This window comes from Crinia signifera, chromosome 6 (genome assembly GCF_055691185.1).
Source record: "Crinia signifera chromosome 6, ASM5569118v1, whole genome shotgun sequence".
Taxonomy (NCBI): domain Eukaryota; kingdom Metazoa; phylum Chordata; class Amphibia; order Anura; family Myobatrachidae; genus Crinia; species Crinia signifera.
The window spans coordinates 29661458-29805636 of record NC_139222.1 but is presented as its reverse complement, the minus strand read 5'-3'; the positions used below and the strand labels follow the sequence as shown (position 1 = coordinate 29805636).

The window sequence follows — 144179 nt, the reverse complement described above, 5'->3', positions numbered from 1 at the left end:
TGTAATGTAGGGTACACACCAGGACGACCCGCTCACGATGCACATCGTGAGCGGGTCGTCAGTGTCTCGTCCGACCCGCTCACGGTGACGCGGGGGGGGGGGGGCACGACCCGCTCACGATGTGCACCGTGAGCGGGTCCAATCCGATGGCGACCCGCACCCGGCTGTATGGTCGTCATTGAGATCCTACCTGCAGCAGGTAGGATCTCAATAACGACCGACCGACCCGCGGGACCGCACATCGGATCGATATCGGTCCACAGCAGGTCAGAAAAGGGCCCAATCAGCACACAATCTACATCCAATTGATCGGAATTGGATCGAGATTGTGGGGATCGGGCCCTAGTCGTCCTGGTGTGTACCCAGCATAAGTTTTGGCTTTGACCCTGGTGCAGGCTTGCTATTGCAGCACAAATGTGATTGCTTATTACTAGCTGGTTGTTGCTTTGTTCTCGGATGGCCTGTGTAAGGTCATGTGTGGTGGTGATGCACTGGAATTGTTTGGTTTGCTTGTGCATGAATTCAAACTGTTTTGTTTTGCAAAGTCGCCCAGATACGTGCTGGCCATCGATGTTGGTTGATGTTGTGGCTGAGGAGTTGCATGATGTTCCCCTAGGGCCTTATGTGTTTGTCCTGTTGTCTTCTCTGTAGGCTCTTCACACAATGTGTGGGAGATGTCCTCCTGCTCTTCCTCTGGCTGTGCAGGTGGTGCATGTGTAGAGATGGTATATGATAGACCTGATGGAACAAGTAGAAGTGTGTATATTAAACTATCCAATGCTTTATCTTTATACACGATACACAGTGCAGAGCTTGGTGTCCATTGTAATTGAGATTTGTGGATACCGCAACCATTAACTGTAAGAGCTGGGCTGCGGGGAGTGCCGGTTTAAATCTGGAGCCGTTCCCAAGCGAAACACAGTTCACAAACAGGCAGCCAATCACTGCTTTCTGCATGAAAGCTCCGCCCACTCTCAGCATTTTTAGTTAGACGCCAATGAGCGGAGCCTTCAGTTTGACGACAGCGGTGATCGGAAGCAGATGTCCCCCTGAAGAGCTGAAGATGTCGCTGCTGTCATTAATGGGCCAGTGGCGGACAAATCCAGATGTGGGCCGGAGAGTGCTTCAGCTGGTGCAAAGCAAAGAGCTAAATGAAGCACCCCCACTAAAGCCCCTTCCAACGTAGCAGTAGACAACCTTGGACACGAGTAATATACCCCCTAGACCACCTTGTGCTGGACATTAGACATGTTATGTTAAGCAGGCTGAGGGCCCATGCTAAAATGATACATGATTATGATCATTAGGTTCATGTCACTTTATATGCCCTTAAGAAGGCAGGCAATAGCACAAGCCCCTCTTGATTGGCTGGGCATTAGGCCCAGTCCACTTTTTAGTAATAGGTAAAGGGATCCCCTACTGTGTTTCATGATTTGTATAAAAGCCACTACTGTGGGGTAATGTATAAGGGGCAATACTGTGAGTGTAATGTGCATGATGCACTACTGTGTGGGCATATTGTGCAGTAAAGGCCATACTGTGAAGCAATGTGCCATACTGTGTTTGTATAATGTGCAACAAGATGCACTACTGTGTGGGCATAATGTGCAATAAGGACCCATACTGTGTGGGCAAAATGTGCAACAAGCGGCCATACTGTGTGGGCATAATGTGCAACAAGGAGCCATACTGTGTGGCCATAATGTGCAACAAGGAGCCATACTGTGTGGCCATAATGTGCAACAAGGAGCCATACTGTGTGGGCTTAATGTGCAACAAGCGGCCATACTGTGTGGGCATACTGTGCAACAACGGGCCATACTGTGTGGGTATAATGTGCAACAAAGGGCACTTCTGTGTGAGAATAATGTACAATAAGGGGCCATACTGTGTGGGCATAATGTGTGGGCATAATGTGCAATAAGGGGCCATACTGTGTGGGCATAAGGTGCAATAAGAAGCCATACTGTGTGGGCATAATGTGCAAAACATATTGGTACTATTGTGTGGAAACCCCCCCCCCCCCCTCACTGTGTGGCCACTGCCATTTTTTGCATAAAGGCCCCCACCTGGCAAATCTTTACATTACATTAGGCATCTATTGGGGCAATTACCCATTCTACTGATGCCTGGGTCGGCCATCAGCAAAATCCAAGATGTTGTAAATCCTAGAAACACTGATTCCATCCCAAAAATAAATGGAATGGTCAAGTTGGGTGTTTTTAACACGTAGGATTTTGCTGATACCTCAAGAAACCGCAAGAATGAAGCGGTATCAGGGATTTGCCGGGTAGATGTATGGCCCACTTTTGACAAGTCCATCATACAAACATATTTGTAAATGAAACATTTTTGTTTTTGTTGCATGAGTTTGCTTATAAATCTAATTATTATTAAAACAACTCACCCGCAATATGTCCCTTATCCTGCGGGGAAGGTTGTGGCCACTTAGATGGGACCTTGCGTCTGGGCGGAGGTGCTTTGCAAAGAAGATAAACACTATTAAACAATTAAAAATAGGGGAAGAACCGAAGGACAAAAAAACCCCCGCTATTAGACAAGCTCAATAAAGATTTAGGGGGGAATTCAGTGTATCTATATTGTATAAAAGGGGCAACTGGTACTAAAAAATTAAAAATCTATATATTCATAAAAACTAACTACTTCTCACCTCTATGAGGTAAAGTACTCAACGGACCAAATTACTCCTTTGTGTGATAAAAAAAAATAGAAAGTGACAGCAATTTTTGCAGGGACACTGATCTGCCGCAAACTTGCTGGATATGGAGAGAGGTAGCTGCGAATACAGAGATTGGAGGTAGGAGCAGAAAAGGACTGGGGGTGGGGTGGAGAGTTTGTGGGCTAAAAACGATCACAGCTCAATGTGAAAGTAAAAACTGTCACAGCTCAAAGTAAAAGTACATTGCAGAAGCCGTCATTTTGATGGACTTTTTACTAGTAAGACATAAAAAGAAAATTATAGGAGCTTATCTTTTAAAATGAGATATGTTCAGGAATCACCCGACGCGTTTCATCCTTAGGACTTCATAAGGGGTAGTAAATAGTGACAGAACAAGGAGAATGGCTGCATATATCCTGTATTATTATTACTCACGGAGGCCGAGTTCTGCGGGACTAGCCTCCTCCGTAATCTTCACATCTCTCTGAACTGGACCCTACATGTGTAACATTATAGCAATAAAGCATAACGATACAGGAATTCATATACCCCTAAATACTTCATAGTAACATTATCAGGTCATAAACTTACATTCATCATTAGAATATAAAAATTCCATCTACCTGGAAATCATGTATCGGGATAATGTAATTGTCCCATTTACAATGAACTTCATCCATTGGACAGTAGACGTGACCTTTGGTGAGGATTAGGGAAACTGCAGGCGTGCCTAAGCTTTTTAGGGAGGGGTGTGTGATGTCAGCTTCAGGCCGGATATGCCTTTTTCCATCGCACTGCTAAGTCTAGTGCTACTCTGAACCAGCGATGACTGTGTACTGTGTAAAAAACATCGATGGTGAGCCTGTTACGATGGGTTTTGGACATATTTGCATGGCTGTAGCCGTACACATCCATTTGCTCAGTGATCACAGGCGGATTTAATTCTAGCGGGGTGGCGTCTTAGCTGACCGCTGGACGCAGCGCCCAATTTGTGAGGGTGCGATCAGGTGTGAATCAGGGCCATGGTCACACATATGCTGTAGGTTGGGGACCCCAGACTCAGTGATAGACCACCAGGGCCCAGCCCCACGTTGTTGCCAAACATATAAAGGTGTGGAGCAGGCTGCATTGTTCAGCTCCTACCTCTTCTGTTGATGCCTTAAAATGGAGGCGCGGATGTTTCTTCTGCCCCGTGGCTGTGACAGCAGCGCGCACATAGAGTAAGTAGATCCGCAACAGGTGAGGGAGCGGAGGGGAGATAAGGAGGTACTGTAGGTGGTTGGTCATAGTTAAGAGAAACTACTTTTTAGAATAAGGTTTTTTTTAGGATAATTGGGTTTGATTTTTGGGTTGAAGAGGCTAAGGGGCCCATTTATCATACTAAGGGGCCCATTTATCATGCCAATAGCCGCAAATATATTAAGTATCATTGGAATGTATCAGGAGGGACCACAGCAAGAATCTCTGATCCCTGCTGCGATCCCTCCTGCACTGCCACCGGCTGCTTCCCCCATAGGTTACTATTGGGTATGCGAAGCTGGCCGATGTATCAACATCGGGCAGCAACGCTTCGCATCCCTGGGCTATTGCCATTCTGAGATGGCGGTAGCCCATTGTAGCCTATGGGCTATAGATTGCACTTCCGCTGGGGCAGTGCGGTTAGTGGGGTCGGTAAGGGGTCAGCACTAACCACACATGTGCAGACACCCCCCGGCGCCCGGCTCAGCACATCGCATGGACAGGCTCCTTTCGGAGCCCTGTCCCTGTGCGCCAGGAATGATACATCCCGCCAATAGGATCACATTTTTACAATGCTATCCTGGGAGGTAACAATCCGCCCAGATCACATTGTAAATGCGATCTGTGATAAATGGGCCCCTAATGCTTTTAACTCCTTTGCCGCTGAGGGTTTTCTCACCCTGGTGCTTAGGGTATTTATATAGTAATTTAGTTAGAATCAGGGCTGGGTGCCGGGACACGGAGGCAGCACGAGTGTGGTGCAATGGGGGCCTTGATGGCCTCACTGGTGTCACCAATGTGGGCAGTACTGCGGCGCCAATGTCAATATGGGACCGGGTGGTCCCACCAACGACACCGATGGAGGCGTGCCCGGCACTTACATAGGAGAATGGGAATAGATGTCGTGTGTGTGTGTAGGGCATCTATTCACGTGACGGCACGGGCAGGGTGTTTTAGCAGGGTGCTGCTAAAGTGCCATACAGAAAAGGAAGAACCACAAGTCTAGCTATAGCTGCTGTATGAGGAGTGTGTAAGTATCCTATAAATTGATAGGCCAAAAAGAAAAAAGAATTATACAGCGCTAGGTTTGACTGAATGAAACACACTACCACATGTAAAAAGTTAATAACACAGGGTTGCCGACCCTCCCGGAATTATCAGGAAAATCGGGTCCCCCTCCCAGACCCCCCGGAAGGGTGGGCAACCCTCTCGGAATCAGACCCCCACTGAGCCCCCCCGATCGCTGCATTTAAATGCCGCAATCCGCGGGTCTCAGAGGAGGGAGCAGAGCTAAAATGACACTCGTGTCGTTTTAGCCCCGCCCCGTCCATGGAGATCAGTGATTTTGACTATTTCCCTAATGGGGGCGGGGCTTAATGACGTCAGTCAAGCGCCCCCCCAGCGGAGAATTTGAAAGTCGGGAACCCTGCGTTATACTATACAGTAACACCCTTATAAATGTTTTGTTACACAGTAGTATCACTACACAGTACACTACACAGTATTGCCACTTACACAGAACACCCACAGTAGTTGTGCCACACATCATGCCCACAGTCGTAGTGCCCAGTACACATAATACCCAAATTAACAGTGCACAATACACCCACAGTAGTAGTGCCACACCTAACGGTACTTATGTACTAACTGGGCTGCCGATTTTGAAATCGGGTCCATCGCATCGCATCCGACCATATCGCATGCGATGCGATGCGATGGACCCGATTTTTCCATAGGATTCAATGTTAAAATGGACTGAGTCCATTTTAACATGTAATTCAATGGGAAAAGGGGTCCTTTTCATACCCCTACTATCCAAGTGGGCATGGAGTTGGATATAAACCTGTAGCGAGCCACCGAGCCCGAAGCGTGGTGAGCGGACACAGAATACCGTCCGCTCGCTACGCTCGCCACAGGTTTATATCCAACTCCATGCCCACTTGGATAGTAGGGGTATGAAAAGGACCCCTTTTCCCATTGAATTCCATGTTAAAATGGACTCAGTCCATTTTAACATTGAATCCTATGGAAAAATCGGGTCATCGCATCTGATTGTATGCCTTAAGTTAAGGCATACAATCAAAAAAATCGGCAGCCCAGATAATACATAAGTACCCACATAACACCCACAGTAGACATGTCACACATAATGTGCCAATTACACATAATGCCCAATGTAGTAATGCCCCTTACACATAATGCCCATAGTAGTAGTTGGGTGGTGTGGTTATTACACAAGATATCTGCACAGTGCTTAGATTGGAGAACTATTAAGCTGCTGATGCGGCTGATGCTTTAATCAAAATAAATCTTCAAATAAAGACAAAGAAAACTTTATTTTTATAATCTATGCATCCATTTTTAAATGGTCAGTAGTGTGATTAGGGGATCAATCCTATTTTTTGCAGCTGCACTAAATCTCGCACCCTTCGCATCCTGGGGTAGCGAGCACTTTTGTTGCCGTAATGATTTGCATCAGAAAATGAATTATAAATAATAGGTTCAAACCCTGGGGAGAATGTGGAGAGGCTGTGGGATGCCAGGTATCCGCGTCCACCCACCTACCACACCTGCCACTCCACCACCCACAGCACCCCCACATCCACCTGTGGAAACACCACACACACTCCTTACACACCTGCCCCTCCCCCACCCATGGCACACCAGGCTCTCCCACATCCACAGCAGGCCCAGACCCTGTCTAAACATTTTTTTAACTTATAAATGCAATAAAGCTGGGGTAGCCAACCCTAGTCCTCGAGAGCTACCAACAGTGCATGTTTTGCAGGTCTCCTCACAGAATCACAAGTGAGCTAATTAGCTCCATCTGTGTATCTTTTAAAATGTTTCAGTGATTAATGAGTGCAGCTGTGCAGCAGCTAGGTTGTCTGGAATATGTGAACTGTTGCATACCCTCCAACATTTGAATATAAGAAATCGGTACACATTCAGAAAGAGGGCGTGGTCATTAAAAAGGGGGCGTGGTCATGTGCAAAAAGGGTGCAGCCACGTCCCCTACTGAATGTGTACTGTGCACCAACCAACTACTACACCCCATGGCTATATGTACCCAGGTTACCTAGGATTGCTGATGGTGTCCCCTGTCCCGTTGCTCCGCTGTTGCATGAGGCGGGCAAGATTCAAATTTAATTTCCAGACCGCTGTGTTATGATTGGCTGCAGTGCCTGCACTGTGATTGGCCGCAGATTGTGTAGGCGGCTACCATTGGCTGCAGCACTGTCAGTATTATGCAAACTTATTTATACAGATGGGCAGCTCCCCTGTCAGCCAAGCCAGCATCGGCTGTCATATTCTGCAGTTCCCCATAACAGCACCACTATAGTGGATCCCCAGCTGCTATCAGGCTCCAAGTGGCCAGCAGTGCATGCTGGGACTTGTGGTTCGGAACAGGAAATTAACGTTTGCAAAACTTGGCCAGCAGATGCGACTACTGGTATAAATTAAGTTCAGGAAAAGGAGGCGAAGAAGTAGCGGGAGCAGTCGTCCACCCCCGAAGACACTCCACTTTTCTTACCAGTTGGTCTGTATCGTCCATTGCGGGTCGGGTGGGCACAACAAGCTGGGCCACAGAACGCTAACTCCTGCTGCTCCAGTGTTGCCGCCTTCTCCTCCTCCCCCCGCACGCCCGGGACTGGTGCGAGCTTGCCGCCGCACATGAGTTAGGCAGCTTGCTCTGCATGACACCCAGGCCAGTGCAGGAAGGGAAGCGCCGCTGAGTCAGTATAATAGGGCTGAGCAACTACACGTGTGGGTTAGTTTCTCTGGTACTTATGTATTAACTTACCCCTACTATCCAACTACGCATGGATTTGATTTTATATAGTGTGGCGAGCCACCGTGCCCGAAGCGTGGTGAGCACACGTGGTCTCATAAGAAAAACGGGAGCCCAGATATTACATAAGTACCGTTTCTCTTCGTGGAACCCTTACTCTGCGACTGCAGCCAGAGTCCAGACACTCCTGTGCTGCCCGCACCTTCAATGACACCAGTGCAGGGTTGCCTAAAACCGGTACACTATGATTTAGCCGGTACAGACCATTTAAAAACGGTACTGTACCGACTAAATCGGTACAGTTGGAGGGTATGCTGTTGGTAGCTCTCGAGGGCTAGGGTTGGCTACCACTGCAATAAAGGACCTCACAAGTTAAGGAGGCGGAGCAATGAATCACCTAGTATAATAATATGTTTTGCAAATTAAGCTGAAAGTTGTCAGTACAGTCACACAGCGAGTCTGACAGCACAGTTACACGGTTCTAACTTAACAACAAAATTAATATTGCGTTGGTCCATGGTGGCTGTGCCACTACCAATTCTGAATGAATTGGTAACCCCATCGCCAAGGGGCCACGCCCGATAGCCATGCAATAACAGCCACGGGTGGGGGGGGGGGAGGGGAGGGGGAGTGGGATGGGATGGGTTTCTTTGTCTCAGGTTCCCAAGCCTGTATGTGGGTCTCTTTGTCTTCGGTTCCCAAGCCTGTATGTGGGTCTCTTTGTCTTCGGTTCCCAAGCCTGTATGTGGGTCTCTTTGTCTTCGGTTCCCAAGCCTGTATGTGGGTCTCTTTGTCTTCGGTTCCCAAGCCTGTATGTGGGTCTCTTTGTCTTCGGTTCCCAAGCCTGTATGTGGGTCTCTTTGTCTTCGGTTCCCAAGCCTGTATGTGGGTCTCTTTGTCTTCGGTTCCCAAGCCTGTATGTGGGTCTCTTTGTCTTCGGTTCCCAAGCCTGTATGTGGGTCTCTTTGTCTTCGGTTCCCAAGCCTGTATGTGGGTCTCTTTGTCTTCGGTTCCCAAGCCTGTATGTGGGTCTCTTTGTCTAACTCACGCCGCACCCACAACGTTTCAGAAATTTGGAGGCCCTTGACCTGGATGAGCCAGGGGGCACCTGCACAGCTGGGCAATCAGCCACAGACAGGGGTGGGCATTTGGGAGCATTGACCGGGTCTGCTGGCTTGGTCTTGAATTTGTCTTCCGGCTTGGTCTTGAATTCGTCTGCCGGCTTGCTTTTGACCGGTCCTTCTGGCTTGATTTTGACCGGGTCTGCCTGCTTGTCCTTGACCAGGTCTGCCGGCTTGGTCTTGAATTTGTCTGCCGGCTTGGTTTTGACCGGGTCTGCCGGCTTGGTTTTGACCGGGTCTGCCGGCTTGGTTTTGACCGGGTCTGCCGGCTTGGTTTTGACCGGGTCTGCCGGCTTGGTCTTTAATCTGTCTGCCGGCTTTATTTTGACCGGGTCTGGTGGAAAGATGTTGAATGGGCCTGCAGACTTGTACTTGAACGGGTCTGCCAGCTTTCTCATGCGTAGGTCTGCCAGCACGTACTCGAATGGGTTAGCCGGCATGTACTTGGATGGGTCTGCCAGCAGGGACTTGACTTTTTCTGCCACCAGGTACTTGACTGGGTTATCCGGCCTGTACTTGGATTGGTCTGCCAGCCTGTACTTGAATGTGTCTGCTAGCTTGGATTGTTCTGCCGGCTTGTGCTTGACCTTGTCCGGGTCTGCCGCCTTGTACTTGAATAAGTCTGCCGGCTTGGTACGTTCTGCCGGTTTGTGCTTGACCTTGTCCGGGTCTGTCGCCTTGGATCGTTCTTCCGGCTTGTGCTTGACCAGGTCTACCGGCTTGGCCTTGATCACCGTTGCCGGCTTGGCCTTGACCGTGGTCGTCGGCTTAGCCTTGACCATGGTCGGGTAAGTGGCCTCTGGGTAGAGTGAGATCCGCTTATATGGTGGGGGCCTTCGCGCCGGATGATTATTTACCACAAGTGCATACGGAGGCCAGTGTGGTGTTGCTGATATTTGAGCAATAGGCATGTCAGCTGTGACTACTTTGGACACTCTTGTGAAATGAATTTCCGCTGTGACTTCTCTAGACTGTGACTTATCTTCTTAAGAGGCTGCAGCAGAATGAGGACCAGCAGCTCTGAGCACTCTTATTTATAACCTCTGTTTGGGCATTGTGATGTCATAATAGTTGTGTTCTATGCATTGTGATGTAATCAAGTACTTTCTAGATGCCCAGACATGCCCAGACATGCCCAAGCCAGTTCAAAAGTTTGGAATCGCATAGATATTTCCTTATTTTATAAAGAAAAGCAATGTTTATTTTTAAAATAAACATAACCTTAAATTAATCAGAAATACACTACACTGTTAATGTGGTAAATGCATAGTTGCCTTCTCTCCTAAATTTTACAGGAGACTCCCTGAAATAGCAGCAATCGCCCTCTCTCCCTGATTAGTCTAGCAATCTCCCTCATTTCACCTAGCCCACATTATGTAGCTGTTACATTTTCGGAAAAAAGGGATAGAAGGATAGATGAACAATCCCTGACACGTACTAGTGACTCTTCTTTAGCAAGTATAGTAGCTCTTACTAACTGCTTTGGGGATCATCTACATTTGGATATGTAATTTTAATAGTTTCCTCTCAGATGTAGTAAAACACACCCACGCTTCTAGGTGCCAAATTCACAATATCTTCAAATATGGAACTAGACACGCCCTTTGGGTGGAGCATGACACACCCCCTCAATGGGCACTGTGCTACATTCTACTACCAAACATAATCTCCCTGAAATTAGTTTTGAAAAGTAGGCAAGTATGATCTTAAGCAATAAACCACATTCTAGAGCAGTAATCCTAGATAGTGTCTGGAAAACAGAAAGTGAAACTAACACTCTGTTCCCAGCTACCAAACACCATGAGGTGAGGTAGGGGACATGTACCCCAACACTAGGACAGTGTTGGTATTGGGTAGTAGTAACCTTCCTCTATCACACTAATCACCATGAGGTGAGGTAGCTGTGCATGACATAGGCTGTGACAGGCAGCTCCACACTCCTCTGCTATAATGCCTAACCCACAGCACCTGGTGTGCACATGTGGTCTCCCACTCAGTACTAACCAGGCCCCACACTGCTCAGCTGCCAAGATCAGATGAAATTAGGTCTATCCAGTGTGGTATGGCTGGGGTCTGGGAGAAGATGGGAGCCCTGTGGCAGAAAGCCCCTGAAGGGAACGGTCTACAGCAGGGCTGGGCAATTGCGGCCCTCCAGATGTTGATGAACTACACATACCAGCATGCCTTGCTTCCGTTTCAGCTTGGCCACATAGCAAAATAAATGCAAAGCATCCTGGGATGTGTAGTTCATCAACATCTGGAGGGCCGCAATTGCCAAGCCCTGGTCTACAGGGTTGTGGAGACAAAAAAAAAAAAAATCACACACAGCGCCTTAATTAGGACAGTGGGTAACAGGGGCGTAGGGAGGGCGGAGCACAAGCTCCAGGCGCAGAGAGATCAAGTGGCGCCGGAGCAATGCAAACTGTGCCGCTGGCTCCCCAGCCCTGCTTACCCGCTCCCTCCCCCGCCTGGCTGCGGCACTTACAGTGCTAGTACTTAGGGTGACCAACTCATCCCTTTAATCCGGGACACATATTAATTACACAGGTTCTGTGGCAGTTTAAAACCAGGTGAAATGGAGTCTTGAGGTGTGGCAGTTTAAAACCAGGTGAAAGCCAGCCACAGAACCTGTGTAATAAATATGTGTCCCGGATTAAAGGGATGAGTTGGTCACCCTACTAGTACTTCAGTCAGTGTGCGTGGAGGTGCCGGGATTCAGCATTCAGAGGCACCCGGCAGGACGGAGAGGCAGGGACAGTGGCATCATGGGAATTGTAGTTTATATGTTACTGCTCAGACTTTGAGCAGTTAACTATTAAACTACAAATCCCATGAGGCCATGCTTTGCCCATACCTCCCAACTTTTGCAGCTCAGCAGTCGGGACACTGCTGCTGCGCGCCTCTGGCGCGTTGACATTTTATGGGGGCGTGGCCTAATTTGGGGGCATGTCCTATACTCGCGGCTCCCCCGCGAGGCCACGCCCCCATTTTGCCGCTATGGGGGCATGACCCAGAGGCTCTGTGAGCCTCTAGCCATGCCCCCAGCCCCCTGGCTGCGTAGAATAGACGCTGTGCGCATGCGCACAGCGTTTATTCCCCGCTGCTTAGCAGCTGACAGGGGGACTCCCAACAGCCCCCCACACCGTGGGACACTGCCGCCCGCGGGTGGGACAGCGGGACAGGCCCTGACAATCGGGACTGTCCCGATAAAATCGGGACTGTTGGGAGGTATGCTTTGCCCTTGGCAGGAAGTCTCACACTGAATAAACAGTGGAAACACGCTGCCTGGTGACATGCCTGCGAGTCAGACAGAGACACTGCAGTTACGATTCTGGAGGGAGACAGCTCTGCAGTTCTCTCCCTCCCCCTACCTCCCCTGCGTTTATCTAAGCTTCAGCAGCAGCATCAGGAAGAGGACCCTCCGTGACAATGTGTCATCAATGAGGGTAAAGATTCTGTAATGTGGCTTGTAGTTAATTAAATTGGCAGCTCCTGCAAACAAAATGGAGTGTGTGTGTGTATATGTATGTGTTATCTGCGTGTATGTGTAGGTGTTGTATATATGTGTGTGTGTGTGTGAGAGCAGGGACTCCCCCTGGATGGAGGTGAGAGGCGATCCCCTCCAACCCCCTCTGCCCGAGCGACTTAGCGGCTGCCGCATCACCCCCCCCCCCCCCCCTTCACATGCCGCCTGCACCAAGCATCTCCCCCCTCCCATCCCCCGGGACCCTCTTACTTGCTGCAGGAGGTGCCGGTCAAAACGCTTATGTTGACTGGCTGTTTCCTGTCTCCTGCCGCGGCACTAGACCTGAGCCGGCCCGACGCCCAGCAGGTGACTTTGAGACCACAGCCTCCCTTCAGCGCTGCAAGTCAGAGGGCCAGATGTATTAAGCTTAAGATAGTGATAGAGTGATAAACAACCAGCCAATCAGCTCCTTCCTGTCATTTTTCAAACTTAGCCTGTAACATGGCAGGTAGGAGCTGGTTGGTTGGCTGTTTATCACTCTCCATTTTATCACTTTTTGAACTTTGATACATCTGGCCCAGAGTGAGCAGTTAGCCCGACTGCGGTCCCTCCATCACCATATACACCCCGGCTGTGGCGAGTCCTTTCTGGGTTGTGGGTGGCACCCACTGTGTGTGTGTGTGTGTGGGGTTTGTGCTGACCACTTGCCTAGGTTGCCGGGGAACCTTGCACCGGCCCTGTGTGTGTGTGTGTGTGCGTACATATAAATGGAAGCATGATGGCTCCCGTCAGCAGTGTAACTAGAAATGTTGTGCCCTCCTTCCAAAAAAGTTTTTGGTTTTATGTGTCAAATGGGTATTATGGTTTGTTATATAGTATGTAATGGGCATGTGAATTTATGTGTAATGGGCATTACGGTGTGTCTTATAATGTTAGGCTGCTCCCCCTTTTCATCATGCAAGAGCCCCGCCTACTACAAATCCGGGGGGGCGCAAAACGTGCCCTTGCTCCGGGCACCGTGGCACGTAGCTACACCACTGATGGGTAATGACAGGCACTACACTAATTGGAAGAGACACAAACATAAGATAAGTGTCTCTGTTATCTGCTTCTGTGAGCCTACCACAGTAGTAATAAAAGTAACAGAGTATACTAAATAAAAACACAGATAACCTCAATTAGTGAGAAAAAATAGGGTAAAAATTAACCCCTATATAGGCATCTACTCCCAACAACCAGCACCATGAGGTGAGGAAGGGGGAATATGCAACCTGACACCAGGACAGTGCAGGACAGGGAGGCATAACACACCAGCAGTCTCTCCTTCAAGTCTCCCTCCGTGCAGCATTCAGGATAGGCAGTGTCTGACTAACACTCTGGCACAACTGTTTGAAACTAGGGATGGCCATCGACCATCGATGATTCGAAATCATTGATGGTTCATGGCCAATGTCGAATACTTTTGCCATCGATGAGGGAGAACCAGATGGTTTCCCTCCATCGATGGAACAGCAAAACTATTTTTTGCTGGGTTTTTTTTCCAAAGTGCCGGGACACGGAGCATAGCTCCGCCCCTGGCACCTGCAAAGCCCCACCCCTGTGTTTTGATTGGCCCACAGGCCAATCAAACACAATAGATGACCATCGATATGTAAAAATATCGATGGTCATCCATTGCATACTTTAGCACTATCGATGGCCTGTTGCAGAATTGCCATCGATGGCAACGATGGCCATCCCTATTTGAAACAGGCACCAGAAGGAAGGAGAGAGGCGGGAGTGATGTCACCCAGGCAGGAAATTTGAAACAAAGGACCTGCACTGGGGCTGGGGGTGGAGTTATGGGCTGCTAAAAAAAAAAATGAACCCCCTCCCGGAGCCTAACCAGGGCTATATGCCCATATAGGACCTGCAACAGGTCAGCCCTGGTGGCCTAGAGGGGAGACCGAAAGAACGGGACCCCGCTGCCGGGATCGCCGGAGTTGCCTCCTCCGCCAGTGGTGGTCGCCGCTATAGGTATGCCGGAGCCCCACACCGGGACTCCGCTTACCTGACTGAAGCTTCCAGACATTGCAGCGGCTCCCCCGATGCCTTGTGGAGATGCTGAGGCATCTGGCCATGGAGGTCAGAGACCCAGCACAGCGTGCTTCCTTCTGCTGCAGTGCACTGTGCACAGCGCCTGCAGCAGGCAACCTACAGCACCTGGTGTTCCCATGTGGTCTCCCACAAAAGTACTAACCAGGCCCAACACTGCTTAGCTGCCAAGATCGGATGAGATTGGACCTATTCAGTGTGGTATGGCTGTAGGTTGAAATAAAAGAAAAAAATGAAGTTTAAACCAGGGCTGAAACAGCCCTACTCCTACAAATGTGCCTGTTCCTGAGGCACCAAGAAAAAAACTGATTAGCCTGGGGGAGGGCAGGGTATTAAGGAGGCCAGCCCAGCTGCACTTTTAGAAGTTTAACTCCTTGGTGCCCGGTCTGGAGGACCTAGAATATCCCATGGTACCAGTGGCCCACCATAGGCTGAAGGAAAAAGTTATTTTTCTTTTTTTTCCCCAAGGGGCCGGGACACAGAACATAGCTCCGTCCCTGACACCTGTGAAGCCCCACCCCCATGTCAAAGAAAATGGATGTTCATTGATAGGTAAAAGCATTGATGGCAATGGCAACGATGGACATTCCTAGACTCCTTCCGATGTCACTGGTGGCTGCTCATCCAGTGTCCCAACCTGGCCCAGCAACAGCATCATAACAGGGAGCACATGGCAGCAGCTCCACCCAGCAGCCAATAGATGCAGAGTTCCCGCTGTGTGATGCTGCGTCACTGTGCCCCCCGTGCGCTGTGCGGCGAGTCCCACTGGGGCTGCAGTCACGGAGGATCAGCCGCTGAGAGCCCCACAGTGGCCTCCTGAGTCTGGGGCCATGATGCAGGGAGGAAGCCGCTGGCGGTGTGAGGCTCTGGTGTCGGTACTGGGAAGTGGAGGCTGCAGGAAGAGAGCACAGGCTGCCAGTGGTGTCCTGCACTGCAGAGGCCGCAGCCACTGAAGAGGTAGGAGCCCCTCTTGTGCAGCACAAATTACCCCCCTTGAATAAGCCACAGGCAGGCTCAGGTGAGGGCCATAATCCCCATACAGCAGCCACAGACCTTCTGCTGCCCAGTGTGGTTCAGCAACACTCCTGTCATCGCTATTGTCACTTATTAATTGGTTCAACAAAGATGTCATGTGATCTTACACTCCGATTACCCAATGACAATGATACTGAAAACGCATTATATAGCCACCAACACCTCAATCAATCAACTCACTACCAGTGGTGAGTTGATTGATTGAGGTGTTGGTGGCTATATAATGCATTTTCAGTATCATTCTAATTGGGTCAGTCTGTGAGAAAGGCTCCTTTAGCCGAAACGGATTCGTCGACTGCCGACTGTTAACTTTTGCAAGGATGGGTGAATATGCTTGTGACCCCCATTACCATTAATGGCATGATATTGCCAAGATTGCATATTGTTTTTTTCTAAGCCGTTGATGCTCAATTTTAATAAATTGTGCTGTGCTGGATTACAAGTAGATAAGGAGTGTTGTCTTGTATATATCCCTGGATATACAGTTTTATATATATATATATATATATATATATATATATATATATATATATATATATATATATATATATAGTTGGGACGGACCGGCACTCTCACAAACGAAGTCAGCTGCCTGCGTGCCAGGATATAGTAGAATAGAGGCTCTGGGTTCCACTGGCGTGGTTTCCAAAAACGGCACTGCAAGGACTTCTTAAAAGGGGATGCGGTCATTTGGTCTACTGCATTATGGTAGAAAGTCATTAGGTCGAATCCATTAGGTCGACATGCTAAAAGGTCGACATGACTCTAGGTCGACATGGGAAAAGGTCGACATGATTCTAGTTCGAAAGGTCATTAGTTCGACAGGTCATTAGTTCGACAAGGTCATTAGTTCGACATTGTCTATGTCGACATTCACAAGGTCGACATGGAGTTTTTCACTGTTTTTTGAGCCAACATGTGCCGACAGGCGGTATTTCATGCCCTACCATCCACTAGGGCGTGGTGGGAGAATAAAATAGTGTGCCGAGCGTAGCGAGGCACCGTGCCCGACGCATAGCGAGCGCAGCGAGCGATGCGAGGGGATGCAGTGCACTTTAAACTGTGTCCATGTCGACTGTGTTGACATTCAGGTAAAAAAACAGTGAAAAACCCCATGTCGACCTTGTGAATGTCGACATAGACAATGTCGAACTAATGACCTTGTCGAACTAATGACCTGTCGAACTAATGACCTTTCGCCCTAGAATCATGTCGACCTTTTCCCATGTCGACCTAGAATCATGTCGACCTTTTAGCATGTCGACCTAATGGATTCGACCTAATGACTTTCTACCATAATGCAATAGACCAAATGATCCCAACCCCTTAAAAGGTAGTAGATTTTAGGTACTTATGTATTATCTGGGCTCCCATGTTAAATGAACCCCATTTTTTCATACTCCTACTATCCAACTACGCATGGAGTTGATTTTATATAGTGTGGCGAGCGCAGCGAGCCACCGTGCCCGAAGCGTGGCGAGCGGACACGGTCTCATAAGAAAAACGGGAGCCCAGATATTACATAAGTACCAGATTTTATTACCTCTGAGGTAATAAAATCTACTACCTTTTTAAGAAGTCCTTGCAGTGCCGTTTTTGGAAACCACGCCAGTGGAACCCAGAGCCTATATATATATATATATATATTAGGTGATTCATCGCGCCCTACAGGCGCTCTTCACACCGTCGCAAGGGGCTGCGCCCCCTTAATTTGTGAACATTTGTATATGAGAAAGATGGTTAGAATTGTATGAAAGATGGCTGTATTGCAACTTTAGTTATAGGTGAAATGTGTTAAATAGAGAGCATATGATGTGGAAGGGGGTGTGTATTGTTTTGTTTAATTAAAAAGCGGTTACAGAGTAAGATGTACATTGATAGTGTGGATGGTACAGTGACATTTGTGGGTGTGGGGGGGCTGTGTGTGCATGTTGTTTAGGTGTGTGTGTGCAATAGTATAGTAGGGTGTTTCTGAGTCAGCGGCTCCCCACTGGCGGAGGTCACGACACAGAAAAACAGGAGGCTGGGTAGTGATAGGGGTGTGTGGGCATAAGGGGGACTAAAGATGAGGGTGGGAGATACTGTGCAGCTTCTGCCAGTGGGTGAGGGTCCAGCGTGGCAGCACAGGAGTACAGGATGGTGGCCCTTAGTCAGTGTCTCCTCCTACTGGGTGGGAGTTCGGGTGCATGAGAGCAGGAGGCTGGGCTATGAGGCATGATAGGGGCATGTGGGCAAAACAGCGTCAGTGACTCCCCAGTGGTGGAAGTTACGGTTCAGGAGAGCAGGAAGCTGGGTAGTAATATTGGTGTTTGAGTATACGGGGGACTTAAGAGGGGCTTAGGGGTGCCGTGAATTGCGGGAGGGGCGCGGGGGTGCCGTGAATCAAGGGAGGGAGGGGGCGCAGGTGTCGGCGAATCGCGGGAGAGGGCGGGGGTCCGCAAAGCGTGGGAGGGGGCGTGAATTGCGCGAGGGGGGGTTGCGAATCGCGGGAGGGGGGTGCGCGAATTGCGGGAGGGGGGGCACGGGGCGCGATGAATCACCTAGTTGGTTATATATTCTTGTAGAAGGATGGTAGGATGTTGCTGTCATTCAGAATGCATTTACATAAACAGTAATAGTAGCAGTAAAAGGACTTAAAACGGAAGCGGTACATCTGTCAGAATGAACTTAGGTCTACAGTCATTAGGTCGACCCCATTAGGCCGACTGGCAGGAAGGTCGACCTGATTTAAGGTCGACATGGGCCAAGGTCGACATGACTTAAGGTCAAATTTGCATAAAGGTCGACATGGGGAAGGTCGACTGGTCATAAGGTCGACATGGGTTTTTCACTTTTTTTATCCGAATGTCGACACAGTTGACATGAACACAGTTGGCAATGAGAATCGGACCCTCGCATCGCTCGCTTCGCTCGCAATGCTTTGGGCACGGTGCCTCGCTGCGCTCGGCACACTATTTTATTCTCCCACCACGCCCTAGTGGATGGTAGGGCATGAAATACCGCCTGTTGGCACATGTCGGCTCAAAAAACAGTGGAAAACCCCATGTCGACCTTATGACCAGTTGACCTTCCTCATGTCGACCTTTATGCAAATTCGACCTTAAGTTATGTCGACCTTGGCCCATGTCGACCTTAAGTCAGGTCGACCTTCCTGCCAGTCGACCTAGTGGGGTCGACCTAATGACTGTAGACCTAAGTTCATTCTAATAGATGACCGCTTCCCCTTAAAACACCTACAGTAAAACAGAACAGGTGTTATATATTATACAAAAAATTGGTTGATGATGTGTAGGTTGACGTGCACATAAAAACAAAAATTAATATACACTTCGGCGCTACTCCATAGATTTTTGACCATATGTGTAGATTCACTTCAAACAAATTTTCTGGTATTCTTCGTATCTGTGCAACGTCTTAAGGGCACCTACTGACCTTAAAGTAGGTCCCTATGTGCCCGTAGAGGTTTCTTTTATCCTTGCCAAATCAAACAGGTACTAGCAGCTGGTAGTAAATGAGTAAATTACTGACCTTATAAAAAGGCCCTATGTTCGCATAAAGGTATCTTTGTCCTATTGATCTCGCCACAGGTCTATATCAGCTACACATGTAGTCACTGGGAAACACACTCACCTCAGAATGAGGCCCTATGTTCACAGAAAGGTATCTTTGGTGTGTCCACATCCAAAACGTCCCCTTGTACAAATGCTCATATACCGTCGTAGCAGAGAAAGAATTTATTCCAGGACATGTACAATAAAACATAAGACATAAAAAATCCAATTAAAAATACACCCAGTCTCAGGTGAGCCCAAAGTTACTCACCCCCTGTATCCGGATACTGGGGGGAGTCGAACCAGATGAAAAAATGGTCAAGGGTCTCACCTGTGTTGTGGGTTCAGTCCTCTCACCAACGCGTTTCGGGCTTTAGGGTTAGCCCTTTTTCAAGGTGTCCTTGAAAAAGGGCTAACCCTAAAGCCCGAAACGCGTTGGTGAGAGAGGACTGAACCCACAACACAGGTGAGACCCTTGACCATTTTTTCATCTGGTTCGACTCCCCCCAGTATCCGGATACAGGGGGTGAGTAACTTTGGGCTCACCTGAGACTGGGTGTATTTTTAATTGGATTTTTTATGTCTTATGTTTTATTGTACACGTCCTGGAATAAATTCTTTCTCTGCTACGACGGTATATGAGCATTTGTACAAGGGGACGTTTTGGATGTGGACACACCAAAGATACCTTTCTGTGAACATAGGGCCTCATTCTGAGGTGAGTGTGTTTCCCAGTGACTACATGTGTAGCTGATATAGACCTGTGGCGAGATCAATAGGACAAAGATACCTTTATGCGAACATAGGGCCTTTTTATAAGGTCAGTAATTTACTCATTTACTACCAGCTGCTAGTACCTGTTTGATTTGGCAAGGATAAAAGAAACCTCTACGGGCACATAGGGACCTACTTTAAGGTCAGTAGGTGCCCTTAAGACGTTGCACAGATACGAAGAATACCAGAAAATTTGTTTGAAGTGAATCTACACATATGGTCAAAAATCTATGGAGTAGCGCCGAAGTGTATATTAATTTTTGTTTTTGAGCATCCATCCAAGGGGAGCTAGTGCCCCACTAATATACACACGGCTGCAACCCCTGGCGCCGCCATCCTCTCTATATCTCTTTCTATCTTTAGTGACGTGCACATAGTTCATAGTTGTCACTGGAAAAAAATTGCTACAAGAAAAAATCAACACAGAAAGTTCAACACGTAAATGTTGACATAAGTGTGGCACTTCATCGGTGTCCATGTCGACACATGAGAATGAATATGAAAACATTCAAAAAAAGAAAAATAAATCTTCAAAAACTCATGTCAACCTTTTTCATTGTCGACCATAGCCGTGCCAGTGTTTTGCATGTGCCATTTAATCCTGGGGTTGCCGTGAATCACGCGCGGGGGTGGGGGAGGGAGGAGGTGAGGGGTGTCCGCGAATCACGGGAGGAGGGGTCATGGGTGGATGCCGTGAATTGCAGGAGGATGGGTCGCGGGGGGGGGGGGGTGTGGGTGCCGCAAATCGTGGGATGGGGGGGGGGCGGGGGTTGCATTGAATCGCGGGAGGGTGGGTCGCGAGGGCGGGGGGTTGCCGCAATGACAGGAGGGGGGGTCAGGGGTGGGGACTCGCGGTAGGGGGGACGTGGGGGGCACCGTGAACCACGGGAGGGGGGGCCCGGGAGGTTGGCGCGAATCGTGGGAGGGGGGGTTGCGGGGTGCCGCGAATTGCAGGAGGGGGGGTGTCACGGGGTGGGGCCGCGAATCGCGGGAGTCACTGGGGGTGCCGCGAATTGCGGGGGGTGTGCTGCAAATCGCGGGAGGGGGTCGCGGGGGGTGCCGCGAATTGCCACAAGAAAAAAATCAACACAGAAAGGTCAACACATGTAAATGTTGACATAAGTGTGGCACTTCATTGGTGTCCATGTCGACACATGAGAATGAATATGAAAACATTGAAAAAGTGAAAAATAAATCTTGTCAACCTTTTTCATTGTCGACCATAGCCATGTCAGTGTTTTGCATGTGCCATTTAATCGTGGGGATGCCGTGAATGGGGGGGGGGGGGGGGGGAGGAGGGAGGTGCATACCCAACATGACCCTCTCCAGGAGGGACACATTGCTCTGTTTCTGGACTTTCTTCTTAATTTAAGGATTACCATCACCTGTGCTTAAACACCTTTCTTATCAATTACCCTGTTTAAAATGACAGGTGATGACAATCATAAATTAAGATGGAAGTCCACAAACAGAGCATTCTGTCCCTCCTGGAGAGGGTCATGTTGGGAGGTATGGAGGTGTGGGGCGCTCACCTGGTGTGTCTGGTGTGTAGCTGTGTCTTTGCTGTGTAACATGGAGAGGCAGAGGGTGTCTGGCACTGTCTGTGGGCTCACTGGGCTGGTTCTCTGTCATGTGAGTCAGAGGCTCCACCCAGGGTTATATCTCCAGACACACTTTGAGTGACAGATGTAGCCAAATATATAAGAGATATACATATAACCATTGACCACCATTGCAGTATTCCATGCTCTCCTCTCTGCTAGGCCCCATTCACCTGTGTGTGTGTGTGTGTGTGTGTGTGTGTGTGTGTGTGTTTGTGTATATATAGATATATACATATAACCATTGTCCACCATTGCAGTATTCCATGCACTCCTCTCTGCTAGGCCCCATTCACCTGTGTGTGTGAATAGCAATCTGCACAATAAAATGTATAGTGGTTTTCATAAAAGTTTATTAACATTTTAAATACTTAAAACATAAGAACTAGGTAAACTGGTAACTATAACTATAAAAATTTAAATATGAAACAAAACATGAATATAACTATAACAACTAAAATGGTTTTATCTTTTTACAGTCCCAATGTCCAACGCAAAAGAACAAGAATTTTTAGAAGGGTTTATCGAGAAGTATCGTTCCCATGAATGCCTGTGGCGAACAAAATCCAAAGAGTATTCGAACAAAATGAAAAGAACCCAGGCCTTGGAGGACTTGTCTCGCTACAGTCTCCCATTTCACCCAGAGGCCAATGTAGAATGGGTGCGCAAACGCATCCAGAATCTGCGCACAGTGTTCTTAAAGGAACACAAGAAGGTGGAGGCTGCAAAGAAGTCTGGTGCTGGAGTCGACGAGATGTATCAAACATCGCTCTGGTACTACAACAGGTTGACGTTCACCCTCAGCCAGGAGTCGATGAGGACAGGAGTAGTCCTGATGGTCGAACACGAAAACCAAGAAGTCACGGCGCAGGAGGAGGAGAATTCGCAGTCTGCATCGGTGAGTCTATTTTTTGGGCTATCTAATTGATTCCTCCTGCCAATCCACAGCCCCCTCCCCATTAAAGTAGGCCATGTACTCTTCCCTCACCTGTTTGGCTCGTGCACTCCCTGTGAAGTGTTGTGTTGGGGTTTGCAAGGAGGATATCTGCACTACCTCCTCTGGCAGATCTTGGTCTTCTTGGAGTGCTGTGCCTGTAGCCCTTTGCTGTGTGGCTTTTCTGCGGAGCAAATTGTGCAGGACACAGCACGCCGTGACAACCCAGTCAATTTTGTCCCCCCTCAGGTTAATGGCAGTGTGGAAAATGCGAAACCGGCTAGCCAGGATGCCAAAAGCATTTTCCACAACACCCCATGCCTTGGATAGCCTGTAGTTAAAGATCCTTTTGTCATGGTTCAGGCCCCTTTGCGCATATGGCTTCATGACATGCTCGTGCAGGCCAAAAGCCTCGTCTGCCACAAACACAAAGTTAAGCCCCTGTTTAGTTTCCTGGACAGACGGCAAGTGAAGGGTGTTCGCTATGAGCCTTTCGTAGAACTTTGTGTCCTTGAAAGTGCCACCATCCGATGCACGGCCATTCCTTCCTACATCCAGGAAGATAAACTCATAGTTCGCATTCACCACAGCCATTAGTACAATGCTAAAATAGCCCTTGTAATTAAAGTAGTAGGAACCACTATTGATAGGCTGGGCTATGCGGACATGTTTGCCATCAATGGCTCCACCGCAATTTGGAAAGTTCCATCGCTGTTCAAACTCCTCTGCGATGACTTTCCATTCATTCACGCTGGTAGGGAATTGAAATTAGAAGTAAATAGAATTGATTAGTAAACATGTTCAATTTTTTTACAGCTTGGTGACTACTACCCACCTGCAACCCCAGACCTGTCTGTCCTATCTGATAATGCATGCACATCGAGCGAAGCTCCTACTCCGGCACGCACTCCGCCACCCACCCTGGAACCCACTCCACCACTCCCCCGTGCCAAAAAAATGCGTGGCAAAGGAAAACAAGGAGAAGCAGCAGCACATGAAGAATTTATGATGTGGGCACAGCGAGTCCTGCAAAGAAACCCGGACAAACATGACAACTACTTCACTTATGTGGCAGAGTGTGTTCGCAACATGGCTCCGGACTAGCAACTTACTTTTGAAAAGTTATGCATGGAGTTGGTGTATAATGACAGTTTAGGGTATCTCAACAGTGGCACTAAAATAGTTGGCATGGGACACACCACTGTCATTAGAATCACCAGTGCCTACTCCGTCTGCCACCGTACCACCTACCACCATACCAGGCCAGTCGAGCACACTTCCAACACATACCCAGTCAACACCTACACAGCCTTCTCAACCCCCCCAGTACCGTCAATTCTACAGTTCTTTACTGATAGAAGATCCAGAGTCTCCTGTTTTAAAGGATATGTCTTAAAAAATAGGCTATTTTATCATTTACCATCGACATGGTCTCAGCTGCAGGTATGTGATGGCCACTGCTCACATGGCGTATGGCGCACATCAATGGGGCCGGGACCATTGCATCTGCGCCATGCGCCATGCGGGCCGCAGCCTTTACATATCTGCAGCAGACATCCTCTGCCACACAAGGGCCAGAGTGTCTTTTTTTTTTATATGCTGCTACCTGTACCTGCATTACCAGAGGGAGAACAGGATTCTCCTCAATCTGGAGAGCAAACTCCATTTATTGCCCTTTTGTCTTTGCCAATAGTATGGGGTACTGTGCGGCAGACATGGTCTCAGCTGCAGGTATGTGATGGCCACTGCTCACATGGCGTATGGCGCACATCAATGGGGGCGGGGCCATTTCATCTGTGCCATGCGCCATGTGGGCCGCAGCCTTTACATATCTGCAGCAGACATCCTCTGCCACACAGTAGCCCGTACTTATTGGGAAAGTTTAAACTGGGTCATACATACTTAAATGTTTATATATCGTGTGTGTTTTTGTACAATATCTTTTATATATGGTATTATAATATATTTGTGTTGACACAATAAATCTATTTACTATTTTACATGTTTTACATATGAAAGGCCTAAAAAACCTGTTTCTGTCCTAGGCCTAAATTATAAATAAAAAAATTTTGTTTGCACAATAAAGTGTACGGTGTATTTTTCATCCTTGCCTTGCAATACTGGTACTGCAGCACCTTCACAATGGCTTTGCAGGTCTCCGGGATGATGAGGCCCAAAGCTTGCGGACAGATGAGGGATCCAAACTTCAGGTCAGCAAGAGACCGTCCTGTCGCCAGAAACCTCAGGGTCACCACCAGCCGTTCCTCAGCAGGGATAGCCATGCGATACTTGGTATCCTGCTTCTCGATGTGGGGAGTCACCAGACGCAGCAATTCCTGGAATGTGGCATCATCCATCCTCAAGAAGTTCCGGAAATCGTCTGGGTTATTTTCCCTGATGTCTCTGAGCAGTGGCATGTGCGAACGAGTCTGACGCTGCAGTAGCCACTGCTTTGTCCAGCATGATCTTTCTCTCCTGCACTGGGCTCTCTGACGCCTGAGCTTCAGCACTGCATAATAGAGCAGGTACTGTTGCTGGTGACTACCCATCACTGCATTCTCCATAGTGCAGGGTTAAAAGACACTTTGTAATGGCAGGCAAAACAAAGTAATGTGTAAAAAGCTATGTCCAGCGCAGGGACGTGCAGTCAGGGGAGGCAGGGGAGGCAGTGCCTCCCCTGTCATTAATGATTAATATAATAAAATAATACAAAGAAAATACTTATGACACATATTATGTGTCATATGTATATGCTTTGTATTATTATAATACTTTTTTCTCCGTTTAGGAGGCACCAAGTGCGGTGCCTCCCGCTGCCTATAGTATAGTATTAAACAGGGGGGCGGGCAGTGGGAGGGACCGAGCATCGGGCTGCAAAAGCCCATTAAAAAAAGGTGCATATACGGCACCTATAGCAGTGCCTCAGTGACAGGGACGTGCTTTCTGCCTATATGAAAGCACGCCCCTGTCACTGAGGCAGATGTGATTGGGGACAGTCAGTGGCGCCTCCTCAGTGACAAGGGCGTGCTTTCATATAGGCAGAAAGCACGTCCCTTACTGTCACAGAGGGGCTTAATACAGTAGTGCCGCTTATAGAGCCGGACAGGACGCCGACTTGCATTGCCGTGATTTGGGAGGGGGGGGGGGGTGAGAGAAGAAGCGCGAAGGGGCTCCCTCTGCTATCAGCCTGTGCTCACTGCCCAGGCTCACTGGCGGATTTAGGGGGGGGCGCGCTTGTAGTGACAGCGTGGCTCCTGCCGTCACTTGAGCCGCTCAGCAGCTGCTGCTGTGGGGTCCTTCCCTACCGCACTTACAGGCACTTGATCGTGCCTGTCAGTGAGACCTGACGCGGCACCGGGGAACAGCCAGGGGACACAGCGCCAGCAGTGATCACTGGCTGCAGCTGGAGATGCCAGCGCAGCACAGCGAGTGGTCCGCACCGCTATTATTGAAGGGGGACTAGGCAGGTACTGTCTTAAGAAGTTTTTACTGTCGCCACCCACCTTCTCTCTCCCACTCCATTTCTGTTCAGCCACCTCTCTGTATACCTAGCCCCCTACTCCCCCCTCCCTTTCTCCCTAATCCCAGTCTTTTACACCCTTTCTCCACAGCCTTTCCCGACCCTCTCCCCCTCCCTGTCTGCTCAGGCCCCTATCTTACCTTCCTGTCTCCCAAGCTTCCCCCATCTATCCCCCTTCCATCTCTCCCCCCCCCCCCCCCCCTGTTTCCCCACTCCCTGTCTGCTCAGGGCCCTCTATTACCTTCCTGTCTCACCTCTCCCACTCCCTGTCTCCCAAGCCCCCTCTAGACCCCCTCTTCACACACCCTGTCTTCTCAGCCCCCTCTCCCCACTCCCTGCCTTCTCAGTGCCCTCTCTTACCTTCAGGTCTCCCCCCTCCCTGTCTCTCTAGCCCCCTTCTTCCATTCCAGGTTTCTATGGGGCCCTCAAAGTTCTAGTTATGCCCGTGCCACAGGGCATGCAGGGCCGCTCTCGGTAACGGGGTGTGGGACAGCCACTGCTGGAAAGAACTGTAAGCTCTGACAGCCGGGCAGAGAGCCGGGGGCTGCCCGGTTGTATTCAGAGCGATGCACGTCCCGGCTATTAGAAATCTTGCGCTTCCGTCGCCCGGGTTCGCCAGCCAGTCAGGAGCCACCATTGCCGCTCCTGAGACCCAGCAGGCGGCAGCACGAGATTTCAAATAGCCGGGATGGGCAGACCTGTGAATACAGCCGGGCATCCCCTGGCTCTCTGCCCACCTGTCAGTGCCCACAGCTGTCCCCTCGTTACCAGGAGCATGTATTCCCCCATGGCAACGAGCATGTATTCCCCCCATGGCAACGAGCATGTAACCTCCAATGGCAATGAGCATAGAATCCCTGGCATCAAGCATGTAATCCCACATGGCAACGAGCACGGAACCCCTGGCAAAGAGCATGTAGGTAAGCAGCATTTACAGTATGCAGCATAATTTGTAATAGGCATTAATTTACAATGCTTGGCATAATACATAATGGACATTATGGTGTGTGGCTTAACGTGTAATTGTCATTATGGTGTAAATTTTTGGTGCGTGCCTTCGGCACGCAATGTCCCTGTTTATGGTATTTATTGTGAATTTGGGCTTAATCTGTATGTTATTATGTGAATTTTGGCTCATTTCGTTTGGCATCATGTGTAAAGAGCAAGTATAATGGGATCTACTATATGCATAATGTGTAGAAGTGGTAAATGTTGTGGTTCACTGCACTCAAGGACACGTCCCTTTTGAGTGGCCACACCCCCTTTTTGTGTGTGGCAATTGTGGAGGGAGGGGGCTGTGAGGTGTGTGTATGTGTAAAGTAATAGAGGTGTGTGTATGTGTAACGTAATAGAGGTGTGTGTATGTGTAACGTAATAAAGGTGTGTGTATGTGTAACGTAATAGAGGTGTGTGTATGTGTAGCGTAATAGAGGTGTGTGTGTATGTGTAAAGTTATAGAGTTGTGCACTGTATCTATGTGTTTCTGTAAAATAAGTGAAGTATATGGGCCAAATGTACTAGCCTCTGCGTTCAGTGGTTGTGCAGGATGCCGGCTAAACTCGAGGTTCTTTTAAAGAGGCAGACATTTACAAGGCAAACCCATCTCTTGTAAATGATTGCCCTCTTAAAAAAACCTCGGAGTTCAGCCGGCATCCTGCACAACCACTGAACACAGTCTAGGACATTTGGCCACAAGTGTTTTTTTTTTTTTTTTAGTAGAAGAGGTATGTGGGCAGACCAATGGGCAGACCCCGTGACGGCTTGGTGGAGCCAGCGACGAGGGGGTTTGTGGCAAGTGCTGGGGTCCGGGTTGCTTCTGCGCTGTCAGGCAGGAGCTGCTCTGCCGGTCTCTCTGCTGCTTATGCAGACGGCAGCTCCCACACCTGTCTGTCAGCGCAGAAGCAACCCGGACCCAGCCCTCCCCCCAGACCCCCTGGTCGCTGACTCCACCAAGCCAGTGCCTCACCAACCACTAACCTCACCGCACGTCACTGGTCCAGCTTTCAGCAGGTATAAAGCAAGCCTCACTAGTAACAAAGCAGAAATACACTGGTTTAAAATGGCTGCTGCTATTCCTATCCCCCTCTGCTAGTCCAGCCCCTTCATTCAAATTTCAAAGGCCAATCTGACGACGGCCGCATGTGTTCTTGCAAAAAAACAAAAACCAGCGATTCGACCGTCTTAACGACCATCACGGGCGCATCAGGATCGGATATAGATCGTTCCGCAAAAAAAACACAATTTTTGCTAATCGTTTGCTGGGGACTGCCTGGGAGCTCCCGGGAAGTCCAAGGGAAATCGTTCCATGGTCGTCTATCGGTCGTGGACGACGGTGGTCGTCCTGGTGTGTACCCTACATTACCTTGGTCTAACGGCCCTTGTTTATTCACATCATATTACTATACCTTACAATGTAATGGACTAATGCATGCTCTTCTGGGGTGACTTGACCTCCTGATCACGCACCAGATACCCAATGGTCCTGTTCTCCTATTGTACCCCTAGGATTTAATTTGCTATTGGATACACACTCAAGGGAGCAATTGTGTTGTCCAGAGGGGTATGGACAAATTCCTAGAGCGGAATACCCCATCTCAGTCCTCTCAACCAACACAAGATTCCAATATGGTGAAAAACCGCCAAAAATCAACCCATAATGTCTCGCCCCCATCCCCACCCTTATTCTCCTCAGATACCCATACAGGGGTTCTGTCGGGCCACTCACCTCAAACACAGTCCATACCCTCCCCCTAGGACAACGCAAAGGTCACCATACAAATGTTGATGCCTTTGTTAGACAAAAAATTTGAAGATCTGCACACAAGGCTGGAAGCCTCTTTAACAAAAATTGACTCCCAACACAGCTAGAATAGTCACGGCGGAACAGCGCATCAGTGATGTAGAGGATTCTACACACAACATGCAGGCGCTCATAGACAGGAGAGAACAGACAATACTCTCTTTGTCCGCCAAGATAGACAAACTGGAAAATAGGGACAGAAGGTGTAACCTCAGATTCATAAGGGTCCCTGAGTCAGTTAGAGGCCCACAATTAGAAGAATTCATAACTGTCAAGATAGCGCAAGCGTTGGACATTTATGATCCTTCCAAAATGCTTCAGATAGAAAGAGAGCACAGAATAGGCCCGGAGAGACAGGATCAGGCTGATAGACCAAGACCTACCATTGCAAAATTCTTGGACTTTAGGGCTAAAGAAAAAAATGCTCCTGGCCTATAGAACAGCCCAGTCACTGTCGGTGGATGGCCGGAGGGTCCTGATTTTTCAGGACTTTTCGGCCACTGTGACACAAAAACGGAAGGAATTCTCTCCCGTGTGTAGGATGCTAGTGGAAAGAAATCAGAGATTTGCCTTAATGTATCCAGCAAAACTTAGGATTATGGAGAACGGACGCCCTAGATATTTTACAGACCCTAATATGGCTAGGGCATTCCTGGAACGAGACCCCCCCCCCGCTCACCAGATAGACATCCCGAGTGAAGGGACAAAGGGTGCATGGTTCATATTAGCTCATCTATTCGTTAATGTTGTTTTAGGAGGCCGGTCGCCCCCATAGGTTGTAATTACACTACGTATTTGAATGTTAATGTTGATGTTACCAGGGCACCTCATGTGAAAAACCATGAGGCCCCCGATCTACCCACAGAGAGCTCACCACTCTCTGGAGAAAAAGTTAAGTTAAAAAAGAAACACTGTTTGACAATATGGATTTATTTGACATTATTGATTTTCTCATGTTACAGAACGTCATTTGATGTTGACGTGGGTTTGTCTTGCGGCACAGGGCTGTCTTCAAACTCCAGAACCTCACCTGTTTCACATTGGAATCTAACACCTATCTTTTTTCTGACAAAGCAGGGCCACTACCCCCTTAAAACTTTGATCCATGTCTGCGGGAATAGATAACCAGGTGCTGCCGCGGACCCCACCACTCCTGAAGGTGTTGTCGTGGAATGTCAATGGCCTAAATACCCCGATCAAACGCAAAAAGGTAATCTCCCACATTAAAAAGTTTGGACCAGACATTACCATGTTACAGGAGACACACTGGAAAAAGGATAGTGATTCTGCGCTTAGGGCTGGATGGATTGGGGACTGTGTCACAGCCTCTTATAGAACTAAATGTAGGGGGGTCGCAATTATTTTCCATAGAAATCTTAGATATCAAATACATGACTCTGGAGGACCAGGAGGGAAGCTACTTACTATTGGATGTGGAAATTGAAGGAGTATATTTCACCATAGTGAATATATATGCCCCTAACACCTCCCCAGAGCAGTTTCTAACTAGAATCTCCCAGATTTTGATAGGCCGCACAGTCCACAAGCTACTAGTGGGCGGGGACTTTAACTCGGTAGATAGCCCAACACTTGATAAATCCCCCCCACTACCGGGCCGCCAGCCGGCATCATGGTACCATGTTCAAGCTTTAAAAACTAACCTCCAACTATGCGACCCCTGGCGCTTGATGCATGGCACTGAAAAAACAAAAACAATTCACACACTTATCTAGAGCGCACCAAACCTTATCTAGAATAGACTTCTTCCTGATTGCTGATAACCTAATGTCGGAAGTACAACACACGGAGGTACATGATATTGTCGTTTCAGACCATGCCCCGATATCACTATCGGACCGGCTCTGGCGCTTTCCAGATTACTTGACCCACTCAGGTAGTGCACAGGCACTTATATTCAGGAGGTTAATGAACATTTTCGTTTAAGGGTCACAATAGGAAAGGGGGGAGGGGAGGGTAGGAAAATAGAGAAAAGAGAGAAAAATCCCTTTTTTTTTTTTCCTGTTTTGTTATGCACTCGCTGGAGGTTAGATAAATGTAAGCTGTAGGAGCAGGAGAGAGCCCCCTGCTGGTAGCCATTAGACTAATTGCCCTACTGTGTGGTATGGTTTGTTTGTGGGGAAAAGGTGTGGGTAAGGGGAAGGTAGGCGGGAGGGCAAGGAGGCATGTCACGGAAAAGAAGGGGTTTGGGCATGCAGGGTGGGGGGTTGGGCGAGGGGGGGAAACTAGGTCAATTCAGTCCTACACGGTCCGGGACCACTCTCAGACGACTGTCGACGCAAATAGCCGTAGTCCATGGTTGCAATAAAACACAGCCTCCTCACCTGAAACGTGAGGGGGCTGAATAATAAAATAAAAAGATCTCTGGTGTTACGTCAAATTCGCAATTATGCAGTGGATGTTATAAGCCTTCAGGAGACGCATTTAGTGGGAAAGAAGTTATTAGCTCTAAAGAAAAACTGGATTGGTTGGGCGTTTCATTCCTCCTTTACAAATACCTCTAGAGGGGTTTCGATATTAATTCGTAGAGGTACCCCGTTCTCACACAGCCTGGTTTGGACAGACCCTAACGGGAGGTTCGTATTTATCAAATGTAAACTGGGGTCTGTGGAGTGTCTGCTTATGTCGATATACATTCCCCCACCTTTTAATTTTGACGTTCTCAAAAAAGTGGCAGAGTTTATGGCCTTATCTCCAAACACTCCGGCCTGGGTTATGGGAGACTTTAACAACATTTTGGACCCCCAACTGGATAGGGAAAGTTTGAATAGACAAAGCAATAGTATACGGGGAAATGGTTTTCTGAAATTAATTAGAGAATTGGGTTTAGAAGACGTCTGGAGAACGAAACACCCTAGGGAAAGGACGTACTCCTGTTTTTCTAATACACACTCCTCTTTCTCGAGGATTGATATGGCCTTGGCCATGAGGGATTTGTTGCCCCGCGTACAAAGTGCAAGATACCTGACTAGAGGAATCTCTGACCATTCCCCACTGGAAATAGTGGTGGATTTGGGAGAGACGAAGGGGTATACTTTTTGGAAATTAAACGCTTTTTGGTTAACGCACCGCAAAGTAGGGGAAACCCTGGTACCCCAATGGCAGGCTTTTCTCGAGGACAACTATGGTACGGCCCCAATAGATATGGTATGGGACACTTTTAAAGCCAATCTCAGGGGCTCCCTAATAAAAGAAATAGCAAATTTAAAGAAACAACATATGAGCGAGGAACTGCAACTTGAATTAGAGTGCCGTAACTCAGAACTGCAATATTTGCAGTCAAAAACCCAACAAGACAAAGAGGCATGGGTAACGGCCCAGGATTCCTGGCGGAAATGTCTATCGGAAAAAATAATGTACAAAGAACTTTTCAATGGGCATAAAAGATATGCTGAAGGGGATAGGCCGGGGAAATTGTTAGCGGGATGGGCTAAATTAGAACGGCCTAACAGCACCGTAATCAAGATTAGAGAGGAGGGGGGAAGAATAGCTAATCAGACCCAAGATATCGCAGAAAGCTTCAGGCAGTTCTACAAAAAATTATATACATCCCAGCAGCGTCCTACATATGTGGACATAAGTAGTTATCTGGCCGGAATAGAGCATCCGGTGATATCTAGGGAAGCTAGGGATAGGCTAGACAGCCCTATAACCATCCAGGAAATCGAGGGGGCAATTGCGGATATTCCCGGCGGCAAGGCCCCTGGAATGGACGGAATTCCCCATGAACTATATAAAATACATAAGGATTTCTTTTCCCAGAAATTCCTGGTGTTATTTGAGGAGTTACGCCTCAAAGGGGCCATTTCCCCATCAATGTTAGAGGCTCTAATTGTTGTATTACCTAAAAAAGATATGGACCCGGAGTTAGTAGACTCATATAGGCCCATATCGTTATTGACTAACGATATTAAGATCTTGGCGAAGATACTAGCTAAAAGACTTAATTCAATCATTAATGAAATAATTCACCCGGACCAAACCGGTTTTATACCGGGAAGGACCATGTCATCAAATCTGAATAGGTTATACTGTCATCTGCAGGCTCCACATGATTTGGGGGATGACGCAGCAGTCATTTCTCTAGACGCGGCTAAAGCCTTTGATTCCCTTGAATGGGAATATCTCTGGGCAGCCTTAGAATGGGCCGGGTTTGGCCCCACATACTGTATATTAACTGGATTAAAATGCTGTACAAGGCCCCGGCAGCTAGGGTGGCCGTCAATGGGTATATCACCCAAAGTTTCGCTATAGAAAGGGGAACGCGCCAAGGATGCCCACTGTCACCTGGGCTCTTTGCTATAGCGCTAGAACCCCTCGCTTGCTTGATTAGGAGCAGCCCAAGGTTAAGGGGGATAAGCATAGGGGCAAGGGAAGACCGAGTGGTGCTGTATGCAGATGACGTCCTCCTATTTGTGAGTGAATGCAAAAAAGTAATACCAGAGGTCTTAGACATAATAGATAACTTTGGAAGCTACTCTGGGTTTAGGATTAACTGGTCCAAATCCTGCATTCTCCCCTTAGACCAGGCCTCTAACATGGAGTTTTTATCCCGAATTCCCCTAAAACGTGTAGACGAACTCCAATATCTGGGTATGAGGATTCCTAGGGATATGGCTAAGTTCACCCCACTCCACATCACCCCCTTAGTGGACTATGTTAAATCTAAAATTGGGCCATGGGGAAAACTACCGCTCTCCCTGACAGGCAGGGTGAATATGATCAAAATGATTATCCAACCCAAAATTGTCTTTGTGCTACAGCATTCGCCATGCTATATATCTGGCAGAATCTTTCAGACACTAGACGGCCTGATCTCATCCTTACTGTGGGGTAGGAAAAGAGCATGCTTGAGGAAGGATATTCTTGTTAAACCTAAGGGGGCAGGGGGCTCGCATTACCAGATTTTAGGCTGTACTATCTGTCTTCCCAACTAACCCATTTGAGGAAATGGACACTAACTGGGTGTGAGCAGGATGGGATTCATGAACTGGTAGGCTTGATATCTCCAGGTCATGACCCCTGCAATTGCTCTTGAGCGGTAACTTGAAGGAAACGTGGCCACTGATAATCAAGCAGGGCGTTATGATCTGGAGACTATTGGGAAAGCTCTTGGGTTCGAATGGGTTGGACCCGGAGACCCCACTACACAACACTCGTTTTTTGCGGGAGCTCAAGGCCCTCCAGACCAATAAGGTGTGGGCGGGGAGGGGCATAAAGGCAATAGGCCAGCTGTATGATAATGAGGGGTTAAGATCATTTCAATCCTTGAAAATGGAGTTTGCACTCCCTAATAAATACCTGTTCAAGGATATTCAACTTAGACATGGGCTTGCCTCACAATTTGGTAATGCGATTCCGGATTTACAAGAATCTGAGGTAAAGAAGATGATAAAAAGACTTCCCAAGAGACATGAAATTTCTTTCTGTTACAAATTGCTAGCTAAAGTTACTCAGCAGGAGGGGTTGGCAGGCCTAAAAGCAAAGTGGGATAGTGACCTTGGACACATATCAGAGAGCGATTGGAACAAAGCACTAGTTAATGTCAAACTAGCTACAAATCAAGTTAAGTTCCAGCAGATACAGTTATATATTGTACATAGGGTGTATCTAACCCCAGAGCGACTATATAGAATGGGGCGGAGAGACAATACTAACTGTCCGAAATGTCACGCCTCGGCCGGTACATTCTGGCATATGATTTGGGCTTGCCCTAAAATAGCGGCATTCTGGCTTTCTGTTATTGACGTAATGGTTTCAAAAGGTATCCCTAGAAGGCTTTGTACACCTAGATCTTGTATACTTGCTATAGTGGAGGGAGACCGGTTGGGCGGACACGATTTCAAATTTTTTATTAACCTGTGCATATACATTTCGAGGAAATGGCTGGCGAGGGAGGCGCCGGAGGTATCTTCATGGAGAGTATTGGTAGAAGATACTATGGCCCATGAGAGATATGTATACTTGGCTAGGGGAGTGGAAAATAAGTTTCACGCAATCTGGAAAAAGTGGTGAGAGTCAACATAGGCTGTGGTGGCCGGGACTATGTTACTGAATGGCCTAGTAGGAGGGGGAGAGGGGAGGGCAAAAAGGTGTGTTATATGTAATGCGAAGCATGTCATGTAGGTGTTATTCCCTTTGGGAAAATGTAGGATATCTGGTTTGCACAACGTGACATAATATGTACTGGATGTATTGTTTTTATATTGAAAATTTATACCAATAAAAATTTATTGAATTAAAAAAAAAAACAGGATGGAGGATTACGGAGAAATCTCTGGATATACAATCAATGCCTCCCAAGTCCACAGGACTGTATCTACACCCCCGGGTGCATATTCCCTCCTGGGGGGCGGGATTCCCGATTAAATGGGAAAAGGGAGCACTAGACTACCTAGGGATACACTTACCGAAACGGGGCGCAAACTTGTACAGAATAAATATCTCAGAAGCAATCCAGACAACAGCAAGAGAACTAGAAGGGTGGAAACACCTAAAACTCTCATATATTGGTAGGGCCAATCTTATCAAGATGGTGACCTTTCCCCGATGGTTGTACCTACTCCAGGCCTTACCACTACTGCTGACACAAAGCGACCTCCGCTTGTTAGACTCATACTTTAGGAAATTTATCTGGGGTTCTATGCGCCCCCGCATCGGGCTCTACAAACTACAGCAGCCAGCGTTTAACCCCTTCCTGACAGAGCCTGTTTTTGCCTTCCTGACAGAGCCCTTTTTTTCAATTCTGACATGTCTCACTTAAGTGGGGATAACTTTTTTTTGCTTTTACTTATCCCAGTGATTTTGAGATTGTTTTTTCGTGACACATTGTACTTCAAGTTAGTGGTAAATTTTCGTCGATACAGTCTGTGTTTTTTTGTGAAAAATACCAAAATATCGTGAAAAAATGGAAAATTTAGCGATTTGCAAAATGTTAAATTTTCTGCTTGTGAGACAAATAATCTTACCACTCAAAATAGTGAATAACTAACATAGACCATATGTCTACTTTATGTTGACATCATTATTTCAACTTCCTTTTAATTTTTTGGGACACTAGGAGGCTTACAATATGAATAGCAAATTCTCAAATTTTCAAGAAAATTTCAAACACTGATTTTTTTAGGGACCAGTTCAGTTCTGATGTGACTTTGAGGGACTTGTATGTGAGACACCCCCATAAATGATGCCATTTCAAAAACTGCACCCCTCACAGTATTCAAAACAGCATTTTGGAAGTTTGTTAACCCTTTAGGTGTTTCACAGGAATTAAAACAAAGTGTAGGTGAAATTTCAAAATTTCTTTTTTTTTGCAGATTTGCAATTTTAATACATTTTTCTAAGGAACACAGTACATTTTACTAGAGAAATGTGACTAAAAATTGATTCCCCCAATTCTTTTGTTTTCATAAATATCCTATATGTGGCCCTAGTGTGCACGGTGACCAAACCACAGGCTTCATAATAGAAGGAGCACCTACTTGATTTTGGAGCCTCCTTTTTATGAGATTATTTTTTAGGCACCATGTAGGTTTCTAGGCACCATAACATGCTAAAAGTTAGGAACCCCCCCACAAGTGACCCCATTTTGCAAACTACACCCCTCAGGGAATTCAGCTAGGGGTATAGTGTACATTTCAAACCCGCAGGGGTTTCACCAATTGTGGTACAACTGGGCAGTGAAAATGAAAAATTATTTTTTTTACACAAAAATGCAGTTCTGGCTCCAAATTTGTCATTTTCAGAAGGTATGAAGGAGACAAAGCACCCCAAAATCTGTGCCCCAATTTCTCCCGAGTACAGCAATGCCTCACATGTGACCAAAAAATACCAGTTGGGTGCATGGCAGGACTCAAAAGGGAAGGAGTGATTTTTGGATTTTGCAGCTCAGATTCTGGTGGAATTTTGGTGGGTGCTATGTCGCATTAGCAAGACCCCCCAAGCACCAATACAGTGGAACCCCCCCACAAGTCACCCCATTTTGCAAACTACACCCCTCAGGGAATTCATCTAGGGGTATAGTGTACATTTCAAACCCCCAGGGGTTTCACCAATTTTGATACAAGTGGGCAGTGAAAATGAAAAATTACATTTTTTTACACAAAAATGCAGTTCTGGCTCAAAATTTTTCATTTTCAGAAGGTATGAAGGAGAAAAAGCACCCCAAAATCTGTGCCCCAATTTCTCCCGAGTACGGCAATGCCTCACATGTGACCAAAAAATACCAGTTGGGTGCATGGCAGGACTCAGAAGGGAAGGAGTGATTTTTGGATTTTGCAGCACAGATTCTGGTGGAATGAATGGTGGGTGCTATGTTGCACCAATACAGTGGAACCCCCCCACAAGTCACCCCATTTTGCAAAGTACACCCCTCAGGGAATTCATCTAGGGGTATAGTGTACATTTCAAACCCCCAGGGGTTTCACCAATTTTGATACAAGTGGGCAGTGAAAATGAAAAATTACATTTTTTTACACAAAAATGCAGTTCTGGCTCACAATTTTTCATTTTCAGAAGGTATGAAGGAGAAAAAGCACCCCAAAATATGTGCCCCAATTTCTTCCGAGTACGGCAATGCCTCACATGTGACCAAAAAATACCAGTTGGGTGCATGGCAGGACTCAGAACGGAAGGAGTGATTTTTGGATTTTGCGGCTCAGATTCTGGTGGAATTTTGGTGGGTGCTATGTCGCATTAGCAAGACCCCCCAAGCACCAATACAGTGGAACCCCCCCACAAGTCACCCCATTTTGAAAACTACACCCCTCAGGGAATTCATCTAGGGGTATAGTGTACATTTAAAACCCCCAGGGGTTTCACCAATTTTGATACAAGTGGGCAGTGAAAAAGAAAAATTACATTTTTTACACAAAAATGCAGTTCTGGCTCAAAATTTTTCATTTTCAGAAGGTATGAAGGAGAAAAAGCACCCCAAAATCTGTGCCCCAATTTCTCCCGAGTACGGCAATGCCTCACATGTGACCAAAAAATACCAGTTGGGTGCATGGCAGGACTCAGAAGGGAAGGAGTGATTTTTGGATTTTGCAGCTCAGATTCTGGTGGAATTTTGGTGGGTGCTATGTCGCATTAGCAAGACCCCCCAAGCACCAATACAGTGGAACCCCCCCACAAGTCACCCCATTTTGCAAAGTACACCCCTCAGGGAATTCATCTAGGGGTATAGTGTACATTTCAAACCCCCAGGGGTTTCACCAATTTTGATACAAGTGGGCAGTGAAAATGAAAAATTACATTTTTTTACACAAAAATGCAGTTCTGGCTCACAATTTTTCATTTTCAGAAGGTATGAAGGAGAAAAAGCACCCCAAAATATGTGCCCCAATTTCTCCCGAGTACGGCAATGCCTCACATGTGACCAAAAAATACCAGTTGGGTGCATGGCAGGACTCAGAACGGAAGGAGTGATTTTTGGATTTTGTGGCTCAGATTCTGGTGGAATTTTGGTGGGTGCTATGTCGCATTAGCAAGACCCCCCAAGCACCAATACAGTGGAACCCCCCCACAAGTCACCCCATTTTGCAAACTACACCCCTCAGGGAATTCATCTAGGGGTATAGTGTACATTTCAAACCCCCAGGGGTTTCACCAATTTTGATACAAGTGGGCAGTGAACATGAAAAATTACATTTTTTACACAAAAATGCAGTTCTGGCTCAAAATTTTTCATTTTCAGAAGGTATGAAGGAGAAAAAGCACCCCAAAATCTGTGCCCCAATTTCTCCCGAGTACGGCAATGCCTCACATGTGACCAAAAAATACCAGTTGGGTGCATGGCAGGACTCAAAAGGGAAGGAGTGATTTTTGGATTTTGCAGCTCAGATTCTGGTGGAATTTTGGTGGGTGCTATGTCGCATTAGCAAGACCCCCCAAGCACCAATACAGTAGAACCCCCCCACAAGTGACCCCATTTTGCAAACTACACCCCTCAGGGAATTCATCTAGGGGTATAGTGTACATTTAAAACCCCCAGGGGTTTCACCAATTTTGATACAAGTGGGCAGTGAAAAAGAAAAATTACATTTTTTACACAAAAATGCAGTTCTGGCTCAAAATTTTTCATTTTCAGAAGGTATGAAGGAGAAAAAGCACCCCAAAATCTGTGCCCCAATTTCTCCCGAGTACGGCAATGCCTCACATGTGACCAAAAAATACCAGTTGGGTGCATGGCAGGACTCAGAAGGGAAGGAGTGATTTTTGGATTTTGCAGCACAGATTCTGGTGGAATGAATGGTGGGTGCTATGTTGCACCAATACAGTGGAACCCCCCCACAAGTCACCCCATTTTGCAAACTACACCCCTCAGGGAATTCATCTAGGGGTATAGTGTACATTTCAAACCCCCAGGGGTTTCACCAATTTTGATACAAGTGGGCAGTGAAAATGAAAAATTACATTTTTTTACACAAAAATGCAGTTCTGGCTCAAAATATTTCATTTTCACAAGGAATGAAGGAGACAAAGCACCCCAAAATCTGTGCCCCAATTTCTCCCGAGTACGGCAATGCCTCATGTGTGACCAAAAAGTGGCAGGACTCAGAAGGGAAGGAGTGATATTTGGAGTTTGCAGCACAAATTCTGGTGGAATTTTGGTGGGTGCTATGTCGCATTAGCAAGACCCCCCAAGCACCAATACAGTGGAACCCCCCCACAAGTCACCCCATTTTGAAAACTACACCCCTCAGGGAATTCATCTAGGGGTATAGTGTACATTTAAAACCCCCAGGGGTTTCACCAATTTTGATACAAGTGGGCAGTGAAAAAGAAAAATTACATTTTTTACACAAAAATGCAGTTCTGGCTCAAAATTTTTCATTTTCAGAAGGTATGAAGGAGAAAAAGCACCCCAAAATCTGTGCCCCAATATCTCCCGAGTACGGCAATGCCTCACATGTGACCAAAAAATACCAGTTGGGTGCATGGCAGGACTCAGAAGGGAAGGAGTGATTTTTGGATTTTGCGGCTCAGATTCTGGTGGAATGAATGGTGGGTGCTATGTGGCATTAGCAAGACCCCCGAAGCACGGTGAAATTATGAACCTAATATTCCATAGATGTGTGGTATAATTTAAAACACTCCTTTATACATAGGCCGGGTTTGTCGGGGCAAGTGTCACACTGGAAAATAGTTTGCTTTCTTATTCCCTTTTTATAGCAAACTTTGCACCTTTTTTGTGTCCTGCCCTTTTTTCCAGTGGAGGGGATTTCATCAGGAAAATGCTGCCCTGGTACAATACGGGGGCCAGTACTAGAAGTACTGGGGCCCTCTGCCTGCTGGTTCCCAAATATTAGGCCCTTTATGACTTCCTCTTGAAAGTGCATAAATGTCCCCCTCTGGCCGGTAGAACGGAATAGCACGTAAGCGTTATACAGTGCCATCTGGATGATATACACGGCCACCTTCTTGTACCAGATTTTTGTTTTCCGCAGGGCACTGTACGGCTTCAGTACCTGATCTGAAAGATCCACTCCGCCCATGTACCTATTGTAATCCAGGATACAATTAGGTTTTGAGGTGTGGGTACTGGTACCTCGTACAGGGACGGAGGTGGTACTGTCTCCGTGAATTGTTGTCAGTATAAGGACATCCCTCTTGTCCTTATATTTGACCAACAACATATTTTCGGTGCATATTCCCCTGCTTTCACCCCTTCTCATTACTTGGGCAATGTGCGTTTTTGGGAGGCCTCTTTGGTTCTTGCGCACAGTACCGCAAGCTGCTGTACCTCTTGAACCAAGGGCCTTAAACAGGGGGATGCTAGTGTAAAAGTTATCCACATAGAGGTGATAACCTTTATCCAGGAAGGGGTGCACTAAATCCCAGACAATTTTCCCACTAACACCTACGAGGGAGGGGGGGCATTCTGGCGGTTGAATTCTTGAATCCTTCCCTTCATAAACCCTAAACCTGTGGGTGTACCCTGAGGTGCTTTCACACAGTTTATACATTTTTATGCCATACCTTGCCCTCTTACTGGGAAGGTACTGGCGGAATTTAACCCTTCCTTTAAAATGTATAAGGGACTCGTCGATACAAATAAATTTTTCAGGGATGTACACCTCTTCAAATTTGGCACTGAAATGATCAATGACCGGCCTGACTTTGAATAGCCGGTCAAAGGTGGGATCATCTCTGGGTGGGCACTGTGCATTATCGGTGTAATGTATGAATTTAAGAATTGTCTCAAATCGAGTCCGGGGCATGGCCATACGGTAAAATGGAGTACTGTACAGAACATCTGTACTCCAATATTGCCTAATTTCTGGCTTTTTTACTATGCCCATATGAAACACCAGACCCCAAAACGTCATCATCTCTACTGCATCTACAGGGGTCCACCTAGCAAATGATGACGTGGGGTTTTGAGCAATAAACTGCTGGGCATATAAATTAGTTTGGTCCACCATTAAATTTATAAAATCATCAGAGAAAAATAATTTGAAAAAGTCAATTTCTCTGAGACCTGTGGAATCAAATTGGATTCCTGGCATGGCCAAAAACTCAGGAACCTGGGGCTCAAAATTGTCTGGTGGTGGGGTCCATACTAGATCAATTATTGGGGGGGGAATCTCAGCTGATCTACGGGGGCGTCTTTGAGGGGGTCCCTCATCAGCAGAGGAGGAAGAGGAGCTTAAGGCAAATCCTTCAAATTCCCCGCTTGCATCACTGGCTGTGTCAGAGTCAGAAGCAAGCATGGCATATGCCTCCTCCACTGAATACATTCTCCTGGATGATTGGGAGGACATTTGGGAGGACATTTGGGAGGACATTTGGGATGCCATTTTTATTTTTGTGTTACCGGTAGTGAAATGTTTCAACACGTGTATAGTGTAGGGGGGGGCACAAACTTTATTTCAATCCGGGGGGTATGTAGTGTGTAGTGTGTATGTGGTGCAGAAAAAAAAAAAAATACTTTATACCAATAAAAAAAAAAAAAAATGAAGGGGTTAAAAAAAAAAAAAAGGAAGGGGTTAAAAAAAAAAAGGTCCTGCGCCAAAAATTGAGCACAGATGTTGGTCAGTAACGTCTGTCACTGAACAGCGCTCAAAGGCAACAGGAATTTGATCAAAAAAAAAAAAAAAAATAGATCAACCCTGTGCCGAAAGAGATGATCAGTGATGTACGTCACTGATCAGCGCACAGCGGCCACAGGACACCCACAAAATCACAGTGTGTGTAAAAAAAAAAATTAAAAAAATACCCCACAGCACACACACAAAAAAAAAAGGTGATCAGTGATGCGACACTGATTACCAGTGAGGTGCAGCAGGTGCACAACCTTTGGTGCAACTGACAGGTATATATAAAAAAAAAAAAACCTCTGTACCCCCAAAAAAGTTGCTGATCACCTCAGATATAGTGATCAGCACAAAAGGCGGGGACAGCAGACACAAAATTTAGCACTCTCTATCACTATCTCTCTCTATCTCTCTATCTCTCACTATCTAACACTATCTAACACTCTATGACACTGCAGCAGCAGCACTCACAGGTATATCTATATATAAAAAAAAACCTGCGCCCCCAAAAAGTTACTGATCAGTTAATTTATACTGATCAGCACAAAAGGAGGGGGCAGCAGTCAGTTATATAAAAAATATATAGCACAATCTGTCACTATCTCTCTCTATCTCTCTCTATCTCTCTCTATCTCTCTCTATCTCTCTATAACTATCACACTGCAGCAGCACAAAATATAGCACTCTGTCAGTAGGCCTCTCTCTCTATCTCTCTCTCTCTATCTCTCTCTCTCTATCTATAACTATATCACACTGCAGCAGCACAAAATATAGCACTCTCTGACACTATCTCTCTCTCTATCTCTCTCTATCTCTCTCTATCTCTCTCTATCTCTCTCTATCTCTCTCTATCTCTCTCTCTATCTCTCTCTATCTCTCTCTATCTATCTCTCTATCTATCTAGCTAATACTAATACAGTGCAGCAGCACAATATCACAGTATGGCACAATTATTGCACAGGATCCAGGAAGCAATCAGCAGCGATCAGGTAAGTATTGCAGCAAGTATTTCTGGTCAGTATGGCGGCAGGGGGGTACGGTGACCGCACTGCACGCTTTCCAGACCGGAATGGCGTCTGCAGTGCAGTCACCGTTAGTTTAAATCTCCCTCCTTGGCTGTGATTGGTCCGTCGGTCCGACGGACCAATCACGGCCTTTGGGGGCGGGCGGGGTGAGGTGGGGTGACACCAGTGTCACCCTTACACCCCGCGGTGATTGGTGCTGTACTTTACAGCACCAATCACCTCTGATCCCGTGTCACCGGCGAACGTTATTCGCCGGTGACACAGGAAAACGCTGTGAATGGCTGTTCACACTGAACAGCCAATCACAGCGATCGCCGACGGGGGGGCGGCATCGCAGCCCCCCCGGGGCATGCACGGACATGTCTGCTGTCAGGGACAGCAGACATGTTGAAACTGTCACCGCGTCTATAGACGCGGTGACAGTTTAAATCCATGACGTACATTTACGCCATGTGTCGGGAAGTGCTTCCCGACCATGACGTAAATGTACGTCAAATGTCGGGAAGGGGTTAATGGGGGAATAAATTTCCCTAACATCTTACATTATAACCATTCCTCCATACTCCGCTTTTTAAGGGACTGGTTGCATGGGAGCGAAATCTACGCAAACACACAAATAGAAGGGGAGTTCCTGGAGGGAGGTGGTCTAGTGAGCTTCCTACATATCCATGATGGGGAGGTGGATGAACAAACTCGAATGAACCCTTTGCTGTGGTCAACCCGCAGATTATGGCACATCCTCAGACACAGGCTGCACCTAAACGCCCATAAATCTCTATTCTTACCTTTCTTGCATAACTCAGAATTTCAACATGGGGCGGCCGGCCAACCATTTGGGAGCCTTCGTGCAGAGGGATTGTCCTCCGTCAGAGCACTGATAGACCGGGACCTGAAAAAGCCGATGTCCTATGACAAGGCTTCGGAGGCCTTCCCAACTTTTCGCAGACACCCTCTTGCATTTATGCAGGCTAAACATTATGCCTCAGAGGTAATACGCAACTTCTCAGAGACAGACTGGGCAAGCACTCTGGATACGATGCTCTTATCTGGGGTGGCCGACCGTAAGGCCATATCCATACATTATAACTTCCTACGGCAGATTATAGACCACGACACCATTAACACAGGCATGAAAGCCTGGACGCAAGCAATGCCGGACCTAACTTGCACACAGTTGTCCAAGGCACTGCTGAGATCCAGAAGGCTGCTACCCGCAATCCAATACCAATATTTTCCATAAAGCTTACTTTTCACCCCACAGGCAATTCCTGGCCGGGATGACTCCCTCGGCAACTTGCCCGAGATGTCAGGCCGGCGAGGCAAATCTGTATCACTACTTCTGGAACTGCCCTACAATAAAACTATTCTGGCTACAGGTCAGGAAGTTCGCACAAGACCACTTAGTGAACTATATACCTTTCACAGATCACTGGGCTATATTTGGCATACTGCCAGAGGACCAAAGAGCGACTAGGGGATGCAAAAGACTCCTGGGGATTATTAGCGCGGTTGCGCGCAAGTCCATCCTGCAGACATGGATCGAAGCCACCCCCCCTTCCCTGCAGCTGTTCAGGACAAAATTATTTCATGTCTTCAACATGGAGTGGATTGAATGTTTATTGAACAAAGATAGATATATTAAAAAACTATTTGACACTTGGGAGAGCTATATAGCAATACTCTCCTTGGAAATTAGAGCTAAACTCCATAACTCACTCAAAGACACACAGTGGTATCTACTAAGAACCATTTCAGGGGACCACCCGGTGCTTCTGGATGCCTAACAAAGTGAATCTTGCCACAACACACTTCTGGAGACAGCCCTGGGCCGCACTGGCCTATATGCCGCATAAGAAGAAAGGATCCTGACATGACAAATGCTTTTTCCAATGTATTTACTTGAAACTGAACTGTACATCGGACATGATATTCCCGAATTAGAATGTCGTTTTGAATTGTATCTGCTGACTCTAATGCCACCCTTTCCTTTATGTACTTTCCTTACTTTATAATTTATTTATTTTTCTCCCCCTGTCAGCTGATTGTATATCAAACTTAAAGTGTTTCAATAAAAATATTAAATAAAAAAAAAATAAAAAAATCTGCATAATATCCCAAAAAATGCCCTTTACACATTATGCCACACACCGTAATGCCCCTGACACCTTATGCTACACACTGCAATGTCCAATATGTCACAAACATACCTTCCAACACGAGGCAGAGGAGAGGAGACATCTAATCAAAATTAGAGGGTTCACCTACTACCGTGGAACTCCTACGAGGCTACATCCCCCATTTTTTCCAATATGAGGGCATAGTCAGCTCTCTAAGAGCTGTAGCCACATGTGGTGCGGCCATGGAAAATGGAGATGTGATACACATATGTCCCCAATAGTACAGTGCCAGATACACATGACCCCAATAGTGCAGTCCGTGATGCCCATTATACCTATGCCGCATACTGTGATGCCCATTATAAATATGCCCCGCACCGTGATGCTCCATTATACATATTCCCCACACCTGGATGCTCATTATACATATGCCACACACATGATGCACATTATACAGTACATATGCCCCACAACGCGACGCTCCATTATGCAAACGTCCCACAGCGTGACGCTTCATTAAACATATGCCACACACATGATGCCCATTATACATATGCCCCACACCGTGATGCTCCATTATACATATGCCACACACATGACGCCCATTATACCTCAAGTAGTGAAAACGGAGTGCAGGCTGGAGTCACCTAATGTATGTACTTTGCGCACACACAGTTTTCATTTTTTTTAACCTAATGTAAGAGTTGAGCAGAGGCTGCAACAACAATCACGCTGAGCAGAGGCTGTGGCGTCGATAAGAAAGTGCGCTGGTCATGCGGCATGAAGTCACTTTCAGACCTCCTGCCGCCAAGTGAGGATGGAAACGCTACGCGGCAGGAGGTTACTGCCGCCAGGTCAGGACCACAAAAGCGGCATTAAATCACTTTCTGACCTCCTGCCGTCAAGCAAGGAACCGCTACGTGGCAGGAGGTCACTGAAACAGCCCCGAGCTGCTGGAAAAGTCCCGGCGAGCTACCCGGCGAACCCTGACCTAGAATATCCCATGGTACCAGTGGTCCACCATAGGCTGAAGGAAAAAGTTATTTTTCTTTTTTCCCCAAGGGGCCGGGACACAGAACATAGCTCCGTCCCTGACACCGTGAAGCCCCACCCCCATGTCAAAGAAAATGGATGTTCATTGATAGGTAAAAGCATTGATGGCAATGGCAACGATGGACACATTCCTAGACTCCTCCCGATGTCACTGGTGGCTGCTCATCCAGTGTCCCCACCTGGCCCAGCAAGAGCATCATAACAGGGAGCACATGGCAGCAGCTCCACCCAGCAGCCAATAGATGCAGAGTTCCCGCGCTGTGTGATGCTGCGTCACTGTGTCTCCCGTGCGCTGTGCGGCGAGTCCCACCGGGGCTGCAGTCACGGAGGAGCAGCCGCTGAGAGCCCCACAGTGGCCTCCTGAGTCTGGGGCCATGATGCAGGGAGGAAGCCGCTGGCGGTGTGAGGCTCTGGTGTCGGTACTGGGAAGTGGAGGCTGCTGGAAGAGAGCACAGGCTGCCAGTGGTGTCCTGCACTGCAGAGGCCGCAGCCACTGAAGAGGTAGGAGCCCCTCTTGGGCAGCACACATTACCCCCCTTGAATAAGCCACAGGCAGGCTCAGGTGAGGGCCATAATCCCCATACAGCAGCCACAGACCTTCTGCTGCCCAGTGTGGTCCAGCAACACTCCTGTCATCGCTATTGTCACTTATTAATTGGTGCAACAAAGATGTCATGTGATCTTACACTCCGATTACCCAATGACAATGATACTGAAAACGCATTATATAGCCACCAACACCTCAATCAATCAACTCACTACCAGTGGTGAGTTGATTGATTGAGGTGTTGGTGGCTATATATGCTTAAATGCATTGATCAATTCATGAACTAAAACCCCATTATTTATTTGATTAATTGTATACTAAGGTGAGTTAGTTCATTATGGAGAGTGTTGAGTCCCTGTATTTGTATTTATTAGAGCATGTGGTCACAGGCCACTTCACCCCAACCTGGGAATGGCGAGTGCTGCTTGCACCCCATTCGCAGGGATGGCGAGTGTTGTGGTACTCTGTATGTGTGTATCTATGTATATATATATATATATATATATATATATATATATATATATATATATATATATATATATATATATACACATATCTATCCCCAGGCAACGAGCATGTAACCCCCCGGCAATGAGGAAAAAATGGGGTGGTGGAGCGCTAATTAATGAAAAAATTACAATCCTGACCAATTGGATATCATCATATAAAAACAATTTAATAAACAAATAAAAAGTACACATAAATCACATAAGAGCATATAATTGCTAAAAGCATCTAGTGATGGTATATTGCACTGTGCACGAAACAGCCCCTATATAGTGGGGGATGGATACTTGGGGAAAAATAAAGTCACACTTGTTCCTATGTGGACTCCCTTTTAGACAGTTTTTGCCAAGTTGATGTGAGTTAACTGGTTTGGTGGGTCTCCATTAACCTGTTGGATAGCCAGATGTAATGTATCACGTCGTGAGCATAGATGTTGTTTACTCACGGAAAGAACGGCTCCAGAATGAACAGGTGGTGGTGTCCCTTGAATGTCCAGTGGGCAAAAAGATTGGCGTGGAGGGAGTTGGTCCAAGTGGGTATGGAAGAATTTGTAATCCAATTTGTATCCACCAAAGGTATCCAGGGGTAAGAGTTGACGCGTTTCGTCATCCACAGATGACTTTTTCAAAGGTATGACTTGGTGGATGGAGTCTCAGTTATTTATACCTTAAAACAGGAAGTGAAACTTTGACCTCCAAAGAACTTGCTACTCAATTGGTCAATAGTAAAACACATATAATAACATATAATGTTCAATCTAAAGCACAATGCAGGATACAGAAGGCAGTCAATATATTAAAACAAACTGTAAGTGGTTTGTTTACACAAAAATGGACCATGTAGATACAATAAACGGCATTTTGCGGGGCATTTCCGGTTTTTGGAACGCAAAATACGTGATATGTTAGTGGATGATTAATAGGGACGCAGTGACCGATCATAAGATAGGTCCACCATTGTCAGAGATGGAGGACCGGTCTAATGGCATGCAGACAGACGCAGCGGCTACCTTGTCAGTATGCCGCGCGTCTGTCACTACTTCCGGTACCTGTGACACGCATAGCCAAAGACCGGAAGTTCCGGTTTCTAGTGTGGTTTTACTTAATGTAGGGGGAGCCATCTCCGCCATTTTTGGAGAGTCCACTATGTGTATAGTGGCATATTATGGTCCAGAAAAGACGGAACCAGATACTGTTGATATATACAAAACGGCAAAAACGTTGTGATTTTTGTTTTTCTTTCTGTTTTGGCCTGAGGTTACAAGAGAGAGAAAGAAGTAATTAAATGTAATTCATTCAAGATACACATATATATTTCATCAATCTATGTAGAAAAAAAGTGTATTTTAAATCAGGTTCTTTTGTCGAAAGGGGGGGGGGGATATCGAGAGACAACAATGGGCACTATCAATACATATAGTGCTTAGTGTGGGCATCTATTGCCCTGGGACATAAAAGATAAATAGGAGCAACAGTTTATTGAAGCTAGTATATCAGTCTATTACATCTATTATTTATCTTTTATGTCCCTGGGCAATAGATGGGACATAAATACACTTCATTTTCCTGTCATATTTCGCTTTAGCCTGCACGGATCAGTCAGATCCGTGCAGGCTTCAGTGTAAAAAATATAGAAAGAAAAATAATTAAATAAATAAAAAAATGGCGTGGGGGCCCCCCCACAGCCGTAACCAGCACCAGGCTGAGAGAGCCGGGGCTGGTAATAAAAAAAAAACAAACAAACAGGAAACCGGACAAATAGGGGTTCCCTGATTTTTAAAGATCAACCCCAGGCTCCAGGGCCGGGGCTGGTTCCCAAAATACGGGGGCCAAAATGAGTAGGGGTCCCCCGTATTTTAGGAAGCAGCCCCAGGCCCAACCAGCCAGCAGGGTAATGCCACAGCCGGGGGAAATTTATTATATAAGGTCCCGCGGCCAAAGCATTAACCCTACTGACCAGCCTGGCTATATTGTGTGGACATAATGTGCAATAAGGGGCCATACTGTGTGGACATAATGTGTAATAAGGGGCCATACTGTGTGGGCTTAATGTGCAACAACGGGCCATACTGTGTGGACATAATGTGCAATAAGGGGCCATACTGTGTGGGCATAATGTGCAATAAGGGGCCATACTGTGTGGGCATAATGTGTGGGCATAATGTGCCATAAGGGGCCATACTGTGTGGGCATAAGGTGCAATAAGAAGCCATACTGTGTGGGCATAATGTGCAAAACATATTGGTACTATTGTGTGGACCCCCCCCCCCCTCCCTCACTGTGTGGCCACTGGCTTTTTTTGCATAAAGGCCCCACCTGGCAAATCTTTACATTACATTAGGCATCTATTGGGGCAATTCCCCATTCTACTGATGCCTGGGTCGGCCATCAGCAAAAGATGTTGTAAATCCTAGAATCACTGCTTCCATCTCAAAAATAAATGGAATGGGCAAGTCGGGTGTTTTTAACACATAGCATTTGCCGATACCTCAAGAAACCACCGATAACCTCAAGAATGAAGCGGTGTCAGGGATTTGCCGGGTAGATGTATGGCCCACTTTTGGCAAGTCCATCATACAAACATATTTGTAAATGAAACATTTTTGTTTTTGTTGCATGAGTTTGCTTATAAATCTAATTATTATTAAAACAACTCACCCGCAATATGTCCCTTATCCTGCGGGGAAGGTTGTGGCCACTTAGATGGGACCTTGTGTCTGGGCGGAGGTGCTTTGCAAAGAAGATAAACACTATTAAACAATTAAAAATAGGGGAAGAACCGAAGGACAAAAAAAATCAAAAAACGCTATTAGACAAGCTCAATAAAGATTTAGGGGGGAATTCAGTGTATCTATATTGTATAAAAGGGGCAACTGGTACTAAAAAACATTAAAGTTCTATATATACATAAAAAGCTTACTAATTTTTCGGCAAAATCGCATCGCATGCAATGCGATTCGATGCAATTTTGCATAGGATTCAATGTTAACAAGGTCCTGTTCATTTCCCCACTATCCAAGTGGGCATAGAGTTGATTTTATATAGCGTGGCGAGCGAGACACCGAGCCCGAAACGTGGCGAGCGGATGCGGAAAACATTTTAAGAAGTCCGCGGCCGCTCGCCGCGCTGCGCTCGCTACACTATATAATATCAACTCTATGCCCTCTTGGATAGTGGAGAAATGAACAGGACCATGTTAACATTGAATCCTATGGAAAATTGCATCGAATCGCATGCGATACGATTAAATGCAATTTTCCGACCCGATCTTAAAATCGGGCGCCCAGATACTACATAAGTACCTAAAGTACTGCCTGTGACCACTAGTGGGCACTCAACAGACCAAATTACTCCTTTGTGTGCTAAAAAAATAGAAAGTGACAGCACTTTTTGCAGGGACACTGATCTGCTTCAATCTTGCTGGATATGGGGAGAGGGAGCTGTGAAGACAGAGATTGGAGGTAGGAGCAGAAAGGGGCTGGGGGTGGGGTGGAGAGTTTGTGGGCTAAAAACAATCACAGCTCAAAGTGAAAGTAAAAACTGCCACAGCTCAAAGTAAAAGTACATTGCAGGAGCTGTCATTTTGATGGACTTTTTACTAGTAAGACATAAAAAGAAAATTATAGGAGCTTATCTTTTAAAATGAGATATGTTCAGGAATCAACCGACGCGTTTCATCCTTAGGACTTCATAAGGGGTAGTAAATAGTGACAGAACAAGGAGAATGGCTGCATATATCCTGTATTATTATTACTCACGGAGGCCGAGTTCTGCGGGACTAGCCTCCTCCATAATCTTCACATCTCCCTGAACTGGACCCTACATGTGTAACATTATAGCAATAAAGCATAACGATACAGGAATACATATACCCCTAAATACTTCATAGTAACATTATCAGGTCATAAACTTACATTCATCATTAGAATATAAAAATTCCATCTACCTGGAAATCATGTATCGGGATATTGTAATTGTCCCCTTTACAATGAACTTCATCCATTGGACAGTAGTCGTGACCTTTGGTGACATTTACTTAATTGATTAATTATGTATTTTGTTAATTTACGTCCGTAAAACTCATGCGCGAGGACATCCTGCAACTATTTCTATATGCCCGCCGTTCGCAGAGTGATTGACAGGAAGTAGGCGTCTGGAGGTGGTAACCTACCATTTAGTGGGAGTGCCAAGAAAAACGGTAGGTGTGCCGAAAAAAAAAAAAAACGCTGGGAGGATTAGGGAAACTGCAGGCGTACCTAAGCTTTTTAGGGAGGGGTGTGTGATGTCAGCTTCAGGCCGTATATGCCTTTTTCCATCGCACTGCTAAGTCTAGTGCTACTCTGAACCAGCAATGACTGTGTACTGTGCAAAAAACATCGATGGTGAGCCTGTTACGATGGGTTTTGGACATATTTGCACGGCTGTAGCCGTACACATCCATTTGCTCAGTGATCACAGGCGGATTTAATTCTAGCGGGGTGGCGTCTTAGCTGACCGCTGGACGCAGCGCCCAATTTGTGAGAGTGCGATCAGGTGTGAATCAGGGCCATGGTCACACATATGCTGTAGGTTGGGGACCCCAGACTCAGGGAAAGACCACCAGGGCCCAGCCCCACGTTGTTGCCAAACATATAAAGGTGTGGAGCAGGCTGCATTGTTCAGCTCCTACCTCTTCTGTTGATGCCTTCAAATGGAGGCGCAGATGTTTCTTCTGCCCCGTGGCTGTGACAGCAGCGCGCACATAGAGTAAGTAGATCCGCAACAGGTGAGGGAGCGGAGGGGAGATAAGGAGGTACTGTAGGTGGTTGGTCATAGTTAAGAGAAACTACTTTTTAGAATAAGTTTTTTTTTGAGGATAATTGGGTCATTTATCATACTAAGGGGCCCATTTATCATACAATATTTGCGGATAATAGCAGAAAATATTAAGTATCACTGGAAAGTATCAGGAGGGACCACAGCAAGAATCTCTGATCCCTGCTGCGATCCCTCCTGCACTGCCACCGGCTGCTTCCCCCATAGGTTACTATGGGGGGATGCGAAGCTGGCCGATGTATCAACATCGGGCAGCAGCGCTTCGCATCCCTGGGCTAATGCCATTCTGAGATGGCGGTAGCCCATTGTAGCCTATGGGCTATAGATTGCACTTCCGCTGGGGCAGTGCGGTTAGTGGGGTCGGTAAGGGGTCAGCACTAACCACACATGTGCAGACACACCCCCCCCCCCCCCGGCTCAGCACATCGCATGGACAGGCTCCTTTCGGAGCCCTGTCCCTGTGCGCCAGGAATGATACATCCCGCCAATAGGATCACATTTTTACAATGCTATCCTGGGTGGTAACAATCCGCCCAGATCACATTGTAAATGCGATCTGTGATAAATGGGCCCCTAATGCTTTTAACTCCTTTGCCGCTGAGGGTTTTCTCACCCTGGTGCTTAGGGTATTTATATAGTAATTTGGGATATGGTCGTATTGTCGACCTGACATAGGTCGACAGTCATTAGGTCGACACCGTTGGGTCAACAGGCAACAAGGTCGACAGGGTTCTAGGTCGACATGGATGAAGGTCAACATCATGGGACAAGGTCGACATGGTTTTAGGTCGACAAATACATTAGGTCGACATGGGTTAGGTCGACAGGTCGCAGGGTCGACATGGGTTTTTCACTGTTTTTTTGAGCCGACAGGCGGTATTTCATGCCCTACCATCCACTAGGGCGTGGTGGAAGAATAAAATAGTGTGCCCGAAGCATCGCGAGTGAAACGAGAGATGCAAGGGGCGGCGGTTGGCTTCCAACTGTGTCCATGTCGACATTTGGGTCAAAAAAAACATGTCGACCTGTCGACCTAACCCAAGTCGACCTAACGCATTTGTCGACCTTGTCCCATGTCAACCTTGTCGACCTAAGTCGGGTCGACAATACGATCCACACCCAGTAATTTAGTTAGAATCAGGGCTGGGCGCCGGGACCCAGAGGCAGCATGAGTGTGGAGGGATGTGGGCCTTGACGGCCCCACTGGTGTCACCAATGTCAATATAGGAACAGGTGGTGCCACCAACGCCGCCGATGGGGGCGTACCCGGCACCTATGGAGGAGCCTGGCTTCCCCCAAGCTCTCTGGTTAATGTGAATAGATGTCGTGTGCTTGTGCAGGGCATCTATTCACGTGGTGACGGTGATGGCACAGGCAGGGTGTTTTAGCAGGGTGCTGCGAAAGTGGCATGTATGCAGGCTAAAAATAGCCTGCATACACATGTTGGCACGTCAAAAACTATGGGGTAAAGTGACTAAGATGAGAGTTCCCTTTCACATGGGATGTTGCATTGTGCAACCAATCAGAAACTGGGGGTTATTCATATTCATTCGGTCTTCTGTGCATGCGCGTTTCTGCTCATGTGCTCACGCAGGGTGCGTGCACCCATGGTAAACATTCGGTTTGCCGGGTGCACAGACCCTACACGGCGAGCTGGGGGGCGGAGAAGGGCGGGGGGCGCCGTGGAGCCCCATTACCATATGGGAACGCCCTGCGTTTCATGGGCGTTACCATGGTAATGAGGTGGTGACGCGTGTGTAAGGGTCAGGATGTCAGCTGCCCACCCATACCCGTCCCACCGTACACGCATATGGAAGTGACTTGAAGGTCACTTTTATTTGCTTGTACCTTCCACATCTTCCACAGTGGGGTCCAACTTCAGACCACTTGGACTCTATGGACACAAACGTCAGCATACCCAACCAGGGGCGGTAACTATCTCATTCTATAAACTGTTTGGGTAACAATAGGAACGGAGTCTCCCTAAATTGCTGCTATAACTGTGGAAGTGGGTGACTCACCATTGTATTGCTTTAATACCATGGTTTACGATTAATTGTGTATTTATCTTATTATATTAAATATGTAAAGATCATCCAATCTATTTTTCATTAATATTTGCAAAAGACCCCCCAGCGCTGCATTCTCCATCCCTTTTTCTCTTTTTGCATGCGATCACCAGACAATTGGGCCAGATTCTCTAAGCTTCAAGAGTGATAAAATGGAGAGTGATAAACAGCCAGCCAATCAGCTCCTACCTGCCATGTCACAGACTGTGTTTGAAAAATATCAGACAGGAGCTGATTGGCTGGCTGTTTATCACTCTCCATTTTATCACTTTTGAAGCTTAGAGAATCTGGCACAATAGCTGTTAAGGGTTGGGGCACGTCATTTGAAAAGTGGGGACTCGTGGTTTCAACTATGGTTGTTGATATGTTTAGAGACGCCATTAAGCACTAAGAGGCCCCAACATTTGATAGAAGGACCCCCCCCCCCCTTTATAAAATAGGTGCCCCTTAAATATTAGTTTCCAGGTTGGGGGAGTACCAGATAATAGATTTTATGTTGACACCATTTGAAAGAGGGTACCCCCATCTTTCGCTGCAGAGGAGGAGTGGAGCTGCATATCCATAGGACAAGCCCCACTCATCCTCCGCAGCAAAGGGGTTAATTAACCCCTTGAGTGGTGGGTTTTGCTGGGGCAGGACAAACCTACCAGGGCAGGTTTGTCCTGCCCCAGCAAAACCCCCCACAGGAAGTTGGAAGCCCCCCTCCCTCACCTCTGCTCCGGTGTTAGTACGCCGGAGCTTCCCTGCCGCTGCTGTCCCTGCTGCCTTAACCGGGCGCCCGTCACATTCAGCAGTGACGGCGGCGGGCTGGGGGAGGTTTGCCGCTGACGTCACTGTAAAATGAGTGACAGCTGGCTGGCGATCGGTACGCCGGAGCAAAGGTGACCGGGGGGGGGGGGGGTTGGGCTCTAGAGGTGCTGCACCAGTGGTGCACACCTGGACACCACTGGCACGCACCTATTGTATATTAGAGGTATGCCTGGAAATTTTCCGGGCATACCACTCAAGGGGTTAAGCTAATGAAGGCGGTAATTATGGGGGTAATGTATGGAAATATAATTGATGATGTGATGATATTTAATAAAGGGGTAAGGAAGTTAGGGGCAGATTTATTAAGCTTGGAGAAGAGATAAACTGGAGATAAAGCGGAGAAAAGGTAAAAGGAGATAAAGCACCAGCCAATCAGCTCCCAACTGTCTTTTTCAAACACAGCTGATTGGCTGGTGCTTTATCTCCTTTTACCTTTTCTCCGCTTTATCTCCAGTTATCTCTTCTCCAAGTTTAATAAATCTGCACCTAACTTCCTTACCCCTTTATTAAATATCATCACATCATCAATTATATTTCCATACATTATTATGAAGAGCTGAAGGAGTCAATTAGAAAGAGTTAATGATTGATGAGGGGATGATATTGGAGTAGATGTATGAAGCAGTGATAAGGGAGGAGACCAGGCTTGCCTACCCTCCCGGAATGGCCGGGAGCCTCCCGGAAATCGGGTCCTTCTCCCGGCCCCCCGGGAAGGTGGGCAAGTCTCCCGCATTCTGGGATTTGCCCCGCTCCATCCTTGCCCGCTGGTTAAAATTACATGAAATCGCGGGTCCGCGGGGAGGGGGCGGGGCTTAAATGACGCGATCGCGGCATTTCGCGTCATTTAAGCCACGCCCCCTCCCTCACGGCCCGCGAATCACGGAGGTTCCGTCATGGGGGGCGGGGCCAAGTGATGTCAGCCTTGCTCCCGCCCCCCTGATGTGTTGCCTCTCCGGGCTTCTCCCGGAAAGGTGAAGATAAAAGTAGGCAAGTATGGAGGAGACGTGAGTCAGAGGAGAAGTGGCCCAAGGCAACCAATCAACACTGAAGTAACATCTATGATTTGCATACTATAAAATTATACAGAGCAGCTGATTGGTTGCCATAGGCCACTCCTCCTTCCTTACCACTGCTTCATACATCTAGCCCATTGTTATCAGTTATGGCTGTCAGTGGGATGAATCGGGCTCTGTGAACAAGTAACCTGGGCTTTCCGACCTAATTTCCATTCACTGTATAGAGAGAGTGTCCATCATCTCCAAGCACTGGTAGAGGTAATCCCCTGCAATATCCAAGTCATGCCAGTGGTGTGAATGTGTTTCAAGCCCCTGTGATGCAAAAACCGTGTTCGGCTGCTCGGGCTGGACCCAGGAATAACATTTTCCTCAATTCTGATTCAACAAACCTATAGCCTTACTACACAGTAACAAAGCCAACACACACATGTACCAACTATAGAGGGCCTTATTCAGACCTGCTCGCTAGGCTGTGTATAAGCACCACCCTCGCTCTGAAAAGGAAGTCTATATGAATTGGGGGCGGGCACTGTCATCATGTGATGTCAGCCGCCCCGAGGATGCATGCGCACAACTGCGTTCGCAGACACTATGGTCTTTATTCAGATCTGATCACAGTACAAATTTGGAAAATGGGCAAAACCATGTGCAGTGCAAGTGGGGCAGATGTAACATGTGCAGAGAGAGTTAGATTTGTGTGAGTTATTTTGTTTCTGTGCAGGGTAAATACTGGCTGCATTATTTTTACACTGCAATTTGGATTTCAGTTTCAACACACCCCACCCAAATTTAACTCTCTCTGCACAGGTTACATCTGCAGTGCACATGGTTTTGCCCATTTTCCAAACAATTTTGTACTGCAATCAGATCTGAATAAGGGCATATGCCAGGGTTGCCGACTTTTTAATGCTCCTCTCCGGGAGAAGCCCGGAGAGGAGACTTTGCTTACCCGATCGGGGGGCGGGGCTTGACGGTGACGTCATTAAGCCCCGCCCCCACTACGGGAAATAGTAGAAATTACTGATATCCATGGAGAGGGCGGGGCTAAAATGACGCGATTGTGCCATTTTAGCTCCGCCCCCTCCTCTGAGACCCGCAGATTGCGTCATTTACATGCCGCGATTCGGTGGGTTCAGGGGGGTCCCCCAGATTCCGGGAGGGTTGCCCACCCTTCCGGGGGGCCGGGAGGGGGACACGATTTTCGGGAGACTCCCGGGAATTCCGGGAGGGTCGGCAACCCTGGCATATGCTTGTGGATGCTGCAGATTCATCATCAAAAGTGCACACTGATAAGTGCAAATACAACTCCCCTTATAAAGGGCAACTAAAACCACATGACCTTTGGACCATGCACATGCATCATTGATGCCCAACTATCACCCATTAACAGTCCTCTGTCACCTGAATTAGCAGGAATTTTGGCATTAGTAAAGAAATCTGAGCCTGTTGTCGATAGATTGCAAATACCAGAGAACGTTGAATCCGGTTGAAATACAGACAATAAAAAAGATATCTGCTCAGTTTAATAGGAATAATGTTACTAAACCATTATATTTACCTTTCCTGTAGTGAATGTGAATCAGAGATTCCTTTTTTAACTATAAAACGATAACACGTTCACTTTTCCATCTGGGATCCATTTATCTACCTGATCTGCGCTCGATTGAACTTCCTGCTCTGCGTTTCAACACACTTCCTGGTCTGCGTTCTAGCATACAGTCCTTCCTGAGTTGCGTTCCAACATTCTTCCGGGACTGCGTTCCATTTGACTTACTGGCTTTAGCAGTCTCTTATTTTATTTTTGGTGCTTCCATAACCTGGAAGACTTGTTTGATCTCGTCTGTTATTTGCCAGATTGTACAATAGAAGTCTGTCCCCAAGCAGGAGGCATTTTTACATCTCATCCCACCTCTCAATTATACAGCTATTATATAGGTATTGTAAGGCTGTGACAGAACTGAAGATCTTAGCATAAATACACATAATTCCCTTTATATTAATACTTGGTCCCGGCCTTATATGAGTAAATAGAAGCCCAGTCATTATACTATAATATCAGCAACCATCAGCTTAATAACAGCAGCATTGTATCCACTAGAGGCCAAGCCATCCTGCCCATTCCACACTTCTACATCCGGGAAGCAGAGCGGGCGGCAGCCACTGTTACGGTCTTCGTCAAAATGGCCGACGCCATACAATCATAACACAAACTGGAGACAGTTTTGTAAGAAGTGTCTAAATAAAGAAGCTAGCTGTGTTACTATATACTACATTTCCCAGGGTTACCTACCAGGCCACGTATTGCTGCTGTCATCACAAGCAGCTGCCGACTTTAGGGATACATACATAGTACAAAGAGAGAAGAGAAGCTTTGGTCCTGTGGGAGGAGGGTGAGAAGTCCCCAGTGGTTTATTTTAAATACTATATATTATATATGTCTGGTCCATGTTGTATGTGGTATAATGCAATGCTGGCTGCAATTATATGCTGCACTGGGCTCTCAACCTGCAGCCTCCTTCAGGGCTATGCTTCACAGGAAGCATGGTGTGCATAGGAAAAAAGACTCCCCCCATGATTATACCATTTCATCTATCTTTAGTAATTAAATCTGTATCTTTTATATGCATGGAAGCCAAGGATCCTGTTGATGTGCAGGTGGAGCAGACTGTGGTGTTGTGTAATTATTTAATGTAACTGTAATACAGATGGAGAAGATGCGGGTAGCACAGGGAGAGAAGGTGTTGGTGTGGTATGTCACATCATGACGACAATGTCAAAAAAGCTGACATGCAGTATGTTGATAGAAATCATGACTACCTGAATGGTATGTTCACAATGTCTTGATCTAGGGTCTGAATTCAGTCCTGTCTCCGAACGATGGTTACATGCCTCTAATTTGGGAACCCGAGGCCATCGCTGCCCCCTTCCCGTTCCCAGACGGCAGCAGATTGTCAATACCTGACAAACTGATGCTGTGCTGCTGTGTCTGCCATTGCAGATCTGCACTGTGTATGTGCAGTACGGGTCTGACACATGAGCGTAAGAACGTCGGGGTTAAAGACACGAAATAATTAATAAAGTTTTTTTTATGATCCCCCCCCCCCTCTTATTCTGTCAGATGCAAGGAACAGCACTCATGTGAACATCACTCATTGCAGTAAGGAAGTGCCCTGTATCGAGTATCTGACCAACTCAGTGAGGATGGACAAAGACACAAGTCACATGACTGAGAGGATATTACACCTCACCCTGGAGATCATCTACCTGCTGACCGGGGAGGTGAGTCTGGGAGTGCTTCTGTGATATCACTAATGTATTTATGTAGTAGGGATTTGACTTGAGAAATGTCCCACTGACCTCAGTTTGTTCCATAATGATGATTTGTTTCTGCATAGTCATGTATACTGGGGTGTCTCTCTATATGCAGGATTACACCATGCTGAAGAAATCTAGTGATGGTGTGACACACAACATCAGCCGTCCCCAGGTGTCAGGAGAGCAGAGAAAGACCCAGAGTCCCATCACTGAGCCCCCACCTCACTCACTGATACATGGGAGAGACGAGGAGCAGAAGATCCTGGAACTCACCAACAAAATCATTCAGCTGCTGACTGGAGAGGTGACTGCTGGGAATGGGACATTATACAGTAACACTGGGGAGGTGACTGCTGGGATTGGGACATTATACAGTAACACCGGGGTATGTGACCAGAGTGGTGACTGCTGGGAATGGTACATTATACAGTAACACCGGGGGATGTGACTGCTGGGAATGGTACATTATACAGTAACACCGGGGGATGTGACCGGAGAGGTGGCTGCTGGGAATAGGACATTATACAGTAACACCGGGGGATGTGACCGGAGAGGTGATTGCTGGGAATGGGACATTATACAGTAACACTGGGGGGATGTGACCGGAGAGGTGACTGCTGGGATTGGGGGGATATGACTGGAGAGGTGACTGCTGGGAATAGGGCATTATACAGTAACACCGGGGGATGTGACCGGAGAGGTGACTGCTGGGATTGGGGGGATATGACTGGAGAGGTGACTTCTGGGAATAGGGCATTATACAGTAACACCGGGCGATGTGACCAGAAAGGTGACTGCTGGGATTGGGGGGGATGTGACCGGAAAGGTGACTGCTGGGATTGGGGGGGGGGGGGGTGTGTGACCGGAGAGGTCACTGCTGGGAATGGGGCATTATACAGTAACACCGGGGGATGTGACCGGAGAGGTGACTGCTGGGATTGGGGGGATGTGACTGAAGAGGGGACTGCTGGGAATAGGGCATTATACAGTAACACTGGGGGATGTGACCGGAAAGGTGACTGCTGGGATTGGGGGGGGGGGGGGATACGACTGGAGAGGTGACTGCTGGGAATGGGGCATTATACAGTAACACCGGAGAATGTGACCGGAGAGGTGACTACTGGGAATGGGGCATTATACAGTAACACCGGGGGATGTGACCGGAGAGGTGGCTGCTGGGAATATGACATTATACAGTAAAATCGGGGGATGTGACTGCTGGGAATGGGGCATTATACAGTAACACTGGGGATGTGACCAGAGAGGTGACTGCTGGGAATGGGACATTATACAGTAACACCGGGGGATGTGACTGGAACGGTGACTGCTGGGAATGGGACATTATACAGTAACTCCGGGGGATGTGACCGGAGAGGTGACTGCTGGGAATGGGACATTATACAGTAAAACCGGGGGATGTGACTGGAGAGGTGACTGCTGGGAATGGGGCATTATACAGTAACACTGGGGATGTGTCTGGGTGATGACTGTATGTCTGTCAGGTTCCTATAAGGTATCAGGATGTCACTGTCTATCTCTCCATGGAGGAGTGGGAGTATTTAGAGGGACACAAGGATCTGTATAAGGACGTGATGGTGGGGAATCGCCAACCACTTGCATCACTGGGTAAGAGACCTAACTAGATGTACACCTCCACTGATAAATCCTGCACCAACAAAGTATTCTGTTACCGCCTGTGTGTTCTACAGATATATCCGGTGAGAGAAGTACCCCAGAGAGATGTCCCCATCCCATAAAGTCACCGGCGTTCAGGAAAGAAGATATAACGTCACGTGATTGCTCGGTAAGAACTGAATGGCGCTGTTGCCATAAAGAGGGTTCTTTTATAGGAAGAAGTTTGATTTAATGTGTTCCTTAGAGGGCTTCAAACACCAGTCAGTGGTGAGCATTTTAGTTCCAGTTTTCTCTACACCGACCCTGAAAAGCCCTGTAAGAGCCATAACTCCTGGTGGGGGTTGGGCGGTGGTAGACTTGTGCTGCTAAGGAGAGAGCTTCTGTTATGACTGGCTCCATTTCCACTATAGTTAGGCTCCATCGAGGAGATTTTAGAGTTCATTCAACATCCTGTACATACAAATGGGCCCTGTAGCGTAACAATAGCCCTGCAGACCCTATGGTGGCGGGGAGGCACTGTGTGGGTGCCGGGGGTCTGCGGGGCTATTGTAGTGCTGCTGCCGCTGCCCCTGTTGCCTTCCCCCTCCTGGCTTCTGCTTTGTTGTTCTAATCTAAACGGACCATCACAAAATGTCCGCCCCCATACAGCAGACACTTTTTGAGTATGTCTCAAAAACTGTCTGCTGTATGGGGGATGACATTTTGTGATGGTCCATTTTCATTAGAAGCTGGAGCCGGGACCGCAGGCAAGTGCGGGATCCCACTGAAGCAGCTTTTGGAGGGGTAAGGGGCAGGTGGGCGCTGCCGGAATTTTGGCGGGGGGGGGGGGGGGGGTTAGGGCGCACAACAGTTATAGTAACGCCACTGAACGGGCCCCCTTAAGTTTTTTGCTCCAGACCTCTGACTTGCAAGAATGTGCAGCCGTAGAGCCATCAGTTTTGATGAGTTGGTATCTATATCCTGATGGTCAGAATCCCGACAGCCGCATCCTTAATCAGAATTTCATTGGGTCCCAGGAAGTGTTTTAACCCAAGCCCTAACCCTCCCCTCCCACAGCATAACCGTTACCATCCAAAATTCTGTCCACCTTTTTGGCACAGTACAACTGACTGATAAGCAAATAAGCCTCACAAAATACAGAGGTTGTCCATTAGTCCATGTGACATCGGTAAACTAGCGTCACACTGTACCATGCTCCTGTGTATAATGACCGTCCAGTGGGAGCAGCCCGTTCTGTCAACTCTGCCTCACTTTGAAGGGAATTGAATTGTTGTGTGGGAGCCTTGCCAATCAATGTGTGCCCAACAGAGCAATTCAGTTGTTGTGTACATAATAATTACAGTAAATACAATTTTATTAATTTTACTTAAGATTGGTTTCATTAGATGGATATTTGTTATTTAATCTTCTTTTCTTCTGGTTAGGAGGAGAACTTGAATATTATAGTTGTTGATATTGTTCCTAAAACTGAAGAAGAGGATGAGATCTATATGGCAGATGAAGTGAGGATTAAAGAGGAAGAAACGTCCATTGATATTTCCATCGGTGAGAAAATCTATAAAGAAATTAGCTATATGGGGTCCTTCATGCAACAGGGCTGCCAGATTGCGGCCTTATCTGCCGACATATGGCCTCAGCTGCCGACATATGGCCCTAGGTGTCAGAGTACGGCCTGTGTCACTTTCCCCCATATACAGCTGTACTATTACCATCCAATCAGGACTTTCACAGCTTTCGAAAAACAATTGTGAAACCCAAATAAGCTTACTTACAGTATAGAAAGTGTTTTATTATGGCCTACCTGGAACTTGGATCTCACTAATATTTAAGCTTATAAATGTGCATGTAAATGTACACGTGTGATATACACCTACAGCAGCAGTCATTGAATGGACTGAATTATGAAATTGCAGACTATTAATCAGTAACTAGTGCCTTATTATCACTGTATGTCCAAACAAGAGACGTGCCTGGTTCCAATAAATGTATTCCTCTCCTTCTCTTTTCCTCTACCTTCCTTCTCACCCCTTCCTTATCCCTCTATCCCCGTTCCGTCTTTCCAATTTCCATATTGCCCCTCCTTCTCTAGACTCCACCCCTCTCTCTCTCTCTCTCTCTCCCCCCCACTTCCCTATCCCTGTTTCCTCTTTCCCGCTCCCTTTTCCCTATCTCCACCTTCCTTCTCACCACTTCCTTCTTCCTTCTCACCCCCCTCCTTCTCTCTCTATTCCTGTTCCCTCTTTCCCGCTTCCCTCTCTCCACAATCCTTGTCTCTCCCCACCTTCCTCCTTGTACCCTCCTACTCACGCTCACCCCCTTCCCTGTTGTCTACTTTTCTCTCACCCGATTCCATTTCTCCCCCTTTCCCACTTCCCTCTTTCTCTCTTCAATTTCCCATAGTGTCAGGTTTTGCCTCACACAAAATGTCCCTGCACGGAACATGTTTTTTTTTCCTGGTGTAGTACTGAAGGTGTAATGGTTAGCGTTACAGCCTGAGGTCATGGTTTTGATACCCGCCATGGCCTTAACTGTGTGGAGTTTGTATGTTCTCCTCATGCTTGCATGGGCTCCCTCTGGGTACTCCAGTTTCCTTCCAAAAATCTATTGGTATGTTTTAACGGCTCCCAACAAAAAAATAAAATGATTAACCTGTGTGTGTGTGTGTGTGTGTGTACATGTGTTCTAGGCCAAGTGGTTCTAATCTTCCCCCCTTCACTCTTCTCTTTTGTTTCCTCCCTCTCTTCCTACTTCCCTCTCTGTCAATTCTCTCTATCCCCCCTCTACACGCCAAATACCAAGTATTCATGTATTCATATTCTCTTTTATAGACTGTACATCATTGTGCGAAAGCAAAGGCCAAAGCTCTCAGGAACGTTTGCTTGACCAGAATTCTAACCAAGCTATCCCCTCAGAGGTCTCACCTGCTCACTCTGATCCTCAAGCCCTGAAACACTATACCTGTCCACACTGCAGCAAATACTTTTCCCGCCTCTCCCACCTGGTCATCCACCGGCGGATCCACACTGGGGAGAAGCCGTTTGAATGCTCTGAGTGCGGGAAGAGCTTCTCCTGTAACTCTTACCTGGTTAAGCACCAGCGGAGTCACACCGGGGAGAAGCCCTTTGCCTGCTCCGAGTGCGGGAAATGCTTCAACCAGAGCTCCAACCTCTTCAAACACCAGAAGACTCACACCGGGGATAAGCCCTTCGCCTGCTCTCTGTGCGGAAAGTGCTTCACCCAGAAGTCTCACCTCGTCATCCATCAGATCATTCACACCGGGGAGAAGCGATTTCACTGTTCCGAATGTGGGAAGTGCTTCAGCAACAACGCCAGGCTGGTCGCCCATATACGGGTGCACACCGGGGAGAAACCGTTCAGCTGCCCGTTGTGTGATAAACGCTTTACCCAGAAATCTCACCTGGCGAAGCATCACGTCGTCCACACGGGAGAGAAGCCCTTCGTGTGCCCAGATTGCGGAAAGTGTTTTATCAGCAACTCCCACCTGGTCATACACCAGAGGATTCACACTGGGGAAAAACCGTACAGCTGCCAGGGCTGCGGGAAGAGATTCACTCAGAAATCAGATCTGGTGCGGCACGAGAAAATCCACGCGGGGAACAAACCGTTTGCGTGTTCCGTCTGCGGGAAACGGTTTCTCTGTAAGGCCTATCTCGCCCAACACCAGAGAGTCCACTTGGGTAAAGGCACGTAGTGTACAGGAACTGTTTGGGATGATGGCGTTCAGAATTCCGACGCCAGGCATCCTGAAGCTGGGAATACCGATACTTACCCTAACCCTAGTGTTCACTCTAGGATTTTTTTAGGGCAGGGTGCTGACCACCAGGCAGGGCACTTTTTTCATTCGGGAGGGCACATTTTATATTAGAAATTTACATTATAAACAAAAATATATATAAATTGCACACTGCACTAGGATTACACCCATACTCTGCTATGCCCATTACATATTTAGTCATAATGCCTCTTACACATGATGGCACACACTGTAATGCCTCTTACACATGATGGCATACACTGTAATGCCTCTTACACATGATGGCATACACCAAAAGTTCTCAGCGGCATATCAGCGCGGTGGGGGGCAGCGTAATGGTGCACAGTGCCACACACCAAAAGGACGGTGCATTTTCAGGTTTTCAAATGGGCAGGAGGGAACACTACCTATGCGTCCCGTACACACACAGCAAGCACATATCCCATCCCTCTGCATCACCTGCACACAGCGAGCACGTGTCCCATCCCTCTGCATCCTGTACACATAGCAAGCACACGCCCCCATCTCTCTGCATCCCATACGCATCATATGCCCCAATCCTCAGAGTCTGCAGTGTACTGAACCCTCCCACCTGGTATACCACCCCTGCCAGGCTAGCTTCAGGAAGGAGAGGCCACAATACCCGAAGCACACCTCCACCGCAGGGACAATTGTGGAGGGGGTCACCCAGGATTCTTCCTCCTTATATGCTCAAAGATGGAGTAATACCTATAGGCTAGATCCTGGCTTGACCATTGTAGTACCAGTTGTTCTCATACACCTCCTCTTCCCTTGATGCTAGCACAATCTGTAAGCGGGTGCAGCCCGGCCCTGGGTGGTATAATGCCAGAGAGGTCACCCAGAAGGCACTGAGAGAGGATTATGCGCACTGCCATAATGCATGCAGAGGGCTTCCTCTGGGTGCATGTTACACACATGCACAATATCACGCTCCAACTTAGAGAATAGATGCTGGTGATAGTGTGATAACAGCAGGAGATACACTGCAGTATGAGGGGAAATAATGACTGATTTACACAAAGGGGGGACTTACACTGAATGACAGCACAAACTTCTTGTGTCAGGCAGCACGGCGGGCTGGAAGAGGAGGCGGGGTGGGCAGGCACCTGAGAGAGCTTACACGCCACTCTCATAGAGGTGAGCGGCGTGTCAGAGCAGGCGCGGTGGGGTGCCGCCGGAACAGCTGACAGTCGCTCTCATTAGCGGAGGGGAGCGGCTGGTCTGCGCTGCGGGGTGTAGCTGGTAGAGCTTACAAGCTGCTCTCTCTGAGTTTAGCAGCGTATCAGCTCTTCCAGCCACATTCCACCCCCCCAGCTGTGCTGATAGGCCGCTCAGTCCTGACTTCTTGATGAGTGTGGCTGTCAGCCTATCAGCGGCTGATAGGCGGGGGGCACAAGGGCGCATTTTAATAGTTTCAAAAGGGGCAGGGCGCTACAATAAAGGAGAAAAACGGGCAGGGCGCAGCGCCCCGTGAAATATAGCTAGCGGGAACGCTACCTAACCCACCCTCTCTGCAGCCTGACCTTCCCTGCTGGTTCTTAATGCCCATTCCCCCCCCCCCCCCCCCCATACACACACACACAGCCTAACCCTAGTCGTCCTCAACCCCACCCCACCCCCATTGCCGAAAACGAAACCCCCCTCCCCTTCTCCAGTGTAACCCTAACCCGCCCCAGCAGACGTACGTTTGGCACCCTGGAAGTCGGAATTCTGGCTCTGGCAACCTCATTGTTGTTGGGATTCAGGCGCCAGTTTCCTGGCGGGTATGTGGTCGGCAGCACATACCCGCCAGGGTATGGCAACATATCTAAGTTTAACACAAGCAATATGTGGACATGCAAAAGCTTAAAAATGCACCTAACAAGTATAAAATACAATATACTAGTTACCGGACCATCACAGTGACGGAACAGAGCAACAATTGAATTGCTACGGCGCTTGCCCAAAACACTTCAAAAGAGATAGAATGGTAAAATATATATATATTAATAATTGTAATGCAAACGTTTAAGAAGGAAATGTTCTACATAGTGCAGAGGTGGATGTAGACCTCATGGAGCACTAGGCAAGATGCCGGTTTGGGGCCCTCCTCCCTCCAACAATCCATAGCACTATATTTTTGCTGATGATTGCAGGCGGCATCACTAGAGTACCTGGGCGCATGCACAGGCTACCAATAAATGCTAAACTGTGTGACCATCGGCACTGTGTACAAATCTGAATCGGGCTCCAGGTCTTTGGAAGTAGGATTAATACCTGTGTCACATTTAAAGTAAACTGACTGCCCACTTACAGTGGATGAGACCATTCTGCGTATCCAAATATTTTTTTATACTATCAAAGAACATCAAAGGGACTTTGGGATTGTGGGCGGGTCCCTGTGATGTCATTACATCACGTGGTAGTTGCGCAATGCTCCTCTCAGAATGTTTTGTATGGCCAGGATATCTTTATGGGGCCCCTTAGGACCTGCTGGGCCCTAGACAGGTGCCTAGGTTGCCTTGTGAAAAATCTGCCTCTGATGTGCTGTTGCATTACTTTTTTTTTTTTTTATTGTACCTTTTTATTGTGTACCTATTTGTACTATTTCGGAGGATCTTGTGACAATTTTGTACCTTTTTTTTTTTTTGGTTGTGTTATTTCATTTTTTCATTTACGTGGGTTATTTATTTTAACTGATTCAAAATGTGTTGCTTTTAAATTTGGTCATCTGTCCTTGTTTATTTAGCTGTTAAAATTACATTTATTTAAAGTTTATTATATTTGTTTGTTTTACTTTTTTCCGTATGTTTTAGGAGTTTGCAAAAATTGTTGTAAACATTTTTAAAATTTGTTATAATTTACCCAAGGGTTATTCTTAATATTTAACATAATGTGGATAATAAAATACTATATTTTCATTAGCTTTTCTCCTTGTCTCGTGTTGTCTGTCTGTGCTCACGGTAAGAAAACTCTCTTCTATTAGTTTAGTATCACATGCACCGAACATATATGTCCAAATAATGCGGTACTTGTGTAGTTTCACGGCGGCAGTTACGTAGTCAGCGTAGCGTCCCTGTCAGTATCAGCGTAGTGTTCCCATGGCCAGCGTAGTCAGTGTCCCTGTCAGTATCAGCATAGTGTTCCTGCCCGTTCGCAGCTAGCCGGAGCTTACGTAGTTAGCGTAGTCAGTCAGGTGTCCCTGTCAGAATCAGCGTAGTGCTCCCGCGGTCAGCGTCCCTGTCAGTATCAGCGTTGTGTTCCCGCCCGTTCGCAGCTAGCCGGAGCTTACGTAGTTAGCATAGTCAGTCAGGCGTCCCTGTCAGAATCAGCGTAGTGCTCCCGCGGTCAGCGTCCCTGTCAGTATCAGCGTTGTGTTCCCGCCCGTTCGCAGCTAGCCGGAGCTTACGCAGTTAGCGTAGTCAGTCAGCGCTTATTACATTGTGTGGGAACCATTTTAACCTGCCTGACATGACCTGTGTGAATGTGTTCCTGAAACACCCCTACTATTCATGTCAGCCCGAAGCGCGGCGAGCAGACGCGGTACGTGTCCTCCCGACCTGTTCATACCCCCACTATCCACATCAGTGTGGAGTTGATTCTATAAAGTGTGGCGAGCGGACGCGGAATGCACATCAAGTAATCCGTGGCCCCTCACGGGGGCGTGCTGTGCTTGCCACGCTTGTGGCTCGCTGCACTCGCCACACTTTATAAAGTCAACTCCACGTCGACGTGGATAGTTGGGGTATGAACAGGACGGGAGGACACGTACCACGTCCCCTCGCGGGGCTCACCACGCTTCGGGCTGGCGTGGATAGTGGGGGTTTGAAATTGAGGCATTTGCCAGTGTGTAACATGGAGCATTGGCAAATGCGTCCGTTATTGTGCATGAGATGCACCGCACTATCTATTTGTGCAGGAGACGCATGCGCTACTGAACCCCCTAACCCTGTCCGTCTCGCTGAACCTGAAACAGGCAGGGTTGCTGTACCCTGCCGCAAAAATTACTGAGACGCACAAGCATCTGAGACAGATGGACCGCCTATCCGCCGGTGCCCGCATGATCAACTCTCCGCCGGCGTCCGCCAGCGCAAGGGATCTGGCGGTTACCGGCACTGTGTGAGAGGCACTCACTAGGCTTGCCAGGGACGCTGGGGACAGAGCTGCAGCTCCCGGGGACAGTACGGTGACTCCGCTGCCTGATGAGGACACTACACTGACTACACAGGGCTGCGGGGAGACTATGCTAGGCAGCCTGTGTGCTATGCTGACAGTATAGCTTAGCCATACCTCCCAACTTTGTCACCTCATGATGCGGGACGATGCTCCTGCGCACCGGAGGTGCGTTGAAATTTTCGGGGGTGTGGCCTAATTTGGGGGCGTGGTCTATAATCGCGGCTCTTTCGCGAGGCCACGCCCCCATTTGCCGCTATGGGGGCATGACCCAGAGGCTCTGTGAGCCTCTAGCCATGCCCCCAGTCCCCTGGCTGCGGGAATAGACGAATTATTCCCCGCTGCTTAGCAGCTGACAGGGGGGACTCCTAACAGCCCCCCCACACCGCGGGACACTGCCGCCCGCGGGTGGGACATCGGGTCAGGCCCTGACAATCGGGACTGTCCCGATAAAATCGGGACTGTTGGGAGGTATGGCTTAGCCTATGCTGAAAACGTAGCATAGCCTGCCGCCGTGAAACTACACAAGTACCAAATAATTATTCCATGTCACCCAGGACATGGAATAGATTACTGAGATAGCAGTGGAGCAAATTTCTGGCTGTTATCACTTATTATATATCACCCAGTGTGTATGCCTTACCCGACGGCCAATGCGTGCTCGAGCGGGTCATTAATGAGCCCCACTGTCATCCGTGTATATGCACTTGCCAATGCTGGTACCCCTCCAAGTCCCCACTGCCACCATATTGGTGTCAGTGGGAATCATAGAGTGTGTACGCATCTTTAGACTGAAAATAAAAAGGTACAATAAATTTCCAACATTTCAGTTTAATTTTTGGAGTAATCAAAATGATGGGTTCCATTACAACTTTGTTTAAATTGTAATCTGGTGTGCACTGCATATAATTCCTACCTCTTGCAAGTTTAATAAATGTTATTATGAGTATGCGCACTGCATGCTGGTAATTGTAGTTCAGGTCCCTTATGACCTGAACATTAATATACATTTGTAAAAATATCCGAACCCTTATCACTTTTACTTCTATGGGGATAAAACTGGGAGCTGGGAGATAACAGCAGCTGCAGACTAGAATGTATTATACCATCGAATAACGCGGGACTCGAGTGACTGAAAGGGAAACCGCTGGAGCGCACAACCCGGAAGCCAGTTGGAACGCACAACGCGGAAGTTAGTTGGAACGCAGTCCTGAAAACATGGCCTACAAGTGGAACGCAGAACCTGGACGTGAAAGAGCGCTCGGGTCAGGAAGTGTGTGGCACAAAAACACCTTCCTTTCCGGTATTTAATTCCACAAGGGCGTAGAAGCATCTTCTCCCAGTAAGTGCAACTACTGCATGTTTAATGGACTCTATATCCATATTATAGACAGCAGATACGCTTTTATATGTATTATTTACCATTAAATCCACGTTACACGGAGCAGTTTTTTTTTTTCACGTCAACATCATGCTAGCCTACACAATACATAGTAGAGATAATATCCCTTTCAGTCAAATGAAAATCCTCCCAATGAGAGGAATTATATAATGTGTATATCTATCTATCTATCTATCCTTAATGGATGCTCTGTGTTTCTGCTGGGGCTAATCAATTACAGACCGCAGGCTGCACTTAATGCAGATTTTTCATTGCGTCCGCTAGTGCGAACAGAAATCAGCACTAAATGCCTAGAGGGGTCTGGCAGGACCTCTTGCATCTGTCTTCTCCAAGGTGGCAGCATGGAATCTGCAGAGACCCTTCACCCCAACACCCTTACTAGATCGCTCAGAATTCTCAGCATACAGCGATGTGCCGCTGAGCAATCTGCCAGGGCTAGTGTTCTCTGGTAAAAGAACACTGACCCTGACACCACCTATTATACATTTATCCAGCATGCTGGATATTAATTGCCGGGCGATAGCGACACGCTGGGCTGCGCACCGCTATGCCACTACGCACAGAGCAATGTAGGGTGTCTTTTTCTAAGCGATCTAGTGAGATTTAAAAAAAAAAAAAAAAAACATGCAAAAGAATGGGTGACCACTGATTGGCTGAGAGAGCCACCAATCAGCAGCCACCCATTCTTTTGTATCCGAGTTTTCAAATATCCTGCCCACCGCTGCAGAGGAAACAGAGTGCGGAGAGCGCCTCTCCTGCCTGGTGCTTCCCGTCTCTGCAGATGGGTTGGCACATATCTAAGGACCCTATTGGTTGCAATACGTTGCGCACCCGCTATGTGCCCCTGACAGCTACACGTACGATTTGTAGGTGTATCTTGGTGTTAGACTGTTTCCTCTTCCATTTTGGTGGCAGTGAATTGGTTTAGTCATGTGGAGTTGCCACCTGAATTTCTCTTCATGTGTGGTGCCCCGGACTTGTCATAGCTCTCCCTCTCCAGCAGCGGCAGGATCCATATTTGGTTCCTCTCTGGTCGCTTGTTGTCCTGCATCTTTCCTTTGGTCATGCAGTGGTTAAGTCACAGTCACATCCGAATGGGATAAATCAGATTAAAACAAAATATGTTCTTGTGACTTGGTGACTGAAAAAGTAGACAGTCCATCAATAAAGTAACAGGGTGGTCAACTTAAATCAGATTAATATACACAGAATATCAGGGAATTGTCGTCTAAATTGTGTCACCATTAAGTGCAATCTACATTGGGAAAACATGTCACCCACAGGCCAGAAGTATTTATTTATGTTGCCCAGGGGAGCCAATCAGAATACTAGAAAAGGATAGCAAAATATGATTGGGCCACATCACCACTTGTCTGTTTTAAAAGCTTTAGTAAATGTATACATCACTAATGGGGTATGGTTAGGTTGCAGGTAGTGAGGGATAGTGTTAGGGCAGTGAGGGTAAGTATATTGTCAGCCCCTGACAGGATTCTTTTCAGTGGGATGCCGCTGCCAGTCACGCATACTGTATCCCAGCAGTCTAGAAGACTAAATGTATAACTGCAAGTATAGCTGAATGGAATGACACTATAATATATAGTGTTCCTTCTAGCACCTGCCATCTTTGAAAACCCCTTCAGTTCCTGTTCCCTGCCTGGGGTGTCGCTGTCTGCTGTGGAGTTGAGAATAGAAAGTGTGGGGAGCGCAGCGAGCCACCGAGCCCGAAGCGTGGCGAGGGGACGCGGACACCTGTGAAGCCCGCGAGGGGACGCGGATACCTGTGAAGGTATCCGCGTCCCCTCGCGGGGCTCGCCGCACTTCGGGCTCGGTGGCTCACTGCACTCGCCACACTTTCTATTCTCAACTCCACGCCGACGTGGATAGTAGGTGTATGAAAAGGTCGGAGGACGCGTACCACCACCCCTCGCGGGCTCGCTGCGCTCGCCACGCTTCGGGTTGGCGTCAATAGCGGGGTGGCGTTAACGGTGGTGGGGGGCCATGAAACATTTTTTTTTAAAACATATCCAATGTGAAATGTCCATATTGGCCCATTTCACATTGTCATTTTATTTTGCACATCATTTAACATTACTGTCATTCATTCAACATGGGAAATCGGGTCCAGTAATTTTAACATTACTGTCTATGGGAAATCGCGGGCATCGCGTCGGTCGCGTTGCGGCCCCTTATAACGGCCGCGACCGACGCGATGCCCGCGATTTGGGGGTAAATTGCGGGCATCGCGTCGGTCGGGTGTCCTTAAGTTAACTAAACTTAAGGACAAAATCGTCAGCCCGGATAATTCACATGTACCCGTATACAGTGCTGACCACTGCTGGGTGTAATATGTATATAGTACTGGCTACTGCTGGGTATAATATGTATACAGTGCTGGCTGCTGCTGGGTGTAATATGTATACAGTGCTGACCGCTGCTGGGTGTAATATGTATACAGTACTGGCTACTGCTGGGTATAATATGTATAAAGTGCTGGCCGAAGCTGGGGGGTGTAATATGTATACAGTGATGGCCACTGCTGGGTATAATATGTATACAGTGCTGGCCACTGCTGGGTATAATATGTATACAGTGCTGCTCACTGCTGGGTGTAATATGTATACAGTGCTGGTCACTGCTGTGTATAATATGTATACAGTGCTGGCTACTGCAGGGTGTAATATGTATACAGTGTTGGTCACTGCAGGGTGTAATATATACAGTGCTGGCCATTGTTGGGTGTAATATGTATACAGTGCTGGCCGCTGCTGGGTATAATACGTATACAGTGCTGGTCGCTGCTTGGTGTAATATGTATACAGTGCTGGCCACTGCTTGGTGTAATATGTATACTGTGCTGGCTACTGCAGGGTGTAATATGTATACAGTGCTGGCCACTGCTTGGTGTAATATGTATAGGGTTCATTCTAGCACCCTGCCTCTTTCAAAGCCCATTCAGTTTCTCTTCCCTGCCTGGGGTGTCATTGTCTGCTGTGGTGCTTCTAGCACAGTCTGGTCTGTATTGCAGCACTGATATGCAGACCACCCTGTGCTAGAAGCACCACAAGCAGAGAGCAACACCGCAGGCAGGGAAGAGGAACTGCACAGGTGTTGGAAGATGCAGGGTGCTACAATGGATAGTAGTAGAGGTGTACTATCATGTTGGATGCATTCTAGTACTTCTATAGGAGTAACAATGGCTTTGTGTTGCATGGTGACAATATTCTGCTTTGTCCATGTCCCGCAGTGACAGACAGGGTGACAGGAGCAATGAGGTCCTAAAAACAAAGCTGTCGGAAGACGGTCTGACATAGTTAAAGAAAACACTGCCCATGTGGCCGTCGGCTCTATAAGAACAGGTAAGATCGTTTTCTGGCATTTAACACTAATACAGCTTCCTTTATGTGCCTTACATTTTCCACAATAAAGGCTGCTCCATCTGTGTCTGCAGCGCTGTGTAGTCCCCCTGAACCCCTCCCCGTTTGCAGAGAGATCGGTCTCTCCCCTTCAGATTCTACACTGGCGCCCCCCTGTGTAGCCACACAAATTATATGTAATTAAAAAAAGAAAAAAGTGTGGCCACACCTCCTTCCATTAGCCACGCCCCTTTATCAGGCCCCTGCTCGTTAGCGAATCATTTCTGATTGTCAAAAACTATCATGGATGTTTGTTCACACACCTGCATTTAATTAGGCTTAATGTAAGTTTTTCTTCCTTTGAATTCCAGCCCTGGTGTTCTGCTATCTATTACATTACCCTGACCCCCAAATGGAAGACATTCATCGTAATCCAGGGGATCACCATATCCCCCAACAGGATATGGAGGTAAATGGAACTGATCTATTATAATATTGACTGTAACGTTTACTAACAGCCATGTCTTTTTACTATTCCGTTGTATCGTGATTTGATTGTAATGTTCTCTGCAACACTTAGAATGACCTTCCGAGGGATGTGAAAGTTGAGGAGGATTTGATTTGTGTGAAGATAAAGGAAGAGGAAATCCCTACAGAAATCACAACATGTGAGTATCACTTACTATAGAGATCTGACCAGTCTCCTCCCCACACTCTCTGGTGTATCTCATACATGAGGAGCCATCAGCCCCTATTATACTCCTGCTCTCCCCCTCACATCATGTCACTGTGTGTTACCAGCCCAGAGATCTGACCAGTCTCCTCCCCACACACTCTGGTGTATCTCATACATCAGGAACCATCAGCCCCTATTCTACTCCTGCTCTCTCCTCACATCATGTCACTGTGTGTTACCAGCCCAGAGATCTGACCAGTCTCCTCCACACACTCTCTGGTGTATCTCATACATCGGGAGCTATCAGCCCCTATTTTACTCCTGCTCCCCCCTCACATCATGTCACTGTGTGTTACCAGCCCAGAGATCTGACCAGTCTCCTCCCCACACTCTCTGGTGTATCTCATACATCAGCAGCCATCAGTCCCTATTATACTCCTGCTCTCCCTTCACATCATTTCACTGTGTGTTACCAGCCCAGAGATCTGACCAGTCTTCTCCCCACACTCTCTAGTGTATCTCATACATGAGGAGCCATCAGCTCCTATTATACTCCTGCTCTCCCCCTCACATCATGTCACTGTGTGTTACCAGCCCAGAGATCTGACCATTCTCCTCCCTGCACTTTCTGGTGTATCTCATACATCAGGAGCCATCAGCCCCTATTATACTCCTCCCCTCACATCATGTCACTGTGTGTTACCAGCCCAGATATCTGACCAGTCTCCTCCCTGCACTCTCTGGTGTATCTAATACATCAGGAGCCATCAGCCCCTATTATACTCCTGCTCTGCCCCTCACATCATGTCACTGTGTGTTTCCAGCCCAGAGATCTGACCAGTCTCCTCCTCACACTCTGTGGTGTATCTCATACATCAGGAGCCATCAGCCCCTATTATACTCCTGCTCTACTCCTCACATCATGTCACTGTGTGTTACCAGCCCAGAGATCTGACCAGTCTTCTCCCCATACTCTCTGGTGTATCTCATACATCAGGAGCCATCATCCCCTATTATACTCCTGCTCTCCCCTCACATCATGTCACTGTGTGTTACCAGCCCAGAGATCTGACCAGTCTCCTCCCCACACTCTCTGGTGTATCTCGTACATCAGGAGCCATCAGTCCCTATTATACTCCTGCTCTCCCTTCACATCATTTCACTGTGTGTTACCAGCCCAGAGATCTGACCAGTCTTCTCCCCACACTCTCTAGTGTATCTCATACATCAGGAGCCATCAGCCCCTATTATACCCCTGCTCTCCCCCTCACATCATGTCAGTGTGTTACCAGCCCAGAGATCTGACCAGTCTCCTCCCCACACTCTGTGGTGTATCTCATACATCAGGAGACATCAGCCCCTATTATACTCCTGTTCTCTCCCTCACATCATGTCAATTTGTGTTACCAGTCCAGAGATCTGACCAGTCTCCTCCCCACACTCTCTGGTGTATCCCGTACATCAGGAGCCATCAGCCCCTATTATACTCCTGCTCTCCTCTCACATCATGTCACTGTGTGTTTCCAGCCCAGAGATCTGACCAGTCTCCTCCCCACACTCTGTGGTGTATCCCGTACATCAGGAGCCATCAGCCCCTATTATACTCCTGCTCTCCTCTCACATCATGTCACTGTGTGTTACCAGCCCAGAGATCTGACCAGTCTTCTCCCCATACTCTCTGGTGTATCTCATACATCAGGAGCCATCATCCCCTATTATACTCCTGCTCTCCCCTCACATCATGTCACTGTGTGTTACCAGCCCAGAGATCTGACCAGTCTCCTCCCCACACTCTCTGGTGTATCTCATACATCAGGAGCCATCAGTCCCTATTATACTCCTGCTCTCCCCTCACATCATTTCACTGTGTGTTACCAGCCCAGAGATCTGACCAGTCTTCTCCCCACACTCTCTAGTGTATCTCATACATCAGGAGCCATCAGCCCCTATTATACCCCTGCTCTCCCCCTCACATCATGTCAGTGTGTTACCAGCCCAGAGATCTGACCATTCTCCTCCGTGCACTCTCTGGTGTATCTCATACATCAGGAGCCATCAGCCCCTATTATACTCCTGCTCTCCCCCTCACATCATGTCACTGTGTGTTTCCAGCCCAGAGATCTGACCAGTCTCCTCCCCACACTCTGTGGTGTATCTCATACATCAGGAGACATCAGCCCCTATTATACTCCTGTTCTCTCCTTCACATCATGTCAATTTGTGTTACCAGCCCAGCGATCTGACCAGTCTCCTCCCCACACTCTCTGGTGTATCTCATACATCAGGAGACATCATCCCTTATTATACTCCTGCTCTCCCCTCACATCATGTCACTGTGTGTTACCAGCCAAGAGATCTGACCAGTCTCCTCCCCACACTCTCTGGTGTATCTCTTACATCAGGAGCCATCAGCACCTATTATACTCCTGCTCTGCCCCTCACATGATGTCACTGTGTGTGTTACCAGCCCAGACATCTGACCAGTCTCATCGCCACACTGTCTGGTGTATCTCATACATCAGGAGCCATCAGCCCCTATTATACTCCTGCTCTCCCCTCACATCATGTCACTGTGTGTTACCTGCCCAGAGATCTGACCAGTCTCCTCCCCACACTCTGGTGTATCTCATACACCTTTAGCTGTTTGTGATGGAATGCGTTCAGCATTGCTACAGACGGGATGCCGGCAGTCACAATACCGATGCCAGCATCCTGACTACCGTCAGGAGACCAGCACCAGGATGCCAACATCTGTGCTGATGCCAGTGCCAGAATCCCGACTACCGGCATCCAGAATGTAAGTATGCAGGGAGCTTAGGTCACTATAGTTGGCTACTGCACAACCGCGCCATTGAATCTCTCAGCAAAGTTCGGACATAACCATTGTCGTTTGTGTCTCCTGTAGATGGATCCAGCAACAGAAGTTCACCTGAGCGGTGCCCCAGCCCCCTTTATTATCCAGATGGTAACGAGGAATATATAAAACCAGATAAGGACATTAAGGTATCAGCAGTTCCAGAATAATTCATTTTTTATAACGTTGCCTTTTATTTTCCTTACTGCATTTCATTGGTTTGCTGAGGTGGACCTACAGTATTTTAAATTGTATATAAAATGTAAGAGCACTGTGAAGTGTTTACTATGAATCACACCAGAACAATTGAGGAGCAATGTATTTTTTAATGAAATATAGAAACAAAAAAAACATAATGGCGGGGTGATATTTAGGTTAGTTTTATGATATACCAGCAATTCTAGCTGAAATGGCTTATTGTAGTTTATTGTGAGGTCATGACCTTTTATTGTTTTAGTCAATGGGAAAGATCATTTCCTCTTTCCGTCCTTTCTAAGGGACACTGGAGACTGTGGGTTTAGATGGGAGGCTAAGGAGTAGGCACTAATTGGTTAAACCTTTTTGGGGGCTTAAAAATTCAGTCCAGTTTCCAGTGGCTCCTGAGTAAGCACAAGATTGGCCTGTAGGACGTTTTCTTTGTAGGCTTCAGTTTTATATGTGTTCCTCAGTCGTCTCATGTGACACAGGCCCTCTGGGGTGGGGTACCTGCGTCCATAGCCTGCGTCTGTCCTTTGCCGCTTCCAAGGTGCGCTGCGTCCCGGGTTTCTGGACTGCATTTCTTTATATACTAGCCGCCATACTGTGAGTTGTAGATTTAACTGCCGCAACCTGCTGCAGTACAGGAAAGCGAACACTGCCTCTCCATTTACTGATTGTATTGTTTTGAGGGTGCTGATATGTGCACGTCCCCTCTATATTTGGCTTTGTTCTTTTTATTGGCTGCCATCTTGGATGCAGTGTGACATGCAGGGGAAAACGGGGTACTCCTGCTGTACACAGGACCCCCCTGCCCTTGAGCCTACATACTGTACTCTAACCGGCATTGAAGTCACACCTTCTCAGGCTAGGAGTGTGTGTGTTTTTTTGTTCTGTGTGCTGGGACTGTCAGTGTTGCAGGTAAGGGAGACGAGCATGCCAATGCTAAGCAGAGTGGCCGCTTACATTAAATGGCTGCTCAAAGTGTCCTTAGAAGCTTCCAGATGGCAGGACAGAACAGGACGCTCTCCGTGCAGCTAGTGCGGCACTCAGTCAGCGATGAGCGTTTACTGCCTGCGACGTTGGTTCCTGGTTGGTCTCCAATCATGGCTCAGTCTGTTGTGGACCTATCCCGTAAGGTTTATCGCCGCAGAGAGGGAAGTTATTCCACTCCATCCTGTCTACAGACGGTTCTTTACCCCCAGCTCCCCCCTATAGAGATAGTCCTAAGAACTCTGATGGACCCTCAATATTAAGAGGAGAATTTCCATTGGATGTTTCTTCTTGAAAAATGTCGTTGGACCCTCTGTTGGGGCAGATTGTAGGAAACTTCTTCTCCCCACCCCCACCCAGGAAAGTAGGATTGTTGGGGTTCCAAGTAGAAGATGGGGGAGGTCTTGGACCAGGATTGGTAGACCACTTTGTTTGGGAGTAGGATTCTATTGATAGACTGGTAGTTAAGGATCTGCTTTGGGGAATCTACCACTCTGGGACTCCGTAAGCTTCGATCTTCACAGCTTACCGAGTCAACCAAAATCATGCCTCTAGTCCATATTTAGCTGCCCCACACAATGTGGACAGTACCAAGCAGGCCCCTATCTATGCGGGTCATGCATCTCTGGATATAGCTTCCCTTTCACATACGTTCCAGCCATAAGTTATTTGTGCCATAGAAGGAATGAGTCCTTGTCTTCTTTTCAGGCCTCCTGGGGCCAAATCTCATCCATTTCCTGGGTGTGCTAGGGCTCTGCTGTAAGCCAAGGGCCTACAGGGTGGTCCATTAGGTGAAGGGCAACTAGACAACCAAGCTCGAGGTGAGGTGACAAATAGTAAGCGTGATGGTCTTCAGAAACTCCAGTGGTGGAGGCCTGCGTCTCTCAGTTTCAGGATGTCGGTTTTCATTGAGTGTAGGATCTCTGGGTATCTTTCTCATGGAATATACCGCACTTTGCAATCTCTAAATCATTAGCATTTATTTAAAACCCGTTACCCCCCCCCCCCCTTTCTTCTAAGAAAGGCAATCAAGGGCGGAGACACAGGCAGTGCACTCTCTGCTGGTTTCATGAGTCATAGTTCCAGTTTCATCAAAGGAGAGATAGTTTAAGTTTAACGCCAACCTCTTCCTGGTGCAAAAACTGCACTGGTCTTTCCACCAGACCTCCTCATCCTGATGTAGTTGAACCCTTGTCTTCAGGTGGAACGATGCAAGATTGAGTCCCTATGGTCTGTCTTAGGTTCTGTTGAGGGTAGACTTAAAAAATACTTATTTGCTGGTTGTAATTTGGGATGGGGATCTCAAACTATTTCATCCTGCTTTTTCAGTTTCTAGCCCTGCCCTTTGGACTCTCTGTCGTGAGTCTTGATCAAGGCTATCGTTCCAATGAACTATTGGAACTTAAGTAGCTGGCGGTTTTGATGACCTTGGAGGCTCACAACTAGATCATCGATTTTTCCAAAGACACGCTCCTTCGCTTCCACTCGAAAAATGGCATATATTACCTAGCAGGGCGGGACCAGTAGTCACCTGGCATTCTTACTCAATTGGCACACAGATCACTCGATCTGTGAGTCTCACTCGATCCATAGAGTATTGTCCGGATTTTGATATCATCATATGCCAGTGGCACAGGAGGCTTTCTTGGTAGATGCTCTGATCACCGTTCACCTGCTTCAATAACCTTTAACAGTCCATGTTTAATGCCCACAAACCAGATAAAGTGGCCATTTACCACCAAGTTTGGAGGACATTCCTCGGTTGGTGTGATCATAGGGGTTTTCACGCCTCACAGTTTGGACTGTCATGCTTATTTTCCTTCTTGTAGGCTGGTTTTGACCAGGGTCTTCAACTTTCTTCCTTGAAGGGTCTGGTTTTTACACATTCAGGTCTCTTTGTTTTCCACACTTGCACCTGTCTGGTCGGCTCTTCAGCAGACAACTGTTTTAAGCTCTTGAGTCGGTGGAGTTGAGGTTGCTTACCTGGAATGTCTCGTTTTTGCCGGTGATTTCTATGGTCAGTCAGGTCTATGATTTGCAGTGCAGATTTATGTTGATCAAACTGCTGCTATACAAATGTTCTTTGGGAGGCTTGGCCGATGGTTTGGTTGAGCAGCTAATTTTGCTTTGGGAAGTCTTTATATCTGCGGTGCCCCCCAGATGGCTTAAGATATTTTATTTATTTATATCTATATATATATTTGTTTTTACATTGGTGCAAAAAATCCTCTTAGAACTAGGTAGTTACTATTCAGCAATCTGGCCAAGGAACCAATAACTTACCGCTCAGCCTGAGAGTGCGTATGAAGCACCTGGGCCCAACAGTCGTTCCAAAACTGTGGATCTACATCTAATATAAGGCATACTGGAAAATGTATATTGCTTAGAGCAGGCATGTTCAAACTATGGCCCTCCAGCTGTTGTGAAGCTACACATCCCAGCATGCCTTGCCATAGTTTTAGCATTCCCTAATAACAAAACTGTAGCAAGGCATGATGGGACTTGTAGTTTCATAACAGCTGGAGGGCCATAGTTTGGACATGCCTGGCTTAGAGTGTAGTATGTACATCTTGCTGCCCATCTATCTTTCTGCTGGCCATCTGTCCTTCGGTAAAGCGTCTCCTTTGTGTACTTAAATCAGCAATGAATACGAGACTGTGCCCATGTGACCAACTTCTGTCTATTGATCATCATTGACTGTGGTTAAACTTTATTCCAACTACTTTTGCAAACCAATATCTTCAGTTTATGTCTTCAGTGTGTTGGGTGACACGAGAATAGTTACTGGTAGCGAGCGTTCCACGTAACGGGAGTATAGCCAACGCATGGCACTCCAGCTGCTGTGGAACCATGCATCACCGCTCACTCTTCCACACTTTTACTGTTAGGGCATGCTTTTATTGTGGCAGTAGCCATGTTTTATTACAGGTATTGCAGAACTCTTGCCAGTGTGTGTGTCCTACAACTCTCTCCCCCCCCCCCCCCCCCATCCCAGATAATGTGTGCAGTTACCCGGATGCTGATTGGATGGCAAGTGTTTATATGACGTTTATGCCAGGAATATAGGGACAAAATGCAGAGAGGCTCACTATACATTGACATTGCTACACCAGTGTGCTGTCTACCCACATGAATGGAGCGTTGCCAAGGGTTACACTAGAGCACCATGCTTTCTAAAGTCCCAACAATGCTACAAGGACACATACTCAACAGCAAAATGGCACAATAAATGTTTTTATTATGATTTTCTCAGGACAATTTTAGTTTTACTTTTGTCACACTTGACCCTTCTATATCAGGGGCTCAGAACCTTTTCTAGCCTAAAGGGCCGCATTGGGAGGTTGCACTCATAAGTTGTGTACACACAGAGCAATAAGATCGCTGGCAATATATTGCTAGCAGTATATCGCTCAGTGTCCCGTTTGCATCAGCGACCAGAGATGGTCGCTGATGAAAATGACACACTGCCGGGAGAAGAGGCAGGGGAAGTCGCTGGTCGGAGGAGCATGCTCCAGCGACCATTAGGGGGCTGAAAATGGGAGCGTGCACCCGGCGATTTTTGCCCGTGTGTACACAGCTTTAGAATATGTAAAATGTACAATTTACTAGTGGAAAAGGCCTTGTAGGATTGATAAAGGGTTCTTATGGAGACAGAACTGTGTGCATTGCCACAAAGCAGGATGTGTCTCCACTGGGAGTAGGACCATTACTGGTAGCAACAAACTTTTTCTCTTGTAGCAACACATTTCCGGGGTTGGAGGCTATCACTATAGCAACACATTCAACTTTCCTCTTGTAGCAACACATTTCCGGGGTTGGAGGCTATCACTGGTAGCAACACATCCCCCTTTCCTCTTGTAGCAACACATTTCTAGGTTTGGGGACATAACCGATAGCAATATGTTCCTCTTTCATCTTGTAGAAACACATTTCCAGGTGTATGGCCATCACTGGTAGCAACACGTTCCCCTTTACTCTTTTAGCAACACATTTCCAGGTGTATGGCCATCACTGGTAGCAACACATTCCCCTTTCCTCTTGTAGCGACATGTTTTCCAGGTGTGTGGCCATCGCTGGTAGCAACACGTTCCTCTTTCCTCTTGTAGCAACATGTTTTCCAGGTGTGTGGCCATCACTGATAGCAACACATTCCCCTTTCCTCTTGAAGCAACATGTTTTCCAGGTGTGTGGCCATCACTGATAGCAACACATTCCCCTTTCCTCTTGTAGCGACATGTTTTCCAGGTGTGTGGCCATCACTGGTAGCAACACATTCCCCTTTCCTCTTGCAGCAACATATTTCCTGGGGTGGGGCCATTACCAGTAGGAAAATATTCCCTTAACCCTGAGCAACACCTCCTCCTGCACTACCGCTGTATCCTCTCCATTTGGCACCTGCTAGTATAGGGTCAGTAGTGGTGCAAACATATGCAGTCCTTGTGTCATACGTGTAAATGTGGCGTGTGTGCTCTGCATGCAAAAACTTGCTTATAAGTCCCCACCTGGCTCTAACCATACAAATGAAAATACATTTATAGGAAATGCTCTGAAATGTTGTAACTCCTCTATTTGTTTTAAATATTAAGGCTAAATTCATTGTAATGTATCATAACTTTCGAATGAACTGTGCGGGTCCGTTCATAAAATACTCCCCTGGGCTAGAAGCTGTGGCTCAGTCTGTCTGAGTAGAACCAGACAATCAGCCGGCTGACCAAATCAACGGTAAAATGGCCGCTGCATCATTTCCCCCCGGAGACCTGCGCACTAGAATCTGGCACAGCTCTAGGGTCTCACAGTGCTCAGAGCTAGAGAGGAGGAGCCCCAAACAGGGATGGCCACTGGTCTTCTAGGGATGGCCATCGTTGCCATTGCCATCGATGGTTGCCATCGATGGCAATAGTGCAACTGGCCATCAATAGTGTTAAACTATGCAATGGATGACCATCGATGTTTCTACCTATCGAGGGTCAACCATTTCTGGGGGGGGGATTGGCCTGCGGGTCAATCACAATGCATGGGCGGGGCTTCAAGGGTGTCAGGGACGGAGCTATGCTCAGTGTCCCGGCACTTTGAACAAAACGAAAGCAAAACATCGGTGGAGGGGAAACAAAACATATCGGGTGGATCGTCCAGGGTGTATGCCCGATATCTTCTGGTCAGCCCTGCTGTAGGTTCAACCAGAAGATCTTGATAGATGCAGCCTTGGATGCAGCTTGTTAGATATTGCTGTAGTCCCCTGCATCGTCCAAGTGTGTATGCGCATGCTGATGCAGGACACCATCGCCCGTTGGATCGGCCGGCTGGCTACACAGGATGCTCAGGAGCAGAGCATTGTGTGTTCAGGTGGGAAGGATCATGTTGGAGGTGTGGGAACACAAAAGTGGTTCATTGCAGTGTTACTCGTAACAATAAGCTTGCGAGCAGGGCCCTCCTACATTTTGACTGTCTGTAAATACCCTGTTTTGTTGTTTCACTGTCTGCTATTGTAAAGCGCAACGGAATATGCTGCGCTATATAAGAAACTGTTAATAAATAAATAATAAAATAAACAATACAAGATGTGACAAGACAGACAAAAGGTTTTTTATACATAAAGGTGAAACTGAACACGATCTAAACACCCCATCCCGATATAAACACGCTGGGTGTAAGAAAGCTGTATACAGTTGTGTTGCCCTGATATTACCAGTTTAGTATCTATATCAGTGTCGGCTAACCTTAACACTCCAGCAGTTGTTGAACTACACATCCCAGCATGTCCTGCATCAGTTTTAGCATGGCCAAATAGTAAAAGTGTAGCAGGGCGTGCTGGGATGTGAAGTTCAACAACAGCTGAAGTATCAAGGTTAGCCATCACTGATCTATATAAACCAGCCAAAGAAACGCAATATAATCATATGGACGTGCTTACTGGTAGTATACGGCACTGCCGTTATCAGTTTAATGCCTGTACACCCCAAACTAAGAAAGTAGCAGCAGTACACTGTAAAGATGTCCTCTGTGTAGGTCTGCTTCTGCGGGATGGCGGTCATATGGACCACTATTGGATGACAGGTCAAAGGTCAACATGCATTTAGGGTGACATAGACAAAAAAGGTTGACACAGAAAATGTCGACATGAAAAAGGTTGAAATTAGGGTACTTGTGTATTATCAGGGCGCCCGATGTAATGTAAATCGCATCTGATTTATCGTCCGATCTGCGATGCGATTCAGCGGCCGATTTTTTTGCAGATTTTCGTCCATTTCCTGCCGATTTGCATGCTATTCCATCCTTGCACACCCCCAGGTACTTGTTTCCTAGCACGGCGCCCATTGCATACCATGGCATAACATATGTGATGGTATGCGATGCGATTTTCGGGAAAATGCCCCTGATTGTACAATTAAATATCTCATAGCATTGCATGCCAGCAAGTGGCATGCGATGCGATTCGCAATGTTAAATGCACCCCCATTGTCAACACCACCCCCACTATCAACGCCAACCCTAAGCGTGGCGAGCGCATACCCCCACTATCCATGTCGGTGTGGAGTTGATTTTAGATAGTGTGGCGAGCCACCGAGCCCGAAGCGTGGCGAGGGGCCGCGGATTACTTTACATGTATTCCACGTCCCCTTGCGGGGCTCGCTGCGCTCGCCACACTATATAGAATCAACTCCACGCCGACGTGGATAGTGGGGGTATGAAAAGGTCGGAGGATGCGTACCGCTGCCCCTCGCGGGCTCGTTGCGCTCACCACGCTTCGGTTGGCATTGATAGTGGGGGTGGCGTTGACAATGGGGGTGCATTTAACATTGTAAGCACCCATCAGGGTGCTTGTACAATTAAATCGAATCGCATCACATGCATCGCATGCCGCTATATTGAATGTGATGTGATTCACTACGATGGAAATCGGGGGTGTGCAATGATGGAATAGCATGCAAATCGGCCGCAAAATCGCATCCGATTTTTGCATGCGATTTGCAGCCGATTTTCGGCCGATTTCGCGGGAGCCCTGATAATACACAAGTACCGAAATTAGTTTTTCACATTTTTTTTTACCATCCCAGTGGACACGGAGGGGGAATATAATAGTGTGCTGGGCACTGTGCCCGAAGCATGGCGAGCAAACGCTGTACACGTATGCAGTGCCCATGCCGACATTTGTAGACGTATAAATCAAAAAAACTCCTAATGTCGACATTTTTATGCTGACCTGTTGGTTTTGTCTACATTTTGCTTGTGTTGACTGTTTGTCTATGTCCACTTAAGGCATGTCGACCTTTTTGGAGTGTGGACCTAGTGACTGTCAACCTTTTTTCACTGTTGACAAGTCGACCCATACCCACTTCCGCAGGGTTGTCCTGCCTGGTGTTCCTGAAAAGTGTCTGCAGAGTTTATATCATGGTAAGCCAGGCATGTCCAAACTGTGGCCCTCCAGCTGTTGTGAAACTACACACCCCAGCATGCCTTGCCATAGTTTTAGCATTCCCCATTTAGCAAAACTGTGGCAAGGCATGATGGGATGTGTAGTTTCACAACAGCTGGAGGGCCATAGTTTGGACATGCCCGTGGTAAGGTGAAATACTGTCAGTGTCTCATTCCAAACCCAAAGCAATGTTCAGCTCAAATGAAGTAAAGTATTGTACTGCCTTACCTTATGAAGAAACGGTCCACTAAAAGCGAAACGCGTCAGTGAGGCAGTGTCTTTGTTCTGTGGCACCCCACATTGGATTGCTCAAATCCTATGGGAGCGCTACTCCTATGCACAATACAGGGGAAGGCTAGCGGGTATAACAGAGTTCTAGTGTAAGTGCCTTTGCTGGGTACTATTGGGCATTCACAGGTGTGTCTGTACCGCGCGTCACTTATCTGGCATTCCAGTGTACACTGGCGGAATCATTCTAGTAACTCGCTGAGGTGGCTGGCCTGAGGTGCGTGCCAGGGGACCGGATTATCAGACGCGGCAACACAGTACCACGTAGCCACTCATAATGGCAGCCTCTGCCCCCTTTCCTTTGTGATTAAAGTTGGACCACCGTTTCTGGATATTTTTTTTTTCTCTGGATCCGCTTCACCTTTTTTGAGATCTGCTCTACTTTTACTGGGCTTGCTCCACCTTTTTTTCCTGGATCTGCCCCACTGGGGTTTTTTTTCTGGATTTGCTCCACTTTCTTTCTTTTTTTTTCTTCTGGATCTGCTCCATCTTTTTTCTCCCTGGTTCTGCCTCACCTTTTCTGGATCTGTCTCCACCCAACCACCCCCCCCCCCCCCTGGATCTGCCCCACCTTTTTTTCACCCCTGGATCTGCTCCACCTTTGTCTGGATCTGCCGCACCTTTTCTGGATCTGCTCCACCTTTTATGGCCTGCTCCACCTTCCTCTTTCCTGGTTTTTTTTTTATATCTCCCCCCAGGTTCGTAGTGATTCGTTCTTTTCGGTAGTTTGTTTTGGCATAGGATTTACCGCGGTCATAATCGAAACGACGATCCGGAATATCACATCCAACTCTCTATCTGTCATGGGAGAAACTTTTTTTGACATATGGTCTCTCTAGGACTTCTTCGGAAGGCAGTGACCCTCCGAAGACCTCACTCGCCAACCCCCTCCTCCATTATGTCTCCACAAGGTTTTGGCTTCAATCCTGTCGTATGTGTTTCTTGCCCGGTGGAAGTCAGCAAGGAGGTGGGTTTTTTGTGGGGGGTTAGCACACGGACGTTTCGTTTTCGACAGTTGTCACCTAAACCGGACGTCACCCAAGCTGAATTGTATTTCTAGCAATTTCACGAAGTTTCTTCTTTGTAACGCACATACTGCTTGTTCTGGTAAGTGGCTGTTCTATGTTGTCATGGATTTACTGGGGCATTAATGGATGGATTAAGGGATAGGGCAATGTTCATCACCGTATACTATTAATATTGGCTTTATTAGTGTTTTGTATGTTCGTTGTCTGTCACTACCAATGCTGTAACGTTCCTTTTTGACTATGACCTATGTAAGAACACCGGAACTTAAACAATACCCCTCTAGAAAAGCAATCACGCTACCTGCCCCTTAGTAAAATACACTATCTACTTGGCATGCTGTTATACCTCTATCATGTTACTGCTGCACTCCGGATGGGTTTGAAAAAACATATAATGGTTTATAAAGGGGCTATGTGATGAGATATTGTGCATAGGTCAACCACACATTTTACATGGTCTCGTTTCTCTCCACAGAATTATACGGCAGCCGAAAAGAACCCAGAATTCCTCAGGGAGTTCATTGCGGCCTACCGGGCACACCCGTGCTTGTGGAAGTGCAAGTCTACTGATTACACCAACAGGCAAAAGAGGGCAAGGGCTATAGAGAACATTGTGAATTTAAGCAAGCCCCATTACCCCAAAGCTAATGCTGCATGGGTCACCAAGAAAATCCAAAACATGCGCACAGTCTTCAAGAAAGAGTTCAATAAGATTGAGGCCTCCAAGAGATCTGGGGCAGGAGAGGTTTACGTGCCCCACCTCTGGTACTTCAACCTGCTCACCTTCACTGTGGACCAGGATGTGCAGAGGGCATCACTGAGCTCCACTATCATGGATGTGAATCAGGGAGCAAGCTGTTCATCGCAGGTGGTTGAGGACAAGGAGGAACTGTCGTTAAGTGTCATGGTAAGTCTATACGAAACCGGAACAGTAGTTTTGACTACTACTTTAATTTATCCAATTGCATAGCTTTATTTACCCAACAAACAGGCAGTATTGTGAAAGATGTCTCAATGCATCTATAGCAATGTATCATTCTGCCCAGTTCAATTAATTTAAGGTACTTTTACCTGTTTGGCCTCGCCAGTTCGCAGTGACCTCTCAGTAGGCCAGGCTTCAGGAGTGTCCATCTTCTTCATTGACTCTTCTTTACCAGATGTAGATATGCCAGCACTGGAATAGACTTTCCACCTTAAACAGTTATTGAGGACACCACAGGCTGATCTTGCGCAGTCAGTTGGGTCAGTCCTCGGAAAAATGGTAGTATGGAATATCCTGAAGCGGTTGCTCAGAATTCCAAAGGCTTTATAAATCAACTGTCGAGCTCTTGACAACCTGTAGTTGAAGATGCACTTCTTATTTCTTATCATTGAGACACCTTTTGAGGGTGTAGATTATGTACGTTGTTGTGGGCGAGGTGTTTGGGCTAAACATCAAACACTATAGTAAGTCCAAACATTGGAGAGGGCCAATGTAGGGTGTCCTTTCTTGAATCTATGGTGAAAGTATGTTTGTTCCAAAGACCCATCATAGGAGACTCTTCCATTCTCAATTAAGTCGTTATTAACTTTGACAATCGCCATCAGGGTAAAACTGAAAAGTCCTTGCAGTTATCGAATTAAGAACCATTGCTGAAGGGATGGGTCAAGCTTCTTCAACGATTTGTCAATCCCAGTGGTCTTCAACCCTCTGGGCAATAGTCAGCAAACATTCTGTTGTTGGAGGCTGCTAGAAAGAGAAGATCTTAATATTAAACAAAATAAACTATATTGAAATACAAACTATAACATTTTATCTTCCAGCCACCAGCACCGGCTTTTCTAGAGGAACCAGAGCCGATGGCAGTACGCTGTGATGATCCTCCTCCTCCCCCCACACCGGTCATCCCCGCTCCTGCATTTATACCACAGTCCTTGCCACACAGAAGGACCAAGAAGCGTCCACACGAGACAGGAGATGTGTCCATTGATGAACTCATGAACCAGGTTCTCCAATCGGCCAACAAAGTGCTAAATAGGAGGACTGATGCCACGGACGCCCTTGGGGCTTATGTGAGCGCCAAGCTAAGGCAGATGGATGAGCGGAACAGATCGGAAACCGAGAGGATGATCATTGAAGCTGTATATAAAGGGGGTAGAGGGGAGTTGGATGGAAGCAGCTTCATTGCCACACCTCATAGGTCACACCAGCAACAAGAGGGGTTCAGGCATGTCTTTACTGCTACCCCATCACAAACCCCATTCAACGCCCCGATTCACCAGCAGTACACCCAAGACTCCCTTCCCCCACCTCCTGGACCCTCCACCTCTGCTAGCAGTAGCAGCATGATGGGGAACAGTGGTAGCCCATCGCCTGAGAACAGTGTGTCCCCAAACCAGGTCTACAGCTACGAACATCTCTAAATTTTTCTAACTGTGTATATATACATTTTTTTTAGATAGTTTAAATGTTAGGTTTTCTTTTTGTATATATTTATAATTTCCCAATTGTAACTGTTTATTTAATGTTTTAGTTGTAGAGTTAAATGTTGCGTGTTTAGAAGATTGTATATGTTTATTGAAAAGGTTTTTGTTAAGTCCGTGAAGGTTTTAAAATCACTTTGATAAAAAAAAAAAACGCATTGTGTGGCATCTCTTTGGATTTACCATTGAATATTGGTCTTTAAGCATGTCCCGTGGATGGTTGCGCCCAGTGCCTGCTTTGAGTTGAGCGTGGTGATCTTGAGACTGGCCGGGGACCTATTTTATGGAGATGTGGCTCTCCATGACATATGTGTCTTGCCTCTTGATGTGCAGGGAGACCAGTTGAATAAGATCCTGGAATGTGGGACATCCATCCTCAGAAAATTCATGTAGTAATCCGGATTACGGCCATACACTCAATGTAATTGGGTCATACAGGACTTGATAAAATGTAGAATCTATCAATATCTGTAAATGAGCCACATTAAAGCAGTGACTTACATTACCGAATATAGCGGTGCATTGGTTTATACACATTGGGGCTAATACAATTCTTCCATGTGCCCCCTGCTGGCCTTCTATAGTAATGGGCACATATTAGAGCAATTCAATTGTTTCTCCGCTATACAGCCATTACCTGCAGAACACACATTTTTTTATATATATTTTAAGTGCCCAAACACGGTCTTTTAGATACTGGTGAGGCAAAGTTAGACGGGTTTAGCTGCTTTGCGCAGCTAATCCTTGTGCTTTCAGCTGCGTCAAATACTAAACGAGGGCTGATCAGAGCAACAATTGAATTGCTCTGATAAATGCCAATTAGCATAAATGGCCAGCACGGGGCACTCTTAAGAACTGAATCGCCCCCATTGCTGCATCAGCAGTCATTATAGCCTTAGGTGCCGCTGTAGGAAGTTATCAGTATAAGGAAAGGCTGCGTGATGTCACATGGAGCCGCTGAGATCCAAAACATGGACTAGCAGCTAGGGGGCAGCCGGTGATGTGCGAGCGTTTCGTGCTTAAGGGAGGGACCCGGTTTGCGACTTTGCCCTGTTCTGATGCCAGGGGTTATAGAATCAGGCCCTGGGTATGGGATTTTACTGTACATTGGAATACAAATAGGATACACAAGCAGCTTCTGCTGATTTAATTAATATGTGGCTGTAATTGCATACCAAATGCTACTTTACAGTTTTTTTTACAGGAAACCCCTAATGTAGCATTTTGTATGCAGTTACAGCCACGTTAACACACACAGTATAGACATGCCCCATATTTTAATCAGCAGAAGCTACTTGTGCCTCCTATTTGCTATGTTTTGCAAAAAATAAGATGCATTGTAGCCATGAAAGTCACACACAAAGACGCTCAGTGCTGCAGAGTCACACGGGGCTCACGCATTAGGTGTAACATGGCTTGTAGACATCTGTATTTTTCATATACACATAATACACACAGCTTGAGCATACAGAGGCTGGTTGGGAATGGTGCACTGGTCTTTGTGTTGCTTGCTAAAAATCCACAATATGTACAGAAAGTGGCAAATATGGAGAGATACATTAACATTGCTAGGGACTAAGGTGACCGGCCCAATCTAAAATATATATATAAGGCTAAATACCCCTTACTGCTGAGGTAAAGTACCACCAGTGACTACTAGAGGCCACCCGACAGACCAAATGACTCCTTAACAGAAAGTGAAAGCAAAATGATCTGTTTCAAACTTCCTGGATATGGACTGAGGGAGTTGTGATGACAGAGATTACAGATAGGAGCAGATAGGGACTAAGGTATGCAATCCGGGATACCGAGTGTTGGAACGTCCCAAGAGTCAGAATCCTGGGCCATTTTCACCCATCTCGACAGGCAGAACTCAATGTCGACTGTCGAAAGGGGGGTGTGGCGGCAAAAACAGCCATGGATTCGACAAATTCAGGGCCGTTTCCGACCAAACAGATCCAACTGGTTTAAAAGTCGGATCAGTTTGTCGAATTCCACGTTCAATGCTGTTGAAAGCGGCAGCATTGAATAGACGGCAGGCGCCATTTTCCCTGTCAGTAATAGCACCGGACATTGAATACCCCCCTAAGCAGTTATTGTGACAGGCTTTTAACTAGCATACCAATAATCTTCAGTTTGTCAAACTTGGTCCTCAGGACCCCACACAGTGCATATTTTCCAGGTCTCCTCACAGAATCACACGTGAAATAATTAGCTCCACCTGTGGATCTTTAAAAATGTGCACCTTCCGGGTGACCAATAAGGTACGATCTATTATCTATTATTTTGTAGAAGGTACAACATAAATAAGAAGTAGAATCTGATTGGAACTCCCATCTTAGTCAATTTACCACAGATAGAATAGGGAAGGAACACTATTGTCCCAACACAGTCACCACTTTCTGTCCGTGTGCATAATTTATATATTTACAGTTTCTTATATAGCACATCATATTCCGTTGCGCTTTACAATTGGAAACAACAGTGATTGAACAAACTGGGTAGATACAAACCGACATGGAGGTAGGAGGGCCCTGCTTACAATCTATAGAGTGCATCAACTTATTGCGGCTGCCCAATTGCCTCTTCATTTTGGTTTTACTGCCACTGTATTGCTTCACCTTTACCCTATTGCTGTGTGCTATCTACCTTCCTTTTTGTATTTATATATTCACATATTGCTTATCCCGCTCATTATATCCTAAATAGTGAGCCCAAGATGGCCGCCTTGGCTGATCCTTTTAATGACCAGGAGAAACAATCTGTGGATCAACTGATGCCAGTATCTTGTATCTTCCATTTCTATCCATGCATTTTGCCCAATGTGTGATAATGTAAATGAGAGGCATTGTTTGTCCATATCCCACTTATCACAACCAGTTTAACCATCGTGGTGGTCTCGAGACGGCCTGGGTTTTCCGTGGATGAGCAAAACTGACGATTCTATGTGCAACTGTTTTTTTGTATTTTGTACAGCCCCGAAATGTAATATTCCTAAGTATTGCTACGTTTTGTAACCTATGTGGTTGCACCCAAGATGGCCGCCTCAATCGCACTCCTCTGGGTATCTTGTACAGTGGATTTTATATTCACCCACTGTAACAACCATATTGCACCCAAAATGGCTGCCTCCTTTGTAATGTTGTTTCTTTCCCACAAATATAAAGTGCTTTGAGACCTGTTCTATATAAATAAATTGTTATTTTAGGCCGTCTCATGCACTTTTATATTTTAACCAGTATTGCACATGTAGCCTGATGTTGCAGGGTGTGTAGCCCAAAATGCCCCTTAATGATTGTATTAAGAATGATAGGATTATTATCTGACATGATGGAAAATGCAGCCGCATGAAATGGCTGCCCAATAGGGGAGCCACACCCACTGCCAGTGAGACAGTGTGGAATGGCAGGGGGTGCGGCTCCCCTATTTTAATTTTAACTAAGCTGTAGCCCCACCTCTTGAGCCGTCACTGTTCACTATGCAGCTTGACAAAGGTTCGTAAAGTTTTTTTATTTTCATTTTTTAACTGTATAAATTTTTTTTCAAATATCCCCCCCAAAAACTTTTTTTTAATTACTGAAATATGTACCTATGAGTTAACCATTTTTCCGTATAATTTTATTAGCAAATCTGCATATTATTAAAATTACATTAAATTGGGCTGAAATAACTATTATTTACATCATCTGATAATAATAAAAAAAAAGCAACGATTTTACAGACATTTTTTAAAAATGTATTAGCCAGTTAAGTGGTTAAAGCAAGAAATGAATTTGGCCACCAAGGGGTTCCTAAGTCCCTTCCACAATTGAATCATTACTTTTAAAATGATGGGATAACCAGGTCTATTCATTATATTATTTTGCTAAACATTTAGGAAGAAAATCTGAATATTGTGGTAGTTGATATTGGCGCAGAGATTGACCCAAAAAAGGAAGAAGAAGAAGATGATGACGACGACACAGATCTGAACATTGAGGTGTTTCATATCCCTTCAGATATCAGCACAGGTGAGTAGTCATTTACAGAACATAGGGGCAGATTTATTAAGCTCGGTGAAGTGATAAAGTGTCTGGTTTTTATCACCGGCCAATCAACTCCTAACTGTAAAGTTACAGGCTTGGTTTGAAAAATGACAGGTAGGAGCTGATTGGCCGGTGATAAAAATCAGACACTTTATGACTTCACCAAGCTTAATAAATCTACCCCATAGTCACATATTCTCTGTGTTCTTTCATTACACAAAATTATTTTTCTACACCTATCAATGTCATTACAACCAAATTGCACAGTAAGGGAAACACTAGACATCACCCCTTAATAGCCTCTGCTTTCCCCCTCACATCATGTCACTGTGTGTTACCAGCCCAAAGATCTGAACAGTGTCCTCCCCACACTCTCTGGTGCATCTCATACATCAGGATCCATCAGCCCCTATTATACTCCTGCTCTCCCCCTCACATCATGCCACTCTGTGTTACCAGAGATCTGACCAGTCTCCTCCCCACACACTCTGGTGTATCTCATACATCAGGACCCATCAGCCCCTATTATACTGCTGCTCTCCCCCTCACATCATGTCACTGTGTGTTACCAGCCCAGATATCTGACCAGTCTCCTCCCCACACTCTCTGGTGTATCTCATACATCAGCAGTTATCAGCCCCTATTATACTCCTGCTCTCCCCTCACATCATGTCACTGTGAGTTACCAGCCCAGAGATCTGACTAGTCTCCTCCCCTCACTCTCTGGTGTATCTCATACATCAGGAGCCATCATCCCTATTATACTCCTGCTCTCCCCCTCACATCATGTCACTGTGTGTTACCAGCCCAGAGATCTGACCAGTCTCCTCCCCACACTCTCTGGTGTATCTCATACATCAGCAGTTATCAGCCCCTATTATACTCCTGCTCTCCCCCTCACATCATGTCACTGTGTGTTACCAGCCCAGAGATCTGACCAGTCTCCTCCCCGCACTCTCTGGTGTATCTCATACATCAGGATCCATCATCCCTATTATACTCCTGCTCTCCCCCTCACATCATGTCACTGTGTGTTACCAGCCCAGAGATCTGACCAGTCTCCTCCCCGCACTCTCTGGTGTATCTCATACATCAGGAGCCATCATCCCTATTATACTCCTGCTCTCCCCCTCACATCATGTCACTGTGTGTTACCAGCCCAGAGATCTGACCAGTCTCCTCCCCGCACTCTCTGGTGTATCTCATACATCAGGAGCCATCATCCCTATTATACTCCTTCTCTCCCCCTCACATCATGTCACTGTGTGTTACCAGCCCAGAGATCTGACCAGTCTCCTCCCCACACTCTCTGGTGTATCTCATACATCAGCAGTTATCAGCCCCTATTATACTCCTGCTCTCCCCCTCACATCATGTCACTGTGTGTTACCAGCCCAGAGATCTGACCTGTCTCCTCCCCACACTCTCTGATGTATCTCATACATCAGGAGCCATCAGCCCCTATTATACTCCTGCTCTCCCCCTCACATCATGTCACTGTGTGTTACCAGCCCAGAGATCTGACCAGTCTCCTCCGCCCACACTCTCTGGTGTATTATACATCAGGAGCCATCAGCCCCTATTATACTCCTGCTCTCCCCCTCACATCATGTCACTGTGTGTTACCAGCCCAGAGATCTGACCAGTCTCCTCCCCACACTCTCTGGTGTATCTCATACATCAGGATCCATCAGCCCCTATTATACTCCTGCTCTCCCCTCACATCATGTCACTGTGTGTTACCAACCCAGAGATCTGACCAGTCTCCTCCCGGCACTCTCTGGTGTATCTCATACATCAGGACCCATAAGCCCCTATTATATTCCTGCTCTCCCCTCACATCATGTCACTGTGTGTTACCAGCCCAGAGATCTGACCAGTCTCCTCCCCGCACACTCTGGTGTATCTCATACATCAGGAGCCATCAGCCCCTATTATACTCCTGCTCTCCCCCTCACATCATGTCACTGTGTGTTACCAGCCCAGAGATCTGACCTGTCTCCTCCCCACACTCTCTGATGTATCTCATACATCAGGAGCCATCAGCCCCTATTATACTCCTGCTCTCCCCCTCACATCATGTCACTGTGTGTTACCAGCCCAGAGATCTGACCAGTCTTCTCCCCACACTCTCTGGTGTATTATACATCAGGAGCCATCAGCCCCTATTATACTCCTGCTCTCCCCCTCACATCATGTCACTGTGTGTTACCATCCCAGAGATCAGACCAGTCTCCTCCCTACACTCTCTGGTGTATCTCATACATCAGGAGCCATCATCCCTATTATACTCCTGCTCTCCCCCTCACATCATGTCACTGTGTGTTACCAGCCCAGAGATCTGACCAGTCTCCTCCCCACACTCTCTGGTGTATCTCATACATCAGGAGCCATCAGCCCCTATTATACTCCTGCTCTCCCCCTCACATCATGTCACTGTGTTACCAGCCCAGAGATCTGACCAGTCTCCTCCCCACACTCTCTAGTGTATCTCATACATGAGGAGCCATCAGCCCCTATTATACTCCTGCTCTCCCCCTCACATCATGTCACTGTGTGTTACCAGCCCAGAGATCTGACCAGTCTCCTCCCCACACTCTCTGGTGTATCTCATACATCAGGAGCCATCTGCCCCTGTTTTCCTTCTCTCATTATGTCATTGTGTGTTACCAAACAAGAAGTGCTACCACTGACTGACAATTACTTGACATCTGCATCCATACTACTCATGCGGAAAGCACCAAACATCTTCTGTGTCCTCACTGAATGAGGCCCAATGTTTGTTGGAGGTAAAGTTATATAAGGCATGGGTTCTCAACACCTGTCCTGAAATACCATAAACAGTTTGGGTGGCGGATGGTAAATGAAAAGTCAATCAGTCAACATGCATTTGGTCGTTAAGTGCAAAAGGTCGTTAGGTTTAAAAAGTTGACATGACCACAGTCGACACTCATATCATTGACCATATAGTGTCAACCTATTGACTGTCCTATTCATGCACAGGAGAGTTCATCTGTGTTGTTGGGTCTGTAATTAACCACCTGCTTCCACAAACCGAAATTCTTTTTTTTTTTCATTTTATTTTTTATTGAATTTTACATTAAGACAAATAAATCAAGAAAACAACCCAACATTGAAAGGATAACATTGGTGGGACGACATAAGCTCGTGGTCATTACACAAATGCTTAAATCACAATGGCATACTTTGCATAGCACAAATATAGATAGAAGATAAATAATGAAGTCCATATAGCCAAAAACATCAACCTAACGAAGAAGTAGAACAAGACATATACCCATATCCCACCTGCCAAAGCAAGAAATCCAAAATTCCCCACCCTGTATAGCCTATCCCCAACTTTAGGTATACATGGATCCCTTAACAGGATACCCCCAACTACACTACTAAAACCACCCACCCACCCACAAGGAGGGGCAAAGGAAAAAACTGATGACCAAAGATTAAGATGACGTTGGCTCTCCCGCCATAACATGTATATCAGGCCCATTATACGTATAACATTTAGTAACAGACAATACGGCTGTAGGCATATATCAGTAATGGTCAGCGGCGTTTAACATAATGTAATAGTAAGATATTTTTCAATCACCGGCGAGAATCTCCTGTCAGGGAGATGCCCGCCGGGCCCTATTCAATGCTGTCTTCCCCGACAGCATTGAGCAGGGTATCTCGGCAGAACGAGCCCGACATCACAAGCTGTCGGGCTCGTTCTGCCGAGAATGGCCGGGAAGTGACGAGCTGCCGGCTGCACCGGGTCCACCGGGAGGCACTCCACCAACATACTTTGTCTGTAGCAGGGGATATTGTAGCCTGTATTGTAGAGAATGCAGGATATCGGACGGGTGAGCCAGCAAGCACATCTTGCACCTATTCCATCAGGCCACGCCCCCCTCAAACCGAAATTCTTAAAACATGCTATTCCTTGTATTGCGTTTGTGTTTTTGTGATCATCTTTGTTTCTTTATATTTCTAGACTTTGAAGAAGATGATCATCAAGCTGACCAACCAGAGATTCAAAAAGCAGATGATCATCAAGCTGACCAACCAGAGATTCAAAAAGCAGATGATCATCAAGCTGACCAACCAGAGATTCAAAAAGCAGATGATCATCAAGCTGACCAACCAGAGATTCAAAAAGCAGATGATCATCAAGCTGACCAACCAGAGATTCAAAAAGCAGATTCATCACCGGATAATAAATCATGCAAACTTAAACAGTACATTTGTAACGACTGTGGGAAGTGTCTAACCGGTAATGCCCAATTTATGGCACATCAGAAACTACACAAAGGGGACAAGCCATTTTCCTGTTCCGAATGTGGGAAATGTTTTGGAAAAAAATTGCACATGATTGGACATCAGAGAATTCACACAGGGGAGAAACCTTTTTCCTGCCCGGAGTGTGGCAAATGTTTTCGACTCAAATCGCAATTTGTCATGCATCGTAGAATCCACACAGGAAAGCGAGAATTTGCATGCAGTATATGTGGGAAATGTTTTACTAGCAACTCAAAGCTCGTGACCCATCAGAAAGTTCACACCGGGGAGTTTTCGTGTTCCGAATGTGGGAAATGCTTTACTAGTAATGGGTGTCTTGTCAGACATCAAAGAATTCACACCGGATTGAAACCATTTTCATGTCCCCAGTGTGGGAAATGTTTTACCACAAATTCTCACCTGGTTGCGCACCAGAAAATTCACACAGGCCTCAAACCATTTTTGTGCCCGGAATGTGGGAAATGTTTTACCACTAAAACAAACCTAGTTGCCCATAACAGAATTCACACAGGAGAGAAACCATTTTCCTGCTCTGAATGCGGAAAGTGTTTCAGGAGGAAGCTCCACCTTATTGGACATCAGAGAATCCACACAGGAGAGAAACCCTTCTCGTGTTCCGATTGTGGGAAGTGTTTCATCACTAACGTGCACCTTGTTCAGCATCAGAAAATTCACACAGCTGAGAAAACATTTTCCTGCTCTGACTGCGGAGAATGTTTCAGGGTGAAGTTGCACTTTGTACAACACCAGAAAGTCCACACTGGGGAGAAACCCTTTTCATGTTCTGAGTGTGGGAAATGTTTTAGAGTGAAATCACAGTACCTCCTCCACCACAGAATTCACACAGGCGATAAACCATTTTCATGTCCTGAATGTGGGAGATGTTTTAGATTGAAATCCCAGTTTGCTCTACATTGTAAAATCCACACCGGGGAAAGGGACTTTGCATGTTCCGAATGTGGGAAATGTTTTACGACCAATTCAAATCTCATGCAACATCAGAAGATTCACACAGGAGAGTTTTCCTGCTCTGACTGTGGAAAATGTTTCACTTCAAATTATTGTCTTGTTAGACATCAAAAGATTCACACGGGTGAGAAACCGTTTTCGTGTTCTGAGTGTGGGAAACGCTTTAGGGAGAAAATTCATCTCGCCGGCCATCAACGAATCCACATAGGAGAGAAAACGGATATACTATGAGGTTGGAGAAGTGTTTACTAAATGCACACTAAATATAATCTCGCATGAGATAATTCATACAGGAGACATATGGTTTTCATGTGCAAACTGTGGCCCTCCAGCAGTTGTGAAACTACACATCCCAGCATGCCTTGCCATCGTTTCACCATTTCCTAATTGCAAAACTGTGGCAAGGCATGGAGGGCCATCGTTTGGACATGCCTGTCCTAACTCATAATTGTCTCTATCATGAGATTAAAGTTGTAAATACAGTACGTTTATTTGTTACAGTTCATTTTCCCATTACTTTGTGAGTCTGGGAATAATGTATATACAGAATTCACATCTCAAGGACCCCTCCTACCACTATCTCTACGAGCGTCGAAGAAACCAGTTGTAAACCAATTCATGCCCAGTATATCACCAAACGCTGGATAAAAAAATGGGGATTAACTCTCAAAGGAGTATAGGAAACAATGCAGTTGATGTATCAAAGAGTGAAAAGAGGGAGTGTCCCAGTGGAGTACTGACCAATCAGCTTGAGATGAGATAAGATTGATCAAGTTCATACAATTATATGATAGGTAGAAGCGTATTGGTCGTTGCAGGCAACTTTCTTCACTGGTCCATTTCTCCACTCTTTTCACTGCTTGATAAATCAGCCCCATTATGCTCTAGAAATCCAAAACAGGAAATTCTGGAGATTAAGGTGGGATTACCGCTTTAGCCAGTTTCCTGGAAGCCGGGAATCTATACACCGGCAATAGTCTTGCAGATCCCCTTCCATCCTGTGTGGTGTTTAGAGGACTGACCGTAAAGGCTGGTTGCATGGTTGGTATCTCTGATCTACAGATCCAAGGCTTGGTCCACCAAGCAGAAAACCTTGGTTTGCCTTGATGGCTCCAGGGTGTCTACAGTGGCTGTCGGCATCTGGTTACTGTGGTTTGAAGCTAGCCGAGATGTGACCGTTGTTCTAGGTTGATAACTACTGGACGGGATAATGCAACCTAAATAAATGAATTCAACACATCGATAAAGTTGTGTGGGAATATTTGTATGGCCTCAAACTTGCAATATCCAATCTTTAATAGAACTCCCATCTTAGTAAATTTAAGAGAGATATTGGTACCCCAAATGACTGGTAAAATAAAGGGCAGTATCTATTTAGACACAGTAATTTACCATGGCTAATTAATTTGTCCTGGAGCTATCACCCTTTGTAGGTCCTTAAACCGAACCCCCCCCCCCCCCCCATACCTGCAGCCTACGGTTAACATTCCCCCACAGCCTATCCATAAGGGCCAGATGCACTAAGCTTCAAAAGTGATAAAATGGAGAGTGATAAACAACCAACCAATCAGCTCCTGCCTGACATTTTTCAAACACAGCCTGTGACATGGCAGGTAGGAGCTGATTGGCTGGCTGTTTATCACTCTATTTTATCACTTTTGAAGCTTAGTGCATCTGGCCCTAAGCCTAGCCTTACCCTTCCTCAGCCTGACACTCCCCCACCCCACATAGTGACCAATTGGGATACTGACTCACTGCTCAGGCGTCAGCATCCTAATCATTGTTCTGACGCCGGTATTCTGAAGGTGGTCAGGACACAGAAGCAAAGAAAGAGTACAGCTACACATACAGAAAAGTATAAAATAGTATTAAAATCTCCTTGGGGAGGATGCAAGGAATGTACGGTATTGGTCATAGGGTCGACAATCACTTTTGGTCGACACATGAAAAGTGTCAACATGGTTAAAAGGTCGACTCAAGCAATAGGTCATAGTGAGTTTTTCTTGTTTTGTGTCTGTCAACGTGGACACCATATAAGTATACTACATCCTCTTAAATGGCGGATCTCAACATGCCCATTTGGATAGTAAAGTATATATGTGCAATTTGGGCTCGTTTCCTGCAATTGATCGTCACAATTGCAGGAAAAGAGCCCAAATTGCAGGTGAATTGCATAGTGTTTGGGGGACTTAAGATCCCACCCAAATCGCATCGATTATGCTATCCTTGATAAATGGGCCCTCAAAATCTCAAAAATGTATAACCTGGTTTTAATAGGAGATGTGCGGGTACTTGTGTATTTTGGCGGCGCCCCCGATGTCCGTCGTATGATGAACGTATCGCATTGCATGCCATGTACCCGATGGCATGCGATGCGACGCAATTTTGACCCCCTATACGATAAAAAATCGTATAAGCACCCTAAAGGGTGCTTTTGAGCACCCTAATGGGTGCTTACAATGTTAAATGCACCCCACGCCACCCCCCCCCCACTATAAACGTGAACCCGAAGCGTGGCGAGCGCAGCGAGCCCGCGAGGGGCGGCGGTACGCGTCCTACGACCTTTTCATACCCCCACTATCCACGTCGGCGTGGAGTTGAGAATAGAATAGTGTGGCGAGCGCAGCGAGCCACCGAGCCCGAAGCGTGGCGAGCGCACGCGGATACCTTCACAGGTAAACGCGTCCCTTCGCGGGCTTCACAGGTATCCGCGTCCGCTCGCCACGCTTCGGGCTCGGTGGCTCGCTGCGCTCGCCACACTATTCTATTCTCAGCTCCACGCCGACGTGGATAGTGGGGGTATGAAAAGGTCGTAGGATGCGTACCGCCGCCCCTCGCGGGCTCGCTGCGCTCGCCACGCTTCAGGTTCACGTTTATAGTGGGGGGTGGCGTGGGGGTGCATTTTACATTGTAAGCACCCATTAGGGTGCTTATACAATGTTTAATCGCATCGTATGGCATTGTATGCCATGTACAATGGCATACAATTTCAAAATTGTATGCCATCGTGCACTATCGTACGATATCGCGTCGCATACCATCGTATGCGTTATGGTATGCGATGGGCGCCGCCAAAATACACAAGTACCGATGTGCGTAGTAGGGTGACAATAAAGTGTGTTACAATAGCATAACTCATAGATATGAAATGGGGCGGGTGTACCCTGACTCAACAGATATCTTCCAGTTACTGTACCTAGGGAACAAAGCATTCCAGGGCAGAAATAAGGTAGAAATAAAATAGCTTGTCAATTAATTCTGATGAAGACCTTGATAAAAGAGAGAATAGCATACAAATAATCCCGGTCTTAAGGCAGCAGCTTCCTGCACCGAACAGTATAACAGTATTTCCAGAGGATGCAAAAATCGCATTTCGTGCACCATGTATCCTATTATGTTTTCCATACTGCCGGTCCCCGGGTCTCTCCAGTCTCTGATTACAGCGCTAGCTGTCCCGCATCCGAGCCATTCTAACGCCGAATCTGCTGTTGGAACGCAGAACACGAAAGTCGGTGGAACGCAAATACAGGAAGTTACCTGGGACGCAGAGTGAAGCTTTGGAACGCATAACCAGGAAGTGCACTAGTAAACCTCCTGTTCCGGTGAGGCAAGGTAATAAGGGGTACTGAAGCTGCTGGCGCTGCTACCGGTAAGTGCTGGTGGTGATATTGGGCCTCTGCCATTTCTCTATTACATGTTGTCACTCTTCCCCAGATTCTACCGATTAGAATAAATTATACAGAACCTTTATGGTAGCCTTTGTATTAATAATGGTAATTTGTAGTAGTAGCAGCAAGGTAGGTAGGTTGGGGCAGTGGAAAATTACTGTGAGGCACATGATTGTCTTCTGCATCCTGACAGACTACAGTGTATGCAGCTGTTCGAAAATATAAGCACCAGCAATTGTGTGTTGAGGGTTATGGTATAGTGGATCGACCATGTCTGGAATTCACACTTGCCTACCCTCCCAGATTGGCCGAGAGGCTCACGAATATTGGATTCGCCTAACAGGCCCCCCCGGAAAGTGGCCAAGTCCCTTGCAATTCCCCTTTTGTGGGGATCCGTTGGAACCTGATGACGCGAATCGGAGTGTGTATATATAGCGGGGAATGTAGAAGATGTGCACCACCGGGAGAGTGTGTGCAGAGGATGGGGGTATGTAGATGATGGGCACCACCAGGAGTGTGTGTATAGGGAGGTATGTAGATGATGGGCACCACCAGGAGTGTGTGTATAGGGAGGTATGTAGATGATGGGCACCACCAGGAGTGTGTGTATAGCGGGGAATGTAGAAGATGTGCACCACCGGGAGGGTGTGTGCAGAGGAGGGGGGTATGTAGATGATGGGCACCACCAGGAGTGTGTATGTCTAGGGGGGTATGTAGAAGATAGGCACCGTCAGGAATGTGTGTATAGGGAGGTATGTAGATGATGGGCACCACCAGGAGTGTGTGTGTGTCTAGGGGGGTATGTAGAAGATAGGCACCATCAGGAATGTGTGTATAGGGAGGTATGTAGATGATGGGCATCACCAGAAGTGTGTGTATAGGGAGGTATGTAGATGATGGGCACCACCAGGAGTGTGTGTATAGGGAGGTATGTAGATGATGGGCACCACCAGGAGTGTGTGTATAGCGGGGAATGTAGAAGATGTGCACCACCGAGAGAGTGTGTGCAGAGGAGGGGGGTATGTAGATGATGGGCACCACCAGGAGTGTGTGTGTCTAGGGGGGTATGTAGAAGATAGGCACCGTCAGGAATGTGTGTATAGGGAGGTATGTAGATGATGGTCACCACCAGGAGTGTGTGTATAGGGAGGTATGTAGATGATGGGCACCACCAGGAGTGTGTGTATAGGGAGGTATGTAGATGATGGGCACCACCAGGAGTGTGTGTATAGGAGGGGGGGGGGGGGGGTATGTAATTTACTCCTCTAATGTACCCATCTAAAGTACTGTTTGTCTTTACTGGGTATCAGCCCTATGTCACCAGGTCTCTCACTACAGCAATTACCATACTGTATTTACCATATTTAATCACATTACCCAATGCATTGTATTTGTCCCCAACAAGTCGCCTCCATCCAACACCCAAGTCCCAACTCAGGGTCTTCATGATGGACAAGAGCAGGAGTCACATGACTGAGAGGATACTGAACCTCACCCTGGAGATCATTTACCTGCTGACCGGAGAGGTGAGGGGGTCTTGCAGTGTCACACTGACATCATTACTCTCAGTCACACCAACAGTGGCCTGCACTGCCTGATGTAGCCAGAATCCTGGCGGTCATAATACCAGCAGTGGCAGTGGCTGGCGGTGGGGGCTAAGATTAGGCTGCAGGATGGGATGACTAGGATCTCGTGGCATCTATTTACCACTGCTCTAAACCCACTGTCAACGAGTGACAAGGGGTCACCCAACAGGTGGAGGTAGGAGCAGATACAGACTGGGATGGGGTGGAGAGTTTGAGGGCTAAAACTGTCACAGCTCAAAGTTAAAGTAAAAACGGTCACAGCTCAAAGTGAAAGTACATGGCAGAAGCCGGGATTTTGACAGGCTTTTAACTAGTCTCCTAATATGTATTAGTGCGCATTAAAGAGAGGACCAGAGATAAATGTCATTATTGAGGAGTCTAATTTTTTTTAGATATTGAGTAATATGTTTGAATGTATTTAAATGTCATAGAAAGTGTTAATTTCTTCTCTCATGGACCTCATTGCAACAAATAGATATTACAGATTTGCTCTAAATAATTTCATTAACATGGCAAATATTTTGAAGAAAGCATTATTTCTCCACAATGTTATCATTAGGTCCTTCTTTATGTAGAAATACACAGAGGTGGAGGAGAAGCGTAGTGGACGTGTGACCCCTGGAAGCCACCTCCGTGTGTCAGGGGGACAGAGCAGGACCCAGAACCCCATCACGGTGCCTCCACCTCATTCACTGATACATGGGAGAGACAATGAGCAGAAGATCCTGGAACTCACCAACAAGATCATCCAGCTGCTGACCGGAGAGGTGACTGCTGGGAATGGGACATTATACAGTAACACTGGGGATGTGACCGGAGAGGTGACTGCTGGGAATGGGACATTATAAAGTAACACCGGGGGAGGTGACCGGAGAGGTGACTGCTGGGAATGGGACATTGTACAGTAACACCGGGGATGTCACTGGAGAGGTGACTGCTGGGAATGGGACATTATACAGTAACACCGGGGGATGTGACCGGAGAGGTGACTGCTGGGAATGGGACGTTATACAGTAACACTGGGGGATGTGACCAGAGAGGTGACTGCTGGGAATGGGACATTATAAAGTAACACCGGGGGAGGTGACCGGAGAGGTGACTGCTGGGAATGGGACATTATAAAGTAACACCGGGGGAGGTGACCGGAGAGGTGACTGCTGGGAATGGGACATTGTACAGTAACACCGGGGATGTCACTGGAGAGGTGACTGCTGGGAATGGGACATTATACAGTAACACCGGGGGATGTGACCGGAGAGGTGACTGCTGGGAATGGGACGTTATAAAGTAACACCGGGGGAGGTGACCGGAGAGGTGACTGCTGGGAATGGGACATTGTACAGTAACACCGGGGATGTCACTGGAGAGGTGACTGCTGGGAATGGGACATTATACAGTAACACCGGGGGATGTGACCGGAGAGGTGACTGCTGGGAATGGGACGTTATACAGTAACACTGGGGGATGTGACCAGAGAGGTGACTGCTGGGAATGGGACATTATAGAGTAACATCGGGGATGTGACCAGAGAGGTGACTGCTGGGAATGGGACATTATACAGTAACACTGGGGGATGTGACAGGAGAGGTGTTTGCTGGGAATGGGACATTATACAGTAACATCGGGGATGTGACCAGAGAGGTGACTGCTGGGAATGGGACATTATACAGTAATACCGGGGGATGTGACCAGAGAGGTGACTGCTGGGAATGGGACATTATACAGTAACACCGGGGGATGTGACCGGAGAGGTGACTGCTGGGAATGGGGCATTATACAGTAATACCGGGGGATGTGACCAGAGAGGTGACTGCTGGGAATGGGACATTATACAGTAACACCGGGGGATGTGACCGGAGAGGTGACTGCTGGGAATGGGACATTATACAGTAACACCGGAGGATGTGACCAGAGAGGTCACTGCTGGGAATGGGACATTATACAGCAACACCGGGGATGTGACCGGAGAGGTGACTGCTGGGAATGGGACATTATACAGTAACACCGGGGGATGTGACCGGAGAGGTGACTGCTGGGAATGGGACATTATACAGTAACACCGGGGATGTGACCAGAGAGGTGACTGCTGGGAATGGGGCATTATACAGTAACACCGGTGGATGTGACCGGAGAGGTGACTGCTGGGAATGGGACATTATACAGTGACATCGGGGATATGTTCCTGGGTGATGACTGTGTCACTGTGTATGTCAGGTTCCTATAAGGTGTCAGGATGTCACTGTCTATCTCTCCATGGAGGAGTGGGAGTATTTAGAAGGACACGAGGATCTGTACAAGGACATCATGACAGAGAAGCGTCAACCTCATACTTTACTAGGTAACTACTATTAATACTAAGGGGCGATGTATTATAGCAGTGCATTTAATGCCGGTAGAGTACTTCCTGTTTAGGTTGGAAGCAGGAAGTTACACGCCCCCCCCAGCCCCCCCAGTAGTCCCCGTCAGAGTTTAGTGTGGATGCACTGTCCCTCCTCCCAGCTGTCAGTGTGATCTTGGCGCAGTTCTCTAATACACACATTATCTTGTCAGTCCTATGTTAGTAATGTATTCCAACTCCTGTGTTTCCTACAGATGGAGCCAATAACAGAAATACACCAGAGAGATGTCCCAGCCCTCCATCTCCACAGGTCTGTGCATTGGAAGATGTCGGTATCCCCCAGATAGATCAAATTGTTAGTACTGACACCTCTTTTTTATAGGTGTGATAATATAATAGTCAGACCTCTCTATTATATTGTATGACACAGGATGAACACTTGAGTGACATCGAGGAAAGTTTTGCAGAAGACAAACATCCGTTTAAGTGGGAGCAGGTTCCTGCAGATGGAAGCACAGGTGAGTGACAATGGTGCACTTATACCCCTTTTACACTGCGCAAATAACCCGGGTCCGACCCAGGTCTGCGAGGATAAACCGAGGTCCAACCCTGGGCAGTGGAAACGGGTGACCCGGGTCGAGCAACCCAGGTCCTGTTTACACTACAGGGAGAAGGCAGCAACAGCTCCAAATGCTGCCTCCACCCCCGATGATGTGCCGCCACTCCGCCCTGCCCCTGTGGCCTAACGCCGGGTCGCTGAGGGGACCTTTACTGCGCAAATGCCGGGTCGCACCCGGGACGAAGTTATGTCCAAATCCCAGGTCTGACCTTGCATTTGCGATGTGAAAGGGGTATGCGTGTAATCTCATTGTTCTTCTGTAAAATGATCCCATGATATACACTAAGGCAATCTGCCATTGCATGCTGTGGTTTAGTAACATGAACTGTGATGTTGTAGTGTGGGAAACTGTACAGCAAACTCTGTCCCCAGAACCACAGTAGACAGTGACACCTCAGGCAGGGAAGAGGAACTGCATGGGTTTTCAAAGATGCAGGGTGCTAGATTGAACACTAGAATTTATATTTGTGTCTGTATATTGTATTTTATATATAATATTTTCAAGGGTGCCATCTTAAGTAGACTTATTCAATCACTGCGTGTGTCTCCTACAGATGGGTCCAGTAACCATAGTACACCAGAAAGATCCCCCAGTCCTGATAATTCACAGAATTCCACAGAGGAAGACTTCAAACCGGACACATACATTAAGGTATTTGCAGCGGTCAGAGAAATCTTCAATAGATGTGCCATGCGAGTTTTATTTAGTCTGGGAGAGGATGTAGGCCCAGACTGGAGAGTGATAACCAACCAATCAGCTCCTGCCTGACATTTTTCAAACACAGTCTGTGACATGGCAGGTAGGAGCTGATTGGCTGGTTGTTTATCACTCTCCATTTTGAAGCTTAGTGATCTGGCTCATAATCTCGTTAGATGTTCGTTAAGAAGGAGACTATGGCATTTGTAAATAATACCACTGCTTTTTGGAAATGACTTTTGACGTAGCATTGTCTGCGTGGGTTAAGAGAAATGACCGTGGCTAATTACCACACCAAAGGTTATCCTGCTGGCACTTTTCAGGGATTTTGTTTCGCCTGGGTGAGGTAGGCAAAACAAAATCATTAATAATTGATAATTTTTTAGGCAAACATCACCGCAAAAATACAGGGTTAGTAAAACATAAGTTACCCACTTCAGAGGGACATGGAGTGCGTTCTACTGCTCCCAAATGAGAAAAAATGTAAACTACGTATAATTCAAGTGATGCGCCAGTTATTTGTTCAATTAAACGTTTATTTCTTAAATAAATGTATAGGTTTATACATTGTATTGTCCTATATCAGACCTGGTCAACCTGTGGCTCTCCAGATGTTGTCAAACTACAAATCCCATCATGCCTTGCCACAGTTTTGCTATAAGGGAGTGTTAAAACTGTGGCAAGGCATGCTGGGATTTGTAGTTTCTCAACATCTGGAGGGCCACAGGTTGGCCTGTCCTGTCCAATATCATTATGCTGCATATGAAATCATTATGCCTTTGTGGCAAACACACACTTAGATCTAGCTCGCCATTAGTCCCAGTACGCCACCATTATCACATAAGTAAATGTCTATATAGAATACCGATATATAGCCTGCCAGGCTATCAGCTCTTACTGATGTTAATATTGCCTGTGTGGTTTTTAGGAAGAAAATCTGAATATTGTCGTGGTTGATTTTGACCAAGCCGCCGCGGAAGGAGAGGACACAGACGTGGACATTAAGGAGGAGGAAATCCCTACGGAAATCAGCACAGGTCAATATTAGTCACGGAATACAGACATGATTCACGTGTTCTCCCAGCCATCAGCCCGTACTAGACACTGAGGGGGTAAATTTACTAACATGGTAGTTCTGTTGAAGATGGGATGTTGCCCATAGCAACCAAGGAATTCTATCTATTATCTTCTAGAACAGGCATTGCCAAACTACGGCTCTCCGGCTCTTGTGAAACTACAAGTCCCACCATGCCTTGCCACAGTTCTGCTATTAGGGAATGCTAACACGATGGCAAGGCATGCTGGGATGTGTAGTTCCACCGCAGTTGGAGGGCCCTGCTCTACGGTGTCGTCTTATTGTTCAGTGTTACTTTGGTATTCCGAGAAGTAGAAGACATGATATATGGTCATGAATTTAACCAGTCCCTTGGGACCTTGGTAACCTTGTCTCCTTTCCCTCATTCCCCAGCCTCTGAAGAAAATAAAGGCAGAATGAAGTGTAATGTTGCCACTAGCATTACTCCCAATGTCCCACCAGAACTCTTCAGTATAGATACATTGTCCAATCCTGAGGCGTATAAAGAAATGTACACGAAAGAGAAACCGTTTATATGTTCTGAATGTGGGAAATGTTTTACCAGCAATGCGCAGCTTATCGCTCATGAACGAGTCCACGAGGATGACAAGCTATTTTCCTGTCCTGAATGCGGGAAATGTTTTACACGGAAACAATACCTTTACAAACATAGGAAAGTCCACACTGAGGAGAAACCTCATACGTGCCGTGAATGCGGAATAAGTTTTAGACAGAAATCGAACTTGGATATACACCAGAAGATTCACACAGGGGAGAAACCATTTACCTGCCCGGAATGCGGGAAATGTTTTCGATTGAAGACGGACTTTGTGGTGCACCAGAGAAGTCACACGGGGGAGAAGCCTTTCCCCTGCCCAGACTGTGGGAAATATTTTGTCCGCAAAGCAAGCGTTCTCATCCACCAGAAAATCCACACAGGAGAAAAACAGTTCTCATGTCCAGAATGCGGGAAATGTTTCCTCACTAAAGCAAGTCTTCTCTACCATAAGAGAATCCATGCTGGTGAGAAACCCTATTCCTGTCCCGAATGCGAGAAAAGTTTTGTCAGCAAAGCCAATCTCCTCAAACATAAGAAAATCCACACAGGAGAAAAGCCTTTTCCCTGTCCTGTGTGTGGGAAATGTTTTACAGAGAAGAGTAGCCTAGTTTTGCATGAAAGAAGCCACTCTGGGGAAAAGCCCTATTCGTGCTCCGAGTGCAGGAAGAGTTTTGTGGGGAAGGCCCATCTTCTCAAACACCAGAAGGTACACACTGGAGAGAAGCCATTTTTGTGCGCCGAGTGTGGGAAATGTTTTGCACAGAAGGCAAACCTCATCAAACATCAGAAAATTCACACAGGAGAGAAGGAATTTGCCTGCTCTGAATGTGGGAAGACGTTTGGAATGAAATCCTATTTGGCCTTGCATCAGAGAATTCACACAGGCGAGAAGCCATTTTCTTGCTCCGTGTGCGGGAAATGTTTTACAATGAAATCGACCTTGGTTTCACACCAGAGGATGCACACGGGGGAGAAACCGTTTCCATGTGCGGAGTGTGGGAAATGTTTTAGACGAAAGACGAACCTTACCGCTCACAAACGACTTCACATTGAAGAGAAGCGGTTCAAGTGTTCTTAATGTCACAAATAATTTTAAGGAACATCAGAGGAGCAATGCTTGTTACATACTGACATCTTCTTCAGAATGTTGTCTCTGAAATTTTGTCCATACACCTGTGCTGATTAAAACCAGGAGTTTCAATGTCATTTCATGTACCCCGAGTTTTGGGGCTGAGAACTTTTTCCTCCGTGCTCTCCCAGCACCAGTCCACCTAACAGTGTATGTTTTTCAGATCTCTTTGTTGGCGCACAGATATTTCCATTATTGGCTGACACATTTTAAAAGATCTGGTGCAGATAATTATTTCACATGTGATACTGAGGTGATCTGGAAAACATGCACTGCTAGGGGTTCCCAGGGACTGGAGTTGTGAAACTGGTACTGGTTGAGGGCCAGATGCACTAAGCATCAAAAGTGATAAAATAGAGTGATTAACAACCAACCAATCAGATCCTACCTGAAATTTTTCAAACAGTCTGTGACATGACAGATAGGAGCTGATTGGCTGGCTGTTTACCACTCTCTATTTTATCACTTTGGAAGCTTAGTGCATCTGGCCCTTAGTCTTTAATGTGATATATACCTCTAAAACATAAGAACATTTAAACAAAGTATACAGATGAAAAGAAATAATGTTTTCAGTAAAAAAAATTGTTTCAATTATTTAATCAATAACTCGTTCATTTTTAATTGGCATCCTCCCTCATTTTGCAGAATTGTGGTGATTCTATGCAGGGCCATCCTGTTAAGCTAGGTACCCGGCTGAAATACCCAGCGATCATGCGGCAGCCCAATCTATAAATGAATGTGGGGTACACACTATACAATGGTTACTGCAATCCATCACAGAACACTGGATTGGCCAATATATCCTATATAGTGCAGTTTTCCAAATTGACATGTGCTCAAACATGTTATCCTGAAAACCTGGACTGTAATGGTGGAGTTTGGGAACCGCCCCATGCAGTACCTAAAATGATTTGCTGTGATCGTTTTTCCAACTCCCTAATAAATCTATGGTACAAATCCATTTCTGAGTATTGTAAACCAATAAGATTTGAAAAATATATATTTTATCGGTACTTATGTATTATCTGGGCTCCCATGTTAAATGCACCCCATTTTTCATACCCCTACTATCCAACTACGCATGGAGTTGATTTTATATCGTGTGGCAAGCGCAGCGAGCCACTGTGCCCGAAGCGTGGCGAGCCCCGCGAGGGGACGCGGTCTCATAAGAAAAACGGGAGCCCAGATATTACATAAGTAACCTTTTAGCTATTAATTATAACAGGAATATACTGGTTGGGAATTTAGCGCTTCTCAAATCCTGGAAACGTTAACATTGCATGTTTTCCGGGTCACCTTATAGCAGGGGTGGGGGGAACCTTTAGCCCTCCAGCTGTTGCTGAACTACTCAACCCAGCATACACTGCTAGTTTTGCTATTTGGCCATGCTGAAAATGTAGCAAAGCATTCTGGGATGTGTAGTTCAACAACGGCTGGAGGGCCGTAGGTTCCCAATCCGTGCCTTATAGAATTACAAGTGAAATATTTTGCACCAATTGGAGATCTTTCAAAATGTCTACGCAGGGGGAAATGTACTACCAGGCCTAGACAACCTTTGGCTCTCTAGCTGTTGTGAAACTACAAATCCCAGCATGCATTGCCACAGTTTTGCTATTATGGAATGTTAGAACTGTGGCAATTCATGTGGATGTGTAGTTGCTCAACATCTGGAGAGCCACAGGTTGACCAGGTCTGTACTTAGCAGTGAAAAGAGAAAAAAAAGTTGCCCATTGCAACCAATCAGCATTGTAGTAAAATTTTACAATTTGCATACTATGAAGGTATACAGAGCAGCTGTGGTGAGAGGTATGCGAAGGGATGCAGTACATTTACTGTCATGTCAACCTATGTTGACATAAACACCCAAAAACCGCAAAAATTCACGTCAACCATTTTCCCCCCATGTGTTGACATTTTGATTGTTGACCATTAGTGGTTGACCTAGACCAGGGGTGGGGAACCTTTTGGGGTCCAAGGGCCGTTTGCATTGAGGCATAATGCCTCGGGGGCCATTTAAAAAATAAATTAAAAAAACGAGTTGCTAGTACAGGGGAAATCTTGTGATAGGTAGGTAACACTCGCGAGATTTCCCCTGTACTTGACTCGCTGCACAGCCGTGTGGTGGGTATACGGGCCACAAAGAATGGCTCTGGGGGCCTATGTGGGCCGGAGGTTCCCCACAGCTGACCTAGACACTGGATCGGTGGGATCCCGGGATTTGGCCACCAAAACGCTGGGATTTCAATCCCAGGATTGGAGTTTCCATTCCCGGGATTTCGGGATTAGACTTTGCATGCTCAGTCTAATGCCGGGCAGCATCTGACGATGCCCGGCTTCTCCCGTCCCCGGCAGTGCGGCTCTGCACAGCGTGATGAGGTCAGAGGTCACGCTGTGCAGGCCACACAGCCCGCCTTGTCCTGGGTCCGGCTCCACCGCCCACCCTCCCAGCGGCACCACACATGTATTCGGGGTGTTTTTTTATTTTATTAGGGAAGCCAATCCCGGGCTCGGGCATTTTTCTATCATGAATTCTGGGATTGAAAAAATGCCATTGGTCAACACAAGTCTTGAAGGCTTCACCCTATGTGACCACCCTCGGTGTATAGTCTCGTTGGCTCACCTTTGCTCACCATGCTTCAGGCAAGGTCCCAGTCATAAAAAAAAGAACAGAAATTATACAGCGCTGGGTTGTACTGAATAAAGGGCTAACACAATTTAGCCATATATAAACATTTATTACACATCAATAAAACATTAAAAAATTGACATTTTTAGAGAATTCTCTATATCACCAATGGGGAATGGGTTAGGGCAAGTGGAGAAATAATGCTCCAGTGGGTGGAAAGATGAATCAGTTCAGATGCACCTGCGATGGTGGAATATTTACCAAGTTGTAATTCGGCAGTCTCTCTCCTGTATACTGGGGAGGAGGAAGGATGAAGTCCCGGCAGAATATCCAGCGAGTAGCGGATCCAAATTTACTCATGATACTGATGACAGCTCAACGCGTTTCGACGTGTTGGCACGTCTTCTTCAGGAGCAATAATTTATTATTATTATATTATTGCTCCTGAAGAAGACGTGCCAACGCGTCGAAACGCGTTGAGCTGCCATCAGTATCATTTGCATCAGCACTTTATCCATCTGAGTTTGCATCTGCACTTTATTTATCCACCCGGACCAGCCTAATGATTCAAGGATTCCACAATCTCAGCATTCTTCATTACAAAGACACACCTGGGTTGCCTGATACCATCTAAAACCCGAAAAAACTCCTTGTGGTCTTTCTGAGTAAATTTGGATCCGCTACTCGCAGGATATTCTGCCGGGACTTCATCCTTCCTCCTCCCCAGTATACAGGAGAGAGACTGCCGAATTACAACTTGGTAAATATTCTACCATCGCAGGTGCATCTGAACTGATTCATCTTTCCACCCACTGGGACATTATTTCTCCACTTGCCCTAACCCATTCCCCATTGGTGATATAGAGAATTCTCTAAAAATGACAATTTTTTAATGTTTTAATGATGTTTAATAAATGTTTATATATGGCTAAATTGTGTTAGCCCTTTATTCAGTACAACCCAGCGCTGTATAATTTCTGTTCTTTTTTTATCTATTCCAGGGAGCTTTACACACTCCCATATACAGCTGCTTTAACTACACTTGTGGTCCATATTTCTTTGTATTTATAAGGTCCCAGTCATAGTCCACATAGATAGTCATTCAAACAAATATTGGTGACCCCACCCTAAGAAAACACTCATTGACCATGGGTGTTGACCTTTTGAAACTGTCGACCTTATGCATTTTCATTGGTTGACTGTTTGTAGACGTTGACATGTGATACCTGTCGACCTATTGCATGTTGACCAGTTCAAGACAGGGAGAGGCCATGTATTTTATCCAGTCCAAATGATCCCAATGTCCACTGTCAACATTGGGATGTGGGAGGGGTGCCCACTTTTCTGGAGGTGTGGGGACTAACTGAAAAATCGGGTGTCTCCCATAGGAACCGGGAGAGTAAGCACATATGCCTTATACTGGTCCAACATTATGTCTGTGTGCATGTTAAAGCCTCTTGGTACTTTGCTTGCTTGGTGGACCTGCAAAGGCAACCTTTGACCCCACGTGGCAGAAGAGTGACAATGACTTGGCTGTACGGGACATAGAGACAAGGTTCCATGTGAGGTATAGTATTGGTGGGCATCTATTCGTAACCTCAATGTTATAAAACCGTTCACGGGGAAACCATCAATGGCTTTACTCAGCGATAGTCATCCCTACTCTATTGATAACTATGTGTCGGCCAATCAAAGCATGGGGGGCGGGGCTTGGCACCGTACCCAACATAAAGAGAGGGGGCGGGGCATTGGGACTTTGTAAACTTGCACAGCGGCCGATTATCGATAGACAATTACTAAAAAAACTATTTTACATCAGGCGTTAACCATCGATGATTTGTAATCATCAATGGTTGATGGCCATTCCTACTGTAAAATAAGGCTGCTCACATACAACCTCTTTGGGTGACTGAGTACTGAGTGGAGTAACCCAGCCAATCATGTTTTCAGGTTTTTTGGCAATATGATACATTGTAGCGCTTCCACATTATGTCACATAGTACCCCCAATTCACATTAGGCCATATATTGTCCCCAGTACATATGATGTAATTGAAGTATCCTCAGCTCGTAATGCCACGTTGTATCGCCTCCAGGTCATATTATGCCACATTACAGTGCTCCAGGTCATATTATACCACATTACAGGCCCTCTTTACCATTATCAAATCCACTACACACAATCCGATGTCACCCTAATTAGGCCTGGCAATGAATCAGACCCAAAATTATTAATTGGCAGTGGGGCACACTTACCAAGGATCGCAATATACAATGCAATCTGGGATCCTACCGCCCAAGATCGCATTGCAATAAGCAGCAGGTATCAGCAGTGGCGTAACTATAAATACCGCCCCCCCCCCCCCCCCCGCCAGAAATATCTGCAGTGCCCCCCTCCCCATAAAATAAAGCCCTCCCTCCCCCACTCCGCTGGTGCTGCTGCCGCCGGGTGTGTAGCCGGGACCCGCAATCTCCTTGTCTGCCGTCCCGGCTCCTGATAATGGCAAAAATAGCTCTCACAAAATGTCCGCCCCCTTACAGCAGACATTTTTTGAGGATGCTAGAGGAGCCTTCTCTAGCATCCTTAATAAGTGTCTGCTGTAAGGGGTGGACTTTTTGTTCCTGGAGGAGAGCCCGGACCGGAAACAAGTTTATCTGCGGGTCCCGGCCACACAGCCGGCGGTGTCGTCAACAGCAAGCAGCGCTAGCAGGGTAAGGCAGAGCTAGGGAAGCGCATCAATCAGACCCCTGGCGCCCACACCTACTCAGCGCCTCCGCGGGGCTATTGTTACGCCATTGGGTGTCAGAGATACTTCTACATATGTGCCATCCATACTTAATATATAACCCCCGAAAAAATTAGCCGCAGGTGTTAAATGATAAATGGGCCCCTACAGTATATGACCCGTGTCCCAGGCCCCCTAAGCCTCTGGGCCCCATATCAATGGCACCCCCTGTTTCAGAGATGCATGCAGTCAGTGTTTAAGGGAAAGGTAATGGGAGTGGTTAAACATAACATGCGTGTCCGGACTGTTTATGGGTAAGTCCTGGAAAGGTCACGGTGTCCTAGGTCAGCCGCTCACCCGGAAACGGCATAGGGTTGCTCAGAGTTCCGAAGGTGAGACTGACGTGCGTGAGCAGCAGATGTGAGGCGCTGAAAAAGAGGCTTCTCTGTGCACAAAATGTCCGCTAATCCCGTGCAAGAAAAATCGCAGCTGCATATGTAAACTCATGTAGCACGGTATCTTTCATGTTCCGGTGGCAGGATGAGGAGATCGTTCCTGGGAATGGGGTGTAGAGGGCGAAGCTAAAAATAAAGAAAAGGAATCTTGCCATTTATGCACAAAAATATTGTTAACGATAACCTTATTGTGCATATTGTTAACAATGATCGCCTATTGGACGTTATTCTGGTTCACTTGCAAAGGCAAATTACTTCTTAAATGGACAAAACCATGCTGCACTGCAGGTGGGGCAGATGTAACATGCAGAGAGTTAGATTTTTGTGGGGTTTTACTTCATTTATTTTGGGTACTTGTGTATTAGCCTGGCGCCCGGTACGTAGTTAGCGTAGCGGCGCTGTCAGAATCAGCGTAGTGTTCCCCGCGGCCAGCGTAGTTAGAGTAATCAGTCAGAAGTAGCGCAGTGTTCCTGTGAGCGTCCCTGTCAGAATCAGCATATTCAGACAGTGTCCCTGTCATAGCTGAAGTGACACTGTAATGGCTGTTACAAGTTAACACGTCTTCATTACTGTCTCAGATGTATGATATAGCAGGTGTGGAGTTGATTTTCTAAAGTGTGGTGAGCGCAGCGAGCCACCGAGCCCGAAGCGTGGCGAGGGGACGCGGATTACTTCACGTGTTCCGGATCCCCTCACGGGGCTTGCTGCGCTCACAACGCTTCGGGCTCGGCGGCTTGCCACACTTTATGAAATCAACTCCATGCCGACGTGGATAGTGGGGGTATGAACAGGTCAGGGTAACGCGTCCCCTCGCGGGGCTCGCTGTGCTCATCACGCTTCGGGCTGGCGTGGATAGTGGGGGTTTGAAAATGCCTCCTTTATTGTGCATAGGACGCACTTGCGCCAGCATACCCCCTTTATGCATGAGGCGCACGTGCTAATAATTACTAAGACGCAGGAGCGTCTGAGACGCACCTGCATCTCAGACAACTGGAGCACCACTCCGCCGGCGCTCGCACGATCCCCTCTCTACAGGCGTCCACCAGCGCAGGGGATCTGGAGGTTACCGGCGCTGTGTGAGAGGCACTCACTAGGCTTGGCATGGACGCCGGGGACAGAGCCGGGCTGCCGCGGAGTCACTACGCTAACTACGCTAGGCAGCCGTTGGACTACGCAGACATCGTAGCTTACCCTACGCCTATGTACGTATGCTAATTGGGTGCCCGGCTAATACACAAGTACCGAAGTTTGCCATTGATGTCGGCAATAGTTAAAATGTCAACATCTGCAAAATGTTGACATTGAGAGTGTTGAGGTCAACGTTAGGGACTGAAGAGATGAAAACCTGCCAGTTGACATTGTAATATTATCAACATACCATCCATGTGGACACGGCCAATGTTGACATCATAAACATAGCTTATACTAGTTAAAAGCTCATCAAAATGGCTGCTTCTGCTATGTACTTTCACTTTGAGCCGTGACAGTTTTTAGCTCACAAACTCCACCCCCAGTCCCTATCTGCTCCTACCTCCAATCTCTGTCTTCACAGTTACCTCTCTCCGGATCCAGCAAGTTTGAAACAAGTCAGTGTCCCTGCAAAAATTGCTTTCACTTTCTGTTGACATCTTTTAATACACAAAGGAGTAATTTGGTCCTTCGAGTGGTCTCTAGCGGTCACTGGCGGTACTTCACTCAAAGAGCGGATTTGGGTGACAGCAGCCACCTACCTTTCTCCGAGCTTTGGCCAAATTGATTAGTCAGCCGCATTTATCTGAAGGACTCTCAGCTTTTAACTCTTGCTAAGATGGGCAGCTGCACACATAAAGCCGCTGAGTTTACGCCCTCAAAATACACCTACATCTAAATACAATGACCGGTATTGTAATGGTGGTTCTCTCACAGCTCATAAGTCATGAAGCCCCACAGTGACCCTTTCACCCAGGACCTTCATTGTCTAAAGATGGACTCCATCTTGTTCTCACTAGCTTGGGTGAACTTGACATTTATGGTTTGAGGTAAATTTGTAGGCTGAACGGACAAACGTAACTATAGAAAGCATCATGGGAAAGTATATCTTCTTTGTTGTTTTTTTTGTTGCTGTATAATGCACTTAAACCGTTCATTATTTCATATTGACAAACACAAATGTAATGTGACTGTGCGGTCTACTCGTGAACCAATGAAAAAAGTGGAGAAGTGAGCACGTGGAGACGTTGAACATGGCAACCAATCAGCTGCTACATATATAATGTTACATCAAAGCTGATTGGTTGTCATAGGCAAAAGTGCCAACCAATCAGCTCCTGTCATTTTACAGGATGCTTTGCAAAATGACAGCCAGGACCTGATTGGTTGGTAATTTGTTTTCTCTCTCTCTCTCTAGGAATAAGTCTCACCGTCTGCGTTTTTTCCCCGTTTGGTTGGCAAATTTACCTCCATGAACCTGCTTTTATTCTAGAAAAAGAGCTCTTTAAAATATATGGGCTTTGAATATATATATTTATAGGCATTACGTCCCTTTAGCGCCAAGCAGTGACCATCACACATGCCGCTACTGTCCTATAGCAAGAATTCTTTTCTATGGACTCGTTGGTGTTTGACAAGATGGGTGGACCTCTTAAAACATTTATCGCACTCGGAGCACACATAGGGCTTCTCCTCGCTGTGGATTTTCTGGTGGGAGACGAGCTGGGATCTCTGGCTGAAACATTTGCCACAGTCACGACATTTGTATGGCTTATCGCCGGTGTGTATCTTATAGTGTTCCCTCATCTTGGCGTGACTGTAGAAGGACTTCTCGCACTCAGAGCAGATAAATGGCTTCTCCCCCGTGTGGGTCTTCTGATGTGCTACCAGCCCTGACCTCTGCCTGAAAGTCTTGTCACACTGGAGACACTCAAACGATTTCTCCCCCGTGTGAGTGATCTGGTGCGAAACCAGCCCGGCTCTGTGACGAAAACTCTTGCCACACTGGGGACAAACAAAGGATTTCTCCCCCCTATGATTTCTCTGGTGAGAAGCTAGGTATGTACTACTGATGAAGCATTTCCCACAGTCAAGACAGGCGTACGGTTTTTCCCCCGTGTGTATTCTCTGGTGTATAATGAGATAGGACTTCTGCCTGAAGCATTTACCGCAATTGGGACAGGAAAATGGCTTCTCCCCCGTGTGAGTCCGCTTGTGCACGGTAAGTTCCGACTTCTGCCGGAAACACTTCTGGCAGTCAGAGCAGGTAAACGGTTTCTCCCCTGTGTGGATCATCTGATGGATAACGAGGTACGAGCTAGAATTGAAATGTTTCCCGCATTCCGGGCATGGAAATTTGCCTTTCTGCTTGTCCGCTGGGCCTAGATCATTATGGGATAGTTTTCCAGGTTCTGGGTGATCTGATGACAGATCGGCGTAGAAGTCTTCCACGTCTGAGGTAACGGCGGCACCTTTTTCGGCCTGGAATGGTTCGTTGCTGTCTTGAGGAAAACTAGGAGAATCCCTGTTGTAGTGAATACCTGTTGAAACACAAAATGATTAACGAGTATATAAAAGTGGCTCATGAATCAAGATGGCTGCAGATTCTGGCGGTTCTGAAGGAATGAGGTAATTTTGCCCTATTTGAGCCAGATATGAAAGCTAATGGAGAAGTTGCCAATGGCAACTAATCAGCTTTGAGGAAACATTTATCAAGTGAATTTTAGAAATTATATATATAAGCTCTTCTCGCTGCTTCATACATAGCCCCCTAGAGGCTCTAGATCACAAGTCTGTGGTAAATCTCTGCGGGAGCTTTGGGGCCAGATGCATCAAGCTTCAAAAGTGATAAAATGGAGAGTGATAAACAACCAGCCAATCAGCTTCCACCTGTTCTTTTTCAAACCCAGCCTGTGACATGACAGGTAGGTGCTGATTGGCTGGCTGTGTATCACTCTACATTTTATCACTTTTTTAAGCTTGATACATCTGTCATCTGGCCTTAGTCTCTTATCAATAGGCCGGATGTATTTTGCTCAGTTCCCACCTGCTGAAACCAGCAACCACAGAGCGACAGCGGCTGCCATGCTGCCCATGGTTGGGGCAACATTCCCTCTATTTTAACAAACAGTCCATTTCCACCAATCGCTGTTAACACAAGATAAAGACCGACATGAGGTTTTTCATTGTTTTTTGCATCAATTTCAACACTTGTCAGTCACGATCTTCACGTGTTTCGCTTCTTTCGCCTTGCTTCGTACTAGGTGCCCCACTTTGCTACCGCTGCACCGGCCACACGTCTACGTTCCCAATCGGAGTCTGTTTAGATGGTTAAGGGGGGTATTCAATGTCAGGAGCACGGCTGTCGAGCTAGTGCGACAGCCGTGCCCCTGTCCCGTTCTCGGTCAGCTCGCCTGGAGCTCGGCAGTCGGGATTCAATGTCCCGGCCACCGAGCGGCGAGAAGGGGGCGTGGCCGCGAGTTGATGACGGAAATAGACGAGCTCCGGCCGGGAGCTCGCCTATTTCCGGCTTTTCTCGGCAGAACGAGCCCGACAGCTTGTGATGTCGGGCTCGTTCTGCGCAGAACCCCTGTTCAATGCTGTCGGGGAAGACAGCATTGAATAGGGCCCCGCAGCCATCTCCCCTGTCGGGAGATGGCTGCGGGAACACGACCGATTGAATACCCCCCTAAGCATTGCGAAGAAAAAATTGTGAAAAACTCATACCAAGCTTTTTTTATGTTTTGAACATTGCCATGACGTTTTGCATGTGCGCCTTTTGTCAATGTCCACAGAGTGCCGGCCATTAAACAGACCTGCAATTATTTATTTAACACCGAGTTGGACGGGAGAGTTGCCCATAGTAGAGGTCATTCAGAACTGTTCTTGACCATGTTCTTGTGAACGCAACACGAACAATGTATGGGGCTTTTTTTGTAGTGCATGATTATTCCTCACCTGTGCTGATATCTGTAGGGATGTCCTCCTCCTTAATCTGAATGTCCATTGGGTCTACCTCGGTCTGTGTGTCAATATCAACTACCACAATGTTCAAGTCTTCATCCTAACACATCACCAAGATTACACAAATGTTAATTGACGTGGCAGGCCACCAAATCCACTGCATGCGCTACACTTATTATATAGCACTGGTCCGTCTATAGGCATTACGGGAAAGTCAATGATCTTGCACCATGTAGTACCCTCCACCTTAAATTGTAAATCTGATCCGACTCCAAGCGAAGCATTCTTTTATTCCCATCAGGTAGAACAGTGGTCCTTAAAGCACTCCAACGGTCCAGGGTTTATGTCTATCCCTGCTTACGCACAGATGGTATCATCATTTGCTAGGCTGAGTACTTTTAGGTAGGGGAGGACAGCACTTAGGTGGCGGCATCAGAAGATACTCACCGAAGGCATTCGCACAAACAGTATGCACATGCACAGACCCCCCCACCATCATAATGGGACCAAATTCATCCCCTTCCGAACAAGCCTGAATCGGACTGTGCTTAAGCCCGGATAGCCTTAAAACTTGGACTGTTGGTGTGCCTTGATGACCATGTTTGAGGACCACTGAGGTAAAATATGAATGCATCAGGGTTGTTTATGTTGCGTAAGTGTGTTTTTTATAAGTTCAATAAAAGAAAGAAAAGTAGATGAAATTCGTACGTTACCTCTGATCGCTCCCTGTATTCTCGGCTGTCATCTGGTGATAGGTGAGGGGAGGGACTACTTTCTGGTGATAGGAGAGGGGAGGGACTACTTTGTGGTGATAGGAGAGGGGAGGGACTACTTTGTGGTAATAGGAGAGGGGAGGGGCTACTTTCTGGTGATAGGAGAGGGGAGGGACTACTTTCTGGTGATAGGAGAGGGGAGGGATTACTTTCTGGTGAGTCACCGTATTCATCTGTAAGAAACAAACAAAGTGATGCTAAACATTCAGTGGCGGAATAGACATGAGTACCAGGGTTCTAGAACACAAGGCGGTATGACAATGCCGGTCTACCTGGCTCAATCGGATCTTCTGTTATGTTTAATGGTCCTTCCATTGTGGTGTCATTGCGTATGTGATAGGGTTTACCAGAGAATGTGCAAATAAATGGCCTGTAATGAGGATGCTGTCTATATCCCAGCGCTCACCACCCAGACGGTCAGAATCCTGGCTGTGGAATCTCAGTGATGAGTATGAGGGTTACTCACTAGAGGGAAGGTCAGGCTGCCGAAGGGGATGATTAGATCTAGGCTGCGGGAAGGCTATGTTAGGGTTACAAAAACACACCAGGATTCCGCCGTTTGGGATGGGGAGCGCTGGTATATCGTACACATTCCATGCATAGGTATAAGCTTAGGGTCTACTTTCCTGAATGTACTAGTGATCACTCACACCCGCTCCCATGTATAAACAACAAATCACAGGGCTAAAATAAAATACTTCCTCTTACCCAGTGATGTCAGCGGCAGGTGATTTTCCATCATGACATCATCATACAGATCCTTGTGTTCCTCTATATACTCCCACTCCTCCATAGAGAAATAGACAGTGACATCCTGACACCTTATAGGAACCTGACACACAATAATACAGTCATTACCCAGACACATCCCCCGGTGTTACTGTATAATGCCCCATTCCCAGCAGTCACATCCCCCGGTGTTACTGTATAATGTCCCATTCCCAGCAGACACCTCTCCGGTCACATTCCCCGTGTTACTGTATAATGCCCCATTCCCAGCAGTCACCTCTCCGGACACTTCCCCCAGTGTTACTGTATAATGCCCCATTCCAAGCAGTCACCTCTCCAGGCACATATCCCCGGTGTTACTGTATAATGCCCCATTCCCAGCAGTCACATCCCCGGTCACATCCCCCGGTGTTACTGTATAATGTCCCATTCCCAGCAGTCACATCCCCGGTCACATCCCCCGATGTTACTGTATAATGTCCCATTCCCAGCAGCCACCTCTCTGGTCACATCCCCGGTGTTACTGTATAATGTCCCATTCTCAGCAGTCACCACTCCGGTCACATTCCCCGGTGTTACTGGATAATGTCCCATTCCCAGCAGTCACCTCTCCGGACACTTCCCCCAGTGTTACTGTATAATGCCCCATTCCAAGCAGTCACCTCTCCGGCCACTTTCTCCGGTGTTACTGTATAATGTCCCATTCCCAGCAGTCACCTCTCCGGTCACATCCCCCGGTGTTATTGTATAATGTCCCATTCCCAGCAGTCACCTCTCCTGTCACATCCCACGGTGTTACTGTATAATGTCCCATTCCCAGTAGTCACCTCTCTGGTCACATCCCCCGGTGTTACTGTATAATGTCCCATTCCCAGCAGTCACCTCTCCAGTCAGCAGCTGGATGATCTTGTTGGAGAGTTCCAAGATCTTCTGCTCATTGTCTCTGTCATGTATCAGTGAGTGATGAGAAAGTTCTTTGACACGTTCACCGGTTTCCTTCTTCACAACTGTATGGTCCTTAATTTTGAGAAATGCAGCAGTAAGTTACTGAGTCCAAAGACAACACTTAAGCACACATGACATTTTGCAAAATCACATTGAAAAGTTTAATCTAGATCAATTTAACCAACTTTCTCCAAGAGGAGGACAGGCTTCTGGGTATTACCATTACCCAGAAGTCCATTAAATGGCTCCAGGTGTTCTGTGTCACCTCTTCACCCTATCACTGACTTCCGGCATCCTTCCCTCACCATTCAAACATGTTCTTGTCTCACCTATTATTAAAAAACCCAACCTTGAGCCTTCCTCACCCGCTAGCTACCGTCCCATCTCTCTTCTGCAGTTCAACTCCAAACTACAGCCATCTCACCAGCTTCCTCTCTTACACCTCCATCCTTGTTTCTTTTCATTCTGACTTTCGCCCACTCCACTGACCTGCACTGGTCAAAGTCACCAATGACCTGTTTTTGGCAAAATCCAGGGGCTACTTCTCTCTGCCCATCCTCCAGGTCCTCTGTGCTGCCTTCGAAACTATGGAACCTCCACTGCACCCTCCAGACCATTGGGCTCTCTAGCGATGTCCTTGCCTGGTTTGCCTCTTACCTCACTAACTGCTCCTTCTTTGTGTTTGCCTCCTGCTCCACCTCGCCCCCTTCCATCCACCCCATTGGTGTCCACCAGGGTTCTGTCTTTGGCTTTTCTCCCTGCACACGTCTTGCATAAGCTCTTTCAGCCTTCAATATCACCTCCATTACAACTATACCGCTGCTCTCCTGACCTCTCCCCCACAACGCTCGCTCGCCATCTCCTCCTGGAGTACACTCTGAAGCTCAACATGGACAAAACCAAACTCATCATCTTTCTCCAACTCCACTGCTTGGGTGTCACTTCCGACTCCTCCCTCCCTCTCCTCCCCCACATCCAATATGTGACTCAAGCCAGTCGGATCTAGCTACGCAACATCGCCTGCAACAGACCGTTCCTCTCCCAGAGCGCAATTTATTATCCAATCACTGGTCATCTCGCGGCTTGACTACTGCAGCATTCTCCTCACTGGCCTCCCACACTCATTCGCTACCCTCTGATCTTTTCTCAGATAGACTCATCTTCCTCTCCCACTGCTCATATGCACCACTCCCCTCATCCGCACTGGCTCCCATTTCCATACAGAATCCTTTACAAACTCCTCACTATCACATACAAGGCCCTCTCCAATTCCACTGCTCCATACATCTCCAACCTCACCTCCCTTCACACTCCCTCCCGCCTTCTATGGTTGGCCAATGACTGTCGCCTCTCCTCTACCCTGGTCACTGCATCCCATATGTGCATCCAAGATCTTGCCTGTGCTTCAACACTCGTCTCACTTTCTCTCTGTCCTTGCAAAAGAACTCAGGTTAATATCACGGAGACACTCCCAGAAGCCCTCACCTCACCAGTCAGCAGGTAGATGATCTCCAAGGTGAGGTTAAGTATCCTCTCAGTCATGAGACTCCTGCCCTTGTCCTTCCTCCATGAAGAAGTTAGGCCAGATACACCGGCCATCTTGTTTCTTGCCGTTTGGTTCCTTTTACACACACACACACATGTGAAGTTAGTGTCCTCGCCTTTTGCAAACTAGAATAGAGATTGATCACGATGCAGTGCAAGCGGCCATCGGTAGTAGAATATTATGCAATGGATAACCATTGATGTTTTTCCTATTGAAGGTCATCCATTTTCTTTGACTGATTGTCCTTAGGGCCATTCAAAACATAGGGGTTGGGCTTCATGGGTGTCAGGGGCGGGGCTATGCTCTGTGTCCTGGCCCCTTGGAGAAAGAAAACGAAAATAACAAAACAAAAACTATTTGTTTATGCTTGACATTGATGGAGGGAAACCACCTGGTTCTCCCCCATTGATATACTGTAGGCCAGGCATGTCCAAACTATGGCCCTCCAGCTGTTGGGAAACTACAGTCCCATCATGCTTTGCCACAGTTTTGCTTTTAGGGAATGCTAAAACTATGGAAAGGCATGCTGGGATGTGTGGTTTCACAACAGCTGGAGGGCCACAGTTTGGAAATGTTGTGAATGTCGATATGGACATTATGTCGACATTCACAAATGCTGACGTGATCACAATGTCAACATGTTCAGAATATTGACATTAATCATGTCAGCACCATAATGTCGACAGAACATTGTTTGTGTTCATTTTGGGATTAGGCTAAGAAAAAAATATGTTGACATTCTGGTGTCGACATATTAACATTATGAGGGATGCGGTCAGTATTGTGGCAGTCAGGATGCTGGCATTCGGTATAATGACACCTTCAGAAGAACGGCACTGGAACTTCTAAAACATCAGGATGCCGACGCCGGAATACCGACAGATGACATCCGGAATGTAAGTCGGCTGGGTCAGGCCGGGGAAGGGGGAGCTAGGTTTAAGCACTATTGGTGGGACATAGGTTAGGCTGCGGTGAGGGTGGAACAGGGTTAGGGACTAGCGGGGAGGTTAAGGGTCAGGTTGTGATATCACCCCCTATGTATGTATGTGACCCACTGGACCATTTCCCCAAATATAGCCGGTTAAAAGATAAGCCAGCAGCCTTATGCACATACCACATGCTCATTTATATAGTGACACTGAGTATCTGGGGATAGGGTGATGAACAAGATGTGCCTTCCCTTCTAGGGCACAGCATTGCTCCCTATACTGAGAGTGAGTATCTACCAGCTATAGGACCGTGATGCTATAATGACCCACACTGCATCATTTCCCCTGTGCAGATGCTGATGGCAGGGATATGACTCTACCTCCCCATGGCTCACTCAGCCCTAGTGCACTTGCTGTACTCACTCATATGCAGCAGCTGAGGCTCAGTACAGGGAAGCCAGTGTCACTCATTTCTATCATTCACTGCAACCACTCCATTGTGAGTGACGTCACCAGCGCGCTTCCAGCTGGCTCCCCTCGGCGCAGGCGCAGTGTGCCCTGTCCGGAGTGACACCGGCGGGCCCACTGCGCATGAGACCCATATGAGAGCCGTAGAACTACATATCCCGCAATGCTCCGCGCTGACTGGCTGATGGGAACGGTTCCCAAGCATGACGCCAGGTGGCGCTGCTCCATTGAGCATTTAATTTATACTGTAGCACTTCATCAGTGTATTATTATCCTCTCTTTTTCTCTCATTAGTAACTATGCTATCTCATTATCTATGTCTAGTATCTATCTATTATCTGTTTTATCTATATATGGGGGTTATTCAGACCCGATCGCTGGGCTGCAAATTTGCAGGCCGGCGGATTATCGATGGACATGGCACGTAGTACGCATGTGCGAGATCATCCAGTGATAAAATCTAAGCACATTTCTAATCGATGGCCAGTCGGAAGTTGATTGAGAGAAGAAAACGGCGTTTGGGGTGGTAACCGTCCCTTTTATGTCAGGGGAAACGCACACGTGCCCAGGCATTTTCAGGGAAGTCATGTGACATCAGCTTTGTCCCTGTTCCAGCTGATTCTGTCTCAGTCGCTGAGTAAAGGCCCCCATATGTTAGAAGGACAAGTCGGACCTAATTTCCCCGGCAGCTCCCGTTGACTTGTTAGATATGATTAGGCACTTGATGACATTTTTTACATGTGCTTAATCGTATGCAATTTATTACATGTAAATTCCTGGGGAACTGCAGGCAGAGGCAACGGGGGGGGGGGCGGGTTTGTGGCAGATACGGTATGAAGTCTCGACGGTCAAAATAAAGGCAGCCATTGACAGACTGCTAAACAAATGTGAACGCTTAGGATTGGATTACATATCTGCATAGTTGCCTACCCTCCTGCATTCTGCAGGAGACTCCCTGAAATATCAGCAATCTCCCTCATTAGTCTAGAAATCTCCCTCATTTCTTTTAGCCCACATTACACTGTTAAATTTTTGGGTGGAAAAAGGAATGAGACACAGATACATTTACATAGAATCATCAGCACCATTTCCCAGCACTTTACGAAGTATAGTATCTCTTACTAACTGCTTTGGGGCTCATCTACATTTGGATATACGTCATTTTAAAAGATTCCTCTCAGATGTAGCAGTACACACCCACGCTTCTAGGTGCCACGTTCACAATCTCTTTTCATAATCTCTCCATATATGGAACTAGACACGCCCTTTGGGTGGAGCATGACACACACCCTCAATGGGGCACTGTGAAAATTTTTATTACCAACTATAATCTCCCTGAAAGTAGTTTTAAAAAGTAGGCAAGTATGCATATCTGTTGATTGTATAAGAAGTTATTTGCCAGATAAGATATTTGTAGTAAATGGGGTATATTTACATGAGGGAAAGGTTATCGGTGGAGGTCCCCAGGCGTATCTACTTGGGCCAGTGATTTTTAATATCTCTTTTGGTGAATTTCCAATCCTGTTAAAGGGAGAGTATGCCTTGTTGCAGATAATTCAGGGTCCAGATAAAAAAAAACCTCATTATAGTTCCCCAAGCTGTAGGACAAGGTACACAAACCTTAATGTGTATGGGAACAACTGATCATCATTGGTTTGCAGAGGGTTCTGTGCAAATGGGTTATCGGTGGACAATACCATCTGATACTTCTCCACCGATAACCCATTGGAAATTGCTGGCTACCTGGTCAATCGTTTGTCGCTATACATTTAAAGGAGACACATACCAATTACCATCAAAAAGCACCTTCAGTGGTAATATGCTCTATAACCTGCTTTTAATTTAATATCTCTGTACTAATGGAATTCCATATGTAATTTTTATATTTATTTTGTATTAAATTGATAATTAATTTTATATATTGAGTATATTCATTCACAATTAACAGCCGGCGCTGGAACACTTGCACTCTTTTGGTATCACTTTGTATTAGGGCTGACAACCCCAGTACCAGCTGCCAGTTAGTGGCACGCTCCTCCCAATCCTCTCTTTATTGAGTAAAGAGGTAATACTGCCCAGCAGTGAAGCACCCGTTCCCAGGTCCCTTGCGGACCGGTCACGGCAGCGTGCGTCAAGCCGAGTCATGACATCAGCACGCAGGGCTGTAAAGGACGCCCGATGCATGTACCGCCGATATAGCCGGATGCCAGCGGCTGTGCAATGCAGTCCAGCAGAGCCGTGTCTGTGTCTGAGTCCAATGCCCAGAACACATTCGGAAAGGGGGGGTTCCTTTTGTCTGTGGCCACGCCCCCTTTTTTGAATGTGTACCGATTTCTTGCCTTCATATGTTGGAGGGTATGGTATATGCGTGTGCATATCACTGGGAAAATGGCAGTGGCATCCATTTTACCAGTGATTAATGTCTTCACCATGGTGCTTTGGACAGGTAAGAATAATTTTATGGGTGCAGGGTGTGCACATTTTGCTCTCATTATAGATACACCTATGTGCTCAACTAAGTATTGGCATGGCGTACATCTCTGTTTGACGCCCATATATACACTATGTATAAATATATATATTTTTGGTAGTTGTGTAGTTTCACGGCGCCAGCATGGCGCCGTGCTACTTCCGGGTGTTCGCTCGCCACGAAATATGTCAAAAAAAGTAACTTAACTCCATGCCTACATGGATAGTTCATACCTCCTCTATCCATGTTGGCATGGAGTTGATTTTAAATAGCGTGGCGAGCGTAGCGAGCCACCAAGCCCGCAGTGTGGGCGAGCGAAGCGAGCCCCGCAAGGGGACTCAGACGCACGGCGCCATGCTGGCGCCGTGAAACTACACAAGTACCATATTTTTTTATGTTATACTTTGCAATGCACTATTGTTACAGTATTTTAGATATATAGGTTCACTAATTTTGCAATGTCAATGACATAACAGCCTAACAACTTTAGTGTTGCGCTTTAACAAAGATATCAGGTCCAATTTACACTAAGCAAGTCAGCCCCGTTGTTGCTATGGTGATGGACGCCTTTGTGCCGTGACATGTGGAGGAAGAGTAAATAAACCACAGGCGAAGCCCACAACAGTCATGGCCGGCGAATCGCTCTCACTTCCCGTGACGTCAGCAATGGGACCAGATCCGCATGCGCAGTAGGGACGGATCTGCTGCTAGGTGTTTGCGCATGCGCCTACACCAATCTTGTTCTGCTCTGCCTTTGTCACCTATTTAAGAAGGGGGGCGAAGGAGTAGTGGAGACCAGGCCCAGACACCAGCAGGGTAAGGCAGGTATTAGTCATTTCTGCTGTGTATTCTCTGCAACGTTATATCTATAGAACGGGGTCAATGAGGTTTATTATATAATCTGCTCCTTCATTCATTTGTATATGCACTGCTGTTATTGGGGAGGTGTGATGACAGATACCTCTCTGCATGAGACTACATGTATTATAATGAGATCCATATATACCAGGTGTTACCATTGGAAGCTCAGTCTGTAATTACTATATTACTGTGATAGAGGAAACATAACTTCTGCAGACCCCAGAAGCTGTCCCACAATGCTATTCTGTAGACAGGGTTGGACTGGCACCTGGGGGTACAGAAGAAACCCATAGTGGCCCCGGTTCACTAAGAGGAACCCCTGCGATAGAGATATGGTTCCACAATGTGCATTTAAATGATACAATTATCATGCATGGAATATATTTATACAGGGGCCCAGGCCATACACAATTTAATGTGGTATCCGGGTGGTTTAATGTGTCAACCATTTCCAAGTCTTGTTGGCTGGCCACACCTCTTCTGGAGGCTGACCACACCCCCAAGAATGAGCCACTACCGCTGCATTTTCCTGATGAACTGTTCCTGGGGAAGGTGAATTATGAACTGGACACGAGAAGCCCATCAGCTGCTGTCTGCATCGACTGCTCAGAACCTTTTATTATTTGACCGCCTTCACCTTCTGGTGATAGGAAAGCCTTCGTCTTTGTACTGCGTCGCCATTATGGGGGTAACTGGGTGCCTGGGGGCATCATGCTCGCTGCTAGGAACCTAGTTCTTCTTCCCCCAAATAAACAGAAGTTGTAGCTGTCGATACTTTTCCAATAAGATTTTTCAAACGATGGTATAAAAAAAAAAAATTGTGACCAATAACTCCTTAATTGAACATTGGAAAGATCCACCTGTATTCTAAGGGATTGTTTAATGAGCAGAGATGGCTGCTAGGTGCTGGCATTCCGACCATTTCTTCTGCACCTTGTGACCGCCCACATTGCACCCATACTGTCCCTCTAATATTGGAACCAGGTCACATTTTTACTTCTAGGTCTTAATTTTCCCATGTTGGTCCCTACACAGATCTATCACCTCCCCCACCCATTTGTTGGGGGATTCCCTAACCCTCTTCAGTTGGCCACGGATTCCCCAGCCCTCTCCGTTTTGGCCACGGATTCCCCAGCCCTCTCTGTGTTGTCCACAGATTCCGCAGCCCTCTCTGTTTTGGCCACGGATTCCCCAGCTCTCTCCGTTTTGGCCACGGATTCCCCAGCCCTCTCCGTGTTGTCCACGGATTCCCCAGCCCTCTCCGTGTTGTCCACGGATTCCCCAGCTCTCTCCGTGTTGTCCACGGATTCCCCAGCCCTCTCCGTGTTGTCCACGGATTCCCCAGCCCTCTCCGTGTTGTCCACGGATTCCCCAGCCCTCTCCGTGTTGTCCACGGATTCCCCAGCCCTCTCCGTGTTGTCCACGGATTCCCCAGCCCTCTACGTTTTGGCCACGGATTCCCCAGCCCTCTCTGGTTGGCCAAGGATTCCCCAGCCTCTCTGGTTCGCCACGGATTCCAGAACCACCTCCAAGAACATTACCTTCGTGTCACAATGAACCCTCCTCTCATGCAGTGCCAGTTGAGGAGATTGATCATCAGTACCCCAGATGATCTCTGCACTCAGAATGCAAAGATCATGGAATATTTCTGAGTGCCCCTTTTTGCACTGTATTTAAAGTTCCCTTTCGCAAGGCTTCTGGGACACTACATCACTGGAGGATGTGGTGAACACCATGTCATTTAGAAGTGGTTGCATCCAATGCAGCCGGGTCAGTGAAATTTGTTAACATGTAGATCTTCAAAACAGCACTTTGGGGCAGATGTATGATGTGTCGATATGGGGGAGAAGGGTATCAGCGCACGTTGGGGCAGATGTATTATCCGTCGTTATGGGGGAGAAGGGTATCAGCGCACGTTATGTGCATTGATACCGCTTCTTCCCCATGTATGAAGCGGCCGGGATGCGGTAATGGACAGGGGCGCTATGCGCCCCTGTCCATATCGGCGCTGCTATCAAAATGATAGCAGGCCAAATGTATGAACGGTCAGCATCGCTGACCGTTTCGCACGAAGCCGGGTTTGGCTTCGCCAGCATCAGGCTGGCGAAGCCCTATCTAAACAGCAGGGACAGCGCTGACCCTGCTGTTAGGTCTGGGCTGCGCTGGGGATCTCGCGTGAACAGCGAGATCCCGCGCATGCCCAGTGCGGCCGGCCGGGGGACAGGAGATAGCGCATCAGTATTAACTGATGCGCTATCTCCAGAAAGGGACATCTCCGGAGGGGGGAGTTGTCGATGTCCCTTCCTGCTTCGCCTCGCTATTGAGGCGCGATAAGCGCTGCTATGATACATCTGCCCCTTTGCTTGGTATGATAATACCCCTGTGTACTAGCTACACACTGTGCTCACAAAAAATAACATCCCCCTCTTGCATACTCATGCCTTCTCTTCAAATGCAGAGAACGGCTTCAGCACTCAGATTGGAGGACAGCTCCAGCATCCGCCAGTGTATAGCTGCAGGCTGGGATCCATTTAGATAATTTTGCTCCTTCCGCCCCTGCTCGGAGGCCCCTAAAATTGTTCGTCCCTGGGCAGCTGCCCAGTTTGCCTATAAAGATGGCACTGGATTGTAAAGGTCCTGCAGGAGTATCTGTAATTATTTAGAGCAGTGCTCTCTCTTGTTACAATGACATGTTAATGCGACAATTATTGTTTGACCCAGTCGTGTTGTATGAAAGGTCCTTCTCTCCAATCGGGTTTCCTCTGTTTTATACTGTGGTTTTGCTCCAACCAATGAGATGTGTTTAATTCCCCTAAGGTTAATAACGTTCACATGTATTGTCGATGGAGGCAGAACAATGCCAGTTCTCTAACTCACATGAGTTACAGCATCAGATTAACGGTTTTATAAATGCAGAGAGAGTTAGATTTCGGTGGGGTGTGTTTTTAAACTGAAATTCGAAATTGCATTGTAAGAATAAAGCAGCCAGTATTTACCCTGCACAGAAACAAAATAACTCACCCAAATCTAACTCTCTCTGCTCATGTTACATCTGCCCCACCTGCAGTGCACATGGTTTTGTCCATTAAAGGAGTTTGCTTTTGCAAAACAACTAGAGTCACCCCATAAGAGTGTAGATGAATACATATATTTTACAAGAAAGACTGTACACCCCCATCTTCAGAGGTTATTTATTTTCCTCTTGAAAATTGGGGTGTACCCCGAAATGTTAAGGCTAATAAATTGAATTTCTGTAAGTGCTGCGGGGATTCCAGGGCTCCTACCTGATTATAGGAGGGGGCTACGGGTGGCCGTGATGCTGGCACCCCCCACCACCAGCACCACAACAGTCCCGGATCCATTACAGATGACAGGCACCAGGACTGGCACTGTGCACTATTGGCCACTGTAATGCGCATGCACAGACCCCCAGCTTCTATGGGCTGCTTCAGTTGCAGCCCATTGAAGCCAAATCACGGTCCCAGTGCCTGTACAATGTAGGTGACAGGCACTGGGACCATAACATGCGCAGTATCAGCCTCGGTACAGCCTCAGATTCTATGGGCTGCTTCAGCTGCAGCCCATGGAAGCCAAAGCGGCAGCCCCGGACTGCCTTGGGTGACTGGCAGGTCGGTCTTCTAATAGGAAGGCACTGGCAGTCACAGTGAAGCCAGTGCAGTCTTACTGCAGACTGCATCTGGCCTTACTGCAATATCCTAGTTTAAATTACATTTTTAAAATAAAGGAGGGGATTGTTATGACCCATGTTGGATTGGTACAGTCCATATTGATAAACCCTCTGAGAATGTAATAACTGTGTTTGTCTAATTGCACAGATAGTCTCTATCCAGAGACCGGTCACAGTCCCCGATATGGACAAGGAGCGGTGTCACATGACTAAGAAGATATTAGAACTTACCCTGGAGATCATCTACCTGCTGACTGGAGAGGTGAGGTGTACAGTTATGGCACATTTTGCGTTTGTTTCCCCTATTTAACAGAAGGAAAGATCTGCCTGACTGGGACGTGCATATACATCAAACTTGTCCCTCGGGAGTCGGGACCCCAAATAGTTTTCGTATCCCAGGTCACCCAGCAGGTGCCCAGGTGTACTCATTACTCACTGACACTTCCCAGGTCACCCAGTAGGTGCACAGGTGTAATCATTACTCACTGATACATTTCTCAGGTCACCCAGCAGGTGCACAGGTGTACTCATTACTCACTGACACATGTCCCAGGTCACCCAGCAGGTGCACAGGTGTACTCATTACTTACTGACACATTTTCCATTTTTTTTTTTTATTTTATTATTGTCTTTCAAAATATGATAGGATTATGTACCATTGAAGAAGTCCAGTGAGTGTAAGATAAATGGCAGCTGCCCCTGTGTATCAGCCAGATGGACCCGGAGCCCCATCACAGATTCTTCACCTCACTCACTGATACATGACAGAGACAATGAGCAGAAGATCCTGCAACTCACCAACAAGATCATCCAGCTGCTGACCGGAGAGGTGACTGCTGGGAATGGGACATTATACAGTAACACCGGGGGATTTGACTGCTGGGAATGGGACATTATACAGTAACACCGGGGATGTGACCGGAGAGGTGATTGCTGGGAATGGGACATTATACAGTAACACCAGGGATGTGACCGGAGAGGTGATTGCTGGGAATGGGGCATTATATAGTAACACGGGTGATGTGACCGGAGAGGTGACTCCTGGGAATGGGACATTATACAGTAACACCGGGGGATGTGACCGGAGAGGTGACTGCTGGGAATGGGACATTATACAGTAACACTGTGGGATGTGACCAGAGAGGTGACTGCTGGGAATGGGGCGTTATACAGTAACACCGGGGGATGTGACCAGAGAGGTGACTGCTGAGAATGGGGCGTTATACAGTAACACGGGGAATGTGACCGGAGAGGTGACTGCTGGGAATGGGACATTATACAGTAACACGGGGGATGTGACCGTAGAGGTGATTGCTGGGAATGGGGCATTATACATTAACACCGGGGGGATGTGACCGTAGAGGTGACTGCTGGGAATGGGGCATTATACAGTAACACCGGGGTATGTGACCGGAGAGGTGACTGCTGGGAATGGGGCATTATACAGTAACACCAGGGGATGTGACCGGAGGTGACTGATGGGAACGGCACATTATACATTAACAGCGGGGCGATGTGACTGCTGGGAATGGGACATTATACAGTAACAGCGGGGGATGTGACAGGAAAGGTGACTGCTGGGAATGGGACACTATACAGTAACACCAGGGGATGTGACCGTAGAGGTGACTGCTGGGAATGGGACATTATACAGTAACACCGGGGGATGTGACCGCAGAGGTGACTGGTGGGAATGGGACATTATACAGTAACACCGGGGATGTGACCGGAGAGGTGACTGCTGGGAATGGGACATTATACAGTAACACCGGAGGATGTGACCGGAGAGGTGACTGCTGGGAATGGGGCATTATACAGTAACACCGGGGGATGTGACCGGAGAGGTGACTGCTGGGAATGGGACATTATACATTAACACTGGGGGATGTGACCGGAGAGGTGACTGCTGGGAATGGGACATTATACAGTAACACCGGGGGATGTGGCCGTAGAGGTGACTGCTGGGAATGGGGCATTATACAGTAACACCGGGGGATGTGACCGGAGGTGACTGCTGGGAACGGCACATTATACAGTAACAGCGGGAGGATGTGACTGCTGGGAATGGGACATTATACAGTAACAGCGGGGGATGTGACAGGAGAGGTGACTGCTGGGAATGGGACACTATATAGTAACACCAGGGGATGTGACCGTAGAGGTGACTGCTGGGAATGGGACATTATACAGTAACACCGGGGGATGTGACCGTAGAGGTGACTGCTGGGAATGGGACATTATACATTAACACCGGGGGATGTGACTGGCGAGGTGACTGCTGGGAATGGGACATTATACAGTAACACCGGGGGATGTGACCGGAGGTGACTGCTGGGAACGGGACATTATACAGTAACAGCGGGGGGATGTGACCGTAGAGGTGACTGCTGGAAATGGGGCATTATACAGTAACATCGGGGGATGTGACCGGAGGTGACTGCTGGGAATGGGACATTATACAGTAACACCGGGGGATGTGACCGGAGGTGACTGCTGGGAACAGGACATTATACAGTAACAGCGGGGGGATGTGACCGTAGAGGTGACTGCTGGGAATGGGGCATTATACAGTAACATCGGGGGATGTGACCGGAGGTGACTGCTGGGAATGGGACATTATACAGTAACACCGGGGGATGTGACCGGAGGTGACTGCTGGGAACGGGACATTATACAGTAACAGCGGGGGGATGTGACCGTAGAGGTGACTGCTGGGAATGGGACATTATACAGTAACACCGGGGATGTGACCGGAGGTGACTGCTGGGAATGGGACATTATACAGTAACACCGGGGGATGTGACCGGAGAGGTGACTGCTGGGAATGGGATATTATACAGTAACAGCGGGGGGATGTGACCGTAGAGGTGACTGCTGGGAATGGGGCATTATACAGTAACATCGGGGGATGTGACCGGAGGTGACTGCTGGGAATGGGATATTATACAGTAACACCGGGGGATGTGACCGGAGAGGTGACTGCTGGGAATGAGGCATTATACAGTAACACCGGGGGATGTGACCGGAGAGGTGACTGCTGGGAATGGGACATTATACAGTAACACTGGGGGATGTGACCGGAGGTGACTGCTGGGAATGGGACATTATACAGTAACACTGGGGGATGTGACCGGAGGTGACTGCTGGGAACGGGACATTATACAGTAACAGAAGGGGATGTGACCATAGAGGCGACTGCTTGGTCACTGTGTGTGTCAGGTTCCTATATGGTGTCAGGATGTCGCTGCCTATCTCTCCACACAGGATATGGAATATTTGGATGAGCAGAGTGATTTATACAGGGATGTGAAGGTGGAGAGTTACCAAACACCAAGATCAAAGGGTAAGCCAAAATTTATCTGGAATATAAAGATATTGGGGGAAATTTACTAACGTAAATATGCCTGGATTTGGCATATTCGTAGGCAGTGGTATAGGATTGCCTACACTTATTTTCATGTAATATACCGCCGCTAATTGCAGCGAAAATACGCCTGGAAAATACAACTCCTTTTCCCAGGCGTACTTGGCTTTAGCCTGCACAGATCAGTCCAATCTGCGCAGGCTTCAGTGTAAAAAATAAATAAATTTAAAAAACCCGGCGTAACCGTAACTAGCCCCCGGCGGAAAGAGTTTTTTTTGTTGTGAACCAGAACCTGGTTCCCAAAAATCCGGTAGACAAAATGAATAGGGGTCCCCTGTATTTTGAGAACCAGCACTGGGCCCAGCCGGCCAGTAGGGTAATGGCACTTCCGGGGGAAGTTTTTATGCAAGTTCCGCCGGCCAAACCATTATCCCCCTGACCGGTCAGCCCAGGCAGAGAGCCAGGAGGAGTGATCTGGTCACTGTGTGTTTCCTGCAGCTGGATCCAGTAACGGCGATACACCAGAGAGAAGCCCTAGTCCTCCATACCCACAGCACTGTACGGAGGAAGAGAAGGCTGCCCCGCAGGATTATGAGGTACATAGATAGGGAATGCCTGGGTTTCCAGAAGTACAGCAACATGGCCGCCTACCTTGATTCATTGAGAAACACAATTGATGGTCATCGTCACTGTTGCCTTCAGGAAACGAGTATGATTCATAGGGGTCGATCCCACTATTGTAGTCAAAAGGTCGACGTGAAAAAAGGCTGACATGAGGTTTTTTATGTTTTTGTTGTCTGTCGACAAGAGTCGACATGGACACCATATAAGATACCGCGTTCCCTGGTTTTGCTCGCCATGCTTTGGGTACGGTGCACACTGTTAGAATCTGACTGGATGCCCACTTTGCTAGTAATGTATTGATAAACATGGAAAAAAATGTGAAAAACTCATGTTGACCTTTTTGAATGCCGCCCTTTTGACCATGTCAACGTCATCCCCAGGAAACTGGGGGAGTTCTCTCGTACTTACTTCGGGGGAGATGCATCTAACTTTCTCTAGAGGGCTGTTGAAGTTGCCCACAGCAACCAATTAGCTTCTACCTACCGTTTTATAGAATGTACTTCATAAATGCTAGGCCCAATCTGATTGGCTGCTCTGCTCCGCTTCCCCACCTGTCCTCATTAGAAGGTTTGATGAATCTCTTCCTAAGTAAGGGCCTAATTCAGCATCTGGGAAATCGCAGTGGTCTGCGCATAGAAAGCCGCCGCCCAGACAGAGAAAAAAAAACGCAAATGCATCGCAGATTGTATCCAGGCAAGTCCCGAAACATCGATGGCACCTCTCCATCTGAGCAAATGTGAGCGGGTCCGAAGCTGGCACTAATCTGCATCTGATACCGGCTGGAAGTGGTCAGTGCTGACGTCAGAGACCCGCCCCAAAAATGATTGGGCACACACGCCAGCTTCCTGTCAATCAAACTGTGGCTACATTGCGTTAACGATGTATATGCATCCAGTCGCTAATTTCCCTCCCACACGTGCAGTCCTTCGATAATCGCAGTATTTCCTTCCTTACAGTGCCAGCATCTGGGAGATGTGAAAGTTCTGCTGATCTCACAGATTGATGAAAGAGAAGAGACGATGTATACGAGGGGTAACCAGCGGTGTAAGGAGGAGGAAATCCCTACAGATATCAGCACGGGTGAGTTACGCTATACAGCAGCGGGTCCCGTATTATCCTTATATCATTTACAGCAGGGGTGGACATACTCCTCCTCAAGATCTACCAACCGTCCATGTGTCTTAGGCAACCTGCGGATCTATAGTAGGAATGAATGCAGCATGTTTAACAATGTGACAGTTGGTAATGACTACAGCGGTGCACCAGCTAGGTGACATGGGGAATGTGACAGTTAGTAATGACTACAGCTGTGCACTAGCTAGGTGGTCTGGGGAATGTGACAGTTAGTAATGACTACAGCTGTGCACCAGCTTGGTGACCTGGGGAATGTGACAGTTAGTAATGACTACAGCGGTGCACCAGCTAGGTGATCTACGGAATGTGTGACAGTTAGTAATGACTACAGCGGTGCACCAGCTAGGTGATCTGGGGAATGTGTCAGTTAGTAATGACTACAGCTGTACACCAGCTAGGTGACCTGGGAAATGTGACAGTTAGTAATGACTACAGCTGTGCACCAGCTAGGTGGTCTGGGGAATGTGACAGTTAGTAATGACTACAGCGGTGCACCAGCTAGGTGGTCTGGGGAATGTGACAGTTAGTAATGACTACAGCGGTGCACCAGCTAGGTGATCTGGGGAATGTGACAGTTAGTAATGACTACAGCGGTGCACCAGCTAGGTGGTCTGGGGAATGTGACAGTTAGTAATGACTACAGCGGTGCACCAGCTAGGTGACCTGGGGAATGTGACAGTTAGTAATGACTACAGCGGTGCACCAGCTAGGTGGTCTGGGGAATGTGACAGTTAGTAATGACTACAGCGGTGCACCAGCTAGGTGGTCTGGGGAATGTGACAGTTAGTAATGACTACAGCGGTGCACCAGCTAGGTGATCTGGGGAATGTGACAGTTAGTAATGACTACAGCGGTGCACCAGCTAGGTGGTCTGGGGAATGTGACAGTTAGTAATGACTACAGCGGTGCACCAGCTAGGTGATCTGGGGAATGTGACAGTTAGTAATGACTACAGCGGTGCACCTGCTAGGTGACCTGGGGAATGTGACAGTTAGTAATGACTACAGCTGTGCACCAGCTAGGTGATCTGGGGAATGTGACAGTTAGTAATGACTGCAGCGGTGCACCAGCTAGGCGGTGTGGAAAACGTGGACCGTTGGTAGATCTCGAGGACCGGTTTGGCCACCCCTGACTTACAGCATCAGCCTTATTCTGCACCCTAGCAACTACATGCTAAAAAGTGATATTCCTGCCAAAATAAATGACTCCTGTCATTGATCGTTCACAATGTTTTTTTTTAATTAACGCCACAGGTCTGTACCAGAACATCCCAGAGGGACACCCCACATCTTCTCCAGGTTCTGAGATGGAAGACAACACGCAAGACAATGAAGGAGAAAATCCCATCCTCTCAAACAGTCACCCGGTGTTCCGACACTCTGATCTGTCCTTTCCCCTCTCTAAACACATGGATTATTTTCCTAATCCCTCAGACATTATCGCCCGCAGCATGGGCCCTATCGGAGAACAGATCTACATCTGCTCTGAATGCGGGGACAGCTTCAGCTGCAAATCGCACCTCGTATCTCATCAGAAGATCCACACAGGCAAAAAACAATACGTATGCACCGAGTGCGGGAAATGCTTTGCTTACAAATCCCATCTCACCCGGCATCAGATCATCCACACGGGGGAGAAGCCATACTCGTGCGAGGACTGCGGGAAATGCTTCACTCAGAAATCCTACCTCGTTCTGCACGAGAGATGCCACACGGGCGAGAAACCATTTTCCTGTTCTGAATGTGGCAAGTGCTTTGCCCGCAATGCCAGTCTCTGCATGCATCAAAGAATCCACACGGGCGAGAAGCCCTATTCCTGTTCCGACTGCGGGAAGTGTTTTTCTCAGAGGTCTTACCTCCTCCTGCACCAGACCTGCCACAGAGGAGAGAAACCGTTCTCTTGTCCCGACTGTGGCAAATCTTTCTCCACTAACTCGTATCTTGTTAAACACCAGAGAACGCATATTAGTGAAAAGCCATATGTATAGCATTCACACAGGAAGTACTTTTGGGTTTGTTTTTATTTATCTACAAAATGACTCCTAGGTCCGTGTTCTCAGTGGTGTCACAAAGAAAAGGAACAATAAAAAGGAAAAATAGGTCCTTTGAAGTGTTATGTACTGGAAAATCATAAAAGGTCTGGTAAAGTAACTTTATGTCACTTCTATGATCTGCAAACAATTGTTTGATCTTCCCAAAAAGTCAAAATGAAGCTTATTGGGTTTAAAAGTAAACAGATTTTTCTACGTTATAATGATTCTGTCTTTTTATTCAAACAAGCTTTTACTGTCAATGTAACTTGGACGTAACTATGAAAAATATCATTAGTATGGCAAAATAAGGTTGTGAATTATACAGGTGAAAGTAAGCCTTCCCCTTTTTTTTTCCACCTACCATTTCCTGACAGATTTTTGTGCTGTATAAATGACATCACTGGAACCAAGTGAATAATTTATAGACCTCTAAGCTAGGGACAATGCACTCCTATGTTGTTTTTTCTAGATGTAACAATTAGCATAGAATCTGTTTGAGTCTGATAAGGTAGGCTATACAAGATTTTCTATGTTTGGATCCCGGACGAGCCTCCAATTTATAATGTTATTTATTTAGTTTTGTATATAGCGCAGTATATTCCATTGTGTTTTACAGTTGGAACAGTGATAAAACAAACTTGGTAGTAACAAACCAGCATAGAGGTAGGAGGGCCCTGCTCGCAAGCTTACAATATAAAATTACAACATCTGGTCGGCCAGATTCCAATGCATATAAAATGTACTATCTGGAGCAGTGGTCAGGGAACTCGGTCCTCATAACCCCACACAGTGCATGTTTTGCTGGTAACCCAGCAGGTGCACAGGTGTACTAATTACTCACAGACACATTTTATAAGGTCTGCAGGTGGAGATAATTATTTCACTTGTGATTCTGTGAGGAGACCTGCAAAACATGCACTGCGTGGGGTAATGAGGACCGAGTTCCCTGACCACTGATATGGAGGAATAAATAAACAGGGCCAGGAGTAGACCCATTATATACTTTTGTTCCACACAGTAGTAGTGCCCATTATACATATCATGCCACATGGTAGTAGTACCCCATACATGCACATTACACTACACCACTGGTCTCCAACCTTTTTTTTTGGGGGGGGGGGGGGGGGAAGGGGCGTGAGCTACTCGAGACAAAATAAACCGCCTGAAGAGCTACTAAAATAAAAAAACAGAATGCCACAGACACAATATGCCACACACTGCAATGTCCAATATGCCGCATACATACCTCCCAACACTAGAGGCAGAGAAGAAGGGACATCTGGGGGCATGACCTACTATCAAGTCACCTCTGTGAGGCCACATACCCCGCACTCCTAAATAAATACTCTGGCGGTACGGGTGCAGCCACATGGGGTGTGGCCAATGAAAATGAGGGTGTGATATACATATGCCCCAAATAGTGCAGTGGCAGATACACATATGCCCCCACAGTGCCAGATACCCTCCCACAGACCTATTGTCTGTCGACCTTTAAACCCTGTCGACCTGTCCTAGAGTAATTCTATAATCAGTCCGGATACCGGTGTGAACACACCCTCTCCAGAAGGCAGCACATCATATAAATAACCGGGTCCAGGTGTTTCTAATGGGCTATGATCCCACTGTCACATGCTTGGCCACGCCCCTTAAGACCTTCTTGAACAAGTCTGTCACATGTCTCCCTATACACATTAGCGCGATAACCCATTTCTGTGGTAAAAATAGCGAAAATGTGTATTTTTTCACAACCTGCTTTATGGCAGCTTATCCTATTATACCCATGCTATAATTCTCCATAGGGCTTATCGCAAATTTTCTTTACCTACTCTGAGCATGTGAAAAGTTGAGGAGAATCCCAATTTTGGGGTAAAAATGTCGGGACTTGGTCACACCCAGAAGCCCTTGGCCACACCCCATAATACTAATTATACACTTTGATGTTTTTTTTATTATTTTTAATTAGCCAATAATGAGATGTCAGTTTTCAGGTTAAAAAGTGCAAAGAGATGGAAATGGGGGTACAAGGTATGGGACAGGCTTATTGGGGTGCTTTATGAGTGGGACAAGTGTTTTTAGGCTTGCAGGTGGGAGTAATCGGTTGTTTTTGTACGATTTTTTTTTTAAATTGCCTATAATTGACCAAAATATCCATTTTCACCATTTTCAAATAGGATGGGTCAAAGAAAGGAAGCGCACAGATCCATGATAAGCAGCTTTTTTGGCTCATAACTTTACCCACAATCATAAGTCGAGTTCTCAATGCTTATAGGTTATCCCCCACAGGCTGTGTGTGTGTGTGTTATATCTTAATATGATAGCATTTGCTATGGAAACATACAGCAGCTGGAATTACGATTGCTTCTTTGGCTTACACAGGGTACCGCTGCCACCTGCTGGAGAACCTGATTATGTACAATAGGCTTATTCTCAGTCCGAATGCACCTGTGGACCCTTTCCCACACGGCCCTGGCAGCCTACTTACTCCTTTATGCTAATGCACCCCTGTGTGAGAGGGAGGTGGCTGTGACAGAGCTGGGTAAGAGGTAGATGTCTGGGTATAGGCATACCTCCCAACTTTGAGGAGGGAGGGAGAAGGGACGATCGCGCGCGCCTTCGGCACACTTGGTCATTTTGGGGCGTGGCATAGCAGGAGGGGTGTGATCTATACTCCTGCCACTCCCATGAGGCCACACCCCATAAATAGACATGTGCACAGCGTCTATTCACGGATGTCAGTGGGGGGACTCCCGACTGTCCCCCCCCTGCTGTGGGACACTGCCGACCCTGAGCGGGACGTGGAAACATCCACAAAAAAAGGAGCAAGCTGGAGACGTTCCACCTTCCTGTGGGGGGGAGGCAGATCCAATTTTTGGGAGCCTCCTGGCCACTCCGGGAGGGTAGGCAAGTATTGTGTGTGTCTCTCTGTCTTGGCTTCAACTGGTCACACCTGTAATGGGTTGGGATCATTTGGTCTACAGCATGTTGGTCGACAAGCATTAGGTAGACACCACTAGGTCGACATGGGGAAAGGTCGACAATGTTCTATGTCCCTTTGCGCGTGGCAAACTCCATCAACATCGCACTCCCTTTGGGGGTCATTCAGTGCATTGGCCATAAGGTGCATGTGCGCCCGCAGTTAGCAACAAAATTCCTGAAAGCCATGTAGTCGCAGTTTCTGTGACATCAGCGGTGACCACTTCCACACTGTCTGTCACACATTATGGGAAGACTCAGACTTACATCTGCACAGATGGGTAACAATGTTTGGGCATTGCATGCAGACTTGCTAGCGGATAGCGAATAGTTATTCATACACAATTATATCGCAATTTAGGAAGGGGCGTTTCCTCTTTTTGTCTGCACAGCAACTTTTTTTGGCAGTCCACCCTAAGGCTGAAGAGCAAACTGTGTGGGCAAATCCCTTAGAAGAGTCTAAGGGGTAAATGTAATTTGTTGTAATTAACTCAGTCATCATCAAACTCCTCATTAGTGATTGGATGTACTCCTTCCAAAAAATTGTTTTGTGAGACCCAAACAAACCAAGCATTTCAGCCACAAAAGTTGCAGTCCCTGTTGCTGAAGTGCTTGGGTTGGTTAAACTGTGCATGTCCTTTTAAAAATTTTTTTTTCAAAAGGACTATTTGCAGCAACTGATGAAAGAAAAATTCCATAAGAGAACCCCAGAATGACAGCATTTGAAAAAAGAAAGACAGCCATCTCCTGAAA

The 144179-nt window shown here is 47.0% G+C and overlaps 5 protein-coding genes, 1 long non-coding RNA gene, 1 other non-coding gene and 1 pseudogene across 11 annotated transcripts in view; 3 read left to right on the top strand and 5 right to left on the bottom strand.

Annotated features, from left to right (window-relative positions):
• LOC146009565 (uncharacterized) overlaps positions 1 to 9615 on the bottom strand; it is a 50769-nt gene extending 41154 nt beyond the window's left edge. The window contains exons 1-3 of the mRNA XM_083150011.1: positions 9206 to 9615; positions 3116 to 3152; positions 2408 to 2479 (exon numbers count right to left, since the gene is read on the bottom strand). Coding sequence (XP_083006137.1) covers positions 2408 to 2479; positions 3116 to 3152; positions 9206 to 9615 — 519 coding nt within the window. The remainder of the gene's footprint in view (positions 1 to 2407; positions 2480 to 3115; positions 3153 to 9205) is intronic.
• LOC146010213 (uncharacterized) overlaps positions 1 to 24256 on the top strand; it is a 156373-nt gene extending 132117 nt beyond the window's left edge. The window contains exons 2-3 of the mRNA XM_083151245.1: positions 21834 to 22252; positions 23105 to 24256. Coding sequence (XP_083007371.1) covers positions 21839 to 22252; positions 23105 to 23392 — 702 coding nt within the window. The 5' untranslated portion in view covers positions 21834 to 21838 and the 3' untranslated portion in view covers positions 23393 to 24256. The remainder of the gene's footprint in view (positions 1 to 21833; positions 22253 to 23104) is intronic.
• Positions 10790 to 10907, bottom strand: LOC146011766 (5S ribosomal RNA; annotated as a pseudogene).
• LOC146016373 (5S ribosomal RNA) lies at positions 14490 to 14608 on the bottom strand. Its single transcript, XR_014449267.1, has one exon. It is a non-coding gene; the product is annotated as a 5S ribosomal RNA (ribosomal RNA).
• Positions 24257 to 47080: 22824 nt separating the features above from the next.
• Positions 47081 to 57782, bottom strand: LOC146010231 (uncharacterized). The gene is made up of 3 exons (XR_014444746.1): positions 57180 to 57782; positions 49570 to 49641; positions 47081 to 48163 (listed from the first exon to the last, which is right to left on the bottom strand). It is a non-coding gene; the product is annotated as an uncharacterized LOC146010231 (long non-coding RNA).
• A 49-nt stretch (positions 57783 to 57831) lies between these two features.
• Positions 57832 to 99895, top strand: LOC146009564 (uncharacterized). The gene is made up of 13 exons (XM_083150010.1): positions 57832 to 58011; positions 58740 to 58900; positions 59049 to 59240; positions 60439 to 60562; positions 60646 to 60740; positions 61996 to 62116; positions 63400 to 64282; positions 73166 to 73221; positions 73646 to 73743; positions 73855 to 73942; positions 76856 to 76953; positions 93063 to 93195; positions 97208 to 99895. Exons 2-13 carry the CDS (start codon positions 58823 to 58825, stop codon positions 98710 to 98712), a joined length of 3471 nt encoding a protein of 1156 aa, XP_083006136.1. The 5' UTR covers positions 57832 to 58011; positions 58740 to 58822; the 3' UTR covers positions 98713 to 99895.
• Positions 99896 to 102143: 2248 nt separating this feature from the next.
• Positions 102144 to 140816, top strand: LOC146009563 (uncharacterized). The gene is made up of 16 exons (XM_083150009.1): positions 102144 to 103675; positions 104311 to 104502; positions 105950 to 106073; positions 106328 to 106383; positions 106504 to 106591; positions 107247 to 107344; positions 108318 to 108426; positions 108858 to 110091; positions 114232 to 114340; positions 129540 to 129566; positions 133448 to 133561; positions 133946 to 134128; positions 136564 to 136642; positions 137162 to 137259; positions 138244 to 138367; positions 139675 to 140816. Exons 1-16 carry the CDS (start codon positions 103418 to 103420, stop codon positions 140406 to 140408), a joined length of 3627 nt encoding a protein of 1208 aa, XP_083006135.1. The 5' UTR covers positions 102144 to 103417; the 3' UTR covers positions 140409 to 140816.
• Positions 115384 to 126374, bottom strand: LOC146010181 (uncharacterized). 5 transcript variants are annotated; one of them, XM_083151171.1, is made up of 7 exons: positions 126236 to 126374; positions 124828 to 125201; positions 123275 to 123409; positions 122372 to 122495; positions 121604 to 121836; positions 120885 to 120990; positions 115384 to 119467 (listed from the first exon to the last, which is right to left on the bottom strand). In XM_083151171.1, exons 4-7 carry the CDS (start codon positions 122454 to 122456, stop codon positions 118521 to 118523), a joined length of 1371 nt encoding a protein of 456 aa, XP_083007297.1. In that variant the 5' UTR covers positions 122457 to 122495; positions 123275 to 123409; positions 124828 to 125201; positions 126236 to 126374; the 3' UTR covers positions 115384 to 118520. The 5 variants fall into 5 exon arrangements, with proteins under 5 accessions (XP_083007297.1, XP_083007298.1, XP_083007296.1 ...); XM_083151170.1 differs by having other exon boundaries at positions 115385 to 119467; positions 124823 to 124958; XM_083151169.1 differs by having other exon boundaries at positions 115385 to 119467; positions 124823 to 125008; positions 126236 to 126362.
• Positions 140817 to 144179: the final 3363 nt, after the last annotated feature.

Bases quoted from the DNA above. Each gene is read 5' to 3' on its own strand.
- LOC146009564 (XM_083150010.1), top strand. From the start codon at position 58,823: ATGGACAAAGACACAAGTCACATGACTGAGAGGATATTACACCTCACC. The intron at 60,563-60,645 runs GTAAGAGACCTA...TGTGTTCTACAG, and splicing joins CCAACCACTTGCATCACTGG to ATATATCCGGTGAGAGAAGT. The intron at 93,196-97,207 runs GTGAGTAGTCAT...TTATATTTCTAG, and splicing joins CCCTTCAGATATCAGCACAG to ACTTTGAAGAAGATGATCAT.
- LOC146009563 (XM_083150009.1), top strand. From the start codon at position 103,418: ATGTACCCATCTAAAGTACTGTTTGTCTTTACTGGGTATCAGCCCTAT. The intron at 110,092-114,231 runs GTGTTCTTAATG...TGCATGTTAAAG, and splicing joins ATTGAAGAGAAGCGGTTCAA to CCTCTTGGTACTTTGCTTGC. The intron at 134,129-136,563 runs GTGACTGCTGGG...CTCTCCACACAG, and splicing joins TCCAGCTGCTGACCGGAGAG to GATATGGAATATTTGGATGA.
- LOC146010181 (XM_083151170.1), bottom strand. From the start codon at position 124,936: ATGGCCGGTGTATCTGGCCTAACTTCTTCATGGAGGAAGGACAAGGGC. The intron at 123,410-124,822 runs GTGAGGGCTTCT...CTCAAAATTAAG, and splicing joins TCTACCTGCTGACTGGTGAG to GACCATACAGTTGTGAAGAA. The intron at 121,837-122,371 runs GTAAGAGGAAGT...TGTTTCTTACAG, and splicing joins CCTGCCGCTGACATCACTGG to ATGAATACGGTGACTCACCA.